Source organism: Ostrea edulis, chromosome 2 (assembly GCF_947568905.1).
Source record: "Ostrea edulis chromosome 2, xbOstEdul1.1, whole genome shotgun sequence".
In the NCBI taxonomy this organism is placed as follows: Eukaryota; Metazoa; Mollusca; class Bivalvia; order Ostreida; family Ostreidae; genus Ostrea; species Ostrea edulis.
In genome coordinates this window covers 106,310,525-106,454,703 of record NC_079165.1, presented here as the reverse complement: position 1 = coordinate 106,454,703, position 144,179 = coordinate 106,310,525, and the positions used below count along the sequence as shown (strand labels likewise).

General features: G+C 40.1%; 6 protein-coding genes across 15 annotated transcripts in view; 3 read left to right on the top strand and 3 right to left on the bottom strand.

Annotated features, from left to right (window-relative positions):
• The window catches only part of LOC125681792 (NADH dehydrogenase [ubiquinone] 1 alpha subcomplex subunit 2-like), a 7,227-nt gene extending 5,611 nt beyond the window's left edge, over positions 1–1,616 (bottom strand). The window contains exon 1 of the mRNA XM_048922009.2: positions 1,276–1,616. Within this exon, the coding sequence (XP_048777966.1) occupies positions 1,276–1,373 (98 nt within the window). The 5' untranslated portion in view covers positions 1,374–1,616. The remainder of the gene's footprint in view (positions 1–1,275) is intronic.
• A 68,390-nt stretch (positions 1,617–70,006) lies between these two features.
• On the bottom strand, positions 70,007–79,567 carry LOC125681761 (uncharacterized). The gene is made up of 2 exons (XM_048921978.2): positions 79,415–79,567; positions 70,007–72,732 (listed from the first exon to the last, which is right to left on the bottom strand). Exon 2 carries the CDS (start codon positions 72,727–72,729, stop codon positions 70,351–70,353), a length of 2,379 nt encoding a protein of 792 aa, XP_048777935.2. The 5' UTR covers positions 72,730–72,732; positions 79,415–79,567; the 3' UTR covers positions 70,007–70,350.
• Positions 79,568–91,758: 12,191 nt separating this feature from the next.
• LOC130051550 (uncharacterized) lies at positions 91,759–92,694 on the top strand. The gene has a single exon (XM_056153568.1). The coding sequence runs from the start codon at positions 91,759–91,761 to the stop codon at positions 92,692–92,694; it is 936 nt and encodes a 311-aa protein (XP_056009543.1).
• A 676-nt stretch (positions 92,695–93,370) lies between these two features.
• On the top strand, positions 93,371–131,700 carry LOC125676171 (uncharacterized). 4 transcript variants are annotated; one of them, XM_056155971.1, is made up of 4 exons: positions 93,372–94,840; positions 95,101–96,440; positions 96,822–97,061; positions 97,369–99,048. In XM_056155971.1, the coding sequence occupies exons 2-4, from the start codon at positions 96,129–96,131 to the stop codon at positions 98,488–98,490; spliced, it is 1,674 nt and encodes a 557-aa protein (XP_056011946.1). In that variant the 5' UTR covers positions 93,372–94,840; positions 95,101–96,128; the 3' UTR covers positions 98,491–99,048. The 4 variants fall into 3 exon arrangements, 2 of the variants coding, with proteins under 2 accessions (XP_056011948.1, XP_056011946.1); XR_008800390.1 differs by lacking the exons at positions 95,101–96,440; positions 96,822–97,061; positions 97,369–99,048 and adding an exon at positions 130,895–131,700 and having other exon boundaries at positions 93,371–94,840; XR_008800389.1 differs by lacking the exons at positions 96,822–97,061; positions 97,369–99,048 and having other exon boundaries at positions 93,371–94,840; positions 95,101–95,855.
• LOC125676172 (uncharacterized) lies at positions 99,048–101,580 on the bottom strand. The gene is made up of 2 exons (XM_048914069.2): positions 101,338–101,580; positions 99,048–100,824 (listed from the first exon to the last, which is right to left on the bottom strand). The coding sequence occupies exons 1-2, from the start codon at positions 101,502–101,504 to the stop codon at positions 99,231–99,233; spliced, it is 1,761 nt and encodes a 586-aa protein (XP_048770026.2). The 5' UTR covers positions 101,505–101,580; the 3' UTR covers positions 99,048–99,230.
• A 3,006-nt stretch (positions 131,701–134,706) lies between the features above and the next one.
• Positions 134,707–144,179, top strand: part of LOC125679005 (serine/threonine-protein kinase Nek1-like) — a 52,961-nt gene continuing 43,488 nt past the window's right edge. For 5 of the 7 annotated variants that reach the window (XM_056155966.1, XM_056155965.1, XM_056155967.1 and 2 more), the window contains exons 1-6: positions 134,724–135,062; positions 137,142–137,177; positions 137,591–137,651; positions 139,128–139,169; positions 139,279–139,334; positions 143,174–143,257. In XM_056155966.1, the coding sequence (XP_056011941.1) occupies positions 134,937–135,062; positions 137,142–137,177; positions 137,591–137,651; positions 139,128–139,169; positions 139,279–139,334; positions 143,174–143,257 (405 nt within the window). In that variant the 5' untranslated portion in view covers positions 134,724–134,936. Of the gene's footprint in view, positions 135,063–137,141; positions 137,178–137,590; positions 137,652–137,740; positions 137,799–139,127; positions 139,170–139,278; positions 139,335–143,173; positions 143,258–144,179 lie in introns of those variants that run through there. The other 2 variants (XM_056155962.1, XM_056155968.1) reach the window with 2 other exon arrangements.

Genomic DNA, 144,179 nt, shown 5'->3' with positions numbered 1-144,179 from the left:
TATCAACTAGATATCATCGTGATGCCAGGCATCACAAAAGGGCTCCACACTGTAGCATTAGTTGCTTAGTTCAAGATCCATAACTCTTTCAGAAAAAGATCAACAAAGGCAAAACTGAAACTTGAAGTATAACTGATAACTAATGCATAAACTTTCCAATCCATAGCTGCATAGATAGATAAAAAAGGTCCGAAATCCTGTGAATTCCTGAAACTTGCAAAGTTGAATTTCTTGTCCGCTTCAACTTTTCGCCTCAGACATCCTATTAACTCCCAATCACAGTGAAACATGCATTTCTTACCTTTACAAGGTATAAATCCCACAGTAATTCAAGTTGGCTATTTTCGAAGCCATTGCAAACGGCCACCATTTCATATTTTACCTTCTCAACACTGAAGAGTTCCGATATACTACTTCATGACAATTTGTACTATGATTGAAAATACAGAACTTACTGGTTGACAATTACTTTGTACAAAGCATTTAAGCATAAAAATTAAAAGCAATAAAAAGAAAACTGTGTAATATTTAATCAATCTATTTGAAGGCGTCCTAAACTATCGGAACTCTTCAGTGTTGAGAAGGTAAAATATGAAATGGTGGCCGTTTGCAATGGCTTCGAAAATAGCCAACTTGAATTACTGTGAGATTTACACCTTGTAAAGGTAAGAAATGCATGTTTCATTGTGATTGGGAGTTAATAGGATGTCTGAGGCGAAAAGTTGAAGCGGACAAGAAGTTCAATTTAACCCATTTTAATCGCAACACGTGGCCGAAGTTCAGGCAAGATTTCCCGAATCACTTTATGTGACACTGGTCTGAGATTCGGAAGAGGCGTCAGTCCAAATATCCAGCCTCGACGAATCTCGCTGAGATTACCATGGTAGATGAAGAACCCTTGGGCTCACTGATACAGCTCGGAGCACCACATATAGGTCTAATAGTGCACTACAGTACCACTTCATCTAAAATCTCGGAAGAAATATAAACAATTTTTTACTGTTTGACCTTATAACTGTGCAAGTGCTAAAACTCCCACAAAATCATACTATTATCGAGTATTAGGATTCACATCAGTCGTTTTCTACATTTCCGATTTGCTGAGTACTTTTATACACTCTCTTTAGTTCATAGGCTAGCTCAAATTGAACTAGCCTATAACTGTATCGTAACGAACATAGACAATCCTTGGAGCACCGAGGAAATTCGAAATTTTGGTGAACTGCTGTATTTAAAGGTCATAACAAGTTCTCTAGGACTGAAGAAAATAATTACCTGACACCCTGGCTGGCAGGCGTCTTCTGGCATAAATGAATCCTCAACTCCTTCAATCGTGATCCAAAACGCAGTGCCTTTGCTGCATTCGCTGCCATTATTTACAGTCGAATCGGCTCTTAGGAACTCGCTCCCTACACAACTCGCCCCAGGTTAACTCGTCCCAATCGGGAGAACTCGTCTATACTCTCACAGGCAGTCGACGTTTTTAAAAATATAAATCTATAATTCAAAAAAATTGTCTTCCTGTAAACATGATATTATGTTTACAGGATGACATTTTTTTTTATGATAGATATTTAAAACGTCGAGTGCCTGTGTATACTCTGTATCAATCTCTACCCAGAGTTGTCGTTCCTTGTTCTCACTTACTGTAAGTGAGTGTAAGGAACGATAACTCTGGGTAGAGATTGACTCTGTATGGGTGCAGGTTGCACCACTCTATTAATTTTGCCTATATGTTCTTACCAAAATTACTCACCTTTGACCTGACCCTGCTGCCTTAAAGTAAACTTTTCAGAAGTTGTACTTTCACATCATGTAGTACAGTTCTTAATGAGCATTTTCATACCAAAAAATACATACCCATCCAGCAAGGCGTGAGAGTTTGTTTACATCGAAGTCAAGCACGTGCAAAATCAGCTGGTCAAAAGCCAAATCACCCACCTCTACAACAAAAATTCAAAAAAATATTTAAATCCTTCTTTCATGGTTTTTACTCACAAAATTTCAAACACAATACTTGAATTTACATCTCATAAAAAATTGGAGAGCCTACCTCATAAGGAAAGTCCCATAAAACATGCAAAGTTCCAGGAATTATTTTCTTTCGGCCATGATTCGACGTGAACCTCCACATAAATAGAGTGATGCAACCTGCAATAAAAATATGGTTTCTTTAAATTTCAATAAACTTCATAAAAAAGAAGTTGAATGATATGTGTGTGTGACTGTACATTCATTTTTTTGATTTCTGATCTTTATGAAGTGAAACAGGCCTTGGGTAAATGAGGTGTGTTTGGATGAAATTGAGTCCATTTTGAGCAATTCTGATAGAAAATGTGTGTGTGTGAAATTTGGATTTTTCGCCTATTTGTTTGTAATGGATGACAGTGATTTTTTTGTATATTGTTGTGGAAGGCCTTACCTTGTATATAGGAAAATTGTTGGTGATTTTGTGTGGTATACTTATATTTTATTGAGATTTGATGTGTAAAATTGCAATTGAAATGTGATGATGTTCTTGATTAAACTTATCAAATTTAATTAATGTGTTGTTCAATTCCTTTGAAATATAGTTGGTATCATGTAGAATTATCTTATCTTTAATTGTAATGGGAAGATGGAGAACATTACTCACTGCACCCAGCAAGGCATTCTGATTTTCCTGGACATGGTCAAGTCGAGCTGTCAAGGGGGGTCCTGTAGAAACAAGATAATACATATTGTCACTTTGGGAGATGTTAAGCATCCAAACATCAAACTCAATCATTAGACTTCAGATAACAGAAAGAGAAAGACAAAACTAGCATTACAGTCAAAAATTGGTAAAAATGAAGGGGAAAAGTAAGGCAAAAAGTGGATATTTCAGAGTAAAAGATGGCCGCCGCAGGGGGTCAGCCCACGGAGGATGGGAGAGAAGGGGAAAAGAGATTAAATACACCAGGAAACAGACTCTGGAGGAAGTCAGTAAAACGGGAGCATGCATATTACAAGACCATGCAGACAGTAGGCAGCCTTTAAGCACCATCATGCAACTGCGGCCAAGGGGCACCTGTGACGAGACCAAAACTCCCTGCATCCCCGACAACGAGAAGAACACATACAGACTTTTTCACATGGGAAAACTGTGTGAAATGTTCAACTTAGCTTACCACCAGCACAAACTAGAGAGCCCAAACTGCCCAACCAACCTTCAATTTGACTACCCAGCTGAACAACAAAAGGGAGTCTGCTGGGTAGAGAGCCTAAAGTGCAAGTACTGCACTTACCACAGCCAGAGTACCAAACTCTACGAGGAAGTCGACACCGGAAAACGTGGACCCAAGCCAGCAAAGCCAAACCTATCTGTGTGGGTAGCCCTCCTGGACAATCCCATCATGGGAACTGGACTGCAGGAAATTTTCCATGCCCTCAACTGTCCAGCACCCTCAGCCAATTGTTTACAACAAAATGCAAACAAGGTTGGGCCCATGATTGTGGAAATGGTTCAGGAGGACTTACGAAGAGAAAGGGCTCACCTCAAAGACCTCATCGAGAACTGTGGGTTCCCACGGGAGACACCAATACCTGTGGAAGGTGATGGGCGGTACAATAATCCTCTGTACTGGTCTCGAAACAGAAATCCTTTTCAGCCAGCAACCCAGGCAACATATACCATGTCTGAAAATGTAACGGAAGAGAAAAAAATTATTGGCTGCATCACCAAAAACAAGCTCTGCAAGAGAAGATCACAGGAAATCCCATGCCCGGAACACCCTGGAAAATGCACAGCCAACCTACAACTACAGGATCCCATAGGGAGGGAGGACAAGGCAACAGAGGAAATCTGCCGGGAATTTCTCAACGATCAAGAGCCCACACTAATCAGCCACTTCACCACAGACGGGGATAGTGCTGCTTTCCGGGGCGTCGAGAGGGCCATGGCCGAGTCTGGTCAAGCGGTAGAATCCTTGAGGGACACCCGTCATCTAGCCCAGTCCCAGAAAAAAGCAGTTGACAATGCCAAGTTCAGCGAGGAAATGTTTCCTGGACGTACAGCTGCCCAAAAACTGGCCGTCAAAAGAAAATTCTCGGTGGACTTCATGAAGAGATGCACCGCAGAGTACGACGTAGCAGTCAAGAAGTTCCGAGGTGACGCAGGAAAGCTGGTCAACACCCTGAGTTATGCCACGGATGCCATAATACACTGCTACTCGGGCAGATGTGGCAAGACCTGTGCCGAACACTCTCTCGTCTGTGGCGGCACACCCGAAAGACACTGGGCCAAAGACTACCTCCCAACCCATGCCAGAACACTGAACCCGACTGATGACGATGAGGAAACCTTACGCCAGCTCATCAACTTCCGATTCAGCCGGACAACACTCATAGCCACCAGATATGGGACCAACACTCAGAAGTCTGAGGGACTACATCGCGGGTATTCAAAATCCAACCCAAAGAATGTTACCTGTTCTCGGAACTTTGAGCCTCAGATCTTCTCCTCTATACACCGGATGAATCATGGACCCGGAAAATCGACTGCCCTCAAGTGTGCTGCACTCGGTTCATCAATTCCTGAAGGCACTCGTCTTACGCGGCAACTGAAAAGAAAGCAAGAGTTGTACGAACACAGCAAACAGAGGAAAAGATCTAAGACCTATCGTACCAGGAGACAAGTCCTTGTGAGAGAAAAATTCAATCTATATTTCCAGAGAGGGACCGAGACTCAAACAGGATATCTGAAGGGCATGAGTGATCCCCCCTTACCACAGTGTAGCCCAAGGACAAGTAACGAACACTCCTACAGTAAGCAGAAGAAGAAAAAATAGTGTCGAGTGAAATTTGACTTACCTCGATTTAACTTTCAAAAAGACAATCTGGATATCCCGGGTGCTTCAGACAGACTTTAGGTACTAAATGTGTACATATTTGCCTTTTGTTATTTATGTGTGGTGCTTCTAAACTTAAATGAAGTGGATTAATGCAAAGACTGTTGTGACATATGTGTGATACATGTTTATTATGTGGAATGTGTAATGCATTTGTATGTAACATGTACATGAGCCTGTGTGCCAATAAAACTTTACGTGTACCCTCTGGAAATGTTATTTTAACTCTGCCATAGATATTCCCCCTACCCCGTCTGTTTGTAGCCAAGTTAACATCATAAAAATTACACCCCAACCCATTGACCCTACCCCTATCTACCTTCTCTAATAAAACTGCTAATTTCTCTTCTCGCCACGTGGCATCCATTGTTTTTTTTTAAATATGTCTATGTAATTACCCAGACTCCCCATCTCGATTTAAAAAAGTACACCAAACACGTTTATATGTAAACATTTACCTCCCGGATTGCCTCGCTGCAGGTTGCACCACTCTATTAATTTTGCCTATATGTTCTTACCAAAATTACTCACCTTTGACCTGACCCTGCTGCCTTAAAGTAAACTTTTCAGAAGTTGTACTTTCACATCATGTAGTACAGTTCTTAATGAGCATTTTCATACCAAAAAATACATACCCATCCAGCAAGGCGTGAGAGTTTGTTTACATCGAAGTCAAGCACGTGCAAAATCAGCTGGTCAAAAGCCAAATCACCCACCTCTACAACAAAAATTCAAAAAAATATTTAAATCCTTCTTTCATGGTTTTTACTCACAAAATTTCAAACACAATACTTGAATTTACATCTCATAAAAAATTGGAGAGCCTACCTCATAAGGAAAGTCCCATAAAACATGCAAAGTTCCAGGAATTATTTTCTTTCGGCCATGATTCGACGTGAACCTCCACATAAATAGAGTGATGCAACCTGCAATAAAAATATGGTTTCTTTAAATTTCAATAAACTTCATAAAAAAGAAGTTGAATGATATGTGTGTGTGACTGTACATTCATTTTTTTGATTTCTGATCTTTATGAAGTGAAACAGGCCTTGGGTAAATGAGGTGTGTTTGGATGAAATTGAGTCCATTTTGAGCAATTCTGATAGAAAATGTGTGTGTGTGAAATTTGGATTTTTCGCCTATTTGTTTGTAATGGATGACAGTGATTTTTTTGTATATTGTTGTGGAAGGCCTTACCTTGTATATAGGAAAATTGTTGGTGATTTTGTGTGGTATACTTATATTTTATTGAGATTTGATGTGTAAAATTGCAATTGAAATGTGATGATGTTCTTGATTAAACTTATCAAATTTAATTAATGTGTTGTTCAATTCCTTTGAAATATAGTTGGTATCATGTAGAATTATCTTATCTTTAATTGTAATGGGAAGATGGAGAACATTACTCACTGCACCCAGCAAGGCATTCTGATTTTCCTGGACATGGTCAAGTCGAGCTGTCAAGGGGGGTCCTGTAGAAACAAGATAATACATATTGTCACTTTGGGAGATGTTAAGCATCCAAACATCAAACTCAATCATTAGACTTCAGATAACAGAAAGAGAAAGACAAAACTAGCATTACAGTCAAAAATTGGTAAAAATGAAGGGGAAAAGTAAGGCAAAAAGTGGATATTTCAGAGTAAAAGATGGCCGCCGCAGGGGGTCAGCCCACGGAGGATGGGAGAGAAGGGGAAAAGAGATTAAATACACCAGGAAACAGACTCTGGAGGAAGTCAGTAAAACGGGAGCATGCATATTACAAGACCATGCAGACAGTAGGCAGCCTTTAAGCACCATCATGCAACTGCGGCCAAGGGGCACCTGTGACGAGACCAAAACTCCCTGCATCCCCGACAACGAGAAGAACACATACAGACTTTTTCACATGGGAAAACTGTGTGAAATGTTCAACTTAGCTTACCACCAGCACAAACTAGAGAGCCCAAACTGCCCAACCAACCTTCAATTTGACTACCCAGCTGAACAACAAAAGGGAGTCTGCTGGGTAGAGAGCCTAAAGTGCAAGTACTGCACTTACCACAGCCAGAGTACCAAACTCTACGAGGAAGTCGACACCGGAAAACGTGGACCCAAGCCAGCAAAGCCAAACCTATCTGTGTGGGTAGCCCTCCTGGACAATCCCATCATGGGAACTGGACTGCAGGAAATTTTCCATGCCCTCAACTGTCCAGCACCCTCAGCCAATTGTTTACAACAAAATGCAAACAAGGTTGGGCCCATGATTGTGGAAATGGTTCAGGAGGACTTACGAAGAGAAAGGGCTCACCTCAAAGACCTCATCGAGAACTGTGGGTTCCCACGGGAGACACCAATACCTGTGGAAGGTGATGGGCGGTACAATAATCCTCTGTACTGGTCTCGAAACAGAAATCCTTTTCAGCCAGCAACCCAGGCAACATATACCATGTCTGAAAATGTAACGGAAGAGAAAAAAATTATTGGCTGCATCACCAAAAACAAGCTCTGCAAGAGAAGATCACAGGAAATCCCATGCCCGGAACACCCTGGAAAATGCACAGCCAACCTACAACTACAGGATCCCATAGGGAGGGAGGACAAGGCAACAGAGGAAATCTGCCGGGAATTTCTCAACGATCAAGAGCCCACACTAATCAGCCACTTCACCACAGACGGGGATAGTGCTGCTTTCCGGGGCGTCGAGAGGGCCATGGCCGAGTCTGGTCAAGCGGTAGAATCCTTGAGGGACACCCGTCATCTAGCCCAGTCCCAGAAAAAAGCAGTTGACAATGCCAAGTTCAGCGAGGAAATGTTTCCTGGACGTACAGCTGCCCAAAAACTGGCCGTCAAAAGAAAATTCTCGGTGGACTTCATGAAGAGATGCACCGCAGAGTACGACGTAGCAGTCAAGAAGTTCCGAGGTGACGCAGGAAAGCTGGTCAACACCCTGAGTTATGCCACGGATGCCATAATACACTGCTACTCGGGCAGATGTGGCAAGACCTGTGCCGAACACTCTCTCGTCTGTGGCGGCACACCCGAAAGACACTGGGCCAAAGACTACCTCCCAACCCATGCCAGAACACTGAACCCGACTGATGACGATGAGGAAACCTTACGCCAGCTCATCAACTTCCGATTCAGCCGGACAACACTCATAGCCACCAGATATGGGACCAACACTCAGAAGTCTGAGGGACTACATCGCGGGTATTCAAAATCCAACCCAAAGAATGTTACCTGTTCTCGGAACTTTGAGCCTCAGATCTTCTCCTCTATACACCGGATGAATCATGGACCCGGAAAATCGACTGCCCTCAAGTGTGCTGCACTCGGTTCATCAATTCCTGAAGGCACTCGTCTTACGCGGCAACTGAAAAGAAAGCAAGAGTTGTACGAACACAGCAAACAGAGGAAAAGATCTAAGACCTATCGTACCAGGAGACAAGTCCTTGTGAGAGAAAAATTCAATCTATATTTCCAGAGAGGGACCGAGACTCAAACAGGATATCTGAAGGGCATGAGTGATCCCCCCTTACCACAGTGTAGCCCAAGGACAAGTAACGAACACTCCTACAGTAAGCAGAAGAAGAAAAAATAGTGTCGAGTGAAATTTGACTTACCTCGATTTAACTTTCAAAAAGACAATCTGGATATCCCGGGTGCTTCAGACAGACTTTAGGTACTAAATGTGTACATATTTGCCTTTTGTTATTTATGTGTGGTGCTTCTAAACTTAAATGAAGTGGATTAATGCAAAGACTGTTGTGACATATGTGTGATACATGTTTATTATGTGGAATGTGTAATGCATTTGTATGTAACATGTACATGAGCCTGTGTGCCAATAAAACTTTACGTGTACCCTCTGGAAATGTTATTTTAACTCTGCCATAGATATTCCCCCTACCCCGTCTGTTTGTAGCCAAGTTAACATCATAAAAATTACACCCCAACCCATTGACCCTACCCCTATCTACCTTCTCTAATAAAACTGCTAATTTCTCTTCTCGCCACGTGGCATCCATTGTTTTTTTTTAAATATGTCTATGTAATTACCCAGACTCCCCATCTCGATTTAAAAAAGTACACCAAACACGTTTATATGTAAACATTTACCTCCCGGATTGCCTCGCTGCAGGTTGCACCACTCTATTAATTTTGCCTATATGTTCTTACCAAAATTACTCACCTTTGACCTGACCCTGCTGCCTTAAAGTAAACTTTTCAGAAGTTGTACTTTCACATCATGTAGTACAGTTCTTAATGAGCATTTTCATACCAAAAAATACATACCCATCCAGCAAGGCGTGAGAGTTTGTTTACATCGAAGTCAAGCACGTGCAAAATCAGCTGGTCAAAAGCCAAATCACCCACCTCTACAACAAAAATTCAAAAAAATATTTAAATCCTTCTTTCATGGTTTTTACTCACAAAATTTCAAACACAATACTTGAATTTACATCTCATAAAAAATTGGAGAGCCTACCTCATAAGGAAAGTCCCATAAAACATGCAAAGTTCCAGGAATTATTTTCTTTCGGCCATGATTCGACGTGAACCTCCACATAAATAGAGTGATGCAACCTGCAATAAAAATATGGTTTCTTTAAATTTCAATAAACTTCATAAAAAAGAAGTTGAATGATATGTGTGTGTGACTGTACATTCATTTTTTTGATTTCTGATCTTTATGAAGTGAAACAGGCCTTGGGTAAATGAGGTGTGTTTGGATGAAATTGAGTCCATTTTGAGCAATTCTGATAGAAAATGTGTGTGTGTGAAATTTGGATTTTTCGCCTATTTGTTTGTAATGGATGACAGTGATTTTTTTGTATATTGTTGTGGAAGGCCTTACCTTGTATATAGGAAAATTGTTGGTGATTTTGTGTGGTATACTTATATTTTATTGAGATTTGATGTGTAAAATTGCAATTGAAATGTGATGATGTTCTTGATTAAACTTATCAAATTTAATTAATGTGTTGTTCAATTCCTTTGAAATATAGTTGGTATCATGTAGAATTATCTTATCTTTAATTGTAATGGGAAGATGGAGAACATTACTCACTGCACCCAGCAAGGCATTCTGATTTTCCTGGACATGGTCAAGTCGAGCTGTCAAGGGGGGTCCTGTAGAAACAAGATAATACATATTGTCACTTTGGGAGATGTTAAGCATCCAAACATCAAACTCAATCATTAGACTTCAGATAACAGAAAGAGAAAGACAAAACTAGCATTACAGTCAAAAATTGGTAAAAATGAAGGGGAAAAGTAAGGCAAAAAGTGGATATTTCAGAGTAAAAGATGGCCGCCGCAGGGGGTCAGCCCACGGAGGATGGGAGAGAAGGGGAAAAGAGATTAAATACACCAGGAAACAGACTCTGGAGGAAGTCAGTAAAACGGGAGCATGCATATTACAAGACCATGCAGACAGTAGGCAGCCTTTAAGCACCATCATGCAACTGCGGCCAAGGGGCACCTGTGACGAGACCAAAACTCCCTGCATCCCCGACAACGAGAAGAACACATACAGACTTTTTCACATGGGAAAACTGTGTGAAATGTTCAACTTAGCTTACCACCAGCACAAACTAGAGAGCCCAAACTGCCCAACCAACCTTCAATTTGACTACCCAGCTGAACAACAAAAGGGAGTCTGCTGGGTAGAGAGCCTAAAGTGCAAGTACTGCACTTACCACAGCCAGAGTACCAAACTCTACGAGGAAGTCGACACCGGAAAACGTGGACCCAAGCCAGCAAAGCCAAACCTATCTGTGTGGGTAGCCCTCCTGGACAATCCCATCATGGGAACTGGACTGCAGGAAATTTTCCATGCCCTCAACTGTCCAGCACCCTCAGCCAATTGTTTACAACAAAATGCAAACAAGGTTGGGCCCATGATTGTGGAAATGGTTCAGGAGGACTTACGAAGAGAAAGGGCTCACCTCAAAGACCTCATCGAGAACTGTGGGTTCCCACGGGAGACACCAATACCTGTGGAAGGTGATGGGCGGTACAATAATCCTCTGTACTGGTCTCGAAACAGAAATCCTTTTCAGCCAGCAACCCAGGCAACATATACCATGTCTGAAAATGTAACGGAAGAGAAAAAAATTATTGGCTGCATCACCAAAAACAAGCTCTGCAAGAGAAGATCACAGGAAATCCCATGCCCGGAACACCCTGGAAAATGCACAGCCAACCTACAACTACAGGATCCCATAGGGAGGGAGGACAAGGCAACAGAGGAAATCTGCCGGGAATTTCTCAACGATCAAGAGCCCACACTAATCAGCCACTTCACCACAGACGGGGATAGTGCTGCTTTCCGGGGCGTCGAGAGGGCCATGGCCGAGTCTGGTCAAGCGGTAGAATCCTTGAGGGACACCCGTCATCTAGCCCAGTCCCAGAAAAAAGCAGTTGACAATGCCAAGTTCAGCGAGGAAATGTTTCCTGGACGTACAGCTGCCCAAAAACTGGCCGTCAAAAGAAAATTCTCGGTGGACTTCATGAAGAGATGCACCGCAGAGTACGACGTAGCAGTCAAGAAGTTCCGAGGTGACGCAGGAAAGCTGGTCAACACCCTGAGTTATGCCACGGATGCCATAATACACTGCTACTCGGGCAGATGTGGCAAGACCTGTGCCGAACACTCTCTCGTCTGTGGCGGCACACCCGAAAGACACTGGGCCAAAGACTACCTCCCAACCCATGCCAGAACACTGAACCCGACTGATGACGATGAGGAAACCTTACGCCAGCTCATCAACTTCCGATTCAGCCGGACAACACTCATAGCCACCAGATATGGGACCAACACTCAGAAGTCTGAGGGACTACATCGCGGGTATTCAAAATCCAACCCAAAGAATGTTACCTGTTCTCGGAACTTTGAGCCTCAGATCTTCTCCTCTATACACCGGATGAATCATGGACCCGGAAAATCGACTGCCCTCAAGTGTGCTGCACTCGGTTCATCAATTCCTGAAGGCACTCGTCTTACGCGGCAACTGAAAAGAAAGCAAGAGTTGTACGAACACAGCAAACAGAGGAAAAGATCTAAGACCTATCGTACCAGGAGACAAGTCCTTGTGAGAGAAAAATTCAATCTATATTTCCAGAGAGGGACCGAGACTCAAACAGGATATCTGAAGGGCATGAGTGATCCCCCCTTACCACAGTGTAGCCCAAGGACAAGTAACGAACACTCCTACAGTAAGCAGAAGAAGAAAAAATAGTGTCGAGTGAAATTTGACTTACCTCGATTTAACTTTCAAAAAGACAATCTGGATATCCCGGGTGCTTCAGACAGACTTTAGGTACTAAATGTGTACATATTTGCCTTTTGTTATTTATGTGTGGTGCTTCTAAACTTAAATGAAGTGGATTAATGCAAAGACTGTTGTGACATATGTGTGATACATGTTTATTATGTGGAATGTGTAATGCATTTGTATGTAACATGTACATGAGCCTGTGTGCCAATAAAACTTTACGTGTACCCTCTGGAAATGTTATTTTAACTCTGCCATAGATATTCCCCCTACCCCGTCTGTTTGTAGCCAAGTTAACATCATAAAAATTACACCCCAACCCATTGACCCTACCCCTATCTACCTTCTCTAATAAAACTGCTAATTTCTCTTCTCGCCACGTGGCATCCATTGTTTTTTTTTAAATATGTCTATGTAATTACCCAGACTCCCCATCTCGATTTAAAAAAGTACACCAAACACGTTTATATGTAAACATTTACCTCCCGGATTGCCTCGCTGCAGGTTGCACCACTCTATTAATTTTGCCTATATGTTCTTACCAAAATTACTCACCTTTGACCTGACCCTGCTGCCTTAAAGTAAACTTTTCAGAAGTTGTACTTTCACATCATGTAGTACAGTTCTTAATGAGCATTTTCATACCAAAAAATACATACCCATCCAGCAAGGCGTGAGAGTTTGTTTACATCGAAGTCAAGCACGTGCAAAATCAGCTGGTCAAAAGCCAAATCACCCACCTCTACAACAAAAATTCAAAAAAATATTTAAATCCTTCTTTCATGGTTTTTACTCACAAAATTTCAAACACAATACTTGAATTTACATCTCATAAAAAATTGGAGAGCCTACCTCATAAGGAAAGTCCCATAAAACATGCAAAGTTCCAGGAATTATTTTCTTTCGGCCATGATTCGACGTGAACCTCCACATAAATAGAGTGATGCAACCTGCAATAAAAATATGGTTTCTTTAAATTTCAATAAACTTCATAAAAAAGAAGTTGAATGATATGTGTGTGTGACTGTACATTCATTTTTTTGATTTCTGATCTTTATGAAGTGAAACAGGCCTTGGGTAAATGAGGTGTGTTTGGATGAAATTGAGTCCATTTTGAGCAATTCTGATAGAAAATGTGTGTGTGTGAAATTTGGATTTTTCGCCTATTTGTTTGTAATGGATGACAGTGATTTTTTTGTATATTGTTGTGGAAGGCCTTACCTTGTATATAGGAAAATTGTTGGTGATTTTGTGTGGTATACTTATATTTTATTGAGATTTGATGTGTAAAATTGCAATTGAAATGTGATGATGTTCTTGATTAAACTTATCAAATTTAATTAATGTGTTGTTCAATTCCTTTGAAATATAGTTGGTATCATGTAGAATTATCTTATCTTTAATTGTAATGGGAAGATGGAGAACATTACTCACTGCACCCAGCAAGGCATTCTGATTTTCCTGGACATGGTCAAGTCGAGCTGTCAAGGGGGGTCCTGTAGAAACAAGATAATACATATTGTCACTTTGGGAGATGTTAAGCATCCAAACATCAAACTCAATCATTAGACTTCAGATAACAGAAAGAGAAAGACAAAACTAGCATTACAGTCAAAAATTGGTAAAAATGAAGGGGAAAAGTAAGGCAAAAAGTGGATATTTCAGAGTAAAAGATGGCCGCCGCAGGGGGTCAGCCCACGGAGGATGGGAGAGAAGGGGAAAAGAGATTAAATACACCAGGAAACAGACTCTGGAGGAAGTCAGTAAAACGGGAGCATGCATATTACAAGACCATGCAGACAGTAGGCAGCCTTTAAGCACCATCATGCAACTGCGGCCAAGGGGCACCTGTGACGAGACCAAAACTCCCTGCATCCCCGACAACGAGAAGAACACATACAGACTTTTTCACATGGGAAAACTGTGTGAAATGTTCAACTTAGCTTACCACCAGCACAAACTAGAGAGCCCAAACTGCCCAACCAACCTTCAATTTGACTACCCAGCTGAACAACAAAAGGGAGTCTGCTGGGTAGAGAGCCTAAAGTGCAAGTACTGCACTTACCACAGCCAGAGTACCAAACTCTACGAGGAAGTCGACACCGGAAAACGTGGACCCAAGCCAGCAAAGCCAAACCTATCTGTGTGGGTAGCCCTCCTGGACAATCCCATCATGGGAACTGGACTGCAGGAAATTTTCCATGCCCTCAACTGTCCAGCACCCTCAGCCAATTGTTTACAACAAAATGCAAACAAGGTTGGGCCCATGATTGTGGAAATGGTTCAGGAGGACTTACGAAGAGAAAGGGCTCACCTCAAAGACCTCATCGAGAACTGTGGGTTCCCACGGGAGACACCAATACCTGTGGAAGGTGATGGGCGGTACAATAATCCTCTGTACTGGTCTCGAAACAGAAATCCTTTTCAGCCAGCAACCCAGGCAACATATACCATGTCTGAAAATGTAACGGAAGAGAAAAAAATTATTGGCTGCATCACCAAAAACAAGCTCTGCAAGAGAAGATCACAGGAAATCCCATGCCCGGAACACCCTGGAAAATGCACAGCCAACCTACAACTACAGGATCCCATAGGGAGGGAGGACAAGGCAACAGAGGAAATCTGCCGGGAATTTCTCAACGATCAAGAGCCCACACTAATCAGCCACTTCACCACAGACGGGGATAGTGCTGCTTTCCGGGGCGTCGAGAGGGCCATGGCCGAGTCTGGTCAAGCGGTAGAATCCTTGAGGGACACCCGTCATCTAGCCCAGTCCCAGAAAAAAGCAGTTGACAATGCCAAGTTCAGCGAGGAAATGTTTCCTGGACGTACAGCTGCCCAAAAACTGGCCGTCAAAAGAAAATTCTCGGTGGACTTCATGAAGAGATGCACCGCAGAGTACGACGTAGCAGTCAAGAAGTTCCGAGGTGACGCAGGAAAGCTGGTCAACACCCTGAGTTATGCCACGGATGCCATAATACACTGCTACTCGGGCAGATGTGGCAAGACCTGTGCCGAACACTCTCTCGTCTGTGGCGGCACACCCGAAAGACACTGGGCCAAAGACTACCTCCCAACCCATGCCAGAACACTGAACCCGACTGATGACGATGAGGAAACCTTACGCCAGCTCATCAACTTCCGATTCAGCCGGACAACACTCATAGCCACCAGATATGGGACCAACACTCAGAAGTCTGAGGGACTACATCGCGGGTATTCAAAATCCAACCCAAAGAATGTTACCTGTTCTCGGAACTTTGAGCCTCAGATCTTCTCCTCTATACACCGGATGAATCATGGACCCGGAAAATCGACTGCCCTCAAGTGTGCTGCACTCGGTTCATCAATTCCTGAAGGCACTCGTCTTACGCGGCAACTGAAAAGAAAGCAAGAGTTGTACGAACACAGCAAACAGAGGAAAAGATCTAAGACCTATCGTACCAGGAGACAAGTCCTTGTGAGAGAAAAATTCAATCTATATTTCCAGAGAGGGACCGAGACTCAAACAGGATATCTGAAGGGCATGAGTGATCCCCCCTTACCACAGTGTAGCCCAAGGACAAGTAACGAACACTCCTACAGTAAGCAGAAGAAGAAAAAATAGTGTCGAGTGAAATTTGACTTACCTCGATTTAACTTTCAAAAAGACAATCTGGATATCCCGGGTGCTTCAGACAGACTTTAGGTACTAAATGTGTACATATTTGCCTTTTGTTATTTATGTGTGGTGCTTCTAAACTTAAATGAAGTGGATTAATGCAAAGACTGTTGTGACATATGTGTGATACATGTTTATTATGTGGAATGTGTAATGCATTTGTATGTAACATGTACATGAGCCTGTGTGCCAATAAAACTTTACGTGTACCCTCTGGAAATGTTATTTTAACTCTGCCATAGATATTCCCCCTACCCCGTCTGTTTGTAGCCAAGTTAACATCATAAAAATTACACCCCAACCCATTGACCCTACCCCTATCTACCTTCTCTAATAAAACTGCTAATTTCTCTTCTCGCCACGTGGCATCCATTGTTTTTTTTTAAATATGTCTATGTAATTACCCAGACTCCCCATCTCGATTTAAAAAAGTACACCAAACACGTTTATATGTAAACATTTACCTCCCGGATTGCCTCGCTGCAGGTTGCACCACTCTATTAATTTTGCCTATATGTTCTTACCAAAATTACTCACCTTTGACCTGACCCTGCTGCCTTAAAGTAAACTTTTCAGAAGTTGTACTTTCACATCATGTAGTACAGTTCTTAATGAGCATTTTCATACCAAAAAATACATACCCATCCAGCAAGGCGTGAGAGTTTGTTTACATCGAAGTCAAGCACGTGCAAAATCAGCTGGTCAAAAGCCAAATCACCCACCTCTACAACAAAAATTCAAAAAAATATTTAAATCCTTCTTTCATGGTTTTTACTCACAAAATTTCAAACACAATACTTGAATTTACATCTCATAAAAAATTGGAGAGCCTACCTCATAAGGAAAGTCCCATAAAACATGCAAAGTTCCAGGAATTATTTTCTTTCGGCCATGATTCGACGTGAACCTCCACATAAATAGAGTGATGCAACCTGCAATAAAAATATGGTTTCTTTAAATTTCAATAAACTTCATAAAAAAGAAGTTGAATGATATGTGTGTGTGACTGTACATTCATTTTTTTGATTTCTGATCTTTATGAAGTGAAACAGGCCTTGGGTAAATGAGGTGTGTTTGGATGAAATTGAGTCCATTTTGAGCAATTCTGATAGAAAATGTGTGTGTGTGAAATTTGGATTTTTCGCCTATTTGTTTGTAATGGATGACAGTGATTTTTTTGTATATTGTTGTGGAAGGCCTTACCTTGTATATAGGAAAATTGTTGGTGATTTTGTGTGGTATACTTATATTTTATTGAGATTTGATGTGTAAAATTGCAATTGAAATGTGATGATGTTCTTGATTAAACTTATCAAATTTAATTAATGTGTTGTTCAATTCCTTTGAAATATAGTTGGTATCATGTAGAATTATCTTATCTTTAATTGTAATGGGAAGATGGAGAACATTACTCACTGCACCCAGCAAGGCATTCTGATTTTCCTGGACATGGTCAAGTCGAGCTGTCAAGGGGGGTCCTGTAGAAACAAGATAATACATATTGTCACTTTGGGAGATGTTAAGCATCCAAACATCAAACTCAATCATTAGACTTCAGATAACAGAAAGAGAAAGACAAAACTAGCATTACAGTCAAAAATTGGTAAAAATGAAGGGGAAAAGTAAGGCAAAAAGTGGATATTTCAGAGTAAAAGATGGCCGCCGCAGGGGGTCAGCCCACGGAGGATGGGAGAGAAGGGGAAAAGAGATTAAATACACCAGGAAACAGACTCTGGAGGAAGTCAGTAAAACGGGAGCATGCATATTACAAGACCATGCAGACAGTAGGCAGCCTTTAAGCACCATCATGCAACTGCGGCCAAGGGGCACCTGTGACGAGACCAAAACTCCCTGCATCCCCGACAACGAGAAGAACACATACAGACTTTTTCACATGGGAAAACTGTGTGAAATGTTCAACTTAGCTTACCACCAGCACAAACTAGAGAGCCCAAACTGCCCAACCAACCTTCAATTTGACTACCCAGCTGAACAACAAAAGGGAGTCTGCTGGGTAGAGAGCCTAAAGTGCAAGTACTGCACTTACCACAGCCAGAGTACCAAACTCTACGAGGAAGTCGACACCGGAAAACGTGGACCCAAGCCAGCAAAGCCAAACCTATCTGTGTGGGTAGCCCTCCTGGACAATCCCATCATGGGAACTGGACTGCAGGAAATTTTCCATGCCCTCAACTGTCCAGCACCCTCAGCCAATTGTTTACAACAAAATGCAAACAAGGTTGGGCCCATGATTGTGGAAATGGTTCAGGAGGACTTACGAAGAGAAAGGGCTCACCTCAAAGACCTCATCGAGAACTGTGGGTTCCCACGGGAGACACCAATACCTGTGGAAGGTGATGGGCGGTACAATAATCCTCTGTACTGGTCTCGAAACAGAAATCCTTTTCAGCCAGCAACCCAGGCAACATATACCATGTCTGAAAATGTAACGGAAGAGAAAAAAATTATTGGCTGCATCACCAAAAACAAGCTCTGCAAGAGAAGATCACAGGAAATCCCATGCCCGGAACACCCTGGAAAATGCACAGCCAACCTACAACTACAGGATCCCATAGGGAGGGAGGACAAGGCAACAGAGGAAATCTGCCGGGAATTTCTCAACGATCAAGAGCCCACACTAATCAGCCACTTCACCACAGACGGGGATAGTGCTGCTTTCCGGGGCGTCGAGAGGGCCATGGCCGAGTCTGGTCAAGCGGTAGAATCCTTGAGGGACACCCGTCATCTAGCCCAGTCCCAGAAAAAAGCAGTTGACAATGCCAAGTTCAGCGAGGAAATGTTTCCTGGACGTACAGCTGCCCAAAAACTGGCCGTCAAAAGAAAATTCTCGGTGGACTTCATGAAGAGATGCACCGCAGAGTACGACGTAGCAGTCAAGAAGTTCCGAGGTGACGCAGGAAAGCTGGTCAACACCCTGAGTTATGCCACGGATGCCATAATACACTGCTACTCGGGCAGATGTGGCAAGACCTGTGCCGAACACTCTCTCGTCTGTGGCGGCACACCCGAAAGACACTGGGCCAAAGACTACCTCCCAACCCATGCCAGAACACTGAACCCGACTGATGACGATGAGGAAACCTTACGCCAGCTCATCAACTTCCGATTCAGCCGGACAACACTCATAGCCACCAGATATGGGACCAACACTCAGAAGTCTGAGGGACTACATCGCGGGTATTCAAAATCCAACCCAAAGAATGTTACCTGTTCTCGGAACTTTGAGCCTCAGATCTTCTCCTCTATACACCGGATGAATCATGGACCCGGAAAATCGACTGCCCTCAAGTGTGCTGCACTCGGTTCATCAATTCCTGAAGGCACTCGTCTTACGCGGCAACTGAAAAGAAAGCAAGAGTTGTACGAACACAGCAAACAGAGGAAAAGATCTAAGACCTATCGTACCAGGAGACAAGTCCTTGTGAGAGAAAAATTCAATCTATATTTCCAGAGAGGGACCGAGACTCAAACAGGATATCTGAAGGGCATGAGTGATCCCCCCTTACCACAGTGTAGCCCAAGGACAAGTAACGAACACTCCTACAGTAAGCAGAAGAAGAAAAAATAGTGTCGAGTGAAATTTGACTTACCTCGATTTAACTTTCAAAAAGACAATCTGGATATCCCGGGTGCTTCAGACAGACTTTAGGTACTAAATGTGTACATATTTGCCTTTTGTTATTTATGTGTGGTGCTTCTAAACTTAAATGAAGTGGATTAATGCAAAGACTGTTGTGACATATGTGTGATACATGTTTATTATGTGGAATGTGTAATGCATTTGTATGTAACATGTACATGAGCCTGTGTGCCAATAAAACTTTACGTGTACCCTCTGGAAATGTTATTTTAACTCTGCCATAGATATTCCCCCTACCCCGTCTGTTTGTAGCCAAGTTAACATCATAAAAATTACACCCCAACCCATTGACCCTACCCCTATCTACCTTCTCTAATAAAACTGCTAATTTCTCTTCTCGCCACGTGGCATCCATTGTTTTTTTTTAAATATGTCTATGTAATTACCCAGACTCCCCATCTCGATTTAAAAAAGTACACCAAACACGTTTATATGTAAACATTTACCTCCCGGATTGCCTCGCTGCAGGTTGCACCACTCTATTAATTTTGCCTATATGTTCTTACCAAAATTACTCACCTTTGACCTGACCCTGCTGCCTTAAAGTAAACTTTTCAGAAGTTGTACTTTCACATCATGTAGTACAGTTCTTAATGAGCATTTTCATACCAAAAAATACATACCCATCCAGCAAGGCGTGAGAGTTTGTTTACATCGAAGTCAAGCACGTGCAAAATCAGCTGGTCAAAAGCCAAATCACCCACCTCTACAACAAAAATTCAAAAAAATATTTAAATCCTTCTTTCATGGTTTTTACTCACAAAATTTCAAACACAATACTTGAATTTACATCTCATAAAAAATTGGAGAGCCTACCTCATAAGGAAAGTCCCATAAAACATGCAAAGTTCCAGGAATTATTTTCTTTCGGCCATGATTCGACGTGAACCTCCACATAAATAGAGTGATGCAACCTGCAATAAAAATATGGTTTCTTTAAATTTCAATAAACTTCATAAAAAAGAAGTTGAATGATATGTGTGTGTGACTGTACATTCATTTTTTTGATTTCTGATCTTTATGAAGTGAAACAGGCCTTGGGTAAATGAGGTGTGTTTGGATGAAATTGAGTCCATTTTGAGCAATTCTGATAGAAAATGTGTGTGTGTGAAATTTGGATTTTTCGCCTATTTGTTTGTAATGGATGACAGTGATTTTTTTGTATATTGTTGTGGAAGGCCTTACCTTGTATATAGGAAAATTGTTGGTGATTTTGTGTGGTATACTTATATTTTATTGAGATTTGATGTGTAAAATTGCAATTGAAATGTGATGATGTTCTTGATTAAACTTATCAAATTTAATTAATGTGTTGTTCAATTCCTTTGAAATATAGTTGGTATCATGTAGAATTATCTTATCTTTAATTGTAATGGGAAGATGGAGAACATTACTCACTGCACCCAGCAAGGCATTCTGATTTTCCTGGACATGGTCAAGTCGAGCTGTCAAGGGGGGTCCTGTAGAAACAAGATAATACATATTGTCACTTTGGGAGATGTTAAGCATCCAAACATCAAACTCAATCATTAGACTTCAGATAACAGAAAGAGAAAGACAAAACTAGCATTACAGTCAAAAATTGGTAAAAATGAAGGGGAAAAGTAAGGCAAAAAGTGGATATTTCAGAGTAAAAGATGGCCGCCGCAGGGGGTCAGCCCACGGAGGATGGGAGAGAAGGGGAAAAGAGATTAAATACACCAGGAAACAGACTCTGGAGGAAGTCAGTAAAACGGGAGCATGCATATTACAAGACCATGCAGACAGTAGGCAGCCTTTAAGCACCATCATGCAACTGCGGCCAAGGGGCACCTGTGACGAGACCAAAACTCCCTGCATCCCCGACAACGAGAAGAACACATACAGACTTTTTCACATGGGAAAACTGTGTGAAATGTTCAACTTAGCTTACCACCAGCACAAACTAGAGAGCCCAAACTGCCCAACCAACCTTCAATTTGACTACCCAGCTGAACAACAAAAGGGAGTCTGCTGGGTAGAGAGCCTAAAGTGCAAGTACTGCACTTACCACAGCCAGAGTACCAAACTCTACGAGGAAGTCGACACCGGAAAACGTGGACCCAAGCCAGCAAAGCCAAACCTATCTGTGTGGGTAGCCCTCCTGGACAATCCCATCATGGGAACTGGACTGCAGGAAATTTTCCATGCCCTCAACTGTCCAGCACCCTCAGCCAATTGTTTACAACAAAATGCAAACAAGGTTGGGCCCATGATTGTGGAAATGGTTCAGGAGGACTTACGAAGAGAAAGGGCTCACCTCAAAGACCTCATCGAGAACTGTGGGTTCCCACGGGAGACACCAATACCTGTGGAAGGTGATGGGCGGTACAATAATCCTCTGTACTGGTCTCGAAACAGAAATCCTTTTCAGCCAGCAACCCAGGCAACATATACCATGTCTGAAAATGTAACGGAAGAGAAAAAAATTATTGGCTGCATCACCAAAAACAAGCTCTGCAAGAGAAGATCACAGGAAATCCCATGCCCGGAACACCCTGGAAAATGCACAGCCAACCTACAACTACAGGATCCCATAGGGAGGGAGGACAAGGCAACAGAGGAAATCTGCCGGGAATTTCTCAACGATCAAGAGCCCACACTAATCAGCCACTTCACCACAGACGGGGATAGTGCTGCTTTCCGGGGCGTCGAGAGGGCCATGGCCGAGTCTGGTCAAGCGGTAGAATCCTTGAGGGACACCCGTCATCTAGCCCAGTCCCAGAAAAAAGCAGTTGACAATGCCAAGTTCAGCGAGGAAATGTTTCCTGGACGTACAGCTGCCCAAAAACTGGCCGTCAAAAGAAAATTCTCGGTGGACTTCATGAAGAGATGCACCGCAGAGTACGACGTAGCAGTCAAGAAGTTCCGAGGTGACGCAGGAAAGCTGGTCAACACCCTGAGTTATGCCACGGATGCCATAATACACTGCTACTCGGGCAGATGTGGCAAGACCTGTGCCGAACACTCTCTCGTCTGTGGCGGCACACCCGAAAGACACTGGGCCAAAGACTACCTCCCAACCCATGCCAGAACACTGAACCCGACTGATGACGATGAGGAAACCTTACGCCAGCTCATCAACTTCCGATTCAGCCGGACAACACTCATAGCCACCAGATATGGGACCAACACTCAGAAGTCTGAGGGACTACATCGCGGGTATTCAAAATCCAACCCAAAGAATGTTACCTGTTCTCGGAACTTTGAGCCTCAGATCTTCTCCTCTATACACCGGATGAATCATGGACCCGGAAAATCGACTGCCCTCAAGTGTGCTGCACTCGGTTCATCAATTCCTGAAGGCACTCGTCTTACGCGGCAACTGAAAAGAAAGCAAGAGTTGTACGAACACAGCAAACAGAGGAAAAGATCTAAGACCTATCGTACCAGGAGACAAGTCCTTGTGAGAGAAAAATTCAATCTATATTTCCAGAGAGGGACCGAGACTCAAACAGGATATCTGAAGGGCATGAGTGATCCCCCCTTACCACAGTGTAGCCCAAGGACAAGTAACGAACACTCCTACAGTAAGCAGAAGAAGAAAAAATAGTGTCGAGTGAAATTTGACTTACCTCGATTTAACTTTCAAAAAGACAATCTGGATATCCCGGGTGCTTCAGACAGACTTTAGGTACTAAATGTGTACATATTTGCCTTTTGTTATTTATGTGTGGTGCTTCTAAACTTAAATGAAGTGGATTAATGCAAAGACTGTTGTGACATATGTGTGATACATGTTTATTATGTGGAATGTGTAATGCATTTGTATGTAACATGTACATGAGCCTGTGTGCCAATAAAACTTTACGTGTACCCTCTGGAAATGTTATTTTAACTCTGCCATAGATATTCCCCCTACCCCGTCTGTTTGTAGCCAAGTTAACATCATAAAAATTACACCCCAACCCATTGACCCTACCCCTATCTACCTTCTCTAATAAAACTGCTAATTTCTCTTCTCGCCACGTGGCATCCATTGTTTTTTTTTAAATATGTCTATGTAATTACCCAGACTCCCCATCTCGATTTAAAAAAGTACACCAAACACGTTTATATGTAAACATTTACCTCCCGGATTGCCTCGCTGCAGGTTGCACCACTCTATTAATTTTGCCTATATGTTCTTACCAAAATTACTCACCTTTGACCTGACCCTGCTGCCTTAAAGTAAACTTTTCAGAAGTTGTACTTTCACATCATGTAGTACAGTTCTTAATGAGCATTTTCATACCAAAAAATACATACCCATCCAGCAAGGCGTGAGAGTTTGTTTACATCGAAGTCAAGCACGTGCAAAATCAGCTGGTCAAAAGCCAAATCACCCACCTCTACAACAAAAATTCAAAAAAATATTTAAATCCTTCTTTCATGGTTTTTACTCACAAAATTTCAAACACAATACTTGAATTTACATCTCATAAAAAATTGGAGAGCCTACCTCATAAGGAAAGTCCCATAAAACATGCAAAGTTCCAGGAATTATTTTCTTTCGGCCATGATTCGACGTGAACCTCCACATAAATAGAGTGATGCAACCTGCAATAAAAATATGGTTTCTTTAAATTTCAATAAACTTCATAAAAAAGAAGTTGAATGATATGTGTGTGTGACTGTACATTCATTTTTTTGATTTCTGATCTTTATGAAGTGAAACAGGCCTTGGGTAAATGAGGTGTGTTTGGATGAAATTGAGTCCATTTTGAGCAATTCTGATAGAAAATGTGTGTGTGTGAAATTTGGATTTTTCGCCTATTTGTTTGTAATGGATGACAGTGATTTTTTTGTATATTGTTGTGGAAGGCCTTACCTTGTATATAGGAAAATTGTTGGTGATTTTGTGTGGTATACTTATATTTTATTGAGATTTGATGTGTAAAATTGCAATTGAAATGTGATGATGTTCTTGATTAAACTTATCAAATTTAATTAATGTGTTGTTCAATTCCTTTGAAATATAGTTGGTATCATGTAGAATTATCTTATCTTTAATTGTAATGGGAAGATGGAGAACATTACTCACTGCACCCAGCAAGGCATTCTGATTTTCCTGGACATGGTCAAGTCGAGCTGTCAAGGGGGGTCCTGTAGAAACAAGATAATACATATTGTCACTTTGGGAGATGTTAAGCATCCAAACATCAAACTCAATCATTAGACTTCAGATAACAGAAAGAGAAAGACAAAACTAGCATTACAGTCAAAAATTGGTAAAAATGAAGGGGAAAAGTAAGGCAAAAAGTGGATATTTCAGAGTAAAAGATGGCCGCCGCAGGGGGTCAGCCCACGGAGGATGGGAGAGAAGGGGAAAAGAGATTAAATACACCAGGAAACAGACTCTGGAGGAAGTCAGTAAAACGGGAGCATGCATATTACAAGACCATGCAGACAGTAGGCAGCCTTTAAGCACCATCATGCAACTGCGGCCAAGGGGCACCTGTGACGAGACCAAAACTCCCTGCATCCCCGACAACGAGAAGAACACATACAGACTTTTTCACATGGGAAAACTGTGTGAAATGTTCAACTTAGCTTACCACCAGCACAAACTAGAGAGCCCAAACTGCCCAACCAACCTTCAATTTGACTACCCAGCTGAACAACAAAAGGGAGTCTGCTGGGTAGAGAGCCTAAAGTGCAAGTACTGCACTTACCACAGCCAGAGTACCAAACTCTACGAGGAAGTCGACACCGGAAAACGTGGACCCAAGCCAGCAAAGCCAAACCTATCTGTGTGGGTAGCCCTCCTGGACAATCCCATCATGGGAACTGGACTGCAGGAAATTTTCCATGCCCTCAACTGTCCAGCACCCTCAGCCAATTGTTTACAACAAAATGCAAACAAGGTTGGGCCCATGATTGTGGAAATGGTTCAGGAGGACTTACGAAGAGAAAGGGCTCACCTCAAAGACCTCATCGAGAACTGTGGGTTCCCACGGGAGACACCAATACCTGTGGAAGGTGATGGGCGGTACAATAATCCTCTGTACTGGTCTCGAAACAGAAATCCTTTTCAGCCAGCAACCCAGGCAACATATACCATGTCTGAAAATGTAACGGAAGAGAAAAAAATTATTGGCTGCATCACCAAAAACAAGCTCTGCAAGAGAAGATCACAGGAAATCCCATGCCCGGAACACCCTGGAAAATGCACAGCCAACCTACAACTACAGGATCCCATAGGGAGGGAGGACAAGGCAACAGAGGAAATCTGCCGGGAATTTCTCAACGATCAAGAGCCCACACTAATCAGCCACTTCACCACAGACGGGGATAGTGCTGCTTTCCGGGGCGTCGAGAGGGCCATGGCCGAGTCTGGTCAAGCGGTAGAATCCTTGAGGGACACCCGTCATCTAGCCCAGTCCCAGAAAAAAGCAGTTGACAATGCCAAGTTCAGCGAGGAAATGTTTCCTGGACGTACAGCTGCCCAAAAACTGGCCGTCAAAAGAAAATTCTCGGTGGACTTCATGAAGAGATGCACCGCAGAGTACGACGTAGCAGTCAAGAAGTTCCGAGGTGACGCAGGAAAGCTGGTCAACACCCTGAGTTATGCCACGGATGCCATAATACACTGCTACTCGGGCAGATGTGGCAAGACCTGTGCCGAACACTCTCTCGTCTGTGGCGGCACACCCGAAAGACACTGGGCCAAAGACTACCTCCCAACCCATGCCAGAACACTGAACCCGACTGATGACGATGAGGAAACCTTACGCCAGCTCATCAACTTCCGATTCAGCCGGACAACACTCATAGCCACCAGATATGGGACCAACACTCAGAAGTCTGAGGGACTACATCGCGGGTATTCAAAATCCAACCCAAAGAATGTTACCTGTTCTCGGAACTTTGAGCCTCAGATCTTCTCCTCTATACACCGGATGAATCATGGACCCGGAAAATCGACTGCCCTCAAGTGTGCTGCACTCGGTTCATCAATTCCTGAAGGCACTCGTCTTACGCGGCAACTGAAAAGAAAGCAAGAGTTGTACGAACACAGCAAACAGAGGAAAAGATCTAAGACCTATCGTACCAGGAGACAAGTCCTTGTGAGAGAAAAATTCAATCTATATTTCCAGAGAGGGACCGAGACTCAAACAGGATATCTGAAGGGCATGAGTGATCCCCCCTTACCACAGTGTAGCCCAAGGACAAGTAACGAACACTCCTACAGTAAGCAGAAGAAGAAAAAATAGTGTCGAGTGAAATTTGACTTACCTCGATTTAACTTTCAAAAAGACAATCTGGATATCCCGGGTGCTTCAGACAGACTTTAGGTACTAAATGTGTACATATTTGCCTTTTGTTATTTATGTGTGGTGCTTCTAAACTTAAATGAAGTGGATTAATGCAAAGACTGTTGTGACATATGTGTGATACATGTTTATTATGTGGAATGTGTAATGCATTTGTATGTAACATGTACATGAGCCTGTGTGCCAATAAAACTTTACGTGTACCCTCTGGAAATGTTATTTTAACTCTGCCATAGATATTCCCCCTACCCCGTCTGTTTGTAGCCAAGTTAACATCATAAAAATTACACCCCAACCCATTGACCCTACCCCTATCTACCTTCTCTAATAAAACTGCTAATTTCTCTTCTCGCCACGTGGCATCCATTGTTTTTTTTTAAATATGTCTATGTAATTACCCAGACTCCCCATCTCGATTTAAAAAAGTACACCAAACACGTTTATATGTAAACATTTACCTCCCGGATTGCCTCGCTGCAGGTTGCACCACTCTATTAATTTTGCCTATATGTTCTTACCAAAATTACTCACCTTTGACCTGACCCTGCTGCCTTAAAGTAAACTTTTCAGAAGTTGTACTTTCACATCATGTAGTACAGTTCTTAATGAGCATTTTCATACCAAAAAATACATACCCATCCAGCAAGGCGTGAGAGTTTGTTTACATCGAAGTCAAGCACGTGCAAAATCAGCTGGTCAAAAGCCAAATCACCCACCTCTACAACAAAAATTCAAAAAAATATTTAAATCCTTCTTTCATGGTTTTTACTCACAAAATTTCAAACACAATACTTGAATTTACATCTCATAAAAAATTGGAGAGCCTACCTCATAAGGAAAGTCCCATAAAACATGCAAAGTTCCAGGAATTATTTTCTTTCGGCCATGATTCGACGTGAACCTCCACATAAATAGAGTGATGCAACCTGCAATAAAAATATGGTTTCTTTAAATTTCAATAAACTTCATAAAAAAGAAGTTGAATGATATGTGTGTGTGACTGTACATTCATTTTTTTGATTTCTGATCTTTATGAAGTGAAACAGGCCTTGGGTAAATGAGGTGTGTTTGGATGAAATTGAGTCCATTTTGAGCAATTCTGATAGAAAATGTGTGTGTGTGAAATTTGGATTTTTCGCCTATTTGTTTGTAATGGATGACAGTGATTTTTTTGTATATTGTTGTGGAAGGCCTTACCTTGTATATAGGAAAATTGTTGGTGATTTTGTGTGGTATACTTATATTTTATTGAGATTTGATGTGTAAAATTGCAATTGAAATGTGATGATGTTCTTGATTAAACTTATCAAATTTAATTAATGTGTTGTTCAATTCCTTTGAAATATAGTTGGTATCATGTAGAATTATCTTATCTTTAATTGTAATGGGAAGATGGAGAACATTACTCACTGCACCCAGCAAGGCATTCTGATTTTCCTGGACATGGTCAAGTCGAGCTGTCAAGGGGGGTCCTGTAGAAACAAGATAATACATATTGTCACTTTGGGAGATGTTAAGCATCCAAACATCAAACTCAATCATTAGACTTCAGATAACAGAAAGAGAAAGACAAAACTAGCATTACAGTCAAAAATTGGTAAAAATGAAGGGGAAAAGTAAGGCAAAAAGTGGATATTTCAGAGTAAAAGATGGCCGCCGCAGGGGGTCAGCCCACGGAGGATGGGAGAGAAGGGGAAAAGAGATTAAATACACCAGGAAACAGACTCTGGAGGAAGTCAGTAAAACGGGAGCATGCATATTACAAGACCATGCAGACAGTAGGCAGCCTTTAAGCACCATCATGCAACTGCGGCCAAGGGGCACCTGTGACGAGACCAAAACTCCCTGCATCCCCGACAACGAGAAGAACACATACAGACTTTTTCACATGGGAAAACTGTGTGAAATGTTCAACTTAGCTTACCACCAGCACAAACTAGAGAGCCCAAACTGCCCAACCAACCTTCAATTTGACTACCCAGCTGAACAACAAAAGGGAGTCTGCTGGGTAGAGAGCCTAAAGTGCAAGTACTGCACTTACCACAGCCAGAGTACCAAACTCTACGAGGAAGTCGACACCGGAAAACGTGGACCCAAGCCAGCAAAGCCAAACCTATCTGTGTGGGTAGCCCTCCTGGACAATCCCATCATGGGAACTGGACTGCAGGAAATTTTCCATGCCCTCAACTGTCCAGCACCCTCAGCCAATTGTTTACAACAAAATGCAAACAAGGTTGGGCCCATGATTGTGGAAATGGTTCAGGAGGACTTACGAAGAGAAAGGGCTCACCTCAAAGACCTCATCGAGAACTGTGGGTTCCCACGGGAGACACCAATACCTGTGGAAGGTGATGGGCGGTACAATAATCCTCTGTACTGGTCTCGAAACAGAAATCCTTTTCAGCCAGCAACCCAGGCAACATATACCATGTCTGAAAATGTAACGGAAGAGAAAAAAATTATTGGCTGCATCACCAAAAACAAGCTCTGCAAGAGAAGATCACAGGAAATCCCATGCCCGGAACACCCTGGAAAATGCACAGCCAACCTACAACTACAGGATCCCATAGGGAGGGAGGACAAGGCAACAGAGGAAATCTGCCGGGAATTTCTCAACGATCAAGAGCCCACACTAATCAGCCACTTCACCACAGACGGGGATAGTGCTGCTTTCCGGGGCGTCGAGAGGGCCATGGCCGAGTCTGGTCAAGCGGTAGAATCCTTGAGGGACACCCGTCATCTAGCCCAGTCCCAGAAAAAAGCAGTTGACAATGCCAAGTTCAGCGAGGAAATGTTTCCTGGACGTACAGCTGCCCAAAAACTGGCCGTCAAAAGAAAATTCTCGGTGGACTTCATGAAGAGATGCACCGCAGAGTACGACGTAGCAGTCAAGAAGTTCCGAGGTGACGCAGGAAAGCTGGTCAACACCCTGAGTTATGCCACGGATGCCATAATACACTGCTACTCGGGCAGATGTGGCAAGACCTGTGCCGAACACTCTCTCGTCTGTGGCGGCACACCCGAAAGACACTGGGCCAAAGACTACCTCCCAACCCATGCCAGAACACTGAACCCGACTGATGACGATGAGGAAACCTTACGCCAGCTCATCAACTTCCGATTCAGCCGGACAACACTCATAGCCACCAGATATGGGACCAACACTCAGAAGTCTGAGGGACTACATCGCGGGTATTCAAAATCCAACCCAAAGAATGTTACCTGTTCTCGGAACTTTGAGCCTCAGATCTTCTCCTCTATACACCGGATGAATCATGGACCCGGAAAATCGACTGCCCTCAAGTGTGCTGCACTCGGTTCATCAATTCCTGAAGGCACTCGTCTTACGCGGCAACTGAAAAGAAAGCAAGAGTTGTACGAACACAGCAAACAGAGGAAAAGATCTAAGACCTATCGTACCAGGAGACAAGTCCTTGTGAGAGAAAAATTCAATCTATATTTCCAGAGAGGGACCGAGACTCAAACAGGATATCTGAAGGGCATGAGTGATCCCCCCTTACCACAGTGTAGCCCAAGGACAAGTAACGAACACTCCTACAGTAAGCAGAAGAAGAAAAAATAGTGTCGAGTGAAATTTGACTTACCTCGATTTAACTTTCAAAAAGACAATCTGGATATCCCGGGTGCTTCAGACAGACTTTAGGTACTAAATGTGTACATATTTGCCTTTTGTTATTTATGTGTGGTGCTTCTAAACTTAAATGAAGTGGATTAATGCAAAGACTGTTGTGACATATGTGTGATACATGTTTATTATGTGGAATGTGTAATGCATTTGTATGTAACATGTACATGAGCCTGTGTGCCAATAAAACTTTACGTGTACCCTCTGGAAATGTTATTTTAACTCTGCCATAGATATTCCCCCTACCCCGTCTGTTTGTAGCCAAGTTAACATCATAAAAATTACACCCCAACCCATTGACCCTACCCCTATCTACCTTCTCTAATAAAACTGCTAATTTCTCTTCTCGCCACGTGGCATCCATTGTTTTTTTTTAAATATGTCTATGTAATTACCCAGACTCCCCATCTCGATTTAAAAAAGTACACCAAACACGTTTATATGTAAACATTTACCTCCCGGATTGCCTCGCTGCAGGTTGCACCACTCTATTAATTTTGCCTATATGTTCTTACCAAAATTACTCACCTTTGACCTGACCCTGCTGCCTTAAAGTAAACTTTTCAGAAGTTGTACTTTCACATCATGTAGTACAGTTCTTAATGAGCATTTTCATACCAAAAAATACATACCCATCCAGCAAGGCGTGAGAGTTTGTTTACATCGAAGTCAAGCACGTGCAAAATCAGCTGGTCAAAAGCCAAATCACCCACCTCTACAACAAAAATTCAAAAAAATATTTAAATCCTTCTTTCATGGTTTTTACTCACAAAATTTCAAACACAATACTTGAATTTACATCTCATAAAAAATTGGAGAGCCTACCTCATAAGGAAAGTCCCATAAAACATGCAAAGTTCCAGGAATTATTTTCTTTCGGCCATGATTCGACGTGAACCTCCACATAAATAGAGTGATGCAACCTGCAATAAAAATATGGTTTCTTTAAATTTCAATAAACTTCATAAAAAAGAAGTTGAATGATATGTGTGTGTGACTGTACATTCATTTTTTTGATTTCTGATCTTTATGAAGTGAAACAGGCCTTGGGTAAATGAGGTGTGTTTGGATGAAATTGAGTCCATTTTGAGCAATTCTGATAGAAAATGTGTGTGTGTGAAATTTGGATTTTTCGCCTATTTGTTTGTAATGGATGACAGTGATTTTTTTGTATATTGTTGTGGAAGGCCTTACCTTGTATATAGGAAAATTGTTGGTGATTTTGTGTGGTATACTTATATTTTATTGAGATTTGATGTGTAAAATTGCAATTGAAATGTGATGATGTTCTTGATTAAACTTATCAAATTTAATTAATGTGTTGTTCAATTCCTTTGAAATATAGTTGGTATCATGTAGAATTATCTTATCTTTAATTGTAATGGGAAGATGGAGAACATTACTCACTGCACCCAGCAAGGCATTCTGATTTTCCTGGACATGGTCAAGTCGAGCTGTCAAGGGGGGTCCTGTAGAAACAAGATAATACATATTGTCACTTTGGGAGATGTTAAGCATCCAAACATCAAACTCAATCATTAGACTTCAGATAACAGAAAGAGAAAGACAAAACTAGCATTACAGTCAAAAATTGGTAAAAATGAAGGGGAAAAGTAAGGCAAAAAGTGGATATTTCAGAGTAAAAGATGGCCGCCGCAGGGGGTCAGCCCACGGAGGATGGGAGAGAAGGGGAAAAGAGATTAAATACACCAGGAAACAGACTCTGGAGGAAGTCAGTAAAACGGGAGCATGCATATTACAAGACCATGCAGACAGTAGGCAGCCTTTAAGCACCATCATGCAACTGCGGCCAAGGGGCACCTGTGACGAGACCAAAACTCCCTGCATCCCCGACAACGAGAAGAACACATACAGACTTTTTCACATGGGAAAACTGTGTGAAATGTTCAACTTAGCTTACCACCAGCACAAACTAGAGAGCCCAAACTGCCCAACCAACCTTCAATTTGACTACCCAGCTGAACAACAAAAGGGAGTCTGCTGGGTAGAGAGCCTAAAGTGCAAGTACTGCACTTACCACAGCCAGAGTACCAAACTCTACGAGGAAGTCGACACCGGAAAACGTGGACCCAAGCCAGCAAAGCCAAACCTATCTGTGTGGGTAGCCCTCCTGGACAATCCCATCATGGGAACTGGACTGCAGGAAATTTTCCATGCCCTCAACTGTCCAGCACCCTCAGCCAATTGTTTACAACAAAATGCAAACAAGGTTGGGCCCATGATTGTGGAAATGGTTCAGGAGGACTTACGAAGAGAAAGGGCTCACCTCAAAGACCTCATCGAGAACTGTGGGTTCCCACGGGAGACACCAATACCTGTGGAAGGTGATGGGCGGTACAATAATCCTCTGTACTGGTCTCGAAACAGAAATCCTTTTCAGCCAGCAACCCAGGCAACATATACCATGTCTGAAAATGTAACGGAAGAGAAAAAAATTATTGGCTGCATCACCAAAAACAAGCTCTGCAAGAGAAGATCACAGGAAATCCCATGCCCGGAACACCCTGGAAAATGCACAGCCAACCTACAACTACAGGATCCCATAGGGAGGGAGGACAAGGCAACAGAGGAAATCTGCCGGGAATTTCTCAACGATCAAGAGCCCACACTAATCAGCCACTTCACCACAGACGGGGATAGTGCTGCTTTCCGGGGCGTCGAGAGGGCCATGGCCGAGTCTGGTCAAGCGGTAGAATCCTTGAGGGACACCCGTCATCTAGCCCAGTCCCAGAAAAAAGCAGTTGACAATGCCAAGTTCAGCGAGGAAATGTTTCCTGGACGTACAGCTGCCCAAAAACTGGCCGTCAAAAGAAAATTCTCGGTGGACTTCATGAAGAGATGCACCGCAGAGTACGACGTAGCAGTCAAGAAGTTCCGAGGTGACGCAGGAAAGCTGGTCAACACCCTGAGTTATGCCACGGATGCCATAATACACTGCTACTCGGGCAGATGTGGCAAGACCTGTGCCGAACACTCTCTCGTCTGTGGCGGCACACCCGAAAGACACTGGGCCAAAGACTACCTCCCAACCCATGCCAGAACACTGAACCCGACTGATGACGATGAGGAAACCTTACGCCAGCTCATCAACTTCCGATTCAGCCGGACAACACTCATAGCCACCAGATATGGGACCAACACTCAGAAGTCTGAGGGACTACATCGCGGGTATTCAAAATCCAACCCAAAGAATGTTACCTGTTCTCGGAACTTTGAGCCTCAGATCTTCTCCTCTATACACCGGATGAATCATGGACCCGGAAAATCGACTGCCCTCAAGTGTGCTGCACTCGGTTCATCAATTCCTGAAGGCACTCGTCTTACGCGGCAACTGAAAAGAAAGCAAGAGTTGTACGAACACAGCAAACAGAGGAAAAGATCTAAGACCTATCGTACCAGGAGACAAGTCCTTGTGAGAGAAAAATTCAATCTATATTTCCAGAGAGGGACCGAGACTCAAACAGGATATCTGAAGGGCATGAGTGATCCCCCCTTACCACAGTGTAGCCCAAGGACAAGTAACGAACACTCCTACAGTAAGCAGAAGAAGAAAAAATAGTGTCGAGTGAAATTTGACTTACCTCGATTTAACTTTCAAAAAGACAATCTGGATATCCCGGGTGCTTCAGACAGACTTTAGGTACTAAATGTGTACATATTTGCCTTTTGTTATTTATGTGTGGTGCTTCTAAACTTAAATGAAGTGGATTAATGCAAAGACTGTTGTGACATATGTGTGATACATGTTTATTATGTGGAATGTGTAATGCATTTGTATGTAACATGTACATGAGCCTGTGTGCCAATAAAACTTTACGTGTACCCTCTGGAAATGTTATTTTAACTCTGCCATAGATATTCCCCCTACCCCGTCTGTTTGTAGCCAAGTTAACATCATAAAAATTACACCCCAACCCATTGACCCTACCCCTATCTACCTTCTCTAATAAAACTGCTAATTTCTCTTCTCGCCACGTGGCATCCATTGTTTTTTTTTAAATATGTCTATGTAATTACCCAGACTCCCCATCTCGATTTAAAAAAGTACACCAAACACGTTTATATGTAAACATTTACCTCCCGGATTGCCTCGCTGCAGGTTGCACCACTCTATTAATTTTGCCTATATGTTCTTACCAAAATTACTCACCTTTGACCTGACCCTGCTGCCTTAAAGTAAACTTTTCAGAAGTTGTACTTTCACATCATGTAGTACAGTTCTTAATGAGCATTTTCATACCAAAAAATACATACCCATCCAGCAAGGCGTGAGAGTTTGTTTACATCGAAGTCAAGCACGTGCAAAATCAGCTGGTCAAAAGCCAAATCACCCACCTCTACAACAAAAATTCAAAAAAATATTTAAATCCTTCTTTCATGGTTTTTACTCACAAAATTTCAAACACAATACTTGAATTTACATCTCATAAAAAATTGGAGAGCCTACCTCATAAGGAAAGTCCCATAAAACATGCAAAGTTCCAGGAATTATTTTCTTTCGGCCATGATTCGACGTGAACCTCCACATAAATAGAGTGATGCAACCTGCAATAAAAATATGGTTTCTTTAAATTTCAATAAACTTCATAAAAAAGAAGTTGAATGATATGTGTGTGTGACTGTACATTCATTTTTTTGATTTCTGATCTTTATGAAGTGAAACAGGCCTTGGGTAAATGAGGTGTGTTTGGATGAAATTGAGTCCATTTTGAGCAATTCTGATAGAAAATGTGTGTGTGTGAAATTTGGATTTTTCGCCTATTTGTTTGTAATGGATGACAGTGATTTTTTTGTATATTGTTGTGGAAGGCCTTACCTTGTATATAGGAAAATTGTTGGTGATTTTGTGTGGTATACTTATATTTTATTGAGATTTGATGTGTAAAATTGCAATTGAAATGTGATGATGTTCTTGATTAAACTTATCAAATTTAATTAATGTGTTGTTCAATTCCTTTGAAATATAGTTGGTATCATGTAGAATTATCTTATCTTTAATTGTAATGGGAAGATGGAGAACATTACTCACTGCACCCAGCAAGGCATTCTGATTTTCCTGGACATGGTCAAGTCGAGCTGTCAAGGGGGGTCCTGTAGAAACAAGATAATACATATTGTCACTTTGGGAGATGTTAAGCATCCAAACATCAAACTCAATCATTAGACTTCAGATAACAGAAAGAGAAAGACAAAACTAGCATTACAGTCAAAAATTGGTAAAAATGAAGGGGAAAAGTAAGGCAAAAAGTGGATATTTCAGAGTAAAAGATGGCCGCCGCAGGGGGTCAGCCCACGGAGGATGGGAGAGAAGGGGAAAAGAGATTAAATACACCAGGAAACAGACTCTGGAGGAAGTCAGTAAAACGGGAGCATGCATATTACAAGACCATGCAGACAGTAGGCAGCCTTTAAGCACCATCATGCAACTGCGGCCAAGGGGCACCTGTGACGAGACCAAAACTCCCTGCATCCCCGACAACGAGAAGAACACATACAGACTTTTTCACATGGGAAAACTGTGTGAAATGTTCAACTTAGCTTACCACCAGCACAAACTAGAGAGCCCAAACTGCCCAACCAACCTTCAATTTGACTACCCAGCTGAACAACAAAAGGGAGTCTGCTGGGTAGAGAGCCTAAAGTGCAAGTACTGCACTTACCACAGCCAGAGTACCAAACTCTACGAGGAAGTCGACACCGGAAAACGTGGACCCAAGCCAGCAAAGCCAAACCTATCTGTGTGGGTAGCCCTCCTGGACAATCCCATCATGGGAACTGGACTGCAGGAAATTTTCCATGCCCTCAACTGTCCAGCACCCTCAGCCAATTGTTTACAACAAAATGCAAACAAGGTTGGGCCCATGATTGTGGAAATGGTTCAGGAGGACTTACGAAGAGAAAGGGCTCACCTCAAAGACCTCATCGAGAACTGTGGGTTCCCACGGGAGACACCAATACCTGTGGAAGGTGATGGGCGGTACAATAATCCTCTGTACTGGTCTCGAAACAGAAATCCTTTTCAGCCAGCAACCCAGGCAACATATACCATGTCTGAAAATGTAACGGAAGAGAAAAAAATTATTGGCTGCATCACCAAAAACAAGCTCTGCAAGAGAAGATCACAGGAAATCCCATGCCCGGAACACCCTGGAAAATGCACAGCCAACCTACAACTACAGGATCCCATAGGGAGGGAGGACAAGGCAACAGAGGAAATCTGCCGGGAATTTCTCAACGATCAAGAGCCCACACTAATCAGCCACTTCACCACAGACGGGGATAGTGCTGCTTTCCGGGGCGTCGAGAGGGCCATGGCCGAGTCTGGTCAAGCGGTAGAATCCTTGAGGGACACCCGTCATCTAGCCCAGTCCCAGAAAAAAGCAGTTGACAATGCCAAGTTCAGCGAGGAAATGTTTCCTGGACGTACAGCTGCCCAAAAACTGGCCGTCAAAAGAAAATTCTCGGTGGACTTCATGAAGAGATGCACCGCAGAGTACGACGTAGCAGTCAAGAAGTTCCGAGGTGACGCAGGAAAGCTGGTCAACACCCTGAGTTATGCCACGGATGCCATAATACACTGCTACTCGGGCAGATGTGGCAAGACCTGTGCCGAACACTCTCTCGTCTGTGGCGGCACACCCGAAAGACACTGGGCCAAAGACTACCTCCCAACCCATGCCAGAACACTGAACCCGACTGATGACGATGAGGAAACCTTACGCCAGCTCATCAACTTCCGATTCAGCCGGACAACACTCATAGCCACCAGATATGGGACCAACACTCAGAAGTCTGAGGGACTACATCGCGGGTATTCAAAATCCAACCCAAAGAATGTTACCTGTTCTCGGAACTTTGAGCCTCAGATCTTCTCCTCTATACACCGGATGAATCATGGACCCGGAAAATCGACTGCCCTCAAGTGTGCTGCACTCGGTTCATCAATTCCTGAAGGCACTCGTCTTACGCGGCAACTGAAAAGAAAGCAAGAGTTGTACGAACACAGCAAACAGAGGAAAAGATCTAAGACCTATCGTACCAGGAGACAAGTCCTTGTGAGAGAAAAATTCAATCTATATTTCCAGAGAGGGACCGAGACTCAAACAGGATATCTGAAGGGCATGAGTGATCCCCCCTTACCACAGTGTAGCCCAAGGACAAGTAACGAACACTCCTACAGTAAGCAGAAGAAGAAAAAATAGTGTCGAGTGAAATTTGACTTACCTCGATTTAACTTTCAAAAAGACAATCTGGATATCCCGGGTGCTTCAGACAGACTTTAGGTACTAAATGTGTACATATTTGCCTTTTGTTATTTATGTGTGGTGCTTCTAAACTTAAATGAAGTGGATTAATGCAAAGACTGTTGTGACATATGTGTGATACATGTTTATTATGTGGAATGTGTAATGCATTTGTATGTAACATGTACATGAGCCTGTGTGCCAATAAAACTTTACGTGTACCCTCTGGAAATGTTATTTTAACTCTGCCATAGATATTCCCCCTACCCCGTCTGTTTGTAGCCAAGTTAACATCATAAAAATTACACCCCAACCCATTGACCCTACCCCTATCTACCTTCTCTAATAAAACTGCTAATTTCTCTTCTCGCCACGTGGCATCCATTGTTTTTTTTTAAATATGTCTATGTAATTACCCAGACTCCCCATCTCGATTTAAAAAAGTACACCAAACACGTTTATATGTAAACATTTACCTCCCGGATTGCCTCGCTGCAGGTTGCACCACTCTATTAATTTTGCCTATATGTTCTTACCAAAATTACTCACCTTTGACCTGACCCTGCTGCCTTAAAGTAAACTTTTCAGAAGTTGTACTTTCACATCATGTAGTACAGTTCTTAATGAGCATTTTCATACCAAAAAATACATACCCATCCAGCAAGGCGTGAGAGTTTGTTTACATCGAAGTCAAGCACGTGCAAAATCAGCTGGTCAAAAGCCAAATCACCCACCTCTACAACAAAAATTCAAAAAAATATTTAAATCCTTCTTTCATGGTTTTTACTCACAAAATTTCAAACACAATACTTGAATTTACATCTCATAAAAAATTGGAGAGCCTACCTCATAAGGAAAGTCCCATAAAACATGCAAAGTTCCAGGAATTATTTTCTTTCGGCCATGATTCGACGTGAACCTCCACATAAATAGAGTGATGCAACCTACAAGTCAACTCGGCACTTGGTTAATTCGGCACTTAAGAAGGTTAATTCGACACTTGGTGAACTCGGCACCTAGTGAATTCGGACTCCGCACCTAGTTAATTCGGTACCAAAGCCTGGTCATCTCGGCACCTGTTTTGATTTGTTTTGAAGTTGTTTCTATATGAATAAAAGAAAACGAATTATGATATTTTTGGGATGTATTTGACAATATTGCTTGTCGGTCTACGAGTAATAATTAGAAAAAATAATAATTATGAGACAGGTAATTAAAGATACATCAAATAAGGGATGGCTTAAGCGTAGTACGAAATTCATTTTCGGTAATTCTTTCAGTTTTTACGATTTTAGCACTATGATTGGAGGAGTTTGAGAATTTTTGAAAAGAGAATATAGTCATAGGATAAAAGTCACGGATAAAAAGTCACATTTAATTTTTTTTTTTTTTTTTTTTATGGAATTGGGACAAAATATGGCACAGGGCAGTCTGTATGAAAATATTAAAATCTTAAAATTATTATTATTATTATGTTTATTCAGATAAAGGCTCGTTAGACAAAGAATAACAACTGACATGACAAAATATCACATAAAATAACACATTCTACAAATAATATCACATTTTACATTTACAGTCACAGATTGGACTTAAAATTGTCCCAGCACTAGGCTCACTTAAAAAAAATAAAAAATTAAATACTGCCCTTTATCTTGGATAACCCAAAAAAGTCAACAGGCTTATTTCCATTGGGGTCCATTATAGGATATCGACAATAAAATGTAAAACATATACATGGTTAAATAATCTCAATGCATCAATGACTAATTGACTAGTGTAATGAATAACATTTAAGTACATGTATACTAGGTAACAATTGAAAATAGTTCATTATTATGCATGTTAGATATAAAATACAAAAAGTGAAGTTCAATAGTAAAAGAATTCATCATCCTCGAGTCTTTTCATTTCTTCCAGAAGGCGTAATTTGACCATTCTTTTAAAGGTGAACTTATTGTTGGCAAGTTTGATGTCAATAGGAAGGGCATTTCAGTCTTTAACTCCTATATAATAGAACGAAGAGGAATCTACCCCAGCAATCCTAGGGACCATAAAGTTTGACTCGCTAGAACGTGTTCTATATGTACCAGAATTTTTCGTGAACATATTGTTTAGATAGTGAGGAGTTTTCCCATGAAATATGTTATACATGCGATTGAGTCTGAGCTGCTTAACCCTGTGAGAAATATTAAAAAAAATTCAAAGCATCAAATTCTCTGAATGACAAATTATGCTTGGATTAAGATTTAAGATAAAACGAATCATTTTGTTTTGTGAAATCTGTAGTTTCTTTTTCAAACACTTTGTGAGACCCTCAAACCAGCTGGCACATGCATAATCTAAATGACATTGGAGTAAAGCTGTACACAAGAATTTTCTTGATGATAAAGAAAGACAACCTCTATTTCTGTATAAAAATTTCAATCCTTGATTCACCTTTCTAACTATGGAGTTAACAATTCTTTCTCCACTTAGTTTATTGTCTATAAAATACCTAAATATTTTATACAATTTTGAGCACCAATAGTGTGATTGTTACATTTAACACAAAAATCTTCAGCTTCTTGAGATAATTTACTCTTGGGTCCAAAAATTATACTCTCTGTTTTGCCCAAATGAAGGGACAATTTGTTATCAACTAGCCAGTCATGGCACGACTCCATAACAGAAGACAATTTATTTGAAATTACTTTAGGGTCTTTATGTGAATAGAGAATGGTCGAGTCGTCTGCATATAATAAAACCTTGCAATCTGCAACAATACTATTTTCATGTCATTTACATAAATAAGAAATAAAAGTGGCCCTAGTAAGCTTCCCTGAGGGACCCCGCACGTGACATCACAAACTTCTGAATTAACTCCATTAATGTTAACAATTTGTTTTCTCTGTGTTAAATATGATTGAATCCAAGAAATAGATTCAACTCTGAGAGTAGATAATTTCTCACATAAAATTTGATGATCAAATCAAAAGAAATATGTTCCTGTCAATATAAAGGTTAAACTACATGTATGTTGTATATATTTTTGGGAAAAAATCATAGCTCTAGCAATCTTATGTGGTCGGGTTAATCTAAGAATACTGTGGTCTACGTTTTGATAACTATTTCCATCAAAGTCCCTACATAACTCAGCGATGAAATTGCTAAAACAACAAGGTGGTTGTATAAGGGTTCCTTGTACACAAGGGCGGGTGAGGTGATCATATTACGAGGGGGCAATGAGGAGACCCCTGACCGCGCAGGTTTCAGTGTTCCTAGAAGTACGAAGATGGAAGGTACGTTTTGAATTTTTTTTTTTTTTTCGCACAACAACCTACAACAATTTCTTTATATTCAGATTGCTTTAAAAAAAAAACCACAAACACACACACAAATAACTGATTTATATTCCATAATGTAACAATCTTGACTAATATTCATGCGATAATTTTGATTATATTTTTGAATTCACCTGCAATGTTTTTATCGTTTTGCAACATTTCACAAGAGATCAGAACTCTGGAATTGACACATACAGATGACCAGATTTATCATTATATAATATCAATTAATAATTTCACATGTAATTGGCAATATTCTTGAATGAAAATCAAGATTGGTATAAATATATGTACACTTTATACTCTTAACTTGGGAAATGGTCAACATTTGCATCGATTATATTCATCAAACTGGCAGTTATTGTATTGTATTACTTATTACCATGAGCTGTACAGGTCATATGTTAGAATAATAAATATAAAGTATTGAATAGTTTGAAAGTATTGTATTGTTTATTACCATAAGCCATACAGCCCATAGGTTTAATTTTTTTACAAAGAATTAATAAACATACGATATACATAACGTATAGGAAATGCAGTTTAGGGGAAAATAAATCTTCCACGCTCAATTTCAATCCGATGTGAGGGTAAACGATATTTACTGATATATTGTACATATATGTTTGATATATGTACTGTAAGATATAGTTCTAGTTTGAAACTCTCATTTAAATACAAAGTATGTTAAATAAATGGACACGTACATGCTTATGGAAAAGTATCTGGTATGGAATATATATAGTGAATACAAAATTGAGGATAACCTCAGCACTTCTTCATTTCTGCTGTATTCTTGAACATCTATATTTATAAACATAATATAATATATCTCCTAATTTTACCAGAGCTTTGTAGCAGACTTCGAAGCTGCACTGTGACAAGATATTATGGAGAGGTTTCCACGCACGCCAATCCAAGGCCGTGCATTCCACTGGATACAAGCCGTGTTCAGGAAAGGTCCACTCCTTGCCTTGCCATACCAACGCGAAGACGCGTTCCGCCGTCTGGGTGGCCGTGCTCCAGTCCAGAAGTATTGGCTCCAGTATGGATTACACAGTGATGCGCCTATCAGACGTCTTTCTTCCCACAAAAATTGGACAACCGCAGAAAATATACCCGTTATACAGTATCTATGCGGTTTATGTAGGATTCATGTGTTATAAATGTGTGATTAATAAATGTTCATGTGGAATACATGTTGTATGTTGTATCAATGTGTTATCTATTACATGTTGGGTTAAACTATTATCTATATATGGACTGAATATGGTGTATATATCTATTATCAATTGTGGAATACATGGTGGATGCACATGAAATTAAACAGAAACTTACTATGGTGTTATGGTTTTATTTCATGAATTAATCCTTCATTGGAACCTGGAAATGTATCAATAACCTTTATTGATATATATATACAGTGTACAGAGAAGATATGATTAAGACATATTAAAAACGAATGCAAGTATTGTGCGCACATGCAATATAACCTACATGTAGAAGTTGAACTCTCTGATGAATAACTCTTACTAATTTACATATTTTATTGGGCAAAATCCTTTTTGATGCAATTTAGATTAATGAAAATGTTGGTATTTGAATAACCATGAGGCTTCTTTTTTTTCCCCTCCTAAGTCCCAAAATTTGGGAAGTGTATGAAATTAAATCCCCGCTTAGAAATGTAAGTTAATCAAATATATATAAGATACAAATTGTATAGGCATAATGCGTCATAAAATACTTAATCATGACATCAATAGCATTATAACAAGAGAAAAAAGTTAAATATTGTATTGTCATAATTAGATACAAAGATAATATTATTATTGCACCAGCTGTTTGTGATTTCAAAATATGACAATTTTGTACGGCATTTTATAATTTATCAAATGTAGCCAAATCCAATTTGCAAAGAATTCATAACCAGACGACAGAGACCAGCCAGTCTAAGGACTAAATATCTTGACGTATTAAAACGATACCATAGAAACCTTGAAATAAGATTAATTTTTAGAAATATGACAATGAATTTCACAATTACCCTAACATTTGTCATATTCAAATAACGCAGGAATATATCTTTATAAACGTTTCTACGAGAATGGGATAACTCCGAGGAAACACGAGATCTTCCTCCATGCAATTCATTTGCATACGGTGTATTTTCGCAAATTATAACTATTTACATGCCCAAGAGAAAGTTATTTGTATTACATATTGTCAAGGTGTGATTAACAATTATGAGCAGTAATTTCAGACATTCAAAGTGCCGATATCTAGCCGTAGCATTTGAAAAAATTAAAACTGACAATCATTCCTAAATAAATGTTTAAGACAAATCACTTATAAGTACGTTTAAAAAATCTAGAAATATTGCACTCATACTGTTCAGTATACACATTATTTTTATATTCATAAAACAAGTGCCGAATTCACTAAGTGCCGAGTTAACCAAGTGCCGAATTCACTAAGTGCCGAATTCACCAGGGGCCGAGTTGACTAGAATTTCTCTGTATTAGTCCGAAATATCTGACATTTTCCTGGCTTTTTTATGATTTTGATATTTACCGTGCCAGGAAAACGTCAGAACCGGCGCCATTACGTAACCTGGAAATTCGCCGCCTCCACTTGGAGGCGGCTATTAAGATTTTAAATACTTGTGAGCCTAATTTAATATTAAACTCATGATTAATCAATAAAACGGTGACTCTTATACTTACTAATATCGATTTTGTGAGCTCATTAATCACATAAACAGCCTCATGAAAACATTTTAACAAACTGTCGAGCTGTTTTTAGTCACGTGAATCGTTCGAAAATTCGGTTGACTACAATTGTGTGCTTCTGTTATCGAATTTTGGAGTGATATTTTCATTTAATCGATGCTATTAAGTACAAGAAGCATCATTTTATTGATTAATTATGAGTTTAATATTAAATTAGGCTCACAAGTATTTAAAATCGGCCCGAGAATGCCGCCTCCAAGTGAAGCCGTGGAATTTCCAGTTTACGTAATGGCGCCTGTTCTGACGTTTTCCTCGCACGGTAAATATTAAAATCATAAAAAAGCCAGGAAAACGTCAGATATTTCGGACTAACTCTGTATGTGTTTTTCTGTAATAAATTCACATTTTTCAGGTCTTTTCCACTAATAAGTAAACCTTTTGATGTACATAGGTAGTATTTTTTATCATGTTTGAAATGCAGTTTTCATGAAAAGCGGTGTTTGTACAAATGCACCCCCTTGTATGTAATTGCATTCTAAAAAGGTGCTCATTTCTGTAGACATATTAATGATCACCATACGTGTACATTTTGAGTATTCTAAATTTCTGAATTACGGGGTGTGATATATTTAAATTGATATATCATTTACAAGTTGCATATCATTTAAATTCTTTGAACAGAATCTATATTTTGTTTATCTTAAATCACGTACAGATCTAGACAGATTCAAGTATTCGTTTTCACGTTGGTTGTACACAAGAGAAACTCCTCGGCTATTTTCGTAACCACAAATGAAAAAGGATTCGGTTCTAGGCATTTAACCTTATTCACATGCGCGCATCCACAGATTTGATGCAGTCTTTGCGCTCGATCTACATTCGAGTCTTCTTTCCGGTTACGAAAAAGGACAAGTATGATCCGATTGTTAAAGTGACTGGAACAGATAGTTCCTGAAGAAAGAATAAAAACTGTGATACGCATGTAGAAGTGTTAATTGTTGCTGTCTGGATGTGTCATGATGATGACAGTTACAGTGTGTTCTGCGAGTTTACAACGTATTTATAACGTGTTTTTTTTTTACAGACAACTTTAATCGTAGAGAATTCAATACATTAAATATAATACTATTTTTAAAGCATGTTTTTTCTTTGATAAATAGCAATATTAATTGTTGTTGCTGTACATGGAATAAGATGCATATTGATAATTTAGCTAACCAGAATATCATGACTTAATAGGCATTAAAAGTACCAATGAATAGGTGAATATAAGGAAAGCTACATGGTGTGGGATCTTTCATGATTTCAAAATTGATCATATTATCATTTTCCCATCTTTTTAGAACTTCATGTACATGTATATTGTATTAAATAAAACATTTTATGTACATTAGCGTACCTGCTGAGTGGTTGGTTTTATCTTTAGTTTTAACAAAAGGAATTAATTAAAGAAATCTTTCGAGAAGGGATTGTAAGGAAAAATACACAATTAAATTTAAAAAAACAACAACAACACTTCCTCTATATTAACTGGGACTACGGTTTAGCTCACCTGGACTTTGACATTATGCTTCAAATATTTGATACAGGAGTTTCAGGACGTCCTCTTCGACGCTAATGTTTGAAGACAAGGCAGAATGAATATTAGGCCGAGGTAGGGGATCCATAGAGCTGCCAATCACCATTTTCACTTTGAGTCTGTAGGGGTATCACTTATTGGATCAAGGGGGTTGGGACAGATTTTGAGTCCCAATTTCTACTCTGTCGTGGGACAAAGTGTCCACTAATTTATGTAAGGAAACGGTCTATGATAAGCGAAATTGTTGTTTCCCCTCACATGAATTTTGACATTTTCCAATGGCCCTAATGGGACCTTACTCGAACAAGTGGATGCAAGGTGAAGATAACGAACAGTGATCAATCTCATAACTCCTACAAGCAATACAAAATAGATAGTTGGGCAAACACGGACCCCTGAACACACCAGAGGTGGGATCAGGTGCCTAGGAGGAGTATATGAGGATATATTGTCCCTTCTTTCCATGAAAGAGTTGGAATAGGGAGTCAAAGTTTGTCCCGACTCCTTGGAGCCACCGGGTGGTACCCCTAAAACCCAAACTGAAAGATAGACCCTTGGGTCCTCTACCTTGTCCTAATGTTCCGTCCACCTCTTCTCAACGATTACAGTTAAACAGAGGTAGTCAATCAATCCGTGTATGTCCTACAATTTTCTCTCACAAGGACTTGTCTCCTGGTACGATAGGTCTTAGATCTTTTCCTCTGTTTGCTGTGTTCGTACAACTCTTGCTTTCTTTTCAGTTGCCGCGTAAGACAAGTGCCTTCAGGAATTGATGAACCGAGTGCAGCACACTTGAGGGCAGTCGATTTTCCGGGTCCATGGTTCATCCGGTGTATAGAGGAGAAGATCTGAGGCTCAAAGTTCCGAGAACAGGTAACATTCTTTGGGTTGGATTTTGAATACCCGCGATGTAGTCCCTCAGACCTCTGAGTGTTGGTCCCATATCTGGTGGCTATGAGTGTTGTCCGGCTGAATCGGAAGTTTATGAGCTGGCGTAAGGTTTCCTCATCGTCATCAGTCGGGTTAAGTGTTCTGGCATGGGTTGGGAGGTAGTCTTTGGCCCAGTGTCTTTCGGGTGTGCCGCCACAGACGAGAGAGTGTTCGGCACAGGTCTTGCCACATCTGCACGAGTAGCAGTGTATTATGGCATCCGTGGCATAACTCAGGGTGTTGACCAGCTTTCCTGCGTCACCTCGGAACTTCTTGACTGCTACATCGTATTCTGCGGTGCATCTCTTCATGAAATCCACCGAGAATTTTCTTTTGACGGTCAGTTTTTGGGCAGCTGTACGTCCAGGAAACATGCCCTCGCTGAACTTGGCATTGTCAACTGCTTTTTTCTGGGACTGGGCTAGGTGACGGGTTTCCCTGAAGGATTCTATCGCTTGACCAGACTCGGCCATGGCCCTCTCGACGCCCCGGAAAACAGCACTATCCCCGTCTGTGGTGAAGTGGCTGATTAGTGTGGGCTCTTGATCGTTGAGAAATTCCCGGCAGATTTCCTCTGTTGCCTTGTCCTACCCCCTATGGGATCCTGTAGTTGTAGGTTGGCTGTGCATTTTCCAGGGTGTTCCGGGCATGGGATTTCCTGTGATCTTCTCTTGTAGAGCTTGTTTTTGGTGATGCAGCCAATAATTTTTTTCTCTTCCGTTACATTTTCAGACATGGTATATGTTGCCTGGGTTGCTGGCTGAAAAGGATTTCTGTCTCGAGACCAGTACACAGGATTATTGTACCGCCCATCACCTTCCACAGGTATTGGTGTCTCCCGTGGGAACCCAGTTCTCGATGAGGTCTTTGAGGTGAGCCCTTTCTCTTCGTAAGTCCTCCTGCACCATTTCTACAATCATGGGCCCATCCTTGTTTGCATTTTGTTGTAAACAATTGGCTGAGGGTGCTGGACAGTAGAGGGCATGGAAAATTTCCTGCAGTCCAGTTCCCATGATGGGATTGTCCAGGAGGGCTACCCACACAGATAGGTTTGGCTTTGCTGGCTTGGGTCCACGTTTTCCGGTGTCGACTTCCTCGTAGAGTTTGGTTCTCTGGCTGTGGTAAGTGCAGTACTTGCACTTTAGGCTCTCTACCCAGCAGACTCCCTTTTGTTGTTCAGCTGGGTAATCAAATTGAAGGTTGGTTGAGCAGTTTGGGCTCTCTAGTTTGTGCTGGTGGTAAGCTAAGTTGAACATTTCACACAGTTTTCCCATGTGAAAAAGTCTGTATGTGTTCTTCTCGTTGTCGGGGATGCAGGGAGTTTCGGTCTCGTCACAGGTGCCCCTTGGCCGCAGTTGCATGATGGTGCTTAAAGGCTGCCTACTGTCTGCATGGTCTTGTAATAGCCATGCTCCCGTTCTACTGACTTCCTCCAGAGTCTGTTTCCTGGTGTATTTAATCTCTTTTCCCCTTCTCTCCCATCCTCTATGGGCTGACCCCCTGCGGCGACCATCTTTTACTCTGAAATATCCACTTTTTGCCTTACTTTTCCCCTTCATTTTTACCAATTTTTGACTGTAATGCTAGTTTTGTCTTTCTCTTTCTGTTATCTGAAGTCTAATGATTGAGTTTGATGTTTGGATGCTTAACATCTCCTAAAGTGACAATATGTATTATCTTGTTTCTACAGGACCCCCCTTGACAGCTCAACTTGACCATGTCCAGGAAAATCAGATGCCTTGCTGGGTGCAGTGAGTAATGTTCTCCATCTTCCCATTACAATTAAAGATAATTCTACATGATACCAACTATATTTCAAAGGAATTGAACAACACATTAATTAAATTTGATAAGTTTAATCAAGAACATCATCACATTTCAATTGCAATTTTACACATCAAATCTCAATAAAATATAAGTATACCACACAAAATCACCAACAATTTTCCTATATACACGGTAAGGCCTTCCACAACAATATAAAAAAAAATCACTGTCATCCATTACAAACAAATAGGTGAAAAATCCAAATTTCACACACACACATTTTCTATCAGAATTGCTCAAAATGGACTCAAATTCATCCAAACACACCTCATTTACCCAAGGCCTGCTTCACTTCATAAAGATCAGAAATCCAAAAAAATGAATGTACAGTCACACACACATATCATTCAACTTTTTTATGAAGTTTATTGAAATTTAAAGAAACCATATTTTTATTGCAGGTTGCATCACTCTATTTATGTGGAGGTTCACGTCGAATCATGGCCGAAAGAAAATAATTCCTGGAACTTTGCATGTTTTATGGGACTTTCCTTATGAGGTAGGCTCTCCAATTTTTTGTGAGATGTAAATTCAAGTATTGTGTTTGAAATTTTGTGAGTAAAAACCATGAAAGAAGGATTTAAATATTTTTTTTAATTTTTGTTGTAGAGGTGGGTGATTTGGCTTTTGACCAGCTGATTTTGCACGTGCTTGACTTCGATGTAAACAAACTCTCACGCCTTGCTGGATGGGTATGTATTTTTTGGTATGAAAATGCTCATTAAGAACTGTACTACATGATGTGAAAGTATAACTTCTGAAAAGTTTACTTTATGGAAGCAGGGTCAGGTCAAAGGTGAGTAAGTTTGGTAAGAACATATAGGCAAAATTAATAGACTGGTGCAACCTGCAGTCATGTGCTATACTTCTTGTATATTCCATAACCGCGGGAAATCTCTTCGTGCTGCTGGATGTTGATCCTCTCCAATTCGGAGAATAAACAAGTCGTACTGGGGAAGACTCCCCAGATACTACATTCAACCCCCCCCCCCCGTTTTCTCTGAAGAAACGGGTCCAACCAATGGTCAAGGTGGGCGCGAAACGCCCCCTCGCAGGAACTATCCAAGGACGCCGGAAAGGGATCTGGCAGGAAAGGTCCGGGTAAATGACCCGGAGAAAACTGACTGGGACTAATCTAATCCCAACCTGTGTGGGCCAGGGCGAGTCCTGTGTCGCACACCCCTAGCTGAAATGATCAATAAGATCCTCCCACCAGCTCTAAATCCAGGTGGGGGCCAAGGTAACCTGATGCCTCTGAACTGTCGAACTTGGATCCTGAATGAGTCATGTCCCTCAAGATCTGTCTCAAAGTCCAACTCCGCTACTTGAGTCCAACCTGGGAACCCGAGAAGTTCTCGAGAGACATAGTGCCATGACGCCTCGCTAACAGGGGCACTGTAACCATCCTGAAAACCTTCCCCAGGCGCACATTGAGTAAGGCCATTAGCTGGGGCTTCAACCACACTGATTTCCTCAGCAATGTTAGTCGGCTCGAGGGGGAAATCTCTCCCACCATCCAATATGGCCTCCTTGGAATTTGACCAAGTTCCAGGGCAAGCTAAGGGGACAACATCAACTCTTGCTGTAAATGTGCTGAGCTTAGTCCCGGCCTCAGTGTGGGGGTCCACACTGCACACATTCTTAATGATAAAGTCAGGTGCCAGCAACCATGGTTCGACCTCTAAGGCTGATCCTATCGCACTGACACTGGAGATAGACTTTTCCTCATCTGAGATTGACAATGCTGGTCACCAACGTTCTCTCCTTGGCATAAGTGTGCGGCATCAATAAGACGTCCGAGATCTGCGTGATCTGAGGGCTGACTACAAAGTCTTCCAAGTCCTTATCTAAACGACAAGGGCATAGGACGACTGAAGCAGCTGGGACCCAGAAATCTTAATTACTGAAATTTGGGTCTCCTGTCCCCCTTTAGGGCGTACGAACGTCATGGGGACTTTCTCCTCTCCCAAGGTCATGGTGCCATGCTCAAGGTCTAAATGAGCCTTCTGCTGATGGAGAACCTCCATGCCTAGCAACATTTGGTCCTGTTAGGGGGGGACATACAGATCAACACTATGTTCAGTGTCTAAAAGGCCGACTCCCAAAAGGCCAATGATGAAGCCCCTCATTTTGGCATTTTTCCCAGCTTGTATCAAGGTCACATCCTGTTTGATGGGAGGCTTGGGGTCCAGCTCCTCGTAGACTCGGGTGGATAACACGCTCACTCCCGCCCCAGTGTCTACCAGTGCCTGTAGTCTCACTCCCTGGACTACCATTTCAACAATGAATCCGGCGGTTGGGCATATCTGTCCTGTTGGTACAGGTGAGTCTTCACAGGGTTCCCCCGCATGCCGGAATGACATGTCCACTGTCCCACTCTCGGCTCGGCCACTGACCACCCCCAGCCCACATTTCTCCTTGGGCTGATCATGCTGGCCATAACTGGCTCCGGGCACTCACTAGGCTTGGGCGCAGAGTCCGCGTCTGCCTCCTCCTCCTGAATGGACGAGGGCTCCAGATCCGGCAAGTCCTCTGAAAAATCTTCCCTATTTCCCTGATTCACTGCCCCGAATCCTGGCAGTTCCGGCACCACGATATCCTCAGGGAGCATGAATCCTGGCGACATATCCCTGGGAGAGGGCTCATACTTGTCCTCCTCCCAACATAAAACCCAGTCCTTGGATTCCTCCTCATCCTCCCCCTCGGGTGCCTCTCTGAACCTCACTTGGAGTGTGCCCCTCCTGGAGCGGCGCATGCAAGAGGGCACATGCCTGTGTCCTCCTGTAGACCGACTTGTTCACATGCGAGCATCGCACGGCCCTGGCCTAACTGGGGAGCGCTCTGGAGTCAGCATCCTGATTTCCCGCTGCGTAGGCCCTCCACTAGACTGTGGCTGGCGGGTCTTGGCTCCCCGCCCCCTTGGTTCTGATGAACGCGGTTGTGCGTCTTGGCCGTCCCTAGGCTTGGCCTGGGTTCCCTGGCCCTGGTTCGCCTCAGGTTTTCCCCCGCAATTCCGGGTAATCCCGCTTAAAATGTCCCATGGCCACGCACTTGAAGCAGCCTGCTGCCTTTCGGTTGCTGTTCAATGATGGCGATGAAGGTCTCCTCGAGAGGGTCCGCCCTCGGATTTCCTTCTCTAACTCCTCAAGGCGCTGGCGCATCTCCTTGAGCTCCTTGTTAGGATTGGGAGCTTCAACCTGAGCTACCTGCCTCACATCCCTCATGGGCTTGAATCACTTCATCTGCCGTGAATGCTGATAATACTGCATTCGGTCGACTGTTTCCTCAACTGTTTTGGACTTGCCGTCAAGGGCATAAAGTCCTGCGTCTCCATCCTCAGCACCGTAGCACAGCCGTGGGATGGCAAACACATGAAAATCCAGCACAGACGGGAAGACCTGGGTGGCCAGGGTGAGCATCCTGTCAGCCCAATGTCGCAATGAATCGCCCACATCCTGTGATGCTGACTGAAACTTCAACTGATGCGTGAAACCTGGTGCAGATGACCCAAAACGTTTCTCAAACCGCCGAATGATGTCAGCCAAAGAGAGACTGCGGAAGATCCCTGTTGTCGATAGGGAGGAGCCACCATGGTAGTGTAGGGCATATGTGTGCTAGTGTAACCGCAAGCGAGGTATTAAATGCTGGGGGGGAGGGGGGGGCATTACCCCCAATCCAAGCGTCTTGCACATGGGATGGATAGGCATGCGAGACTGGGAACCCTGTAAGCAGATCATAGCCCTGGCTGGGCAGTGGGGACTGGTAATTCCCGTAGGTAATCCCTGGCTCCGAAAATGGGGCAACTGGGGAATACGGTCCAGGAGTGGAGTGCTGTAAGCATGAACCCAAGCCCATCTGGAGCAAACCCCGACTAAGATGGCCTAGGGCCTGATCATCAACCCATGAATGAGGGGGTGGGGCTCACCTCCTTGACACTGGAGTGTAGGAATGCAGAAAAGTGGTATGATATTCCGGGAGACTCCCAGGGCTGGGTACATAACCACTCCATTTGACTGGAGTAGGCCTCATCGGGATATTAGGAATAACTTACCCCCAACCAGGGGACTAGAAATCCTCCTCCCACCTATCCCAATCGCTAAACCCTGGGGTGTTATATCCAAAACCTTTCTTGGGTGAATCTAATCCCATTAGATTCCCCGGGGAGTCATACCTATGTTGTATATCCCAATCTAAGCTACCACCTTCTCTAGAGCCAAACTATGTGCCACTAAACCTCACTTCCCCACCTGAGGCATCCCTAAACTTACCTCCTCCTCCCTCAAACAGGAAGGCAAGGACGGCGTGAAATAACGTTCGCCACCGCCTGAGGATACCTGGGGGTACGCGGGTACATTCCGCGTGTCCACAGGTGTGTCCGGGTGAGGGCGCAAGCATAACCCGCATAACGCCTCATCTATAGACATATCCATCTCACATGTAAATAATACACCAAAAATGCAATCAAGGAATGTCTAAATTGATTCAGTAACCAACAAAAATCCCTGTCAAAAACCAAAATCGAAATCCATTCCTAAGTAGAAAAAAGAAAAATCCTAAATCTGACACTACCCGCCAATATGGCGACCTAACAACGTGATGTGGGGAAAGCAAAAAAAATAAAAAAATAAAAATGCAATAACCCACTCAGGTAAGTCCGCGGCCTCGAGTAGGGCGCCAATAAAATAATTGTAGTATTGATTACAGTATATGCATAAAACATGGATCCAACGGACTTACATGTAACTGTTTTGCCTGCTGTCGGTTTCTCGCTTCGAGTAGGTCCTACTACATGTGCTATACGTCTTGTATATTCCATAACGGCGGGAAATCTCTTCGTGCTGCCGGAAGTCGCTCATCTCCAGTCGGAGAATAAACAAGTCGTACTGGGGAAGACCTCACAGATACTACAGTATTCAAGCAAATGTATTGTATCTCGAATCAAAATATATATAAGTAGTTGATTTCCTGAAGCATGATTTCTGAAAATTTATGGGATATCAAGATACCCAATATCACTCTTCTTCATATGTATAGTCGTTTAGTCAGATATCTAATACAAACACCTCTCAGGTATTCACGAAAAACTTGCAATTTCAGGCTACCTTGAATCAAAAGGCATTTATAAGTAGCTGACGTCCTTAAAGTTGACATGAATTAATAAATACGTACACCTTTCTAATCTTATCCGCCATATTTCTCTCAGGTAGCCTAATTTACTCTACCCGTATATACCCCAAATGTGATTGTCACACCTGGGTGATTTTTTAGGTGGACTCGACCAGAGCACATCTCCGATAGTAATAAATAGGGAATGCGAAACAAATAAAATCACATTTTAAAACATTATGCTTTTGTAACGTATTTACATTAACTTCTGGGATCGTACCTGGTCAATTCCAGGGTTTGGGGTATTCAACAATAACTAATTTAAACTAATTGGTATGATTTTAGTGGACTGCCAAAATATACAAATATGTCCTAACCTTATCTAGGTAAATTATAATCAAACAGAGAATCACTATATCAATCAGAGGCAAGCAACGATAACGGGTAGTGCTAACTTAACAAAATGTAGAGCCCAGTCGCCCTCGGATTACCCCATATACTGTAGGACGCCTTATTCAGGACGGACAGTATATGTGGTAGCCCTTCAACCACTACACTCACTGTAGGATGCCTTATTCAGGACGGACAATGAGTATAGCGGCCTGGACGACGGTCTGTTCAGCCAATGCGGACGACACCAAAAACGAACTATGGCTAGCCTCTTTACTGGAGGTCAACCTCTTCGTGGCAGGCCAGACTTCTGATGGCCTTCCAAATTCACTCTCTAACTGTAAGAACAGGCGAGGAATTGTTTACTATGAATACTTTATTAGTACACATAATTTCGTCCTCTCAACTTGGCTGGGTCTTCTATCTGAATGACACTGACGACTGCGGAGTCTCGGTATTTATACACAAATGAGATCACGTGATGTAAAGTGACTAATTAAGAACTCCGCATGGTCGTACCTCAAATATCCGGAATCATTACACTTTCCTCAAAATCACAAAATATTTATTGTATACCAATGCAACATTCCGAAAGTTTAGATAATTTAGAAAAAAAAATGCAAAACAAAAGCTTTTCTTGCATACTTGCAAGTGCATGCAATTATTTGCAGTTTCTTATGAAATAAATGAGGAGAAATCATTTGCCAATTACATACTGATAGAATGGAATAAGCAAAGAGCATAAAATATATTATTTATATAAATTCTTGCAAAATACAGGTCCATATGCATAATATGTAATGCACATGACATATTCGCCACAAAAAAACCGTATCAAATACGGACGTCTATTCAACAGGTATCGGAGATGTGCACTTACCGAAAATATTATATTCTCTTTATTCTGATAAATCCACGAAACAAAATGATAAACTCCATTTGTGTCTCATTAGAATTTTACAACACGTTGTCATTCCATTATACAGACTGCGACACACTTCACCCGTGCCAAATAGGGTGTCTTCAATCATGGGAAATGTCAGAGTCGAAATTTTTTCCTGTATTGAATGCTTGTCTGGTCGAGGTTTTGGAGTTTATAGAAATCGGGAATCTAATCATATACACTGAACATCTGGTTGGATATATTGCGTGTTCAATTCAAAATTTATCGATGATCATATACAAATTTGGATATACAAATAAGGGAATAATGATCGAAAATATACATCTGTTTAAAGATGCGGGTATTACATTTGCAATCCATAATAAACAGTTGATTACACAAAGACACATATAAAAGGAAATGTATAAACGAAAACATAGTTTTATTGTTTCTTTGGGAACCACATAATTATTTACGGTCTCTGTATGTTCATATTCATTGATTGAACAGGAGAGAGAGAGAGAGAGAGAGAGAGAGAGAGAGAGAGAGACTGTCCTACTTCGATGTACAATATATCATTTCACATATGGAAAGAAAATTGATCACTGATATAATGGTAAGCTTCCAAGCATTAAAAAATTCCAGCTATTTAAAAATTTGTTATTGACAATATATTAAAAACTTACAGGAGTTGATTCTTATAATTGAATTCATTACAAATTTTAAAAAAAAAATATCAGTTTAAACTGTGCATGTAGAAAATACTGACTTTGTATGTTAGAATAACGGAAAAAAGTAAATTGTCAAAATAGTGGGGACAGCAGACCAGCCCAGCCTCCCTGCCCATCCCAACCCCCTGTATACGTGCCTGAAACAACATATCAATTCGTGTTGAAAGAAAGGTGCATATCTGCATTTCATTAAATTCCAAAGGAGCTCGAATTTATGTGTTTCCCTATTAATTATTTTGTATGCAAGATTCGTTCCCGAATTTAGAATCATGCTTTCAGTCAGAGCAGAAATGAATTCATTTTGAAGTACATCTAGTTTGAATGTAAATGTGGGGTTCCTTCTTTTAATTTCATCAGACTCATTAGAAACCCCTCCCCCAAACTATGCAGCTTTGTTTTTTATTGATATCTAAATTAGCATATGATTCCGGATACAAATTATATAATGTTTTTTCGTGATCATATAGATATCGATACTAGAAAATGTTTATACTCTTGCCTTTTGCATATCCTACTAATGCATTACAGTAATGCATTACTGTATCATATCAAATAAAACCTCAACACGAATTTTACTGATTTATGAATACTAACATCTTATCGAATACATTTGGATATGAAATTTCAACGTACAGCGGTATGTCTATTTTCAGAATATATCCATTGCGCCAGATCTCCGAAATGAAAATAATCATTATGACATGTTACAGAAACGTTAAAACACACATATGCTATAGTCCTGCAATGCATGCATGCGATTTTTCTGAATACATGTATTTATGTATTCGTGAATGAGGTTCCTACGCTTAAAACTATCTTGGCCTTTATGCATTTTGTTTTGTGATTTTGGTTTACCATTCCTTACACTGTGTAAATGAAGGAAAACTTGGCAAAGGGTGCAATTCTACACCATACAATTAGTATGCATGCATGTGTTGAAAAGCAAAATGTACATGTAATAACCAGACATGTATCGTCATTTTTCAAGGGGGTGGGGGTACTACAACATGAAGAAAAAAATGGAAAATTGGATTCTTCAAAATTTCTTCCCATTCAAAATAATAATTAAAAAGATGTACGAAAACAGCAATAAAATAAAACAAAAAACCCAAACAAACCAAGATGTATTATCCGATGTTCAAAGTCCTAATGTGAGGGCGAAGGGTTAAAAGAGTCTTTTACTTTGACTGCCTCAATAATTTCCCCCTAAACTTCATTTTCTTCCATCTTGGGGGTGGGATGGGGTGGTTAGAGTCCTCTACTATGAGTGCTTCATTTTCTTAATTGGTGTTGGTGTGTGTCTTCTACTATTATATCAGAACTTTCAAGCTGGAGTCAAGTTTGGGGGGTGGGGGGTTGGGGTTGTCACCCAATATATTTTTTACTTGCATTACAAAATAACGGCCTCTCACTTCTGTCGGCGCGGATTCGAAACCCACTCACGCCGGTAAGTGGGAAAGTTTCCCAGTTTACTTTCGGAAGGTCGGTGGTCTCTTCCCAGGTATATTGTATCTTGTTTCTCTCTTCCACCAACAAAAACTGGGCGCCACCAGATAACTGAAAAATTGTTGAGTGTGGCGGAAAACATAAAAAAAAAAAAAAAAAAAAAAAATGGATATTGTTATCAAAGGTGGGGGACAGACACTATTGTCCCCTCCCCTTGATTATATGTACCTTTGTACTTGACCTTTGTATTTGGGAGAGGGCCTACATAGGCTATGCCTGTTGCCCAATCCTGTTGAGTTTCTCAATAAAATATGTTTAAATTTAAAAAAAATGCTATGTGCTTGATAACTACGCATATGATAAACTCAATTATTACATTTTGCATTACTACAATTTGCGTCGAGTTCAACGCAGAATGTAATAAAGCAAAATGGCATAGATATATAAGATCTATTGAGCGCCGAATTAGCATAAAATGAAGTAATTGAAAATTACATTATTTAAAGATATGTTTAATTTTTAATTATTGCGTGCTTTAAATGAATCAAATGAATCTGTATTATCAATTAATGAGAGCAATATTGAGTTACTGTTCTCTTATATTGAATTAACGATATCATTTGTCTTTGTAAGAGCGCGATTATTATAAGATCATCGTTTGAATCCCCCCACTTTCCACCCCCCCCCTTCTCTCTCTCTCTCTCTCTCTCTCATCCCATACACCCGTGCAGTGTTGTATATGCAAATTATCTATGCACAAACAATTTATGTACCTAAATGATTTCCTGATTTATAAATCTGCAATACTCTGACAAGTAAATCATACGGTATAAGGATTCATGCACAATACAGGGTAAATATTCTACTCTGATACTTCCCCTGATTGAAGATAGCTGATCGGCACGGGCTAAGTGTGTCGCAGTCTCTACAATGGACAATGTTGTTTACTGTTGGAATACAAATGGAGTGTATTGTTTTGTTTCATGGATTATGCTAATAAAGGGAGTTTTACTACTATTTTGAGTATTTTCGACAAGTGTACACGTACATCTTCGGTCCTTTACAGATATTACGAGTAGACCCAGGTAAATAGTCATCCGCATTCGATGCTTTTTCATGAGGAGCATACATGACAATGTCTTCTTTATACGTACAGTAGTATTTATGTATTTGCATTTTGCTTGAAGTAAGTGTGAATGGTATAGATTTCATACCCTTTGCTTTTTCCATTTCATCAATAGATCTAGATAACAGATGAAATATTTCTCCGCGTTTTTGTATAGTTTAGACATATTTATTGCAAGTGTACGCACACGTAAAGAAAAGTTATTCTATATTTATTTATCCAAAGCTTTTAGCATAATTTACTACTGTACGATATGTTTATTGTAATTTTGAGCACTGCATGGTGTTTCAAAACGTGATTTCATTTCTTCTTGATGTCCTATAAATTAGTATCGGAGATGTACGTGTTACCTGTCGAAGCTACCCTCACAGGGAAATCGAAGACACTGATGTGAAGTGAACTCGTCCCCTTATATACCATGCGAATCCTGATACATATAACAATAGAATATCCAACTACTATGGCGGATTCGCAAAAAGAAATATAGCGGACATATAGAATTATACTATATTTATTAAGTCATGTCAGCTTTAAGAGTGATATCTGAAATTTATGACATATAAAGATACCCAATATCACTACTCGCCATATTTTGAGCGTCGTAAATTAGTCAGATATCTAATATAAACACAGTATTCCTTAAGATGTTCGCGAAGATCGAGAAATTCCATTGTATTCCTCAAAATGTATTTAAATGGCTGATTCCCTTAAGCGAGATATCTGAAAATTGGTGGCGTATCAAGCCACCCTATTAGATTGGCGGCCCTATATCACTCCTCGTCATGTGTATAGTCATAAATTCGTCAGATATCTAACACAAACACAAAGTTTCCTATGGTATTCACACAAATATTGAAATTTCAGTGTAATTCAAATCAAATTGTAAAAGTACATGTAGTTGATATCTCAAATGGATGATATATCAAATGAATGAAGGTCTGAATTCAATCCGTATCATTTTCAAAGGAAACACTCAACTGGGAAAGTTTTATTTGTATTTTGCATTGCAAAGTTAAGTAATTGGGGAAAACTGAGCATGAAGTTTGGAATTTCATACGACTCCTCGCCATCTTTAGAAGTAAACCTAATAGATAATAATTTTCAAACTCAGTAACCTTTATCTGGTGACTATCAGTAATTATAACTTTTATATTTTGTAGTAACTGTCTACTAGTTGCTAACTTTTCCTGATTCAAGTTGCTGGCTACTAGTAGCCAACTTTTCTCTTTTTAAGTAGCCAGTACTAGTAGCTGGTTACTAGTTGCCAATTCTACCGATCTACATCCTTCTATTTGTACAGTCGAAAGTTTGAATAAGGTAAACCTTGTTTAGTTTGGAATCGAGCAGCGGAATTACAACTCGGATAACTCCGACTGACCCGGCTTACAACCGCTGAGCTGTACCTGTGTGAACTAGAGATATGCAACCGGTCAATAGAAATTACACATAACATAAATCCCTATGAAAAAGATACCTTTCTGACAGGCATACATGTCAATTAGAATACATGTATAATTTCCAAAGAATAACTACGACCTTTCAAAATTTGCAAAGAAAAGTAAAGGTCGCCAAAGAAATATCTTTTTCTCTCTACATTTCTACAAGGGGAGATGACTCAGAAAAAATAATTTACTATGAATAGACTTAAGTACCATCTACTCTCTCTCTCTCTCTCTCTCTCTCTCTCTCTCTCTTTATCTCACTAAAATATAGACATCTTGTTTTCACAAAAGATTCAGCGCAACAAATATTGGCATTTTGTGAAAATATGTGCATTTGATTGTATGGGTCAGATACTTGAAAGGTCGCGTAAAAATCACGGACGTGCATTATTCCAAAGTGATATGTGTTATGCGGTATCTGGTAGTGTATGTGTGTGGAAACGCAGAGGACTATGGGTAGTATGGCGATTGCTCCTTTGCCACACAAGTTAGCATCACGGACCTTTCGGTTAGAGAGAGAGAGAGAGAGAGAGAGAGAGAGAGAGAGAGGGTACATATTAATCTAAACAGTATTTTATCATAACCGGGATTCGGAAGCCACAAGGATGACGACCATTCTCTCCACCAGGGCAACCGACATTGGAGCATCGAACGTTAGATCCATGTGTGAACAAGGCAAGACAGCACAGGTGACTGCAGAGATGCGGAACTACATTAGACTGTTGGAAGACCTGATCACCAAAGACCCCGAAGATATCGTCTATGAGGAACTCCAGCATATTTTTTATTTCAACTTCATAGTACCTGTGCATGGAATCAGAGTGGTCTGTAACAAAGTAATTTTTGGATGACTAATCACTAGATAGGAATATTTGCGTTTTCATTTTTGCTGAAGAAGCAATTGTCTATAATGTCAAAAAGTCTTTAATTTTTCGTGAGGAATGGTCGTGTAAAGTGTTGAAAAGTCTTAGGATTTGATGTTGTTGATTTGAGAAAAGTTTTGCGATTTCAAGTTTACTAAAAGTCCTTTTGAATTTTTTTACAATTCACATTTGATTTACACCACTTCTGGCATATGTAGTCGCACAGTACGTTTGAAGTTTCTACTTCACAGCTGTTAACATTTGCGTGAGAAGCAAAGATAGGGTCTTGGATCCAGCAATGTATCTTTGTAAGGGTTTTTATGAAGGAATCCAATATAGGTACGGTAACTTATATGCATGCGACCCATTGACTGGGATGTTAAAAGTGTGACCGGTCGACAGGGGATGATTACTCCACCTAGGCACCTGATCCCACCTCTGGTGTATCCAGGGGTCCGTGTTTACCCAACTATCTATTTTGTATTGCTTATAGGAATTATGAGATTGATCGCTGTTCGTTATCTTCACCTTTCATGTGTCTAAAGCTGAAGCATGGTTTTGAAGAATTTCGTCTTTTGAAAGTGCAGTTGGAGCATAAGTACGATTACCAAAAGTGGAATTAATGCCAAGTTCATTTAAAATACAGTTGTAATAATAAGCCTTACAAACAAAGACAATGTTGCTACAAGCTTTGTCAGTTGTAACCAAAACATATTCCTCATGTAACCTATCTAATTCTTTTATCACTTCTGGTTTACTAAACACAGAAGGATAGATGGTACGTACGTTTATTGTAATATGTCTAATGCGGGATTTTAACATTCCTCTTACACTTTTAATCTATTCTGACAATGTATGAAGTTCTTCTTTTTCATATTTAGCCCATCATCTGGCATAATCCTCGACAGAATTCATAATAGAAATGAAAGTCTGTCGCCAATTGAAAGACCGAAGTTCTCTATATTTAGGATCTTTTAGAATAAGTGATTTGAGGTTTTCATTTTCAACTTTATCAACATCAGCAGTAATGACATGTCCAGCTGGACTGTAGTTGAAAGAAAATGAAGAGGAAGAACACGTAGATGCATTAAGTATAATATGGTCTATATCTAGACACTGCAAAATTTGTTTATAATTAAAAAGTTTGGATGCAATAGTAGAAGTATATTTGTAAGAAATTCAGGGTGTAGACGTGAACTTGAAATAAGTTGGAATACACGACTGGATTCTTTATGACAAAGAATGTTGCTTATGTTGACGGCATCTATTCTTTTGTTTGTAAATTGGATCTTAAGGAACTGGTGGCATGTTTTGGAAGGAATATCATCCATGACCCGTGCTGGTATAAAGAGCCTGTGATTGGCAACATCCATAATCAAAGAATTCATTCTATATTCAGGAGTTGAAAAATCCAAGTATAGACTAGCTGTGGCTTCTTGAAATGTAAAACTCTCAATGGAACAGAGTAAAGGTTTGTGCGAATATGATGTGGACCTAATTGTCTGTTGACGTAAGGTAAAAGTGAATTAAACGTGATATAATTTATGCTGGGTCTTTTATATGAACGGTGTCCATGACTGCGTTTCCGTCTTTGAATATTGGGAAAGAGTCCCATCACATTCACGTTATTTCCTTGTAGACTAGTCATATTTTCCACATCATAAACATTATCATTGCATCCATATGGAAATGTAGTACTTTGAGTCCTAATCTAGTGATCTCCTCAGTCTACGAAAAGGGAAGTATTTGTGTCGGATAACACCTAAGGTGGCAGGGGACAGTTTCTTTGGTTTTGAAACATGTGGATAGGGGGTATACACCAAAGTCAGATTATGACAGACTAATGAAAAATCATATTTCCCTTTTATGTCAATACTTGTATTTCATATTAGTGTAGTTAATAAATTATGACCCTAAATTACATGTCATCTATAAATACTGGTGCTGGTGCACAAAACATGCTCTGAGCAGGTTCCCCTTTTTTGCTTTGATTTTCACTCATTTGCGCTAATCCGCACCACCCCCACACCATCACAGTACCAAAACATGGGGATTTAGATACTGTGCACAATCAAGAACCCTATCTGCCCTTCTCAAAAATCTACCTCTCATATGGGGCCATCCACCTTCCCTCACAGCTACAGACCTTTTGCTAGACCCTGCATGTTTTCTCAGGAATTTCTTCAGCAACTGACCACGTGTCTTAGTTTCGTATTTGCACCCATCTATATGCTAGGAATCATGGTGACACCTACATGTTGTATATCAACATTTTTACTAAGCACTCAGCTACATTTGACGTGCATCCTAAAATTATTGTGTCCATTTTTACACATGTAATATCACTTCAAATATGGGGTATATCCATTTTTTGAAAAATAGTGCGAAACTGTCCCCTGCTACCTAATCACTCCATATCATTATCTTACCACCATTTTATTTCATAATCACATTGTTTTGAAAGTTTTCCCTCTAAATTTATCTGATTTCTGTAATTCTCAAGAATAATTCTATTTTCATCCCGACCTGACCATGGTACAAACTCTCTACACCATCGTCTGTAGACACGATTACAACGATACCACCCTTTTTATCACTCAGTACAACAGTTTATCACGCCTCAGACAAAATTGTTGAAATCTAATTGGTCAGATCTTGGTCACATGACGCCGTGAAAAAAACCGTATCATGCGAGTAAAATCCGTATTGGGCGAGTAATTTTATTTATCGTCGGGTTCGACTTGCAGCCGTGTCAAAAGGAAAGACATTTGACTAAGTTGTATGATATAGACCCCCAACATACACAGTTAGAGGTCTTCAACGTGATAAATTCGTTACACAGTTAGTTAGTGACCTGATACGGAAAAATACATGGTGTGAAAAGAAAACCCGTATCGGGCTCGGCTTCGCCTCGCCCGATACGGGTTTTCTTTTCACACCATGTATTTTTCCGTATCAGGTCACTAACTAACTGTGTAACTAATAGTATCGTTCTTGTTACCAATGTAGATTATTGATACTTGTCGTTTTTGTGTGCTATTTGTTTATGTAATACATGTCTCTTGATAAAGACGCCGGTTGCGTCGAAAATTTGAGTTTTAAATAACCAACAGTGCCGTGGCGTTTTTTAAGTGCTTTTATAAATTTATTTACTGGCCTTGTATCTTCTCAGATCCGACACTTTAAGAAAGTAGGGTGTTGTTGGGTTTTCGTGCTGTTATATATATATATATATATATATATATATATATATATATAATTGTTCGTTGTTCGTGTCGTTGGTCATTTTAGTGCTTTGTATATTGATTGATTGAATATTGTTTTACGTCCCTCTCGAGAATAATTCACTCATATGGAGACGTCACCACTGCCGGTGAAGGGCTGCAAAATTTAGGCCTATGCTCGGCGCTTATGGCCATTGAGCAGGGAGGGATCTTTATCGTGCCACACCTACTGCGACACGGGACCTCGGTTTTTGCGGTCTCATCCGAATGACTGCCCTATTTAGTCGGCTCTTACGACAAGCAATGGGGTATTGAGGACCTATTCTAACCCGGATCCCCACGGGATTAGTGCTTTGTATATATAGTGTTTTGTGTACCATTGTCAGCAATATCAATACGAGGGATATCCGCTTGGAGGAATTAAAATTGTATTTATTAAGCCAAAAATACCCAGAACAACTTGTAGACGATGGAATAATGAAGGTTAAGGAGTGCGATAGGATACAGCTACTTTCAAACACACGATGTGCTAATGACGGAGAAATAATACCATTTGTACATACTTATAATCCGAGAAATCAAAACATCAATTCAATTGTTTATGAATTAAACAAGCTACTTAGGGAAGATGAACAAACAAAAGGCATATACAAGAACTGTCGTTTTATTAGCAGTAAACGCCAGCCCAAAAATCTTAAGAGAATACTTTGTTCCTCCCAATTAGATGACCGTACTTATACAGTGTCAAAGTGTACGGACCCTCGATGCGGTACATGTGACTAAATTACAGAAGGGACCAGTTATAATTTTAACGGACGAGAATTTAAAGTTAATGCTAACGATACAAAGGATGTCATATACGCCATCACATGTCCTGGATGCAAGGAATATTACATTGGTGAAACTGGCAACACTCTCCGTGCCCGTGTACGTGTACATAAGCAGCACATCAGTACACCTGAACACAGACAAATCCATTAAGTGCACACCTGGAAACGTGTGGTAAAAAACGATTTAACATTTTCCCATTTTATAAACTCAGATGTGTCAGTGCTATTCAGAGACGGGAAAAAGAAAAACATTTCATTGGTATTCTAAAGCCAAAACTTAATAGTCTTTTATAATTGCCTATGATTTTCCCGTACTTTTTCCAGATCATTGTTGTACATTATCCATGACGTCACAATATAGACATTTAACGTTCCGCTTACTTTGACGTCATAATCACTGTTACTATGATACTGCTATGTATACATTTTTGTAAAGCTTCTGAAGATGTAATGAAAGCGCTAAAGCTTTACGGAGGATTTCTGTGTTTTCTTTTCATATTTTTTAAATATTAGTATCCGATTACTGAGACTCTATTTCAATTTTGTGTGTATATATATATATATATATATATATATATATATATATATATATATATATATATCTTCTCTTCATGTATAAAATATCCTTTTTATTTAGTATATTCTTTATTTCCATCAAACTAATGCAGAGTTATGAGTATTATTAAAACAACTAGAATATTATACAATTGAATTTGAACAGGTACAAACAAACATTATCATATGTACAAAGTTACGTCTTGCGACAATCAAATATAAGAATATTTTTCAATTTGAAAACAAACTTTGAAAAATTTCCACTTATCATAAGATAAACTTCCAAAGCCAGTTCCATGAGTGTATCCCAAAAGAGAAAGATATTGTGTTTCAATACTTTCGCTCTCAAAATTGACATATTCTTCAGGGTCTAACAGATCCGATATATTTTCTACCCGATGTTCTCTTTCTGGTAAAATATTGAAGCAACTGGGCATTACATGGATTTTATGATTTAAAACATTCTTAATTACCGCACAAAGTACATTCTTTTGAAACTATATTTTCATAGAAGAAAATTGCGAGAGACAATTAACAGACAATCTTTAAACAGGATTGTCGTTAAGAATACACCAGATATGAATTTTCATAACAGCAACATAAGAAAGAGTCAAAGGATTGAAAACATGATCCAACGTTGATTTATGAATCCTGAGAGTCCGGGCACTGCATATATTACGTACGTATAGACGAATTACGGAATTGGCATGAATATACTCAGCCGTAGTCACGTGACTGAACGAATCGTGCGGTATAACGGTTAATGTTCACAAACAGTTCATCACCGGCCGGGCTGAAGAATTCTTGTTGAAATCTGCTCAGAACGGAATTAATAGATCTAGATCTGAATGGCCTATTTGTTCGAATAGAGATCTCATTAGCGAGCGTAGTTGCAACTTGAAGATGTTTTAAATATTTTTGGATGACATTCTTGTCTTTTCATCTACATTTGAAGAACATTTAGAGAGATTAGAGGGTGTATTCACTAGATTAGAAAGACATAATTTGAAATTAAAACCTTCCAAGTGCGAGTTTTTCAAATCGGAAGTAAAATATTTGGGACATGTTGTCTCAGAAAATGGTATTCAAACGGATCCTGAAAAGATATCGGCTTTGAAAACCTGGCCAGTCCCTAAAAATATTAAATCATTACGTTCCTTTCTAGGATTTACTGGGTACTACAGGAGGTTTGTCAAAGACTATGCAAGGTTAGTAAAACCCTTGAACAATCTCTTGGTAGGACATCCAACAAATAAAAAGGCGAAATCGTCTAAGAGAAAGAAAGTACCATGGGTATGGGGTAAGGAAGAACAACAAGCATTCAATAGTTTGATAGAAACACTTACTCTACCCCCAATATTAGCGTTTGCAGACTTTACCAAACCTTTTATTGTCAATATAGATGCATCCAAAGATGGTCTTGGTGCAGTTTTATACCAAAATCAAGGCGGTAAAGACAGAGTAATTGCGTATGCCAGTAGAAGTTTGCGACCAAGCGAATGTAATTACCCTGCCCACAAGTTAGAATTTTTGTGTTTAAAATGGGCATTGTGTGATAAATTCCATGATTATCTGTATGGAAATACTTTCCAAGTCTATACAGATAATAACCCATTAACTTATGTTACAACCACAACCAAACTAGATGCAATGTCGCATAGGTGGTTGGCATCCCTTTCCAATTACAATTTCAAATTGATTTACAAAACTGGTAAATCTAATAGAGATGCTGATGGGTTATCTCGCAGATCTACTGAAGTCTTTCCTGATGTTATTAAAGCTTTTACTTCTGCTGTTTTAGTAGAGAAGGAGGAACTACCACTCGCAGAATGTATTGTTTTATCCCAGAGTGCAGAACTTGAAAATTTCAAGGAGGATATATCACAAGATGATTTTCGAAACATAGACTGGATAGAGGAGCAAAGGAAGGATTATTCCACCATCAGAGTTTTAGATTTACTTAAATCAGGTTTAAGACCTAGTGGTAAAGAATTACAGAAAGAAACTTATGAAGTTAGAGAGTATTTGAAAAATTGGAAGGATTTTGAAATAAGAAAAGGTATTCTATACAGAAACACTTTAGTAGAAAACTCAAATGTTAGGCAGTTAGTCTTACCTTTCCAGTTCAGAGAAACAGCTTTCAAGGGAATACACAATGATGCAGGTCATCAAGGTAGGGATAAAACTTTATGGTTAGCGAAACAGCGATTTTATTGGAGTGGAATGGATAAGGAAATCAAGGATAGAGTTGACACATGCTGTAGATGTGTGAGGAGAAAAACATCAGAGATACCTAGAGCTAATCTGGTAAACATTCAAAGCACAAAACCATTAGAGATATTATGTATTGATTTTTTGACTCTAGAAAGGTCAAAAGGTGGTTTTGAAAATGTTTTAGTCATTACTGACCATTTTACTAGATTTGTTAAGGCAGTTCCTACACGCAACCAACTTGCTAAGACAACAGCAAAGGCTCTATTCGAAAATTTCATTTGTCATTATAGTTTTCCTGAGAGACTACATTCCGATCAAGGTAGAAATTTTGAAAGTAAAGTCATCAGAGAATTATGTAAAATTGCTGGTGTCAGTAAGAGTCGAACTACACCTTATCATCCAATGGGTAATGGTCTTGTGGAACGATTCAATCAAACCTTGATAAAAATGTTGGGAACTTTAGAAAATTACAAGAAGGAAGACTGGAAATCATATATACTTCCTTTGGTACACGCATATAATGCAACAAGACAAGACACCACAGGATTTTCACCTCATTATTTAATGTTTGGGTGGCATCCTAGACTTGCTGTCGACGCATTTTTAAATTTAGATGACTCAGATACATCAAAGCCAACTAGTCGTGCAAATTATGCAGAAAAACTTAAGAAAAGACTAAAGTTTGCATATAATGTTGCCAAGAAAAACATAGAGAAAAATAATTCCAGGCATAAGCATTACTATGACAACAAAGTACGTTATTCCAAATTAGAGATTGGTGATCGTGTCTTAGTCAGACTTTTAGCAAAGAAAGGGAAAAGTAAACTATCAGACAAATGGGAAAAAGATCCTTATGTCGTCTTGGACATTCCAAATGACGATATTCCTGTGTACAAAGTTCAAAGATCATCTGGCAAGGGTCAATCTAGATATTTACATAGAAATTTATTATTACCCTTTATGTATCTTTCAGATGATGATTACACTTCAGAAATTCCCCAAACTGTTTCCAAGCGAAGTAAGTACACTAGGAATACAACAGAGAAGAAACAAGAAAGCGGGAGTATCAGTACCGATAGCGACTCAGAATCAAGCAATTCGGAGAGGGATCAAATTGTATTTGTTTCCAAACCCGTATCATATACGGATAGAAATGTCTTAAACACTTCGGGTGTTAATCACAATACTTGTCTCAATAGTTCAAGTGAACATATGGGATCAGGTGATTTAGGGACAATCTATACTTTTAGTGTTGATGATAGTAGACCCTCACTACAGCAAGAAACATTTTCTTCTGTTGAACTCCGGAATAGCTCTAACACAAATTCTTTTGCAGATTATTTGAACGTAAATATAAATAATCCGTCAAGAAATAGTGAATCGAGCCGGTCTACATTCAGTCCACAACTCCGTCGCTCAGATCGCGTACGAAAACCTCCAGATAGATATGGAGAGTGGGTTGTAGGTGAACAAGCTGCACAAGTATGGTATGTTTAGGGGAGAATGTCACAGGATGAAATATGTTTAGTCTAGATAGTTTTAGGATATTTCGTACTTATTCATATGATTAGTTAGGAATTTAGCTTAATTTATTTAAGTGGATTAATCATATAATTTTTCAGAGCAGTATCTGATCCAATTTTATTTATGACATTACAATGTGCACTAAAACTGATTATCTTGCATGTTGCGGCCATGAGTATTTACATGTTGCAGCTTCTGTTATTTGATCTTCTTATTTACAGAAGAGGATTCCTTTCCAGATCAGTTGCATTAGTATCATTATTACTATTAATATTTAATTGAATTTTATTAGTCCTGAGTTCTGATCTTAGAAATGTCAGGAGACATTTTCTCTAAGAGGGGGAGAATGTCACAGGATGAAATAATTCATATTCTGCTGGTGGACTGTTAGTCCCCGAGGGTCTCTACAGCCCAGTAGCTAAGTACTTCGTTACTAGCTTGAAAATACGGATGTATATTTAATTGCTGTTATAAAATTTAGAAATTCATTTCAAAATTAAGGATTATCTCCCTCATGCATAGCTCTTATCCTTGGACGAATTTGGCTCCACTTGTTTGGCACGCTGTTTTTGGCTATATTTAGATCTAAAACTTCATAGTTATTTCGGATTTCAAACATTTCGGTTGAACATCACTGAAGAGACATTATTTGTCGAAATGCGCATCTGGTGCATCAAAATTGGTACCGTATAAGTTTTACATTTAACATACTAATAATTTCATTACGTTACTGATTTTATCGTAAGTCGTTTCATTTCATTCATATTCATGGGGATGAACGCTGATTGGTAGAGAGAGAAGTGTGAAAGGTCAGTATGGTTTGTGTGTAGTTGTGAGTATCTTGTGAGTTGTTTTACTGGTTTGGTGCTATATAAGCAAGATTCGCGCCAATTCCAGAAACTAACCCAGCAACACTCCAGACCCGGACTGAGTGACTTATTATTCGCATATTGTCACATCAAAGAAACTAAGTTTTACTGCAGTTTCTGTTCTTCCGAGTTTACGGTAAGAGTTTAAATTTACTCTATTGGTAAATATTTATCTATTACATTAATTTATAAATATTTTGTAATCATTATTTTAATATAACTAAAAGTGTGAATGATAGAGTGAGAGAGAACTTAATTACATGTATTTTACATATTTTTAGATCATCCTCCAGAATTAGGATATCACAATAAAGAACTTTAGAACCCGAACCACCAGTGTGTTTTGATTGAAATACATGATAGTGACATATGTTTACACTGTGATAATGCATTATGGCTCTTTATCTCTTCTACTAGATATACACTTTTGAAAATGATATTTTGGTCAAAAACAATGCCAATATGGTCAGAAAATTTTTTGACATTTCTTATCTGCTAGAGTATCAGTGATAAATTTTGTCACAAGAACATTTTAAACAACATAAACATTTGAGATAAATATTTATACTTTGATCTATATTGTGAGTAGTATTTTGATCTGCTCTACCATTTACACAAAAATATGATTTTTTCGTGTGTGTGTGTGTGTGTGTGTGTGTGTGTGTGTGTGAGAGAGAGAGAGAGAGAGAGAGAGAGAGAGAGAGAGAGAGAGAGAGAGAGAGGGGGGGGGGGTAATTCATTTATCATGCATGTAAATAATGACCACTAAAAATGATTATTTTAATTTTTTTTTATTCAAAATAGAATGGGATGAATTCATTGAAAGGTAAACATAACTAACGGTGATGTAATGTTGTAAAAGGCATGCATAACCCAAAAGGGTCAAACCAATAAAATAGATACAAGAAAATACATCAAGCCCTACAATGAATTACGACATAAACAATGAAACTTGTAAAATGTTTGGGGTAACCCCCACTTCATCGGAACAAAATAATAATAATATTAATAAACACCATATTTCTGCGCAAACCTAATCAAAACTAAAAATAAATGATAGATTTTTTTCTTGGGATTTGTTTGTTATTTGTGGGTCTTATTTTAAACTCTGTGTCGTCATCAGTCGTTTTCATTTTGGTTGTCATGAATATCACGATCGTCACCGGATAAGAGTTCATAGTCTGCTGATTGATAGTTTTCAACAAGGGTGTAACAACACGTACAGTGGTTCGCGTGTGTTGTCTCGTTGTTTACACATTTTAACGTAAAACATGCACATAACTCCTCACAAAAAACCTGACAAGTAGATTTTTCATGTTTTTCGCAGCGAATACAGGGGAATGCATACTTTCTTTCAAATTTCACCTGGTTTAGAATTCTTTCGGATTCGTCTGTAATGCCGTAACAGTTACAAAACTGAATATCTGCTTCTTCATTGCTGACGACGTTTTCAATATCATTTGCCCCAGTCAGTAATTCGTTAATAGCATTTTCTTTACGATGTAATTTATCTTCAATACTCTCAAAGCAATATTTTTCTATAATCCCTGGTGCAAATAAGGATGCAATAATGGGAAATAAAATGTTAAAGTCAATATCGCTCTTTTTATCCAAAAGGTGAACATCTTGAAATGTTATAAAAATTATTGCTAAGAATAAAACGGTGAAAAGTGATTTTGCGAGGAGAGCAAACACAGCATTTCGTAAAGGAAAGAAACGTGATACAACTTTTTCAAATTCTTCAACGTTCATTTTAGAAGTATTTTTTAACTTAAGAAGATATAATAAAATTGTTCGGTATTTCTTAAGAAAAGACGCAATAAAGTATAAAATGTAAGTAATTCCAACAAATATTGCTGAAAATGTATGGATTTGTGTGAAATATAAATGTGGCAAAGCTGCAAAAATGGAATATATTAATGTTTGTAGAAAGTACAGCCAACCATATGTAACATAGTTATTTACAAATAACAGGTACATCGCTATTGATCCTGTTATTGGAATACTGCAAGCCGTGACTTGTGATAACACCAATAAAAACAAAAGCATATATCTTAGTACAGGATTGACGTAACGGAAGTCTATTGTTTCCCTTCTAAATGACTTCAAGGGAAACAAAACTAACTTGTGAGTGGCCGTAATAATATAAATTGAGTGATGATACATAACGTTCATCAAAGGACTTAATGTACAAAATAAAAACACAGTTATATTGATTATGGAAATTAAACTAGAAAAAAATACGTACAGTAATTGATAACTCAACTTTCTTATTTCCGTGAAATTCCTCATGGGGAATAAAAACAGTTTACTCCAGAAATAAATCGATCCAATCATCTTGTAACGCACAACTGTTTGAGAAAACACTGATTTGCCATGGTTAGAAGGTTTCACAAAACATTCGACTGGAAGTAATTTTAAACTTCCGAGATAAAGAAACCTACTTGTAGTTAAAGGGTAGAAACAAACATTAGTAATATCTAGTAGTATGATGTGGTCTTTCATTTTCTTGTAATTTAAAGTAATGCAACTCAGAGCAAATAAACATACCAGAAAAAAGATCGAATTGAAAATATCTACCCCAACAGCATCTTCTAATTCCCCTGTACTTAAGTCAAAAACTCGGGGATACTGCCTTATATCTGTTGGGATGCAGTGATTACAAAAGGCAGTGATTATAATTTTTATACTGTAAAAAACACACCCAAGCAATGCTATCAAAAATGTTAATCTAAAGAGGCTTATAAAAGTACGAGATGTTTTACGAAATAAGATGTAGAATAAAAAACGCTGGAATGTATATGGGTAATCTGCTTTCGTGTACACCATTAATTGTTGATCTTCTTTCTCTTCTTGGATTGTTATCGATACAATGGCAGGGTAAAATGAAATTAAGAGAACTACAATTATTATCGTTAGGTAAATAATCGGAGACTTCGTGATTATTTCGCGTTTGTTCACACCTTCTTTGTTAGGAAAACATTCAAAATCATAACCAATTGAGACATGCGATATATTGAAAAAGAATGATTTCCATTGCTGGTCATCAAAGTATCTATGACAAATCATTCCACTCTCTGTACCGTTTACCACTTTTGTTAAATAATCATACAGGAAATCGGTGTGTGATGAATGTTTGCACACCAACACGTTGTCGACGTCTATTTGTAGATGCAAAGTTTTAATACCCCTCCTTAGCACTCCAAAGGTATACAGATCAAAATCCAGTGGGTACCTTAGAAAATGTTGGTATTCTGCTGTGACCCAGATCCACTCGGCCATCCTATTTTCATCGAATTCATCATCCCGAATTTCATATATTTCAGGTGCCTTAAGATAAATATATATCATATCGCTCTTCTTCTCAGACACCAACTGTTGAAACATTTTCTGATGTTTTTCAACAGAATCATCCGTAACTCGGCATGTTTTGTTCGACACGACTGGATTATGAAGAACTGCGAATAGCAGAAACGTCAAGATGGTGGATGTTTCCATTAGCTAAACAAAAAGCAAGTAATGGTGTTAGAACAAGATCTTATTTCATCTCTCTCTCTCTCTCTCTCTCTCTCTCTCTCTCTCTCGCTCTCTCTCCTAGTTCAGTTTTCACATGGGAACAATGTATTACAACTCAATTTTTAGGTCACCTGGGTTATTGCTATTCGTCTGTGTCCGTCGTCGTCCGTTAACAACTTCTTCCCAGAAGCTACTGGGTCAATCTTGACCAAATTTAGTATGTAGCATCTGTAGGTGAAGGAGACCGAAAATTATAAATTTCATGACCCCCACCCCACCCTAAGGGGCCTTAATTTTGGGGTAAAATTGTAAAATTGATGTATTTCTTTAAAAATATTCTTCCTTACTCCTGGGCATCTAGGCCAAAATGGTCAGTTATTCAATGTAAGGTGAAGATAACGAACAGTGATCAATCTTGTAACTCCTACAAGCAATACAAAATAGATAGTTGGGCAAACACAGACCCCTGGACACACCGGAGGTGGGATCAGGTGCCTAGGAGCAGTAAGCATCCCCTGTCGACCGGTCACACCCGCCGTGAGCCCTATATCCTGATCAGGTAAACGGAGTTATCCGCAGTCAAAATCAGTGTGCCAAGAACGGCTTAACAATCGGTATGAAACATGTCAGACAGCATTTGACCCAATGCGAGGTTGTATTGACGAACTAGATCGTTATAACGACCATAGAATTTGCGAAATGCTGACTTCAATCGAGACTGTTGAAACCCCTGTACCATCAACTTGTTTGTCAGTGGCTTGCCTCGATTTAAAAACTGACTATACGTAGAACAAGCTCTTGCATATCGAATCAGTTGAGATATATAAACACCATATGCAGGTGATAATGGAATATTGCTATATAAATATGGGAAGTTGACGATGGAGAAGCTGAAATCATCCCGTTTGTCATACAGTTGAGTTGTCAGTTTGCCGTTAATGTCTACTTTCAATAAAATATCTAAGTATGAAGCAGAAATGGACAACTCTGTGGTGTCCTTTATTTCGAGCTCACAGGGATATATCAAATCGACATATGAATGAAAGCTATTATTGTTAATAGACGAAACGTCATCGATATATCTAAATGTCAAATTGAAGGCGACAGCGAGAGAATTTTTCTTCTCGCGTAGTTTTTGAATAAATTCTGCTTCATATGAATATAGAAACAGGTCAGCTAACAAAGGAGCACAATTCGTGTCCATGGGAATTCCAACAGACTGTGTGAAGAATAGAAATTTTTAACTTCTTCTTGATAACTACCATTTCAATTCTTTTCAAATTTCGTATGAAGCATCTTTGGAACAAGGGGGATATAAATTGTAAATTTTAGGACTCCAGTACTCCTGGGGCCCTAGTGGCGGGGCAAAAACTTCCCAAAATTGACCAATTTAAAAAAAAATCTTTTCTAGAACTGCACATGTGTAAGAAAAACTAAATGCATAATGATGTAGAGCAGGAAGGCCTCTGCCAAAATTGTAAATTTAATGATTCCCGGGGTAGGAGTTCTGACCCGAGGGCGGGCCAAACTTGGTATATAGTGTTAATGTGTAAAACACTTAAATAACATCTTCTTTGGTGCTATTAATACTAAATTGGAACTAAATGGATATTTAGAAGGAGTAGTATTCCTTTATTAAAATTGTAAATTGCATGATCCCAGGGGTAGGGCTTTGGTTTCTAGGTGGTATCAAAATTACAATAATGATTTGAAGGACTTCTTTAAGTTAACTGATACTGTGTAAAATCTAAATGCATGATTAGGAAAAGCAGAAAAGGGTGTACAAAAAATGGTGAATTTCACAACCCAGGGTTTTGACTCTAGGATGGTTCCAGATTAGTCATATCTTTTAATGTTGATACACACGTCATATTATGTAAATCCTTTCATGCATCAGTGTTTGCACTTTTGAAGGCATTGAAATTTTAAGAACACGTATTGTTTATTTTTTCTAGATTTCATAGCCCTTGGAAGTAGTGATACTTTAGACTAATACTCGGTGACCGTTAAGGTTTGTGGGCTTCTTGTTATTAATATCATTTTATCTATCTATTTGTGTGTTTATGTGTTCTTTCTTACATATATCTTGTTTCTTTTAAATTGATATCCATTGCCAAACAGATTCTTCCATTTTATTTTTAATTTCCACATAATTACTGTAGAATCTTTTAAATTCGTGGGGGCCAATTTTCGTGGATTGCTGAATTTTTACGGGTTCGTGGGGACGTAATATCGTGGATTTATATATTTGTATGAAAGATAACTCTGGAATGTCTTTATTCGTTGAGGACGTAAATTCATGGGTGAGGGTTACCCACTAATTCCACGAAAATTGAGCCACCACGAATTCTAATGATTCCACAGTATAGACAATGAGTAACTCTGTAGAACAATATTGTGCCGCTATTGCTTTTTATTAACATACAGTGTCATTGTTTACTGACAACTTCTGATGTCAAAATATTAAAATCTGCTACCGGTAACCGGTTGGAAAATATCACAACTGTTTTAGAACAACAAGGCAAGAGTCTAGCATCTTGGTCTCTGGAATTGAATCTCTTTTTACAGCTTTTAATAATTTTAATTTTATTACTCTTGGGCGAGGTCGAAACAAATCTGAGTTCATCTGGTTTAAACTCCCTTGATATTATGTCTCTTAATAGTAGAGGTAGAGAATATGAAATAAGATTGATTCCCTATTGTATCTAGTTCAAGAACTAGGCTGAAGCTAGCAGCCACTAACCAGCAGCCAATAAGAAAGGTCATCAAAGTACTACGAGTAATCAGACGGAATATTAAAAAGTAAAACATGATAAATCAAAATTGATAATTTTTCAAACAATTAATCAACAAATTTTTAATTACCAAGTTTCATACTTTAAGGCAATTGAGCTCACCTGAAATTTTCTGACGTTGCATTACATAGGTGGATAATAAATATTAATAACAATTTAATCTTTGAAGAGTCCACTAAAGAGGTATGTAGACAAGGAAGTGGACCCTAGCACTATCATTTTGTGTCCTCAGTTTGGGGCTGTAGTGGTACCACCTGGGGCCATCAAACGGTAGGACCACTTTTCAGACCTCTCTAATAAATGACTATAGGGTGTTGGAATAAAACAAAACTGATAAAGGACTATAGAACAATGACGTCACATATATAGAACCTTTAAAAGGGGTCATATAGGCCTTTAAGGGCATTTAAGCTCACCTGAAAGTTCCTAATTTTACATCATGAAGGGTCATAATAGAGGCTAATAACAACTTAATCTTTGAAGAGTCCGCTAAAAGAATACATAGGCAAGGAAGGGAACCTATAAGGCTATCATTTTCCACCCTCAGTCTGGGGCTATAGGGGTACTACTTGGGGCCTCCCAAGGGTGGGACCATTTTTCAGACCTCTACAAAACTGCTGAACGACCAGAGAACAATCAAGTCAAACATAGAGAACCCTATAAGAGGTCATATAGGCCTTTAAAGACAATTGATCTCACCTGAAAGTTCATGATTTTACATCATAAAGGGTCATAATAGAGGTTAATAACAACTTTATCTTTGAAAAGTCCACTAAACGATTATGCAGGTAAGAAAGGGGACCCCTAGAGCTATCATTTCATTGGCTGCTAGCTTCTATGGCCTCATTGGCTGCTGGTTAGTGGCTGCTAGCTTCAGCGTAGTTCAAGATCGTGATTTTCTGTGAACATCCCCTGGACCCAAGTATTGCAATGGTAATGTGTTTATAGATGGTTGCATGAGTAGGTTTAGAAAAGACCACACTTTTAATGGCGGAGGTGTCATTATTTTTGTTGCCAATTGTCTAAAGCTACTCGTAAAGAAGATTTAGAACCTACTGATACAGGGTAGAAATACCACGCAATGAAAGGTGAAGATAACGAAGAGTGATTAATCTCATAACTCCTATAAGGAATACAAAAGAAAGAGTTGGGCAAACACGGACCCTTGGACATGCCAGAGGTGGGATCAGGTGCCTTGATAAATAACAATAACAATTTTCGATATAAATAATTTGTTAACTCGTACTAGCATTTTTCAAAAGCGACAATTTAACTTTATGGTTTTATTTCAAGTAATCAGAGTTTGTAGTATTCAATTTCTCTTTGTTGTACGGGTTATTTTATGTTTTCTATACTCATACGTTACTTTTTTAAAATGATATTCATTAGACATTCTATTACAATGGTAATGCCATAGAAACTGTAAAAGAATTTAAATATCTAGGAATTATATTTTTTCGGTCAGGCTCTTTCTGTAAAGCAAAACCGCATTTATGTGAACAAGCACAAAAAGCGATGTACGGTGTTTTGAATAAGATAATTCAATTTACCTATCGAATCTCAGTTAGATCTTTTTGATAGAATCGCTCTTCCAGTTTTGACATATGGTTGTGGAATTTTGGGGTTATGAAAATCTTGATATTATTGAACGTATACAATTAAAATGTTTGAAACATCTTTTTTTCATTTAAAGCGTAGTACACCCTCCTATATGGTGTATGGCGAAACTGTACATTTTCTATCATATTTATCAATATTTTTACGAAAATGATTTCTTTTTGGACTAATCTGCTGACTTGTACAGAAACAAAATTGTCTGCGTATTCTATAAATTTTTACGTCGTCAACATTCTAAAAAAAAAGTATTAGCAGTTCCTGGATAAATTGTATTCACAAAATCCTGTCTTCATGTGGTGTCCCAAATATATGGGACGGGCAAGATTCTTTAGACAAAAATATGGTCCTTGCTATTGTTAAACAACGTTTAAGTGATCAATTCATTCAAAAATGGGAAAGTGATATTAATAATTCATCAAAAGGCCAAATTTATAGAATTTTAAAGTCCCACTTTGGTCGTGAAAAATACCATGAAAATTTACCTATTCAACTTAGAAAAATATTTAACAAATTCAGAACCTCGAATCATCGGCTCCCAGTAGAAACAGGCAGATCGGCAAATATTCCTTTGAATCCATGATATTGTACACTTTGTAATTCATGTCAAACTGCAGACGAGTTTCATTTTATTTTTGAATGCAAATCAATGTGTGCCACAAGAAAACAATTCTTACATTCAAGGTATTGTACAAATCCAAATGTGGTTAAATTTTCTGAAATAATGTCAACTAGAAGTGTTAAAAAATTGAGAAACCTGTGTTTGTTTATAGCAAAAATACTGTGGAATCATTAGAATTCGTGGTGGCTCAATTTTCGTGGAATTAGTGGGTAACCCTCACTCACGAATTTACATCCTCAATGAATAAAGACATTCCATAGTTATCTTTCTTACAAATATATAAATCCACGAAATTACGTCTTCATGAGCCCGTAAAAATTCAGCAATCCACGAAAATTGGCCCCCACGAATTTAAAAGATTCTACAGTATACGATTTAGTCTATCCTCCATAACTCATACATATAATCTATTTTTGGTTTTTTTCTCGCTTCCTTCTTTTCTGTCCTGCCCTTATGTGAACATGATTATGTGTGTGTCTCTCTTATTATTGTAAAAACACTTAGAAGTTTAGTGAATGTTGGTGTCTCTCTTCCCTGTATCTCTTTTCCCATTGGAATGTATCACATGTACTTGACCTCATGTACCACGTGTTGTTGGTTTGAGTGAATAAAGAAACTTGAAACTTTAAATTGAAGTTTACTGTAGCTATTAAATTTTTCATATTTAAATATATTCTAAATAGGAATATTTTTATTTCTTTAGAGATAAAAGCTACTTAATACAATGATATATTACCTAATGCAATGGGATATTCTATAAAATGTGAACAATGCCTTAGCCCGCCAGAATGAACTAAAGCTTGGAAAAATAAGCTTCGGTATGAAAACATGAGAGTTTAGAAATGGTTTACTTTACATAGTTTTGATAGTTAGCAGGGGGTCACTGCTTATCCTAGACACCTGATCACACCTCTAATATTTCCAGGGGTACGTGCTTAGCCTACTCTCAATTTCGTATTCTTTATAGTCTTTATGAAATTGATCACTGTTCATTATCTTCAATTTTTCATTTTACATAAAATTTGAAAGTTACGATGCATGTAGTTGCGGCCGAATTTGATGCTTTTGTCAATAAGTTTTCTTGTCCTGTTTCTTATAAAGTTGAGTTGTTAGTTTGCCATTAACATCGATGTTTAATAACATATCTAAGTACAAAGCAGATGAAAGACGATGTGGTGTCTTTTATTTCGAGTTCATTGGAATATATGGAATCGACAATATTGTTAAGATATCAAACATGGTCAGTGTATCTAAATATCGAGTTAAAAACTCATAAGAAAATATAATTGCAAATTTCTATTTGCTCGCACAATTATCGAACAGTGGTTTGTGAAAGCAGTGAACCCCCCCCCCCCCCCCCCCCCGACTTGGATAATTCGTCTATGCAACACTATCAATTGAATTCAAGTAAATATATTTCGATAAAGAAGAATTGACTAGAAATTTTCGTCTAAAGAGATGTTTCCATTACAGTTTCAGACGAATAAAGGTACAGAACATTATTCCTTTTTCAAATGCACGCTATGATTTTGTGTCCTATCGTATTTTAGAAGTGCAAACCTTCAGTCTTTAAATATAACCTATCATAATCTTTAAAACACTGTATTCAGTATCATTCACGGTGGATAATACTTACAGATTTCTACTCCTCTGATCCCTTTAATTCTTCTCTCACAAATGACATAGTAGAATAGATTTCTAACACTTTAAAGAACTTGTTGCATAATAATGTTAATGAGCTAAGAGTTAGGCAAACTTTATGCACGCTATGATTTTGTGTCCTATCGTATTAAAGAATTTGTTGCATAATAATGCTAATGAGCTAAGAGTTAGGCAAACTTTATGCACGCTATGATTTTGTGTCCTATCGTATTAAAGAATTTGTTGCATAATAATGCTAATGAGCTAAGAGTTAGGCAAACTATGCAGTAGCCGTTGAAAGAAATGCCTAACCTCAAGGTTAAAAACTGCTTGGTGTTAAAGATAATCATCGTCAGAAACCCACGTTCGCACTTTTCGGCCATGGTTTCCGACAATGAAGATAATTGATTTTTTTTAGAATGATAATACGCACACACAGGTACATGGAAAAAAGAATAATAAAAAAAAAAAAAAAAAAAAATGAAAAAATGCGAAAATGAAACCAATTAATAAGAAAACATGAGAAGTGATTTGCCGGTTTATCCTTTTTTTTTTCTTTTTTTTGTTGTTGTTGTTTTTTTGGGTTTTTTTTTGTCTTTTTAATTCCTTCTGGATAAGGTTATAAAATATTTCTTCACTGCCTAACAAATAAAGCAAGTTGCCTTTTTAATTCTGAAGGAGAACAGAGGTCATGTAATGTACGAAGCTTATAAAAATCATTGACACTCTAATAGTGGGTGGATCGTCTTTGATGACGTCATAGTAAAGAAAAGGGAGGTTGACAAAGAATGTGCTACGGTCTCAAACTACCAGGAAATAGAGGCAACTGCTCTTTCAGGAACCCTGTTTAATTTTCAAATTTTATTACCATGGCATCCAATTTTCAAAAATAATGTACAGTGAATACATATGAAAACATTTCAAGGTTCATGGTGACATCTGCTGCTAGCATGGAAATCGGTTGAAATACACTCAAACACCTGCCATCCTAGGGGTAAAAAAAATCAGCAAAGCTAATTACAATCTACCCATTTTCGACATTGGTTAAGCCGTTAGCCACTGCCAGCCGACAAATTCTAACCTGACATAGTGCCAACACCACAAAAACTACTATGAGTTTAGCAGTGAGGTGTGAGGTAGGCCCGCGAAAGCTGCAGTTCCTGATTTCAAGCAACTTTTAGCTTCCACATCAGGTGCAAAATATTTATGCAAGATCAACTTTTTAAAATTCATTTCAACCACGCATGTGACCCGTATACTCATTATAGGAACTGTTGTACATTTTTCAAAACAAATAGATTTCATTTTTGATGTTAACTAGGCTGAAGCTACCAGCCACTAATCAGCAGCCAATAAGAAAGGTCATCAAAGTACTACGAGTAATCAGACGGAATACTAAAAAGTAACACATAATAAATCAAAATTACCAAGTTTCATACTTGAAGGAAATTGAGCTCATGTAAAAGTTTCTGACGTTACATCACATAGGAGGATAATGAATGAAAGGTGAAGATAACGAACAGTGATCAATCTCATAACTCCTACAAGCAATACAAAATAGATAGTTGGGCAAACACGGACCCCTGGACACACCAGAGGTGGGATCAGGTTCCTGGGAGGAGTAAGCATCCCCTATCGACCGTTCACACCCGCCGTGAGCCCTATATCTTGATCAGGATAACGGAGTTATCCGTAGTCAAAATCAGTGTGCCAAGAACGGCCTAACAATCGGTATCAAACACGTCAGACAGCATTTGACCCAATGATAGATTGTATTGACGAACAAGATCGTGATAACGACCATAGAATTTGCGAAATGCTGACTTCAATCGAGACTGTTGAAACCCCTGTACCATCAACTTGTTTGTCAGTAGCTTACCTCGATTTAAAAACTGACTATACGCAGAACAAGCTCTTGCATATCGAATCAGTTGAGATATATAAACACCATATGCAGGTGATAATGGAATATTGCTACATAAATATGGGAAGTTGACGATGGAGAAGCTTAATGTTAATATCAAATTAATCTTTGAAGAGTCCACAAAAGGAGTATGCAGGCAAGGACGTGGACCCCTAGGACTATCATTTTGTGCCCTCAGTTTGGGGCTGTTGGGGTACCACCTGGGGCCTCCCAAGGGTGGGACCACTTTTCAGACCTCTCTAATAAATTACTATAGGGTGGGTGTTCGAATAAAACAAAACTGATAAAGAACTAGAGAACAATGAACTCAAACATAGATAACCTTTAAAAGGGGTCACAAAGGCCTTTAAGGATAATTGAGCACACCTGAAAGTAGGCACGGAAGGGAACCCATCATGCTATCATTTTCCACCATCAGTCTGGGGCTGTAGGGGTACCACCTGGGACCTTCCAAGGGTGGGGCCACTTTTCAGACCTCTCTAATAATTGACTCTAGAGAGTTGGAATAAAACAAAACTGATAAACGACCCGAGAACAATCAAGTCAAACATATAGAATCCTTTATGGGGTCACATACATATAGGCCTTTAAGGACAATTGAGTTCACCTGAAAGTTCATGATTTTACATCATGTAAGGTCATAATGGATGCTAATAACAACTTAATATTTGAGAAGACCGATAAAAAAGTATGCAAGCAAGGAAAGGGATCCATATGGCTATTATCTTCCTCCCTCAGTTTGGGGCTGTAGGGGTACCAACTGGGGCCTCTCAAGGGTGGGACCACTTTTCACAACTTATCTCTAGAGTGTTGGAATAAAACAAAACTGATAAAAGACTCGGGAACAATGATGCCAAACACATACAACCCCTTTATGAGGTTATATGGGCAATTGAGCTCACCTGAAAGTTCGTGATTTTACATTTTGTAGGGTCATAATGGAGATTAATAACAATTTAATCTCTGAAGAGTCCACAAAAGGTTTATGCAAGCAAGGATAAGGACCACTAGGGCTATCATTTTCCGCCCTCGGTTTGGGGCTGTAGGGGTACCAAGTGGGGCCTCGCGAGTGTGGGTCCACTTCTCAGACCTCTCTAATAATTAAATATTGGTTGATATAACGAAACGAAGCTGATATACAGATAGAGAGCAACGAAGTCAAACACACAGAACCCTTGAAAGAGATTGCATAAGCCTTTATTGGGAATTAAACTCACCTGAAAGTTCCTAATTTTATATAATGTAGGGTCATAACGAAGGCAAATAACAACTTAGCAATTGACTGGACTGTCTTGGCCACAAAGACTTGGGCCTCCTGTTTCTTCCCAGAAAGCCCGAATGTCATGGGGACTGTCTTCTCTCCCATGAGTATCATGCTCCATATCCAAGCGAGCTTTATACCAGTGCAGGAACTCCATTCCCACATAATCTGATCATCTAAGGGATCCACATAGAAATAAAGACTGTATTCCACATTTCCTATGCGTATACCCACGGGACCGATGATTAACCCTCTCATCCTTGCGTTTTCTCCAGTCCTCACAAAGGTGACATGTTGCTTCATGGGCCACAGGGGTCAAGCTCCTCATAGACCATGGTGGACAGAACACTGACCTCGGTACCTGTGTTCACTAATGCTTGCAGCTGCACTCCCTGGATAGTCATTTCTGCCATGAATCATGTGGTTGGGCGTAATTGCCCAATGGGTGCCAACAATTTGCTGTAGGGCCCAGAAACATGCTTGTAGGGCATGTCATCAGTCTCCTTTGCTTGGCCAAAAACCAACCCCAACTTACTTTTCTCCTCTGGCTGAGAAACTCCCTCCGGGCATTTCTCAGCCATCTCATTATCCACGTACTACTCCTGAACAGGTGAATCCCCCTGATCTGGTTAATCTTCCAGGTCTCTTGCATTAAACCCTTTCAGCTTTGGCACTGCAATATAGTAGGGGAATTCGAACCTGTCTGAGACACATAACTCATCCATGGAGAAGACCTCAAACATGTCTTCATCCAACCCGATGATGTACTACTCAGATTCCTCCTCCTCTGGTCCTCCTGGAACTGGACTCGGAACCTCTTAAGCCCTTCTTTAAACGACGCACACGAGAGAGTGCATGTTTTCCCCTTTTCCCGATGACTTGTCCAATAAGCATTTCTCTGCTTTGCGAGTGTCTGATATCAATATCGTAAGCCTTTGCTGGAGAGCGCTCCGGTGTCAGCATCCGTACATCCCTGTGAATAAGCCCCTTTTTAGCCAACAGTGGACGGATCGTCGCTCCCCGCCCTTGAGGCTCAAGTGTCCGTAGGTGGGGCTCGGAATTTTCCCTAGGCTTTACCGTTGCCTCTTTCCTTCTGGGTGCATCCTTCCAGTTAAAGCTCATATGAAACAATTTCTAACAGTGGTATTTTACTTTATAAACATAAAGATCAGTATGAATGAAAGTCAAATATTGTCTTTCGATTGATAAGAAATAAAGCTGTAAACTTGTACATGGAATGAATTTGTTACCCGCTTATCGTTCTTGATTCTGTGTGTTCGTGACCTCACAACGACCCATCGATGTAAACAAAGCAATGAAAACAGTGTAGGCCTACCATTTTGTTCAACGAAATATCTCACTACATTTAATGGATATGGACTAATTTCTGTTTTTTGACGAACTGCCCGATTTTGTGGTTCAACCATCTCAGTTTAAACCAGTCCGGAATGATGCACGGCAAGTGAATACTGTAGAATCATTTAAATTCGTGGGGGCCAATTTTCGTGGATTGCTGAATTTTTACGGGTTCGTGGGGACGTAATTTCGTGGATTTATATATTTGTAAGAAAGATAACTCTGGAATGTCTTTATTCGTTGAGGATGTAAATTCATGGGTGAGGGGTACCCACGAATTCCACGAAAATTGAGCCATCACTAATTCTAATGATTCCACACTAACGTTCTTCAACAGAGGATGATATTGAAGAAGTCATATGTAGTGTACAGGCACCTGAAGTACAAACCCTCTCCTTTTCTGACTTTTTTCTCGGGGATAATTTCTTCTCCAAAATGCATGGATCCCTTGTCTATCCCATGCAAATTTCGATTTATGTAATTCATTGACACTTTTTGTGAGCTTTAGAAATTGGTCTTCTACCCGCGGTAATGATAAAGCCAGTAGAAGGCCAATCTCTAAATCTTATAAAAAGTGAGAAAGTCAAACCATTACATAAATCGAAATTGGGATGGGTTAGACAGGAAATCCACATATTTTGGAGAAATTATCGCCGGGAAAAAAATCAGAAGGGGGGATAGTACTGTTCATACACTGTACATCAGATCCCTGTGGATTTCAAGACCCCTTGCCATCAGATACTAAAGTTTAAGTATCATTTTAAAAAGATTAAAAGTCGTATGAACTTGTGTACATTTCATTTATGATTTATCGTAGTAAAAATAGTCTAAAAACTATAATGGTAATCCCATTTTCCTTTTTATACGAATAACCACAATATTGAGATAGCGCTGAAATATTCTTGTAGGTGTAGGATGTCCTAAACGTGGCAAATGTATCATGGGTGTCATCTGTTGTACTGGCGCACGGTTCTTCATATTCATTTAGTGTTTCCTCGTGTGCCGCAATTTAAGTATACAATTCACAAATCGTTGTTTTTACTGAAGGGGGGGGGGGTGGAGCTTCTATATTTTACAATCGTAAGTTATATATAAGAAATGTTTGCATTTAATTCTATAGCAGGCATTTACTTTCTCACTTTACATCCCTGCTGTTCAAATATTATTTTAGTGGAAAAAAATCATTATTCTTTTCAATAAGCATGTTCAGTTATCAATACTGATATAGTATTTGGAATATAAGTGATAATTTCTGAATGATACTTCATGATTTTCTTTTTGAATTTCAGAATGAAAGGTTTATTTACAATTTTAATTCAACTAGATCTTATAATTGATAATACGAAAATAAAAGTTACATATTTTTGGGATACTAGTGTAGCTATATTACACGTACATACATACATGTAGGCCTAATAAACATGAAACTATACGAATATCATTGACTGATAGAGTTTGTAATGTAGATAAAATATGAAAATAGAATATAATTTTGAGTAGATTTATTCAAAGTTCACGTTCATTGATGAAATGTTTTTTTTTTTTTTTGTGTGATTACAATGATAACCAACCTTTGTGTAATTTAGTAATGCATACTTTCAGTATCTTCGCTTTAACTAAGCGGTTGACTTTAATTTCTATTTTGATTTGTCTCAGTCATTGGAAAATAAAAAATAAGATTTTGAATTGATCCATTTGTGTCCACATTGTTTGGCTACCGACGGATGTACTGAAGTGCAGTGTTCATGGCAACAAATCCATCGCGTCGGAGATTTTGTACCTACATTTTTTTTCTAAATCTGGTATCCCTTGGGAAGAGGTCCATATGCACACTCTTCTACGACCTAATACATGTACATGTACTACAATTAAATGCAGCACACTTTGGCATTTTTCAAAGCTATGCAGTTAATAAGTATTTATACCATGTTATAAGTCTACAGTTGTGTACATCACAGTGGGTCTTTTTGACGTCATCAGCAAAAGAGATAAGCCGCAATCATCAAAGATCATTTTCGTGATTGAGTACATTTGATCAGCTATTATGACGTTATAATCCATTGAATAAGAAAAATTAAAATGAATTCTTGTTTAATAAACCTTGATTAATGAATTTCAATACTTAACTCAATTTCTTCAGGATATCGTTTCATATGACCTTTGAGCTCTGGATAGTTCCTCTTGAAAAATCCAAGATCCCTCACATGAAGCAACCAAGTGTTTCTGTTCATGCCCCTGCTGTGATGAGAGGTGCATCTCGGGGGAAGGAGTGTGCTCCCGTATTTCCTTCTCGAGTTCCTCAATTCTCATACATAGGTCCCTTAAATCCTTTTTCAATACCGGTGTTCCACCAGTTGCTGGACCTCCTCCTGGACTACCATCCTCATTTCCTTCATGGGCTTACATTGACTTGGTTTACTGGGAGTGCTGGTGGAACTGCATCCTGTCCACATCTTCCTGCAGTCGTAGGTCTAACATCCAGGGCATACAGACCTCGACTACAAAACACAGCCTAAAATTGTCCGAAATATCTGACGTTTTCCTTGCTTTTTTTATGATTTTGATATTTAACGTGCCAGGAAAACGTTAGAACCGGCACCATTACGTAAACTGGAAATTTCGCCGCCTCCAGCTGAAGGCGGCATTCTCGGGCCAATTTTAGATACTTGCGAGCCGATTTCAATATTGAAATCACAACTAATCAATAAAACGATGCTTCTTGTACTTACTAATATCGATTTTATGTGTTCTTTCATCACATAAACAGTCTCTTGAAATCATTTTAACAAACCGTCGAGCTTTGTTTTGAGTAACGTGACTTGTGCACTTAAATGACTGGGAAAATTCGGTTGACTACAATTCTGTGCTTCTGTTATCGAATGTTGGAGTGATATTTTCTTTTAATCGCTATTGATCAGATGTATACTGTGTTGACCAAAAAAGAAAGTATGGTGTCCGCTTCTTCTGCACCCGAGACAGAAAAACGTACAACTTGTCGTGTTTTAAAAGGATACCTAACACTTCCGCTCCTGGTTCCTCGTTCCATTAAACCAGAACTTGCTGAAGGGAGGCAGTGACACTCGATTAAAAGTTGAAAAACTCTGAGCAATAGATAACATCTACTGAAAGTTTATCCGCTATTGACTTTAAATATGTGCAAAAGGTCACCCCATACGTGACCCCGAAGCTATTTCTAAGTCAACACCAACAGATTCTTTGTAAGAGAGGCGTGTGTAACTCCAGCTGGCGACGTAACTAGACCATGCACTACGCGATCGAGTCGAGCATTTAGAAAGCCTGCTGCTTTGAAGGACTATATGAAATAAACTGGTTTGTGTGTTTGTATTTAAAACAAAATTGCTAACTTTAGTCAACTTTGAAAGACTGTCAATTTGCAGTTCTAGTTAGTTTCAAAGTTGTTTATGCATGCAATTTTTAGTAATGTGAATTTGTGCTTGCTTGCGTTTGCTGCCATATTTCAATCTATTACGATTAATTCATGATAAAATTTCATTTCTGAGAAAAGGAGGAATGTAATATCTGCAAGCGTTTCATTTCATTACCGTTACTATTAATATTAGTGTAATACGGTTCGGGTATTCTCATACCCCAGATATATAGATAATTCTACTTGACGTTCCCTACGCCTATTATTGATTGTTAAATAACTTAACTTTCTCTAAAATCAATTGGAAATAAATTAGCGATATACAAAGCAATGATTAACAAGGATTCCGAAAAATGAATGGGTTTTAAGATTCTGCTTCTGTGCTCCAAGATCTCTTACTTTATTCTTTATATCTGAATTATGTTAGGTTTGGAACCCAATGTACCCCAAATGGTATATCTGCAGTATATTGAGAGCCGCAAATGGAGCACACTAAATTCCTTACCTTGTCGCCTTCCTTCTTCTTTGGTTACTGATAGACAACTGTGAGCAGCCGCCGCAATCGCTCTTTATATAGCAAATTTCAGCGTCTGTCTGGATCACATAAACGTTTAATGACGTAATCACAAATGCGTCTAATTGATATTGAAGTTGCATACTTGCATCTCAATCACGGTAATTTATACTATATTACACACGTCTCCGAAACATGCGCCCCGCATATCAATAAAATAAAACTTTTCTCTTTTTTTCTTTTCTTTTTTTTTCCTTTTTTATCAAGAGAAAAATTCATATTATAACATTACGGGTTCAAAACAATTCTTTCGAGCAATGAACTCTAAATATTAAATGAACCGTATAAGTTTTACATTATGACCCCTGGGTCGAGGCCTCTTCTGGTGGACTGTTAGTCCCCGAGGTTCTCTACAGCCCAGTAGCTAAGTACTTCGTTACTAGCTTGAAAATACGGATGTATATTTCATTGCTGTTATAAAATTTAGAAATTCATTTCAAAATTAAGGATTATCTCCCTCAAGCATATCTCTTATCCTTGGACGAATTTGTCTCCACTTTTTTGGCACGCTGTTTTTGGCTATATTTAGCTCCAAATCTTCATAGTTATTTCGGATTTCAAACATTTCGGTTGAGCATCACTGAAGAGACATTATTTGTCGAAATGCGCATCTGGTGCATCAAAATTGGTACCGTATAAGTTTTACATGAAGTAGCAGTATGTTAGAAGAATATGTGTTATCTGACACTTTTATCAACAATCTTTCATTCTTTATACATGTATATGAATTCTTCCTCTTCCATGATTTCCTCAATCTTCTTATTGTCCTGGACTTAATTCGAAATCACCCTGTGAACTTTCCTTTTTTCAAGACCCGAACAACTGGTCTGGACGCCTCTTGTACTCTTTGACCCAAATGCAAACGGGGTTGGTTTCTCAGGTAAGAAAATAGGAGTCTTTCTCTTTGGAGCATAAACAGGAGCTGGGGCAATAATTTTTCTGATTACTATTCCTTTCTCTGGAGATGACGTTTGAACAATATTAATTTCTGCACTTTTCTTTACTTGGGGACTTTGTTCTATCTCATCATTATCTTCTGTTTTCTTAGTTGTCTGTTTTCCAGTAACAACCTCATCGTCTCTGAGATTTAAAGTTTCAAGAATGACCTCACTGGGATCTTCCTCCAATCAGGACTCTTGTTATAAGATTTAGACATTCATTGCAAAATTAAGGATCATCTCCCTCACGCATAGCTCTTATCCTTAGACGAATTTGACTCCACTTTTTGGCACTCTGTTTTCCCCTAAAATAGCTCTAAAAGTCTATTGTTATTTCGGATTTTAAACATTTCGGTTGAGCGTCACTGCAGAGACATTATTTGTCGAAATACGCATCTGGTGCATCAAAATTGGTACCGTATACGTTTTACATTGTTCCTCTTCTTTCTCGTCATTTTCTTTACTTTCCTCCTCTTTTATTTGATCATGAAACTTTCTTTTATGGCAAATGAAGTAGACACTCTTGAATAGTTTTCCACAGACATTGCATGGAAACATTCCGCCATTACGGATAAGCAAATGCTCTCTCCAACGATTACTATTTTTTCGCTTTCATACAAGGAGCATTTGTTTTCTTTTGATTTCGTGACTTTTGTGTTCACCATATTGACTGAAACGAAAAGAAAATCATTTGAATTATACTTAAAGCACGGAAGCAACATTAACACATGTTCTAATCTAACAACGATTTAAATTTCAAAACCATCTAACCATTTGGGTTTCCTACGAACACGTTTTTGTTCCTAATCATTTGCTAATCCTTCTACAGAATCTACATTTGAAAACTCTACTTCAATGTTTTCTAATTCTCAATCGATCATTGATGTTTCGTTCTCTGGTTCTGAACTCCCAAAACTCAGAGTCTGATCCTTTTCCTTACGCATTCTATCGCAAAGAATAACTTGCTTTTCATTCCTTCTACCACATGCTACAGCATAGAGGACGTCGGACCATTGTTTAAAAACCTCAAAAGGTCCGCGCCAAAATGACATAAGTTTAGGAGAACAACAAATCTTTTTCTGGGGAAAATAGACAAAAACCTTGTCACCGGGATTGACCTTTTCCCATGACATTCGCATATCATGGTAAGTCTTTTGACGGTTCATTACGGTTTCAATACTCTGAAGCACAAAATTGTGTGCTTTTTGTAGTCTCTCGTGTAAGACCCAAACCCAATGATTTGGACTTTCTTGTTTGAAGAGTTCTGGCATTTCATAGACAAGTTCCAAAGGTAACGTCGTTTCTCGACCTAACATTAGCATATTTGGTGTTAGCTCTGTAGATTTATGGACTGCTAATCTGTACGCCATCATGACATATGAAATTTGTAAATCCCAGTCCCTTTGGTTGTCTTCCATATAGGCACTTAGCATTGATGTTAGTGTTCTATTGAATCGCTCTACCATCCCATCTTACTGAGGATGGTAGGGAGTAGTGCGTGTTTTTTCAATGTGTTGGAGCCTTCACATCTCACCAAAAAGTTCGCTCTGAAATTGTCGCCCTTGATCAGCATGTATTATTCTTGGTGTTCGAAACCTAGCTACGACCTCTTCTACAATAATTCGTTTTAGATTCAATATTTGGCATGGAATATGCTTCTGTCCATTTCGTAAAATAGTCAGAGATGGTATATCTGCAGTAATTTGAGACCCGCATACGAAGTGCACTCCCTACCTAAGAATTAAAAATTACACCACAGATATAAAATCTGCAACAAGGGATCTATCCCACCGCTGCCACCAATTTGTAATACGTTTCGGATATTCTCATATCCCAGATATATAGATAATTTTACTTGACGTTCCCTACGCCTATTATTGATTCTTAAATAACTTAGCTTTCTCTAGAATCAGTTGGAAATAAATTAGCCAATATATACAAAGCTATGATAAACAATGATTCCGAATAATAAATGGGTTTTAAGATTCTGCTTCTGTGCTCTGATTATCTATTAGGTCTGAAACTATGTTTCCGAATCTCTAATGCTCCAAGACCTCTTACTTGTGTTTCAAACACTTTAGTCTTTGTCTCTGACTAATGTTAGGTTTGAAACCCAATGTACCCCAAATGGTATATCTGCAGTATATTGAGAGCCGCAAATGGAGCACACTAAAGTCCTTACCTTGTCGCCTTCCTCTTCTTCGGCTACCGACAGACAACTGTGAGCAGCCGACGCAATCGCTCTTCATATAGCAATTGTCAGCGTCTGTCTGGATCACATAGACGTTTAATGACGTAAGGAAAAAAGCGTCTAATTATGTTCCCCAAACAGAGTTTGGGAACATATTGGTTTCTGTTTCTTGCTATTATTATTATTATTCCTTCTTTCTTCTTGTGACTTTTTTCTCCACGAGTGTTCTCAGAATCTACTCAAGGGATCAAGATGAAACCTTTTTAGGATGATAGTATAGCATAGGTAGATATGTGGAACGAATGTCATTTTGTCTGCAAACTTTGGAATGTGTCAAACTTTTCTCTATCTTTCAATGAAATCGTTTGATATTTATATCGTTGGTGTAACTTGAGACCCTTAACTGTTTAGCATGGTCAAAATTACAATTTTGCACGTGCATGCACGTGTACTTCAATTTGATTGGATAATACAAAAACGTCTATAACTTTCACGTTAATAAAGAAAATGTAATTATATTAACAGGATAGGTAGAAATGCCACATATCTACATATCGATGTAATAAAGATTGAAAACGCGCATGCTCACGCACATGCATTGTCTTTTAAAGGTTCAATTCTTTAAAGTCTGTGAATCTAATCGAAATTTCCTACGTTTTTTATGGCATGAGGACAATAACCCTGACAAAAAACTGATCGAATACCGTATGACCGTTCACGTCTTTGGAAATAGTCCTTCACCAGCCATCGCAACCTATGGATTACGCAAGACTGTTAAGGAAGTAGAAAATGTGTTTGGACTTGATGTGACTCAGTATGTGGAACGTAATTTTTATGTGGATGATGGTTTAACATCTCAATCGAGTGTAGAAAATGCCGTCGATTTGATGAAAAGAACACAGGGGGCCTTGCGTCATGGAAAATTATGCCTTCACAAAATAGCTTCAAACAAACAGGAAGTCATGAATGCATTTCCACCAAGTGATCTGTCAAGTGAAATGAAAGACTTAGATTTATCGAAAGACGATCTACCAACACAACGTAGTCTTGGACTAAATTGGGATTTGCACTCTGATTCGTTTTTCTTTGAAATTTCGAATGACGACAAACCATTTACAAGACGAGGTGTGCTATCTACCATCAACAGAATATTTGACCCCCTTGGATTTCTAGCCCCAATCATCATCCAAGGCAAGTCACTAATGAGGAACCTAATTCAGAAAACGGTCGACTGGGATGAACCTCTACCAGAAAAGCAGTCTACTCAGTGGAAAAATTGGAGGGATTCTTTGCGACATCTCCAAAATGTACACGTTCCAAGACTTTACTTAGATCAGTCATTTAGTGAGAAAAGAAACAAAACAATTCATGTATTTTGTGATGCTTCAGAATCGGCTATATCAGCAGTGGCTTATGTCGAATCAGATGGGAACTTAGGATTTATTCTCGGAAAGTCAAAACTCGCACCATTAAAAGGACATTCTATCCCTCGTTTAGAACTTTGTGGTGCCGTGTTAGCAGTGGAAATTGCTAAGTGCGTGTCTGAACAATTGGAACTACCCATTGAACATTTCAAATTCTATTCCGATAGTAAATTAGTATTGGGATTAGGAGGTTTTATCAGTATGTGGCAAACAGAGTGATGCTGATCCGCGCAGTAACCAAACCAGTCTAATGGTCATACATACCAACAGACAGAAATCCAGCTGATCAAGCAACACGACATATACCTGCTAAAGCCTTGCACAACAGTGCCTGGTTGTTAGGACCATCACCTGCACATGTGAGACAGAGTCAACACATACCTACACCCTATGAAATGGTTGACCCAGATTTGGACAAAGACATCAGACAGGAAATAACTTGTTTAAAAGTTAACATCTCAGGATTTTTGCTGAAATCCGAAAGATTCTATCGTTTTTCTCAGTGGAGGAAACTTGTCGAAACTATTGCGAGACTGAAACATATTGCACGTTCTTTTCAACAAAAGGACCGAAAACGTAGTAAATGCCCTGGATGGCATTTGTGTGTTGATTCAAAAACAGTCGAACATTTCAATGAAGCAGAGAAATTGATAATCAGAATCGTACAGAATGAAGTGTATTCTGAAGAAATCCAGTGCATATTTAATGAAAAACCTCTACCTAGAGACAGCAATATTCTACCTCTTTCACCATTTTTGGACAGAGATGGATTACTGAGAGTCGGTGGGCGTCTCAACAAAGTTTCTCTACCAGTCAATGAGAAGAATCCAGTGATAATTCCAGGGAATCATCACATTGCTTCTTTGATCATCCGTTCCCATCATGAACTCTGTAAACATCAAGGTCGCCATTTAACAGCGGGAGCAATTCGAAGTGCTGGATTCTGGATAATTGGTGCTAGGAGATTAGTCTCATCCGTACTTCACAAGTGTTTCAAATGCATCAAATTACGTGGAAAGTGTCTGTGTCAAAAGATGTCAGACCTTCCTGTTGATCGTTTGGAGCCTAGCCCACCTTTCACCTACATTGGCCTAGATACTTTTGGTCCTTGGGAAATTGTTACTCGTCCGACCCACGGAGGATCTGCAAACTCAAAAAGATGGGCAATCTTATTCACCTGCCTTACAACAAGAGGAATTCACATTGAAGTCGTGGAGGAACTAAGCTCATCATCATTTATCAATGCCTTTAAACGGTTCGAGGCGATACGAGGAAAAGTTGTGCAAATTCGTTCGGATCAAGGAACCAATTTCGTAGGCGCTATTCACGACTTAAAAATCGATTCTACCGGAGTTAACCTTGAAGATGGAAAAGTGAAAAAAATCCTGTATGAACAAGGGACCACATGGAAATTTAATCCGCCTCATTCGTCCCACATGGGTGGCGTGTGGGAACGCCTCATTGGTGTTGTTAGACGGGTGATCGATGCGGTCATGTTGGAGATACCGGCTGGATCTCTAACTCATGAAGTGCTTGTGACTTTCATGGCCGAAGCGTCGGCAGTTGTTAACGCGCGACCAATAATCCCGTTATCTGAGGATGCAGATGAACCGTACCCACTTAGTCCTTCAATGATACTTACCCAGAAAACTCCCGTGATCGTCGACATCTCAGTTGATAAGAAGAACATGTATCATGCTCAGTGGAAACGCGTTCAACACATGGCAGATTTATTCTGGACACGCTGGAGGAAAGAGTACCTTAATACTTTACAGACTCGTCGCAAGTGGACGCGCTGTGAAAGAAACATTACAGAAGGTGATATCGTGTTACTTCGCGATAAAGATGTTCATCGTAACCTGTGGCCTATGTGTATTATTGTGAAAACTTTACCCAGTGATGATGGAAACATTCGGAAAGCTGAAATTCGTGTCGTGAAACAAGGTTCTCGGTCATCGACATTCATTCGTCCAATTGCAGAAATGGTACTGTTACTGCCTAATGAATAGACTTGTAGAACTTTTGTACTTGTACATATGTGATGTTATAAACATCAGACGGGGAGTGTTCTGTCAGATTCATATTTTTTTTTTTTTTTTTTTTGATTTTTCCATTATGTAAATACTCATTGTTTATTACATATTCCATATCATATTATATTCAGAGTTATCTTCCTTTGTGAAGATAGTGAGTTATCTGCCCATTGTCGAACTCTTTTTTGTGTTTAGACATATTAGAGTTATCTCCCTCATTTTCTCGTGCAAGTTGAAAACAGTCCGCCATTTAGAATTCCACATGTGAAGATGTGATGATGCTTTTGCCTTCTTTTACCTGAGTTTACGTCAAATTCGTGGCCTATTACCATGTAAGTTTTATGAAATACTTATGTAAAGTTATTTTCATTATTATCTAGAGCATTTTTGTGAACTGAGAACACTTTTTCTTTTCTCGGTACTGTAAATTGAACTTTCTGATCTTATTTTGGTAATTCATTTTACTTATACTTCACTGTAAGGTTAAATTATTTTTTCTGGGTTAAAGGATTTAGTGAAAGGTTTTTTAAGAACAGTGTTATTTTTCAATTTTGGTGTGATAGTTTATAGATATTTTTTCTATTTATTTCAGTTATTTACCTCATTCGCTCACTCATTCGTTCACTCGCTCACGTACTATGACGTGCTCACTTACGTACCCACTCATGTACTAGCTCATTCATAGCTCGTTCACTCTCTGAATACTTGCATTTACGCAATAAACATGGAACTATTGGCTGTGTTGTGACTGATTGTGACAGTGAGGTTTAGCTGGCTGTTTCAGACAGCATATGGCTGGTCCAGAATTATTATTGTCATACAGATTATATTCGGTAGCGTTCAAATAAAAAAGATAATTATTGTTGGCGATGTTCAGTAATTATTATTGTGGTGGAAAGATTATATTTATAAAGATAATGTGTGACTTTAAATCGGGTCAGTTTTTATAATTATTGCGGCAGTATTTATAATTATAAAAATGTCATAAATGAAGAATATTTTTCTTTTGGGGATGAAATTATAATTTGGTATCTGAGAATCGGGACAGATTATTATTATCACTGCGATATAATAATAATATCGGCAAATAGGGGGAAATTTTGATTTTTGGAAGAGATTATAATTTTGGTATTTTATATAGGGAAAAATAATAATAATGTGGGGGTACCCTACCGCTTTCCACATATATATATATATATATATATATATACAAAGCACTAAAATGACCAACGACACGAACAACGAGATTGTCAAATGTAACGTGTGAACGTTTCAAATGTATTCCTGGTGTATTCCTTTATGTTAAATTTTCAAATAAAAAGAATTAAAGAACAATGGTTGAAAGTTTACACATTTATTCAATGAACAAATTTACACATAATTTACTGACCTCGTCTAACAGTTGACAGAAAATAGATAGGCGAGAGGTTTCGTTTTCATTTCTCGGAAACGCGGCTATTTCTGAAAATCGCTATGACTTTGTTTTGTAAACAATGAGCTCAGCTAAATAGCAAAGATCGCGCATCACTGATAAGACCTAATTATAGATAGGATAAAGATAACGCACAGCCTCGTTATCAAATGTAGTACAAACATTGGACAGCGTGTACTACATTCCTAATGGCCACGCCGATATCAAAAGAAAAAAAGCTAACACACGGTGCAACAAGACACTGCTGTTATGGAATATGCAACAGTGACAGTAGATATGCTGATCGAGAATATATGACTGGGGTTTTTTGGATACCATTTCCAAAACCCAAGAGGAATCTGGAAAAATGTCAGCGATGGGCGCGTGTGTGTGGCAGGGAATATTTTACCGTTGAAAAGGTTACAAGATGGACATACATATGTAGTAAACATTTTGTGGGTGGAAATGGACCGACAGCAGAACATCCTGATCCCATTCCAGCAACTCTAACGCCAAATCAGGTATAAATTCAAACCAAAAAATTGCGGAAATAGGTACATGTATATTTGGGGGGGGGGGGGGGGGGGGGCATAAATCAGACTGCACGTTGAATAGTATTCATGTCTTTTATAGTTTTCAAGTTTTATATTTTGCCTTTTTGTTTATTATGTCCAAAAACGATGGGTTATTAAAACAAATTTACGGTGGCATATAAACACCCCTAAATATGTATAAAAAAAAAAAAATTTAAAAAAATAATGAAAATTTAATGGTTTGTATCTACATGTACCAGGAAACAAATGTTCTTAAGAAGTCTCAACAAGAGCCATAATTTCAAGCCAAAATATGTTTTTGTGAACAAAACAAACGAGTATTTTTTCAATTTACAATATTATTTTTAGGCGGAAAAATTCTCTAGGAAAAGGAAACCACCCACTCCACGGAGCAATCCTGTTTCTAAAAGAATGTTAAAGGACGTGTCAGAAGCATTACTATCCTTACAAGATGAGGCAATACCTTCAACTTCTACTAGCACTTGTGATATGCATCGTGGCCATATTAAGGAGAACAGAACAAATATAGTCAACCATGATCAGTCTGACACTATATGTACTGGGACCGGGTCTGATATGAATCAGAATGTAAGTTCTTTTTTCAGTTTCCTGAAACCTGCAAAATTTTGTCCATTTTAAGTAAAGCATACCTGCATTCATAACATCAAAAGGAGTTACATGTTAATTGTACCATTTTTGAATGACATTCGTAGATATTCACATTTATAAACTTTCTTCAGTTTAAACAAATATCTCGAATATAATATTCTTGACACTCATTTTATGTCTTATTTTTGTATATTTTGTCTGAAACTTAAGGATTTGTAAAGACTGAAATTTTCATTAAATATGTCTCATAACTTTTGAATGACACATGTACATTTGCATTTCTCAGGAACATGTCAAACAGGAGCAGACCCAAAAGAACGCAATTCATTGTGCAACACAAATACAAGATTGTGGGACACAAACTACTTTTCATTGCAGTGATATTCTTGCCAATAAAATTGAGAGAAGGCTGAGGAAAAATGAAGGGCATTCAAAGCAAAAGAGTCCGCAAAAACAGAACACCAAAAACAAGTTTGATTACGAGCAATTGGCAACAAAAGGAAAACTTTTTAAATTTTACACAGGTTTAAATGTTGAACAATTTAACCACTTTTTTAAGGTCTTGGAAAATGCCGGAGGTGTATATGAACTGAAATATTGGAAAGGAAATAAAACAAAATCACCAAAGAAAAGGCGAAACGACTCAAAACAACGACAAACCAAACTATCGACAAGAAATCAGTTATTATTGGTTCTTATGAAGTTAAGGCATAGGTTTCCAAATAAAGATCTTGCATACAGATATGGAGTAAGCATCAGTACTGTCTCTTCAACAATTAACACTTGGATTCAATATTTATATAAAGTTACTGGTGGTATTCGTAAAAAAATGTTTCCATCTAGGGCTTTAATTCAAAAACATTTGCCTGCTTGCTTTAGGTCCTTCAAAAATGTCCGTGTGATAATTGATTGCTTTGAGATATTTACTCAGTCATCACGGGATTTTGCTGAGCAAGGTAATATGTATTCCTCGTATAAAAATAATCCAACATTGAAATGTTTGGTTGGTGTTGCACCTACAGGAGCAGTTACATTTTTATCAGATGTATATGAGGGAAGTATATCAGACAAGGAGATAACTGTAAAGTCTGGTTTGGCTGACTTGCTTAATCCTGGAGACTTGGTGATAGCGGATCGAGGGTTTTTGATTCGGGATATACTGAACCCAAGAAAAGTAGACCTTAACATTCCACCATTTCTTTCAGGAAGAGATCGACTAACCCCTCAAGAAGAAATATTGACAAAACGCATTGCACGAGTACGCATTCATGTGGAACGAGCAATTGAGCGCATGAAAAAATTTAAAATAATAGGAACAACAATACCTCTTAGTCTCAAACCAGTAGCCACAGAAATAGTGCATATAATTGGATTTCTAGTCAATTACCAAAGTCCACTTGTAAAATGAGCATTGAACATTAAACTTGATAAAATAATTCTAAATTTATAAATGAATTCCAGCCTGACCTTGCATTCATTAGAGAAGTATCTTTTTGTTGCATGATTTTTTTCTTCAGTACATTTATTGTGGTTCAGATGATTGGGCTAATATCTGCTTGATTATTATAGTTCGTCTTTTACTGCCTTTGTTTTCTTTTGACCACTTGTTTGGGGGGGGGGGGGTTGAGATCTCACTAGTTTAACCCCACCACATTTCATGTGCCTGGCCCAAGTCGGGTATTGTGGTCACAAGTTTGTCTGTATTTTTGTGTTAAATGTTACGTAATGTACATGTACATTTTGGTAATATTCATGCAAGAGCGACTAAAATTTTACATATACACGTTTTATTTATTTGAGGCAATTTTCACAAGGAGTGGAGTTCCACCCTTATGGAAGGCCTTTTGGAGACCTCTAGATTTGTGGATTGAGTGTGGTCTCTGAAACTTACAAATGTAGTCTATATCTTTTCACACATTGTGAAAGTGTGACACTGTTCAAAACCAATAAAAATCTGAATCTATAATTATTTTTTTTGCTTTTTTATGTACAAAAATACATGTAAATGAAGAAGTCAAGACATTTGATATATCATATGTGTATCTCATAGAAAATAATAACATTATTTATTTTACTCTTTATCATTATAAATTGCAGGTGCATGTATGAATATTTGCACTGATGAACACTTGCAATATATACATGTATTTAAAGTTCTACTGGCAAGAGTTTTCTTGGAATCCTCATTTCTAGGTATTCCGGCATCATACATTTATGATGAAATAAAATTAATTTATCTCGGAGATCATGCCAATATTCTCCATCAAAATGGATTCTCTGAATCAAAGTTTTTGCACTAGACCAAATTACAAAATCACAAAATTTCACATTACAAAGTCCCATTTGCATTTGAACCTGAGCATAGTACTTATGGTTTTTTTTCAAAGACAGGATACCATTTTCTATTGTATAACACAAGTTAAATCGTTGACACGGCTTTAGACTCTCTATACATAATGGGTCTTTGTCTTTCAATACTAATGGACATTTTATTTCCAAAACACCAATAAGATTATTGTTAGCATCATAGATTAGTCCATCTGGGCTACATCCTAATTCAGGGTACTCGGGATTTATCCAGAAACCACTTTTTCTTGTTGTTTCATTGTTTCCCTTACTCAGATTAACATATTGCGTAAATGCATTATCTTCATTTTCTTGTCCATACTTTAAACTTTTCAATTGGGGAAGCTTTTTGCCCCATAGAATCCGCTCCAAAAGGTTATATTTAGCCCTTGGGCTTTTAACACTACTGACTTCCTTTGCTACAGATGCAGTTATTCTACAATTGCGACTGCTGTGCCACATAATAGATTCAGCCTGTCTATCAGTGTTTGGGACTTCATAAGGTTCAGATGCATCTTGTTTGATCAAATTCAAAGAATAATTGGTTCTTTCATTTAAATTTTTAATGTCAACCAAATAATCACTATATTCAATTTCTAATATTTGGTCAAACATACAATATGATCCAGAATTTGGCAATGTAGCAATAAATTCATTTGCAAATTTAGTTTCATCCAATTTAGTAGTCATAGGATTATAATTTCTGTACCTATCCGCTTTTAACTTTTTGTTGTATGATGTGGAATAACATGGCTGAGGTTGCCTTTTAGCCTTCCGTCCTACATTCCATGTACATAGCTTGCTAGTGCAAGCATCCGGATCGTATCCAAACTGTAATGTGTAATCCTCCAAAGCAAATAATAACGAAGCTATATGGTTACATCGTCCCATTGCTGAAGCTTTACAATCACACGAGGCATCCAATATTTTCCCAGATGGAGATCCCAAAGTTAAAGTCACATGATATAGCTTTTGTTGAGTGTATGATGCCATCACAGTTGATTTGACAAAAAAGTATTCACCTTTTGCAATGCTCTTAATATCTTTTACATGGCCGCTGGCAAAATATTGACGTCCTTTCACCATCGGTTTTGAAGTATTGAAGTCTGTCAAATTGTCTTCACTTTCACTATCAGACGTCGACGTTTTACTTTTTTTCTCATATACTTTGGCAGTTAGTATTATATGTTCATATATTCTTCCATAACAGAATCCTTTAGGAATACTCCCTGAAGGAAATTTTTGCCAACCACTTGTAGGTAAAAGAGGTATCATATCAGCTGATGATTTACTGCGGGCAGTGGATAACACCTCTCGTACTTTCTCCTCGTACCAGATTCCCCCATCCACAGAAATTATGATGTCTGTGTTCTTGGACTCTATGCATTCTAGGCACCTAAAAAATTGACAAATGTAATTTCTAAGCATATGCATGAATGGCGTGCTGATATGTATGCTTATATATTAGGTGTTTCAAGAACTTTTAAGAAGGCCACTGTTTGAATGTTTTATTTCATATAAAGTATTTTTTATTTGCAGTAGATCTGCTGTAATTTAATTGACAAAGGAGATTACCATTTACATACACATTTGTAATCGACCACTATATGTCAATAATTTCAAATAACAAGAATTGAATATATTCATTTACAACCTAAGACAATTAAGCCTCTAGCAAAATCGTCTTGACCCTCCCACACCCCCCTTTTTTATTCGCTACACATGAAAATGTATGCAATGAATCGCTGACAGAACGATACTCCCGTGGTAAATGAATTAAGATATAGTTTTAAGACGTATTTTTACCAATCATAATTATAATATATACGGATGATGAACAATAAATCGTGGTGTACAGCGTGTATATACATGGGATGAAAATGTACGCATGTGTTTAAGTGTTTCTTACCTTTTGACTAATTCGGGTTTTGTACCCGCTTGTAACATTCCCCTGCATTCTAACCATCGCTTCAGTTCAACGACTGAATGTTCTGACACATCAGAACAACGAAACTTCGCTCCAGGAACATCAGTTTCCTCTAACTTTATAGAATAGATTTTGTCGGACACTGCCATTGTTTGTACTACACTTTCACTTTCGCGTATCACGTGATTACACACCACACGATTTATGACGTAGCGTACGATCTACGCTATTCGGTAGTTCTATAAAACTGAATTCGGTTAACATGCAAAGAGTTTCATCATATGTTCACTATATTGTGTGGTTTGAGTCAGATCTTTCTGCAGGAGAGATCATTACTGCCCGTGAAGGACTGCAAAATTTAGGCCTATGCTCGGCGCTTACGGCCTTTGAGCAGGGAGGGATCTTTATCGTGCCACACCTGCCGTGACACGGGACCTCGTTTTTTGCGATCTCATCCGAAAGACCGTCCCATTTAGGGTTATGACTAGATGGTATCCCTCAAAAGCAGGTGACCCACGAGTTACTTGCCCCTGATCATAGATAGAAAGATAAGTCGTACGTCGAATAATTTCGTAAAGAAATGTGTTTACGATAAAGAAGGCAAAGAAAATTGTTGGGATTTTTTTTACTAATTAAGATTACTAATTAAACCCTAATTAGCTGAACTATTAAAAATGTAAGAAATAAATAAAGCAATGAACGCAATATGGAGAGAAATACGATTTGATAGAAAGTATACAGAGTATTATTTAATTAACATAATTAATCAAACCCTAATTCTCTCAGATGTTAAAAACAGTAAGAAATTTGATATAAAAACCTGTAAGGGGCGAGATCAACAGATTGATTTCGGATAAAAATCTAAATTCAAATAGTTAGGGGGAGGAGGGGGGGTGTTAAAACTTCTGTAAGTTTCTCTCATCCGACATCGATTACACATTAGTCGAAAAAGGAGAAAGACAAGTGACTGTTAAAACTACATGACGATATTGCATTTTAATGAACATTTGATAGTTTTAATCTACACTTTCATTTGTGAATAAACAGAAGATAGGGTATACAGAGTTATTTATACTCGTTTGTTCTTACTTGTTAATCGATTATAGTTTAAACACTCATCATATCTAGTTTAGGGGGTCGTTGTGGGGGCGGATAGGGAGGGGGGGGGACGTAAAAACTATGTGAATTTAGTTTTTTTGTCAGACATTGAACTTTCGATCTCGCCCCTAGGAAGTAGATAAAACAGCGAATGCAACATGGAAAAAAATAATATTTAATAAGAAGTCTTATTAAAAGCAAAACTGATGATATCTAGCGGTGGTCAAAGTAACATATCTTTAGAAATTATTTTTGAAAGTACAGAAGGGTATTTTTGATCAAAAGTTAATCATAGAAATTATTTTAATTACCCCCCCCCCCTCATTCAGTACACAAAATCAACTCAAAACTTTCATTCAACATTATAACTCACTAAAAAGACCATTCCTCAAAACCTGCTTTTGGATATCGAGTTAATTATTAAGACCAAACTAACTCAAGATCCAGGGCGATATAAACACCTACTTTTGAGGGATACCAGATAAGCTTTGCCACCCAGCGAGGCCTATGCTAGCCCTGCCTTTCAGGGATATCAAGTTACTTAATAAGGCTCAACTAGCCCAGGTTCCCGGGAGATCTAAACACCTACTTTTGAGGGATACCAGATAAGCTTTGCCACCCAGCGAGCCCTATGCTAGACCTGCCTTTCAGGGATACCGAGTTAATTATCAAGGCTCAACTAGCCCGGGTAACCGGGCGATCTAAACACCTACTTTTGAGGGATACCAGATAAGCTTTACCACCCAGCGAGCCCTATGCTAGACCTGCCTTTCAGGGATACCAAGTCAATTATCAAGGCTCAACTAGCCCGGGTAACCGGGCGATCTAAACACCTACTTTTGAGGGATACCAGATAAGCTTTACCACCCAGCGAGACCTATGCTAGACCTGCCTTTCAGGGATACCAAGTTAATTATCAAGGCTCAACTAGCCCGGGTAACCGGGCGATCTAAACACCTACTTTTGAGGGATACCAGATAAGCTTTACCACCCAGCGAGACCTATGCTAGACCTGCCTTTCAGGGATACCAAGTTAATTATCAAGGCTCAACTAGCCCGGGTAACCGGGCGATCTAAACACCTACTTTTGAGGGATACCAGATAAGCTTTACCACCCAGCGAGACCTATGCTAGACCTGCCTTTCAGGGATACCAAGTTAATTATCAAGGCTCAACTAGCCCGGGTAACCGGGCGATCTAAACACCTACTTTTGAGGGATACCAGATAAGCTTTACCACCCAGCGAGACCTATGCTAGACCTGCCTTTCAGGGATACCGAGTTAATTATCAAGGCTCAAGTAGCCCGGGTTCCCGGGCCCTAAAGTCACCTACTTTTGAGGGATACCAGATAAGCTTTACCACCCAGCGAGACCTATGCTAGACCTGCCTTTCAGGGATACCGAGTTAATTATCAAGGCTCAACTAGCCCGGGTTCCCGGGCCCTAAAGTCACCTACTTTTGAGGGATACCAGATAAGCTTTACCACCCAGCGAGCCCTATCCCAGACCTGCCTTTCAGGGATACTAAGTTCATTAATTGGGCTCAACTAGCCCAGGTTCCCGGGCGATCTAAACACCTACTTTTGAGGGATACCAGATAAGCTTTACCACCCAGCGAGCCCTATGCTAGACCTGCCTTTCAGGGATAAAGAGTTAATTATCAAGGCTCAACTAGCCCGGGTTCCCGGGCCCTAAAGTCACCTACTTTTGAGGGATACCAGATAAGCTTTACCACCCAGCGAGCCCTATGCTAGACCTGCCTTTCAGGGATACCAAGTTTATTAATAGGGCTCAACTAGCCCGGGTTCCCGGGCGATCTAAACACCTACTTTTGAGGGATACCAGATAAGCTTTACCACCCAGCGAGACCTATCCCAGACCTGCCTTTCAGGGATACTAAGTTCATTAATAGGGCTCAACTAGCCTGGGTTCCCGGGCGATCTAAACACCTACTTTTGAGGGATACCAGATAAGCTTTACCACCCAGCGAGACCTATGCTAGACTTGCCTTTCAGGGATACCGAGTTAATTATCAAGGCTCAACTAGCTCGGGTAACCGGGCCCTAAAGTCACCTACTTTTGAGGGATACCAGATAAGCTTTACCACCCAGCGAGACCTATGCTAGACCTGCCTTTCAGGGATATCAAGTTAATTATCAAGGATCAACTAGCCCGGGTAACCGGGCGATCTAAACACCTACTTTTGAGGGATACCAGATAAGCTTTACCACCCAGCGAGACCTATGCTAAACCTGCCTTTCAGGGATACCAAGTTAATTATCAAGGATCAACTAGCCCGGGTTCCTGAGCCCTAAAATCACCTACTTTTGAGGGATACCAGATAAGCTTTACCACCCAGCGAGGCCTATGCTAGACTTGCCTTTCAGGGATACCGAGTTAATTATCAAGGCTCAACTAGCCTGGGTTCCCGGGCCCTAAAGTCACCTACTTTTGAGGGATACCAGATAAGCTTTACCACCCAGCGAGCCCTATGCTAGACCTGCCTTTCAGGGATACCAAGTTAATTATCAAGGCTCAACTAGCCCGGGTAACCGGGCGATCTAAACACCTACTTTTGAGGGATACCAGATAAGCTTTACCACCCAGCGAGACCTATGCTAGACCTGCCTTTCAGGGATACCAAGTTAATTATCAAGGCTCAACTAGCCCGGGTAACCGGGCGATCTAAACACCTACTTTTGAGGGATACCAGATAAGCTTTACCACCCAGCGAGACCTATGCTAGACCTGCCTTTCAGGGATACCGAGTTAATTATCAAGGCTCAACTAGCCCGGGTTCCCGGGCCCTAAAGTCACCTACTTTTGAGGGATACCAGATAAGTTTTACCACCCAGCGAGACCTATGCTAGACCTGCCTTTCAGGGATACCGAGTTAATTATCAAGGCTCAACTAGCCCGGGTAACCGGGCCCTAAAGTCACCTACTTTTGAGGGATACCAGATAAGCTTTACCACCCAGCGAGCCCTATCCCAGACCTGCCTTTCAGGGATACTAAGTTCATTAATAGGGCTCAACTAGCCCGGGTTCCCGGGCGATCTAAACACCTACTTTTGAGGGATACCAGATAAGCTTTACCACCCAGCGAGCCCTATGCTAGACCTGCCTTTCAGGGATACCGAGTTAATTATCAAGGCTCAACTAGCCCGGGTTCCCGGGCCCTAAAGTCACCTACTTTTGAGGGATACCAGATAAGCTTTACCACCCAGCGAGCCCTATGCTAGACCTGCCTTTCAGGGATACCAAGTTTATTAATAGGGCTCAACTAGCCCGGGTTCCCGGGCGATCTAAACACCTACTTTTGAGGGATACCAGATAAGCTTTACCACCCAGCGAGCCCTATCCCAGACCTGCCTTTCAGGGATACTAAGTTCATTAATAGGGCTCAACTAGCCTGGGTTCCCGGGCGATCTAAACACCTACTTTTGAGGGATACCAGATAAGCTTTACCACCCAGCGAGCCCTATGCTAGACTTGCCTTTCAGGGATACCGAGTTAATTATCGAGGCTCAACTAGCTCGGGTAACCGGGCCCTAAAGTCACCTACTTTTGAGGGATACCAGATAAGCTTTACCACCCAGCGAGACCTATGCTAGACCTGCCTTTCAGGGATATCAAGTTAATTATCAAGGATCAACTAGCCCGGGTTCCTGAGCCCTAAAATCACCTACTTTTGAGGGATACCAGATAAGCTTTACCACCCTGCGAGACCTATGCTAGACCTGCCTTTCAGGGATACCAAGTTAATTATCAAGGATCAACTAGCCCGGGTAACCGGGCGATCTAAACACCTACTTTTGAGGGATACCAGATAAGCTTTACCACCCAGCGAGACCTATGCTAGACCTGCCTTTCAGGGATACCAAGTTAATTATCAAGGATCAACTAGCCCGGGTTCCTGAGCCCTAAAATCACCTACTTTTGAGGGATACCAGATAAGCTTTACCACCCAGCGAGGCCTATGCTAGACTTGCCTTTCAGGGATACCGAGTTAATTATCAAGGCTCAACTAGCCCGGGTTCCCGGGCCCTAAAGTCACCTACTTTTGAGGGATACCAGATAAGCTTTACCACCCAGCGAGCCCTATGCTAGACCTGCCTTTCAGGGATACCAAGTTAATTATCAAGGCTCAACTAGCCCGGGTAACCGGGCGATCTAAACACCTACTTTTGAGGGATACCAGATAAGCTTTACCACCCAGCGAGACCTATGCTAGACCTGCCTTTCAGGGATACCAAGTTAATTATCAAGGCTCAACTAGCCCGGGTAACCGGGCGATCTAAACACCTACTTTTGAGGGATACCAGATAAGCTTTACCACCCAGCGAGACCTATGCTAGACCTGCCTTTCAGGGATACCGAGTTAATTATCAAGGCTCAACTAGCCCGGGTAACCAGGCCTTAAAGTCACCTACTTTTGAGGGATACCAGATAAGCTTTACCACCCAGCGAGCCCTATGCTAGACCTGCCTTTCAGGGATACCAAGTTAATTATCAAGGCTCAACTAGCCCGGGTAACCGGGCGATCTAAACACCTACTTTTGAGGGATACCAGATAAGCTTTACCACCCAGCGAGACCTATGCTAGACCTGCCTTTCAAGGATACCAAGTTAATTATCAAGGATCAACTAGCCCGGGTTCCTGAGCCCTAAAATCACCTACTTTTGAGGGATACCAGATAAGCTTTACCACCCAGCGAGCCCTATGCTAGACCTGCCTTTCAGGGATACCGAGTTAATTATCAAGGCTCAACTAGCCCGGGTTCCCGGGCCCTAAAGTCACCTACTTTTGAGGGATACCAGATAAGCTTTACCACCCAGCGAGCCCTATGCTAGACCTGCCTTTCAGGGATACCAAGTTTATTAATAGGGCTCAACTAGCCCGGGTTCCCGGGCGATCTAAACACCTACTTTTGAGGGATACCAGATAAGCTTTACCACCCAGCGAGCCCTATCCCAGACCTGCCTTTCAGGGATACTAAGTTCATTAATAGGGCTCAACTAGCCTGGGTTCCCGGGCGATCTAAACACCTACTTTTGAGGGATACCAGATAAGCTTTACCACCCAGCGAGCCCTATGCTAGACTTGCCTTTCAGGGATACCGAGTTAATTATCGAGGCTCAACTAGCTCGGGTAACCGGGCCCTAAAGTCACCTACTTTTGAGGGATACCAGATAAGCTTTACCACCCAGCGAGACCTATGCTAGACCTGCCTTTCAGGGATATCAAGTTAATTATCAAGGATCAACTAGCCCGGGTTCCTGAGCCCTAAAATCACCTACTTTTGAGGGATACCAGATAAGCTTTACCACCCTGCGAGCTCTATGCTAGACCTGCCTTTCAGGGATACCAAGTTAATTATCAAGGATCAACTAGCCCGGGTAACCGGGCGATCTAAACACCTACTTTTGAGGGATACCAGATAAGCTTTACCACCCAGCGAGACCTATGCTAGACCTGCCTTTCAGGGATACCAAGTTAATTATCAAGGATCAACTAGCCCGGGTTCCTGAGCCCTAAAATCACCTACTTTTGAGGGATACCAGATAAGCTTTACCACCCAGCGAGCCCTATGCTAGACTTGCCTTTCAGGAATACCGAGTTAATTATCAAGGCTCCACTAGCCCGGGTTCCCGGGCCCTAAAGTCACCTACTTTTGAGGGATACCAGATAAGCTTTACCACCCAGCGAGCCCTATGCTAGACTTGCCTTTCAGGGATACCGAGTTAATTATCAAGGCTCAACTAGCCCGGGTTCCCGGGCCCTAAAGTCACCTACTTTTGAGGGATACCAGATAAGCTTTACCACCCTGCGAGCCCTATGCTAGACCTGCCTTTCAGGGATACCAAGTTTATTAATAGGGCTCAACTAGCCCGGGTTTCCGGGAGATCTAAACACCTACTTTTGAGGGATACCAGATAAGCTTTACCACCCAGCGAGCCCTATGCTAGACCTGCCTTTCAAGGATACCAAGTTAATTATCAAGGCTCAATTAGCCCGGGTTCCTGAGCCCTAAAATCACCTACTTTTGAGGGATACCAGATAAGCTTTACCACCCAGCGAGCCCTATGCTAGACCTGCCTTTCAGGGATACCGAGTTAATTATCAAGGCTCAACTAGCCCGGGTTCCCGGGCCCTAAAGTCAACTACTTTTGAGGGATACCAGATAAGCTTTACCACCCAGCGAGACCTATGCTAGACCTGCCTTTCAGGGATACCGAGTTAATTATCAAGGCTCAACTAGCCCGGGTAACCAGGCCTTAAAGTCACCTACTTTTGAGGGATACCAGATAAGCTTTACCACCCAGCGAGCCCTATGCTAGACCTGCCTTTCAGGGATACGAAGTTAATTATCAAGGCTCAACTAGCCCGGGTAACCGGGCGATCTAAACACCTACTTTTGAGGGATACCAGATAAGCTTTACCACCCAGCGAGACCTATGCTAGACCTGCCTTTCAGGGATACCAAGTTAATTATCAAGGATCAACTAGCCCGGGTTCCTGAGCCCTAAAATCACCTACTTTTGAGGGATACCAGATAAGCTTTACCACCCAGCGAGACCTATGCTAGACTTGCCTTTCAGGGATACCGAGTTAATTATCAAGGCTCAACTAGCCCGGGTAACCGGGCCCTAAAGTCACCTACTTTTGAGGGATACCAGATAAGCTTTACCACCCAGCGAGCCCTATGCTAGACCTGCCTTTCAGGGATACCGAGTTAATTATCAAGGCTCAGCTAGCCCGGGTAACCAGGCCCTAAAGTCACCTACTTTTGAGGGATACCAGATAAGCTTTACCACCCAGCGAGCCCTATGCTAGACCTGCCTTTCAGGGATACCAAGTTAATTATCAAGGCTCAACTAGCCCGGGTAACCGGGCGATCTAAACACCTACTTTTGAGGGATACCAGATAAGCTTTACCACCCAGCGAGACCTATGCTAGACCTGCCTTTCAGGGATACCAAGTTAATTATCAAGGATCAACTAGCCCGGGTTCCTGGGCCCTAAAATCACCTACTTTTGAGGGATACCAGATAAGCTTTACCACCCTGCGAGGCCTATGCTAGACTTGCCTTTCAGGGATACCGAGTTAATTATCAAGGCTCAACTAGCCCGGATTCCCGGGCCCTAAAGTCACCTACTTTTGAGGGATACCAGATAAGTTTTACCACCCAGCGAGCCCTATGCTAGACCTGCCTTTCAGGGATACCAAGTTTATTAATAGGGCTCAACTAGCCCGGGTTCCCGGGAGATCTAAACACCTACTTTTGAGGGATACCAGATAAGCTTTACCACCCAGCGAGCCCTATCCCAGACCTGCCTTTCAGGGATACTAAGTTCATTAATAGGGCTCAACTAGCCCGGGTTCCCGGGCGATCTAAACACCTACTTTTGAGGGATACCAGATAAGCTTTACCACCCTGCGAGCCCTATGCTAGACCTGCCTTTCAAGGATACCGAGTTAATTATCAAGGCTCAACTAGCCCGGGTTCCCGGGCCCTAAAGTCACCTACTTTTGAGGGATACCAGATAAGCTTTACCACCCTGCGAGCCCTATGCTAGACCTGCCTTTCAGGGATACCAAGTTTATTAATAGGGCTCAACTAGCCCGGGTTTCCGGGAGATCTAAACACCTACTTTTGAGGGATACCAGATAAGCTTTACCACCCAGCGAGCCCTATGCTAGACCTGCCTTTCAAGGATACCAAGTTAATTATCAAGGCTCAATTAGCCCGGGTTCCTGAGCCCTAAAATCACCTACTTTTGAGGGATACCAGATAAGCTTTACCACCCAGCGAGCCCTATGCTAGACCTGCCTTTCAGGGATACCGAGTTAATTATCAAGGCTCAACTAGCCCGGGTTCCCGGGCCCTAAAGTCAACTACTTTTGAGGGATACCAGATAAGCTTTACCACCCAGCGAGACCTATGCTAGACCTGCCTTTCAGGGATACCGAGTTAATTATCAAGGCTCAACTAGCCCGGGTAACCAGGCCTTAAAGTCACCTACTTTTGAGGGATACCAGATAAGCTTTACCACCCAGCGAGCCCTATGCTAGACCTGCCTTTCAGGGATACGAAGTTAATTATCAAGGCTCAACTAGCCCGGGTAACCGGGCGATCTAAACACCTACTTTTGAGGGATACCAGATAAGCTTTACCACCCAGCGAGACCTATGCTAGACCTGCCTTTCAGGGATACCAAGTTAATTATCAAGGATCAACTAGCCCGGGTTCCTGAGCCCTAAAATCACCTACTTTTGAGGGATACCAGATAAGCTTTACCACCCAGCGAGACCTATGCTAGACTTGCCTTTCAGGGATACCGAGTTAATTATCAAGGCTCAACTAGCCCGGGTAACCGGGCCCTAAAGTCACCTACTTTTGAGGGATACCAGATAAGCTTTACCACCCAGCGAGCCCTATGCTAGACCTGCCTTTCAGGGATACCGAGTTAATTATCAAGGCTCAGCTAGCCCGGGTAACCAGGCCCTAAAGTCACCTACTTTTGAGGGATACCAGATAAGCTTTACCACCCAGCGAGCCCTATGCTAGACCTGCCTTTCAGGGATACCAAGTTAATTATCAAGGCTCAACTAGCCCGGGTAACCGGGCGATCTAAACACCTACTTTTGAGGGATACCAGATAAGCTTTACCACCCAGCGAGACCTATGCTAGACCTGCCTTTCAGGGATACCAAGTTAATTATCAAGGATCAACTAGCCCGGGTTCCTGGGCCCTAAAATCACCTACTTTTGAGGGATACCAGATAAGCTTTACCACCCTGCGAGGCCTATGCTAGACTTGCCTTTCAGGGATACCGAGTTAATTATCAAGGCTCAACTAGCCCGGATTCCCGGGCCCTAAAGTCACCTACTTTTGAGGGATACCAGATAAGTTTTACCACCCAGCGAGCCCTATGCTAGACCTGCCTTTCAGGGATACCAAGTTTATTAATAGGGCTCAACTAGCCCGGGTTCCCGGGAGATCTAAACACCTACTTTTGAGGGATACCAGATAAGCTTTACCACCCAGCGAGCCCTATCCCAGACCTGCCTTTCAGGGATACTAAGTTCATTAATAGGGCTCAACTAGCCCGGGTTCCCGGGCGATCTAAACACCTACTTTTGAGGGATACCAGATAAGCTTTACCACCCTGCGAGCCCTATGCTAGACCTGCCTTTCAAGGATACCGAGTTAATTATCAAGGCTCAACTAGCCCGGGTTCCTGGGCCCTAAAGTCACCTACTTTTGAGGGATACCAGATAAGCTTTACCACCCAGCGAGACCTATGCTAGACCTGCCTTTCAGGGAAACCGAGTTAATTATAAAGGATCAACTAGCCCGGGTAACCGGTCGATCTAAACACCTACTTTTGAGGGATACCAGATAAGCTTTACCCTAATTATGGTGTTCTTAAACCTAACCCTAGTTGCCCGCCTAATTAAAATATCAAGTCCCGTGGGTAGAGTAATTAAGGTGTGGACACGGCGTGGTTGTTAGATCCTGCGGAAATCGCCAAGTTTTAACGTGCCCCAACACCCGGGACGCTAGGGTTTTTTTTGGACAAAGTTATGGCAAAATCCCTAAAAAGGCGAAAAATGCCCTTAAACTCTGATTTCCCATAAAGGATTAGATAAAACTAACTAGGGGTTGAATAGGGGGTAAAAATTAAGGGCTAATCCTGTGGGAAGGGATAGCCCAGCACCCCTAGAAATATGGCTCCAAGGGACCCAGGAACGAGGATGGTCTGAGGGGTATAACCAACTTACCCTATAATAATGTCTAAGTACAAAAGTACTTCATTTTTTTGGGTTAATAGTATGTTTTTCTTTATCCTTGGATTTTTACTTGGATTTTTACCCTGGTCCGAGGGACAATGGTTGAAAACCTACCCTCCCAAAATTGCAGCTCGATCCCCAACTTGTGGGCTGGGGATGGACTTTGAAGTTTTTTGAAGTTTTCTTTTTTGAAGCCAAGACTGGCCCTAACATCTCATATCGGTGGCCAGTTCGAGCCTTTTTTCAACTCCCACCCCGGGTGCTAAGCGCCCCCTCAGAGATTTTTTCTGGGTGGGGTAATAAAGAGTGGACCCTGCCCTACGGATCTGGCAAGTTTCGCGCCTGAAATCAGCCTGGAAAGGGGATAGGATGATGTTTTACTAAGATAGCCACTTGCCCTTAAAGTGCAGGGCTCGCTCTAAAAGGGTTTTTTCAGGGTTGTGCCCCTTTAGAAAAGGGGATTAGACCCCTTCTTTCGACCCCAAAGGACCCCCAACATTTCAGATCGGCTCCTAAAAGGATATTACAGAAGAATTCAAAGGCGACGGGTGACACTCCAGTTACTTCCCGGAGGTCTTGGGGGTGGTCTTGGCCCCTAGCCCCTATTTTCAACCATGGGGCAATAGAGTGGGGCCAGGTCATGTTTGGGTGCTAAGGGGTCTTCGGTAGCCCCAAAGACTTGGGCTCAGTGAAGAATCAAAGTCGCCGACTCGCCCCAAAAGGGTGGGGCTAGGGTGGGGGTCAGACAGATCCTTTGCCCTTGACCCAGGCACCTGATTTTTGGGTCCCGAATTGCACAATCCTTTCTATGTTGGCCCTGTAAAGGGCAACAAGATCCCTCAACGGATCTTGGAGATAGCGTCTTTCAAAAATTGCCCATTTTCACCAGTTTGGCCATTGGGGGACTTCAGTCCTGACCCCATATCTCCGCTACCCTGTACGACGCTGTTCTTTTGGGATCTCATAGGGGAGGTTTGGGGTCCCATCTCACGGGAATGTCGATTCCCTAGCACTAAGGCTTCTAGGACTTCCGGCCCTTCAAAAAAGTAGAAAAAAGTGAAAAAATCGACTTGGGCCCCACTTGACCCCTGATTTCAAGGGGCCAAATTTCCCCCGTGGGAGTCGAGGGCTGTCCCTTAAGAGGTTCCTCGCGAAAATTGGAACCCTCCAACCCCCTCGACCTTAGGGCAACGACTCTTAGAAAAAAGGTCGAAAATGGAAACATGGGGTCCATTGGGGAGTTGTTGTCAACAAACCTTTTGAGGATAGACAATGCCTCTCTAGGATTGAGTAAAACATAGATGGGGCTCAAACGCACTCAAAAATGACCCAAAATTCGAAGGTTACCATATGGGCCCTTCGACCCCAAGGGGCAACAGACCCCATGAGGGGCGACTACCATCCCTATTAAGGGTCCTCCGGTAATTTGAGCTCTCTAGCCCCATCAGTTCCGGACCCGCGAAAAAATGATTTTGAGGTGATGACCGGGAAGGGACAAAATTCCGACTTTTCAAAAAAAGGGGGCTCACTGGCCCCGGACCTGTTGGGGTCGCGTCCCCGAAGGGCCCTTCAGCTCATACTAGACCCGGAAGCCCAAACACCCCCAAAAAGTTATTCAAAAAGGAAGATCACTCGTGCGAACAATGCTTGCATGGGGCAAATTGGCCCCATGGGGTCCGAGAGGCACCCCATGGAAGGGGCCTCGAACCGATTGGGGGCCCATTGCCCCATCCGTTCCAGAGCACCAAACCTTAAAAGAAAAGGAGTACTCCCCATGGGATTCCCGATGACCGGAGGGGTCATGTCACCCCATGAGGATTTCGGATCGCCCCCTTCCGAGGGTCCCTCTGTCGAATTGGGGACCCTTTGCCTCACTTCTGTCAGGTAGCCATTTTGGCCCTAAAACACTTAGACAATTTTCCAGGACCCAGTAGCCATTTCTGCCCTCCAAGAAGCCAAGTAGCCCTATAAAAATCACCCCTCTTTCCAGCAAGCACGGTGACCATACCTCGGGACCTAGGGACCCCATTTTCCGCACAGGAACTCCCAGAAAGGGGCTCTGTTGACCCCTAGAAGGGCAACTCCCAACAAGGGTCGAAAGTGGATTGGGGTCACCCTTTAGAAGGGTGTGGTCAGGGTGGGTATTTAGCCCTCTAGCCCCAATACGGCCCCATGGGGCCACAGAGTGCGACCCCAACATTTATCGCACAGAAAGGGGTCTGGTTTGGCCCCATCCAGTAGGTCTCAGTCCTGACTATAAAAATGTTGGCCCCATCCCTGATGGCCCCTGACCCCACTGGGTCTCTGGGACCACACAGGGATCGAGATCGCTCCCTTCCAAGGACCCTTTTCCAAATTAGGGTATCCTAGCCTCATCGACCCCGGACCTACAGGTCTTGCACTAGAGGGTGATCACTCAGGAAAATCCTGTCCCAGGGGGCAAACTGAACCCATGGGGCATCAAGGGGGCCCCATCCAAGGTCCTTGTCCCAATTTCAGTTCCGTAGCCCCTTCCACTCCGGAGCTACAAAATTTGCAAAAAGGGTCCAAAAGAGAAAAAGGGGCTATTTCGGAGGGTTCATATCTCGGTACCCGAAGTACTTGGGGACCCTATTTTTTACCCCCCCCCCACCCCCCGAGGGGTTCTCTTACGATCCCTGGAAAGGCAGGTCCCTAAAGGGACCCACAATAGTTTGGGGCCACCCTCTTAAAAGGGTCATGTCAGGTAACATTTATGGCCCTTAGCCCCAAATGGACCCCACGTGGGCACAGAGTTGGGCCCCACTAATCTTCAAAACAAATAGGGTTAGGTCTGACCCCATCATGAGGGGCTTGACCAGTGGTTAAAAAATTCTAGCCCCACCCATGGGGACTGATGACCCCAAGAGGACCCATTTGCCCCACAGGGACCGAGAACGGACCTCTCTTAAACCCCATCCTAAATTGGAGACCGCTAGCCCATCGATCCCAGCGCTACACGTCTACCAGTGAAGGGTGACCCATTTTTCAACTCCGGCCACAAGGGGCAAACTGGCCCCAGAACCCTCGAAGGTGACCCCTCTCAAGGTCTCTCCCGAACTTTGAGTCTTCTGGCCCCACAAGTTTGGCAGTGACCCCTCTTTTAAAAAGGCTGTTATTCAGGTAGCGAAAATGGCCCTAAAAGGTAGTCAAAATGGCACTTAAACAAAAACGTAAACAATCCCAGAAGTTTGAGAGTGAGCCATTTTTTCAGATTGCGGATCTTCCGGTAGCCAAAACGGCTATTAAAAACGTTTAAAATCCCCAAAATTTCGATTGGTCATATCTCAGGACCGAAAGTACCTAGGAACCCCATTTTTTGGCCCTGGATCCCTCGAAGGGTTCTTGGTTGATCCCCGGAAGAATAGATCCCTAAAGGGGCCGGCAATAGTTTGGGGCCACCCTCTTCAAAGGGTCATGCCGCGATAAGATTTTTAGCTCTTTGCCCAAACTCGACCCCATGAGGCCATACAGTTGGGCCCAATAATATTAGCCCCTTAAAAAATATGGGGCTGACCCCATCAAGTGGGGCTCAGTCAGCAGTCTAAAAATTCTTAACCACCCTTTGGTGACCCCTGACCCCAAGGGGGCAAATTTGCCCCACAAGATTAGGGAACGGACCCCTCTTATCCCCCAGTCCCAAATGGGGTCCTCTAGCCCCATCGACCCCAGAGCTACAAGTCCTCGAGTAAAGGGTGTCACCCTGAAACACTTGGGTCCCAAGGGGGCAAATGAGCCCCATGGGGCTCCAAGCCGCTCTCCTTGAATGCCCCTGCCCAAATTTGGGTCCCCTAGCTCCACCCACTCTCGAGCCCCATAACTTGCAAAGAGGGTCGAAATCGGCAAAGTGGGGCTCTGTTGGAGGGTTTATATCTCGGGACAGGAAGTAACTAAGGATCCCATTTTTTGGCCCTGAACCCCATGAAGGGGTTCTGTCGACACCCTGAAGAACAGGTCCTTTGAGGGGCCGGCAAAAGTTTGGAGTCACCCTCTTAAAAGGGTCATGTCGGGGTAGGGTTTTTAGCCCTTTGCCCCAATCGACCTCATGGGGCAATGCAGTGGGGCCACATGATATTAGCCACTCAAAAAATTGGGGGCTGACTCCATCAAATGGGGCTCAGTCGGCAGTCTAAAAGTTCTTAAGTTTGGGGACCCCTGACCCGAAGGGGAAAAATTTGCCCCCACGGGTGCCTAGACCGAACCCCTCTTAGGCCCCATCCCAAATTAGGGTCCCCTAGCCCAATCAACTTTAGAGCTAGAAGTCCTCCAGTAAAGGGTATCACTAAAAAAACATTGGCCTTAAGGGGGCAAATGAACCCCAGGGGGCTCGAAGACGTTCCCTTTGAAAGCCCCTGTCTAAATTTGGGTCCCCTAGCCCCATCCAATCTCGAGCCCCAACACTTCGAAATCGGCAAAAGGGGGCAAATTTCTAGTCTCATATCTCGGGACCGGAAGTACCTAGGGACTCAATTTTTTAGCCCTGGACCCCTCGAAGGACTTTCTGTCGACACCCGGAAGGGCAGGACCAAAAGGGAGCTTTACAATAGTTTGAGGTCATCCTCTTTAAAGGGTCATGCCGGGGTAGGGTTTTTAGCCCTTTGCCCCAAATCGACCCCAAGTGGGCACAGAGTGGGGCCCCACTAGTTCTGAAAACGAATAGGGTTAGGTCTGGCCCCATCATGAGGGGCTTGACCAGTGGTTAAAAAATTCTGGGAACTGCTGACCCCAAGGGGGCCAATTTACCCAACAGGGGCCGAGAACGGACCCTTCTTACGCCCCATTCCAAATTGGGGTCCTCTAGCCCCATCGACCCCAGAGCTACACGTTTTCCAGTAAAGGGTGACCTTTCTAAAACTTCTGCCTCGTTGGGGCAAACTGGCCCCAGGGGGCTCGAGAGAGACAACACGGAAGGCCCCTCCCTAATCTTGAGTCCTCTGGCCCCACCCATTTGGCAGTGACGGGTCTTTGAAAAAAGCCATAATTCCGGTAGCCAAACCTGCCCTTAAAAGTAACCAAAATTGCCCTTAAAATGTAAAATTCTCCATTTCTCCAATGGGCCATAATTCGGTACCGGAAGTACCTAGGGACCCCATCTTCTCAAAAACTGACCCCAAATGGGGCCCTCTGATGACTCAGCGAAGGCCAGGCCTCATGAGGGGGCCAGAGTGGATTGGCATGACAACTTTAGAAAGGTAGGGTCGTGATAGGTGTTTTGCCACTTAGGACCCCATGGGGCAACATAGTGGGGCCAGTCCTTTTGCCACTCGGGAAAAGTCCGGTCTGGCCCCATCAACTTCGGCCCAGTCGGAATTCAAAAAATGTTGGCCCCACTTTTAAGGACCCCTGACTCCAAAAGGGCCGATTTGTCCCAAAGCGACCGAGAACGGACCCCTTTTAGGCCCCATCCCAAATAGGGGTCCTCTAGCCCCATCGACCCCAGACCTACAAGTCCTCCAGTAAAGGGTGTCACCCACTTTGGCCCCACTGGGGCAAATAAGTTCCATGGGGCTCCAAGGCGCTCATCACGAAGGCCCCTCCCCAAATTTGGGTCCCCTAGCCCCACCCATTCTCGAGCCCCAAAACTTGCAAAAAGGGTCGAAATCGGCCAAGGGGGCTCTCTTTGAGGGCTCATATCTCGGTACCGGAAATACCTAGGGACCCCAGTTTTTAATCCTGGACCCCACGAAGGGTCTTCGGACGACCCCTATAAGGGCAGGTTCTTAAATGGTCTCACAATAGTTTGGGGTCACCCTCTTAAAAGGGTCATGTCGGAGTAGGGTTTTTCTTATGTATAGCAACCATTGGTGTAGCACCAATCATCGGGGAACCAGTTTAGGTTGAGACCCAATCGGAATTCCTTGAATGTCTCGCGCACTATCATTCTCTCAACAAAGGGGGCGTTACGCAAGCTTCTCTTACCAGAGGTGGCGTTACGCAAGCGTCGCTTATACCTCTGTCAACGTTTGGAATCACGTGATAATATAATCACATGATATAAACAATTATTCTCGTTTCCTTTCCCTTTAAAAGTAGCGCACAGAACACTGGGTAGAGAATGGCGCACTATGTCGAGTGCACGAGACATTCGAGGCGTTCCGATTGGGTTGGGACCTAGGTAAACTGGTACCCTGTTGATCTCGCTTCTCTCGTGTGAAGCACCAATCAGTAGGGAACCAGTTTAGGACCTAAGGTAGTCTCGTGCAACCAGACGCTCGGCTGTCTCCAGAAATCTCCGACGAGCAGAGATTTTCGTTGCAGATTTGCCGAGACAGCCGAGTGTCTGGTTGAACGAGACTAGACCTAGGTCGGGTATGACGTAACAATGGAAGCCGGGAGCGGTATGACGTAGGAATGCAAAAGCGTACAAACTCCCCGTCGAGGCCTCACTGCGTCACCTATGTATAGACATCTCCTATGTGACGCAGTACAATATACAGATTTGTATATTGTGAGTCCGCGATTATCACGCGGGCAAATAACACTAAAGAAGTAGTTCGTAGTTAAAGCTTGAAAATATTGACATTAAGAGCATATATATAAAAGTATGGATTTTATTTTAAATATAAAATGATCAAAAAATCATTAAAGAGAAGGGAGACTGTTCAAATTATAGTGTAAAGTAATAAACTTGTTGTTTACGTTCTTGATTTGAACTATTTACGTTTGACATTATGGTTCTTTTTTCGTCATTCTACAGTGACGTCACACAGTATACAATCGCTATCCCATAATGCCTAACTGGAAGAATTTGGTTTGTGAGCAAACGAACTCTGGCGGAAGTTTGAAGAGCGATATGACGTTAAGTCGAGCATGACGTAACAATGGGAGTTATTAGCTTTACGTCGGGAAAATAACGTTAAAAAAATTGAAATAGCAGAGAACACAATGACGTAACAATTGCAGTAATATGTGATATAGGTGTAATGGTATTTTGTAGTATGGGTGGTGGTATGTGGAGTATGGGCAGTGTAATAGTATGTGGTGTATAGGTGTATAGGTTGTAGTTGATAGTGTATGGGTGGTATACACCACATACCACCACCCATACAATCACCTATATCACCTCCTATACATACATGGTACCACTGGCACACTTATTATTAACACCTTTAAATACTACGCCGACTTGATCGATTTTTCCCTTGTCATTGCTACGTCATACGCTCTTGGCTTTCTCAATTTTTTCTGCGTTATCATTACAACATAGCGCTCCCAACTTCTATTGTTACGTCATATCCGACTTGACGTCACAGGTCTCTTGTATTTTTATATCATACCCTAAACTGGTTCCCCGCTGATTTGCAAGAGAAGCGAGGTCAACAGGGTACCATTTCATATCATACCCGACCTAGTTCATCCCAATCGTAACTACTCGGCTATTTCCGCAACCGCAAATGAACCTCATATGTGGATCGACGCCATCATAGTCTATTACCATGTGTACAGAAATGCAACTATGACGTCACAGGCGTACGTTACAATATGAATCGCGAGCTTTCAAATGCATTTAAGATATCATACATGTCTAAGGTATTCTACCACTATTATTTTTTACTTTTATGTTTATGTATTGGAGTGAATAAGACGTTAATGATACCAAAACTGAATCTCTGGTGAAAATATAAATAATACATTATACAAGGATTCGGTTTTGGCCTTTTAACCTAATCCACAGGCGCGCTTCCGGCGAAGAAATGCATCAATTTGATGCAATTCTTGCGCCGATCCACGTCCGAGTCTTTTTACCGGTTACGGAAAAAGGCGAGCGCGTGATCCGATTGAGTCCATCCTAATCCTACGTCATTGACATTTTACGTTATAGCGCTAATGGCTTATATTGTTACATCATCACTTGACCTTTGACCCACCTATCAATGCTGTTTATACTTACAAGGAATGTGATATTGCAGAAAAGAAGGATCAATTATACGCGTAACTCTCAATTAGATTTTTCACCCAAGATTTATAATAAATCATTTCTTTTTATGGTAATGTTGGTATATCAGTAACAATTCTGATTACATATACATGTAGTTGCAATGTCTCAAGCTCTCTCAATGCAATGATACATGCTTTTGCCCAAAATATGATGATATATCTTGAGTATATATTTGAATACAGATAAAAATATTATTATCTTACCTTCACTCAGTGGATTTATTGATTAAACTGCAAAATCAAAATAAATGAGGAGCCTTTCTTTTATACTGCAGTCGGAGAGAGAGGGGGAGAAAAAGAAAGGGAGAGAGAGAGGGATGAATAGAGAGATAAAGAGGTGATAATGAGAGAGAGAGATAAAGAGGAGAGGGTAGAGAGTGAAGGGAGAGAGGGAAAGGGTTGTACAGAGAGAGGAGGAAGAAGACAGGAGACATGGAGAGAGAGGAGGAGGAAGGGTGGGGAGAGAGAGGGGCAAGAGAGAAAGGGAAAGACAGGCATGGAGGCATTGAGTAGGGAGAGATAGATTAGACCGAGAGTGAGTGAGAGGAAAGGTGGGAGGAGGTAGAGAGACAAGAGAGCGAGAGAAAGAAAAACAGTAACAACTAACACCCAATATAATATGTGCACACATTCATTTACAAACTATCATAGCTGATGAGCTTAATCAGTCTATCAAAAATCAAAATTCCGTACTAAATGTTGTTTTAATTTGATCTAGTCAATGTAACATGGTGATTATTTCATAACGTTTAAGGATGCCCATGGAGATTTTTTTATCATCACAGTGTAGCGTCATTTCCATTACAGTACGAAGTGTTTCTCATTTACTAGTATTATACATCTTAGTTCCATAGTAATAACTATGCTAGGCGCGAAATACGTTATTGTAATAGCTTCATTTGTGCACAATAGTCCCCAAAGGCAGCTTAGCAAAACACCATAGGAATTGGCTTAGCTGTCCAAGGATTACTAACTCCGTATCTCTAAAAGGCAGATCTTATGAATCGATCTTTGTATAGGAAATTAAAAATACTATCCTTAAAAGGCAGATTAGTACCGTAGCCTACAAATCGTACTACACTCGTCGTTATGCGTTGCTGATTAACTCAGTATCCCTGAAAGGCAGGTTTGCCATAGGGCTCGCTGGGTGGCAAAGCTTATCTGGTATCCCTCAAAAGTAGGTGTTTAGATCGCCCGGGAACCCGGGCTAGTTAAGCCCTATTAATAAACTTGGTATCCCTGAAAGGCAGGTCTAGCATAGGGCTCGCTGGGTGGTAAAGCTTATCTGGTATCCCTCAAAAGTAGGTGACTTTAGGGCCCAGGAACCCGGGCTAGTTGAGCCTTGATAATTAACTCGGTATCCCTGAAAGGCAAGTCTAGCATAGGGCTCGCTGGGTGGTAAAGCTTATCTGGTATCCCTCAAAAGTAGGTGATTTTAGGGCTCAGGAACCCGGGCTAGTTGTTCCTTGATAATTAACTTGGTATCCCTGAAAGGCAGGTCTAGCATAGGTCTCACTGGGTGGTAAAGCTTATCTGGTATCCCTCAAAAGTAGGTGTTTAGATCTCCCGGTTACCCGGGCTAGTTGAGCCTTGATAATTAACTTGGTATCCCTGAAAGGCAGGTCTAGCATAGGGCTCACTGGGTGGTAAAGCTTATCTGGTATCCCTCAAAAGTAGGTGACTTTAAGGCCTGGTTACCCGGGCTAGTTGAGCCTTGATAATTAACTCGGTATCCCTGAAAGGCAGGTCTAGCATAGGTCTCGCTGGGTGGTAAAGCTTATCTGGTATCCCTCAAAAGTAGGTGACTTTAAGGCCTGGTTACCCGGGCTATTTGAGCCTTGATAATTAACTCGGTATCCCTGAAAGGCAGGTCTAGCATAGGGCTCGCTGGGTGGTAAAGCTTATCTGGTATCCCTCAAAAGTAGGTGACTTTAGGGCCCGGGAACCCGGGCTAGTTGAGCCTTGATAATTAACTCGGTATCCCTGAAAGGCAGGTCTAGCATAGGGCTCGCTGGGTGGTAAAGCTTATCTGGTATCCCTCAAAAGTAGGTGATTTTAGGGCCCAGGAACCCGGGCTAGTTGAGCCTTGATAATTAACTTGGTATCCTTGAAAGGCAGGTCTAGCATAGGTCTCGCTGGGTGGTAAAGCTTATCTGGTATCCCTCAAAAGTAGGTGTTTAGATCGCCCGGTTACCCGGGCTAGTTGAGCCTTGATAATTAACTTGGTATCCCTGAAAGGCAGGTCTAGCATAGGTCTCGCTGGGTGGTAAAGCTTATCTGGTATCCCTCAAAAGTAGGTGTTTAGATCGCCCGGTTACCCGGGCTAGTTGAGCCTTGATAATTGACTTGGTATCCCTGAAAGGCAGGTCTAGCATAGGGCTCGCTGGGTGGTAAAGCTTATCTGGTATCCCTCAAAAGTAGGTGTTTAGATCGCCCGGTTACCCGGGCTAGTTGAGCCTTGATAATTAACTCGGTATCCCTGAAAGGCAGGTCTAGCATAGGGCTCGCTGGGTGGCAAAGCTTATCTGGTATCCCTCAAAAGTAGGTGTTTAGATCTCCCGGGAACCTGGGCTAGTTGAGCCTTATTAAGTAACTTGATATCCCTGAAAGGCAGGGCTAGCATAGGCCTCGCTGGGTGGCAAAGCTTATCTGGTATCCCTCAAAAGTAGGTGTTTATATCGCCCTGGATCTTGAGTTAGTTTGGTCTTAATAATTAACTCGATATCCAAAAGCAGGTTTTGAGGAATGGTCTTTTTAGTGAGTTATAATGTTGAATGAAAGTTTTGAGTTGATTTTGTGTACTGAATGAGGGGGGGGGGGTAATTAAAATAATTTCTATGATTAACTTTTGATCAAAAATACCCTTCTGTACTTTCAAAAATAATTTCTAAAGATATGTTACTTTGACCACCGCTAGATATCATCAGTTTTGCTTTTAATAAGACTTCTTATTAAATATTATTTTTTTCCATGTTGCATTCGCTGTTTTATCTACTTCCTAGGGGCGAGATCGAAAGTTCAATGTCTGACAAAAAAACTAAATTCACATAGTTTTTACGTTCCCCCCCCCTCCCTATCCGCCCCCACAACGACCCCCTAAACTAGATATGATGAGTGTTTAAACTATAATCGATTAACAAGTAAGAACAAACGAGTATAAATAACTCTGTATACCCTATCTTCTGTTTATTCACAAATGAAAGTGTAGATTAAAACTATCAAATGTTCATTAAAATGTAATATCGTCATGTAGTTTTAACAGTCACTTGTCTTTCTCCTTTTTCGACTAATGTGTAATCGATGTCGGATGAGAGAAACTTACAGAAGTTTTAACACCCCCCCCTCCTCCCCCTAACTATTTGAATTTAGATTTTTATCCGAAATCAATCTGTTGATCTCGCCCCTTACAGGTTTTTATATCAAATTTCTTACTGTTTTTAACATCTGAGAGAATTAGGGTTTGATTAATTATGTTAATTAAATAATACTCTGTATACTTTCTATCAAATCGTATTTCTCTCCATATTACGTTCATTGCTTTATTTATTTCTTACATTTTTAATAGTTCAGCTAATTAGGGTTTAATTAGTAATCTTAATTAGTAAAAAAAATCCCAACAATTTTCTTTGCCTTCTTTATCGTAAACACATTTCTTTACGAAATTATTCGACGTACGACTTATCTTTCTATCTATGATCAGTGGGAAGTAACTCGTGGGTCACCTGCTTTTGAGGGATACCATCTAGTCATAACCCCCATTTAGTCGCATCTGACGACAAGCAAGGGGAAGTGAGGACTTATTCCAACCCGGATCCCATATAGTTTTACGCTATATATTTAATAAAATAATTCATTTTACTCTAAAAGTACTTTGGACCTAAACTCTAGTATGGATATAGCAGAACAGTTTTATAGTATATACTTTTAATATTTTATACCGGACACTGTAATTTTTTAAAAACACAATTTGGATATATATATATATATATATATATATATATATATATATATATATATACTACTCAAAATTTGATAAGGATCATAGATATTTTTTTGTTTAAAAAATTAATAACTGGTAATAGCGGTCCTACTAAACAGAGTACTTTAGAGTACGCTATTAAATTTCATAATTTAATGCAATTTAACTGCTGTTCGTAGGTGTTCTTACTTTAGTTAACCTAATAAATGTATATCTTAAATATATTGTATTTATTTTCATTATTTTAGGAATTATTGTAGGTTAAAGTTTACCGTTTGATTCCGATCCCGATCAAATTTAATACTTTTTCAAAACAAACTACTAATAATCGGGATCGGGATGCCGTAAATCTTCAATACATTTAATGTTTTCTGGTCAAAATATCGCTAAAATACCAAATACTTTTGACAAATATTGCACTATTATTTTATAATCATCTTTATTTAAGTGGTATACATACAAATAAACAATTGAATTACATTAAATATTGAAATTTTACTAGCGTACTCTAAAGTACTGTAATGAGTAATGAACTATACAATGGGCCTATACCTTCCAAACACTGAAGTGACTCAGACTAATGGAATAGTCCGAGATCCTGTGTACCCCTATTTGAATGGGTATAACCCTTTGCTATATAAGAGGCTGCAGAGGCAGCATTCATCATTCGTAAGCAGCCCGCTGTTGGTGGAAGTAAGCCTGAATTAGAAGGTAAACTATTAAAGAATTAAGAGTGAAAAGAGTTTGAAAGGTTAGGGTAGAAATATAAGCCACTAGTGAAAGTCAAACTAAGGAATTGTGGTGAGATGCAAGGTGTAGTAATCCTGAATAAGGGTGAGGCACCGAGTACTCGCAAGCAATAGGAACTTAGTTTCGGAATCAGGTGCAAAGTGCTCAGCCATCTCTGCAGAACCGTGTGAAGAGAACCTCGGCTTGTGTCCCAGTGTATTTTTAAGAAAAACAGAACCCGGGACAAGTATCCCAGTAAATCAGAATAATCATTGTAAATGATAGTGATTCTATGTATTTAATTTTTGGCCCAAGTAGAGCCCGAGGAAAATTCCATACAAGTATATATATTTACAGTTCACGAGATCCCTTTATCCTTTGAAATGAACCCTTAGGAAACACGTTACATTTTGGTGGCAGCTGGTTCAAGGGATAGGGAATATTTGATTGTTATATTTACAATATAAAGTTGATTTAACTGAGTAGATTGTATCCTTCACTGGGTTTTGGGGGACCAGGTTCAAATACAGGGTACCAAGTGCTGAGTGCACTGTGTTACATACGTTTACGACAGAGTTAGCATAGTAGAGTCTTGGATATTGTTGTTTTGTCACTTGGTATATGTATAAAGTATATAAAGAAATAACGATGGGTGACCATGAATCAGAACTCTGGGCGGATCTTGATGAAATTGACGTTCGACGACGACAATTAAGGGAAAACTTAGAAAAGTTAAGGTCTACGACAAGCACGGTAAATGTTAAACCCTCGCTTGTATCTGATTCTGGTGTAGACTTGGAACAAAAGACTTGCGAGGACAGCATAGAGGAGTTGATGGGTAAAGCTGATATAAACTTTACCACCACGAGAGCAAGTAAAATGAAAGAGTTTACATGTGGATGTGGGGAAACTCAGAACCAAGGTTGTGATTTCCATGTTCCTGGAAACAACGGTATTTGGGGAAGAAGTAATGTGTATACTACACCAAAGCCAATGTACTCTGGGGTGTCAAAGGGTGAATCAGAATATACCTATACACCTCGAATCTCAACTCCGCAAGTACACTGGAGTACTTTAAGTGTAAGCTCAATGTCAACACCCACAAGTGTTACCTGGAGTCTTACAAGAGAAAGAGATCGGAGGCCTGCTGTACCGAGTACGCCAGTCGGCGCAGCGTTACCAGTGAATGAAGGCAGTGGTAGTTCTGTTCCCAGTGATACTTTAGGTAAAACTGTCATTAAGCCTGCAACATTTGATGGTACTGGGTCCTGGATTGATTACAAGGCTCATTTTGAGGCATGTAGTAGCATCAATATGTGGAATGATGGACAAAAGGGCTTGTACCTGGCTGCATCTTTAAGAGGCCAAGCACAAACGGTGCTTGGGAACATGAAAACAGATCATGTTTGTGCATATAGAGATCTGTGTGAAGCTTTAGAGGCAAGGTTTGCGCCGACAAATCAGACGGAACTTTACAGAGCCATGTTAAAGGAAAAGCACCAGAAGCCGAAGGAGACGTTGCCTGAACTAGGGGAAAGTATACGACGACTAACACATTTAGCGTATCCGACAGCACCACGTGAGGTCACAGAGATGATTGCTAAGGACCAGTTCGTTGACGCCTTAACCGACTTTGATATGCGCCTAAGAATCCAACAGTCCCGTCCTAAATCTTTAAACGATGCAGTTCGACTTGCCGTGGAGATTGAAGCCTTTTGCAGAGCTGAACGCCAGAGAAGACATGATGTTGGTTTTGCAAGAACAGCACATGGTGAATTGGATAGGCCATCAGAAGCAGATGTAAAGGTACGGGAAGATTTAAAACATTTACGGGATGAGCTACGGTCGTCACTACGAGACCTTGAGAACAAAATAGCTACTTTGTCAGAACAAAGAGAGCCCAGTAGACAACTGAAAGCAGAGGAATCGAGTTCAGTACAAAGTTACAACCAAACAAAGTTCCCGTATAAGTGTCATAACTGTGGTAAGCGAGGTCACAGAGCTAAAGACTGTTACGTTAAAAGGAAAATAGAGGGCGGTTCTACAAAGAGTAATGCACTTACACCATGTCCAAAGGAAGCAGTAGAACAAAAAGAGACGCCAGAGTATAAACCAAAGAATACGAATTCGAGTATGGGTTCAGTTACTCAGACACGAGTTGATATTCAGTCCGGGTTATTTTTAAAGGCCACTGTAAATAGAGTATCTTGTTCTTTGTTGGTGGATACGGGTGCTACTCTGACGATTATGTCAGGTAAACTTTTTGAGAACATACTTAGGACTAAAAGTGTTGATCTGATACCCGTGACTCAGAAAGTCGTACTAGCTGATGGAACGCCATTGCAAGTGCAGGGTAAGTGCACGTTCCACTTTATGTTGGGAAATCATGAGTTTACTTTTGAGGCAGTTGTAGCAGACATCAGTACAGACAGTATCTTGGGTTTAGATTTCCTGAAACAAAACAAATGTTTGGTGGATGTATCTTCAGGAAAAATGTATGTTAGAGGAACTGAACATGAGCTTCAACTTGAGGGTCACTTAGGTTGTTTCAGAGTTAGCCTGAAGGAGACAATATCAATTCCACCAAGGAGTGAAATGATATGTCCTGGACAGTTACTTGCTCCTGCCAATATTGATTGCCAAGGACCATTAGTAATTGAGGCATGTGAAAAGTTTCAGAAAACCGGTAAAGCTCTGGTTGCGAGATCGTTGATCGAACCTAGAGAAAACGTCATGGTAAGGTTAATGAATTTAACTGGCAATCCGCAAATTGTTTACAAAAACACAGTGGTAGGTACCACGTCGGCTATTACACGAGTTGTTGGCAGTAAAGATAAGTTAGACACCACTGACTGCGAAGTCGGGCATATTCCAGAACATCTCAAAGAGCTCTATGCGGAGGCCATCAAGGATTTGAATTCTGATGAGGCAAGGAAAACAAAGAAAATTCTCCTTCGTTTTCAGCATTTATTTTCTAAATCAAAGGATGACTTTGGGAGAACTTCTGTCATCAAACATAGAATAAACACAGAAAATGCGTATCCTACTAAACAACCTCCACGTAGGTTACCACATCATGCTGCTGATTTTGTGGACCAAGAGGTAGAGAATATGATTGAGAAAGGAATTGTGGAGCCCTCCTCTGGTCCATGGGCTGCTGGTGTGGTACTTGTAGAAAAAAAGGATGGTACAAAAAGGTTTTGTGTGGACTACCGGTCCTTGAATAGTAAAACCGTTAAGGATGCGTACCCCTTACCCAGAATCGACGATTCCTTGGACCGTTTGCAAGGGGCAACGTTGTTTTGTACCTTAGATTTGCATTCCGGCTACTGGCAGGTCGAGATGGAGGAAAGTGATAAGCCAAAGACTGCCTTTGTAACAAGAAACGGATTGTACCAGTTCACAGTGATGCCTTTTGGACTCTGCAATAGTCCGGCGACATTTGAAAGACTTATGGAGACAGTGCTAGCTGGCTTAAACTACAAGATATGCTTAGTATATATTGATGACATTATTGTGTTTGGGCGAACTTTTGAGGATACACTACACAATTTAGAACAAGTATTTAAGAAACTTGAGGAGGCAGGTCTTAGATTGAAAGCAAAGAAGTGTTCTTTATTTAAGAAGGAGGTGTTGTTCCTGGGGTATAGAGTATCTGGAGAAGGCATCCAGACTGACCCTCAAAAGATCTCAGCCATTGCAAACTGGCCCATTCCCTTAAATATCACCGAGGTACGATCATTTGTAGTGTTATGTGGCTATTACCGTAGATTTATTGGTGGTTTTTCTACTATAGCCAAACCGTTGTTCAAACTCACCGAGAAAGGGAAAGAATTTAGATGGACTGATGAGTGCCAAATTGCATTCGAAAAACTCAGATTTCATTTGGTCAATGCACCAATACTCTCTCACCCTAACTTCGATTTACCGTTTATCGTAGATACTGATGCCAGTCAGACTGGGCTTGGCGCAGTCTTGTCGCAAGAAGTAGAAGGACGAGAAAAAGTTATAGCATACGCTAGCAGGACGTTGTCTAAGTCAGAAAGACGTTATTGTGTTACTAGAAAAGAACTCTTGGCAGTGGTGTTTGCTTGCAAACATTACCGGCATTACCTCTATGGGCATAAAGTTGTTGTTAGAACAGACCATAGTGCTCTGAAATGGTTGTTCAATTTTAAAGACCCCCAGGGCCAGGTAGCAAGATGGATAGAGTTTCTCGGTACGTATGACTTAGATATAAGACACAGACCTGGTACAAAGCATAATAATGCTGATAGTCTAAGTAGACATCCATGTCACCAATGCGGGTTTCCGAATACTCGGAGGAAAACCCGTCATCGACCAATATTGAACCCCAGATTTTAGGGATAGACCACGAAGTGAATGTTGTATCAACAACGCCGGTTCTCTTACAAGGTCTTCAAGACGAGGATGAGGATTTATCAAAGATAAAAAGCTGGGTAGAGAATGAAGAGCGTCCAGAATCTTCCAAGATCAAGCACGAAAGCAAGGTAGTCAAAACCCTTTGCTCCCAGTGGAACCATTTAGAAATCAAAGGTGGTCTTTTGTGCAGAAAGTGGATAGGTGATAAAAAGACATATCACCAGGTTATTGTCCCCTTTTCAGAACGGAGAAATATTTTACAACAGTGTCATGATGCCCGCACATCTGGACATCTTGGAGTGAGCAAGACTCTGGAAAGAGTCAGAGAACGCTTCTACTGGACTGGGCTACAGCATGATGTAAGAAGCTATGTATTAGGTTGCTCACAGTGCAGAAAAAGAAAGAACCGTGCTGCAGGAAAATCATTTATGCAGCTTGATCAAACAGGACGTCCTATGGAAAGAGTGGCGACGGATATAATGGGACCCTTACCGGAAACCAATGATGGCCATAAATACATTCTTGTAGTTTCAGACTACTTTACGAAGTGGACAGAGGCCTATCCGCTTAAAAATATGGAAGCTCTAACCGTGGTGAAAATGATTGTTGAACAATTCATTACCAGGTTTGGTGTGCCAGAGGTAGTACATAGTGATCAAGGTAGACAATATGAAAGCCGTTTATTTAAAGAACTGTGCAACCTTCTTGGTATTCACAAAACTAGAACTACGGCCTTCCACCCGAAATCGGATGGAATGGTCGAACGCTTTAACAAGACTTTGGCCACTATGTTAACTGCAAATGTTTCAGATCATCAACACGACTGGGACGAACATTTACCATATGTGTTGATGGCCTATCGGTCTGCGGTACATGAGAGCACAGGATACACCCCTAACATGCTTATGCTGGGAAGGGAAGTGTCAACCCCTTTAGATCTTATGTATGAGCTTCCTGTAGATCGTGAAAGGACTAATGTACATGAATATGCATGGAAGTTACGAGATACCATGGAAGAGGCTCATCGAAATACACGACTATTCACCAATCAGTCAATGTTACGACAGAAAAGATACCATGATAGAAATGCGACTGAAAAGCAATTTGAAATCGGTGATAAGGTGTTGGTATTTATTCCACAGAGAAGTATTGGAAAATCTCCGAAACTAATGAACTTTTGGTATGGCCCTTACGTTATTGGTGAAAAACATACAAATCTAACGTATAAGGTACAGAAAGTTGGTGAAAAGAAAACCATGGTAATACACATGGACAGGTTAAGACACTATGGGTCTCAGAAACTTAGTTTAGAAACAGATACACAGGACGATGAACCCGGTCAATCAGAAGAAGCAGTAATTGAAGATCCAGAAGTTTTAAACAGTGAGGCAAATGGAATCGGTGCTAGTTCAAAAGAATTAGATATTGAACCGGCTGATGGTTTAGATTTATCAACTAACACAAATCTTAATGAGATGGAGCTTTTATACACAAGTCGCAGGCAATCTAAATGGCACTCTGATTATCAGTTTGATTATACTGTATAATGAGTATATTGTGCTTAGTAAGCAATGTTCTTTGTTTCCATTTCAGATTATGCCTTTGACGAAAATAACCCCTAGAAAGCCTGGCCTTCTATGTTCCATTTGCCTTCGTCGTCTCCCTTCACAAGAGGAATGGCGAGAACATCTCTTAGCATGTGCCACTGATGACATGAAAAAACGACGTTTTGAATGTAACCAGTGCAACAAAGCATTTGCCAAACATTCGCTTCTTATCAGGCACCAGAAGAGATTACACTCCAATACTTCTAGTCTGTCAGATGGAGAAAGAAATGTCCCACAGAGCTCGTCAACTGTAGTTATGGAAAATGATGACTGTGATTCTGAATGGCAAGAGGATCCTGGTGATCTTCTTTATGAGACAGAACTGGAAATGGGCAGAATTATCAGAAAGAAGACTTCGCCAAGTATCCTTGGTGTTAAGCGAAAGGCAGACGAGCTAGTTAACAAGGTACCAGACAAACCCGAGGACAAAGGATCGAGAGCGTTAGATGATGAACAGGACCAGGAGGCGCCCTTGGTTCTGCATCATTGTCCCTGCTGTAGAGATCGCGTCACAAGGTTGGATGTAAGCACCCAGACGGACACAGGTCGCCACCAGAGAACAGTCAGAGTAGTAAGAAAATACCAGAAGGATGGAGAATGTGTAGAGAGAGTGGAGGAAGACATTTGGAATGACTAATTTCAGGGACAATATGACAAAGAATTTTTATGAAACCATTGTTGTAAATTCTTGATATGACTGGGTAATAGAAAGGAATTCTTTACCTACTTTATGCTTAACTTAGTTGATTTTTTTTTTATTGCTTTTGTAAAAAAAAAAAAAAAAAAAAAAAAAAAAGAATAAATGAAAATAAACATGCGGGACGCAAGTATACAGAGGCGTGGGTAGTGTAATGAGTAATGAACTATACAATGGGCCTATACCTTCCAAACACTAAAGTGACTCAGACTAATGGAATAGTCCGAGATCCTGTGTACCCCTATTTGAATGGGTATAACCCTTTGCTATATAAGAGGCTGCAGAGGCAGCATTCATCATTCGTAAGCAGCCCGCTGTTGGTGGAAGTAAGCCAGAATTAGAAGGTAAACTATTAAAGAATTAATAGTGAAAAGAGTTTGAAAGGTTAGGGTAGAAATATAAGCCACTGGTGAAAGTCAAACTAAGGAATTGTGGTGAGATACAAGGTGTAGTAATCCTGAATAAGGGTGAGGCACCGAGTACTCGCAAGCAATTTAGGAACTTAGTTTCGGAACCAGGTGCAAAGTGCCCAGCCATCTCTGCAGAACCGTGTGAAGAGAACCTCGGCTTGTGTCCCAGTGTATTTTTAAGAAAAACAGAACCCGGGACAAGTATCCCAGTAAATCAGAATAATCATTGTAAATGATAGTGATTCTATGTATTTAATTTTTGGCCCAAATAGAGCCCGAGGAAAATTCCATACATGTATATATATTTACAGTTCACGAGATCCCTTTATCCTTTGAAATGAACCCTTAGAAAACACGTTACAGTACTCTAACGTACTCTGTTTAGTAGTACCCTGGCAATAGTGTGTCCAAGTGAAATAAAAAACGTCTTCAACAAACTTGCACGTGCATTTCATGCCATGGGAAATGCATTTCTCATCACAGTTTATGCTTTTGCTACCATTGCACGATTTTCACTCAGGCATCGGTGTCTGATTCTTTCTAAAATTTCAAACTCACTTGAGTGTTTACACTACGTTTATCAACACAATGCCCCCTCAACGTGTAAGACGTCGCCTGACGACAGAACAACTGGGTAGATGTATTGGAATGCTTGACGCTGGCTATTCACAATGTGACGTTGCAAATGCACTAAACGTTAGCCAGAGCGTTGTAAACAGGGCCTGGAACCGACAGCAAACTTCTGGTACAGCAGCACACCGACATGTGGGTGGTCGTCAGAGGTCGACAACCCAACGCCAAGACCATTTTGTGGCTCTTCAGGCACGACGCTATCCCTTCTGGACAGCAACCAGCCTACGTAACGACCTCCTGAACGCCTCGGGGGTGAATGTGTCCACTCAGACGATACGGAATCGGATTCACAATGCATGTCTCAACTCGAGAAGGGCATGTGTTCGAGTCCCTCTGACTGTTCGACACCGGCGGGAGCGATTGGACTGGGCTGAAGATCATGTCACTTGGACACAGAACGATTGGGTTCAAGTTCTGTTCACCGATGAGTCCAGGTATTGTTTGGACTTTACAGACAGGAGGCACCGAGTGTGGCGACGACAACGTGAACGTTTCCATGATGCCAACATCAGTGAACATGACCGTTATGGTGGTGGTTCCATCATGGTCTGGGGTGGAATCAGCAGGGATGGAAGACAGATCTTCATGTCCTGGAGAGAGGAACAATGACGGGGGTGCGGTACCGGGATGAGATCCTCGATGTTTACGTCAGACCCTACGCTGGTGTTGTTGGCCCTGAGTTTATCCTGATGGATGATAACGCCCGTCCTCATCGCGCCAGGGTGGTGGAGCAGTACCTTCAGCAGGAGACAATTGTCCGTATGGACTGGCCAGCGCGCTCGCCGGACTTGAACCCGATTGAGCATGTATGGAACCTGCTGCAGGTTGCCCTTTCACGCCGTAGAGCACAACCCACGACTTTGGCAGAGCTCGGAAACGCCCTCGTGGAAGAGTGGAACAACCTTCCCATTGGAAACATCCGAGTGCTTATTGACAGCATGGTTCGACGTTGTCAAGCCATCATTGATGCAAGGGGAGGCCATACCCGGTATTGACACTTCATCGACTAAGTGTAATGATGGACTATCCCCAAAAACTGTGTACTTCTTTCTCTGGTTTGCTGGTAACTTTTTGTAATGAAATGCCTTTTGGTGTTCTTATCAGATTTCAAGCATTCCGTATTGATAAAAGTTCATGCCGTTCATGAATTTTTATTCATAACCTGAGTAAACACGTATCTGAGTCAAATTTATGTCTTTTGTTATGTTAGTGGTAAATTACACACATATAACCTAGTGATCCTTATCAAATATATATATATATATATATATATATATATATATATATATATATAAGAAAAGAAAAGTGTATTTATATGTTGCTTGTTATCATATTGAAGATTTTATAACGATATCAAAGGTTTCTTCTGCTCATTAACCAATATGATTAAAATTAGATCCTTTGATCCGCTCGTGGTGAACGTATATCGCTACCTTGTGTAGCGATATACGTGAGCGGATCAAAGGATCTAATTTTAATCATATTGATCATTAACAAGACAGGTATATCAAGAAATCAGACCAGTTTCCCCGACTGGCAATTTTGCAATGGATTAACCGAGACAAATGGCTTGTTAGTTGAAGAATTTGTGTGTGTGGCGGTCAAGCAGGTTCCATTGCTACATATTAATTAGCTCAGTTGGTAGAGCATTCAGCAGACCCGGGTTTGAATCTTAGTGTGGTTCGTTGCATTTTCTTCCTTCCTGTTTATAATTAGTGTTCCAAAAACCTGAACAGATTTTGTCTTTGGAACGTACGATGGCCGTTGAACATGTTTCACTGCCTGAATACACATACATAAGATGATTTTCATGACTAGTTGCGCAGCGACCAAAGAATTGGGCCGAAATGACTTGGGCCGAATTGGTTTGTGGCCAATTTTTTTATATTAAAAACTTACAAAACGATATTTATTAAATAACACAACCAATAAAAGCTTATTTACTAGAATAATGAAATATAACATGCTTGACTATTCGGGGAAGTTAATTTACGTTTGCATATCCACGTTTAAAAATTTTAATTTGAAATTTAATTTTTTTCGTTTTGACTAAATCATTTCTGAAATTTATTTCATAGAGATTGTAAACTTCCGTTGAATTTTTGTAGCTCTCCAGTCATGCCAATGAATTATGTTCAGATATATATTAGATTTAAATGAGTACTGTATACATATATTGCGAGAGTAAATTGTTGTAATCATTTAGTGATAAGTATCGTTGATACCCTATCTTATTCGAGCAATTGAGCAATGGCGTTGAATTGACCATCCTCGAGTCGAGAATTAATATGAACAGAATGGAGAAGTACGTCAAGATAAGACAGATTGGTGAAGGCGCATTTGGAAAGGCCATTTTGGTCAGAAAAAAGAATGATGGGAAACAATATGTTATTAAGGAAATCAATATACGAAAGGTATAAGATTTCACATTTTGCGTAAAACTTTTAATCAGAACTTCAATGTGGGTTGTTATACTTTCAGTTTACATTGATATACAACTATTTAAAGTGTTTGCATTGTGACATCGCTGAAACAAAATGGACTGTGAACATTTGAAATGCCCAGAATGAATTAAATGCCATATAGAAACTGATTTTGGAATCTATTCTGATAGGCCTAGAACAAATAAGTAGTTGTTGTGTAAAATGCCATGCTCAAAATAGCTGCCAAAAACTGAATTTTGTACCTTGTCTCAATTACTTAACACTTCCACCCACAGATGGTAGATTTTTTCATGACATTTGAATTTAAATAGCTGCAACAATGTAGGCCTCTCCAATTGGGGGGGTGGGGTGGGGGGTTACAACTCCTTAGGACCTCCGTAATGTGCAAATGCGGAAATGATTCACTCCCACAACATTTTCAGTCTTTCTAAACATTTGCTGGTTTTCTTTATTGTATCATAAACAAAAATGGTATTATATGTTTCTTAGGAGACTTTATTCTACCAATTTTAATAATTTTGATGTATCCCAATTTCTCAATTATTTTGCACCATGTTTGATATACTGAAGCTGTCAAATTATTTGCATATGCCCATATAAGGTAGTTTTTACATCAATGTATGGGTATGGAGAAGAAAGGGATTTTGTCAGTATTGAAAAGGTTTAAATTTGATATCAAGTTCAAAAACGAACAGCAGGGTGTAATTTTTTTTCTGCCACCACATGATTTTCCTTTCTTTGTTGGATTGGCTCTAGTCCCTGTTGAACAACTACATTTTCACACTGATTGTCAACAATATTTTGGTTATTCAGTGTGCTGTCCATGCAAATATGGATAAGCTTTGTCTCTTTTATTTATGTGATCTTGTGTTAGTAAGCATGGCAGAGGAGACAAAGTTTTCATGCTGTACATGATATCCAATCAAAAACACATGAAATAGACACACCCAAGCACAAAGTTAGTGTTCTTTTTAGTGTAAACAGATTCTTTGGAAAATTGGAATTGTAGCTCTCTCCTGAAAACATCAGAATGAAAAAAAAAATTGGAAAAAGTAACATTATTGCAGCTAGAATTTACATCCCAAAACATGTACCCTGAAACTTTTTTCATACGGAAATTCTTTGTTTAGAAACTGATTCAAAATCAATCCACTCAACAAATCATGCTGACAGAATTAAGCTTTGTGTTTCATAATTACTCATTGGTTATAAAGGTTTACAGTAAAATAAGTGTTGAAGTGGGCTGTATTTCCTGAGCAGAGGTTTACAGTAAAATAAGTATTGAGGTGGACTGTATTTCCTGAGCATTAATTTCGGATTGGACTGATGCCTTCATCGAATCTTGAAATAGTCCTTCATAATTCATGTCTGGAAACCATTCAGCTTCAGTCGGTTCTAGTAATTAATGTGTACTTGGGTGACACTCGGTCACTGCCATTTGCGGTCATATAAAACTGCTCAACGAAGTCTAAATTAACTAATTGAAGAGTTTCTTTTGTCTGATTTTCGTTATTAGTGATATGTAAAACTGTCCATACCTTCTGTTTGTTAGAAATTAAGAAAAAAAAACGGACCATAGGAACTCTTCAAGATCAGGAGATAAACAATTCCTTCATGGGAGTCCTCATTTGAATGGAAAATTTATTGACTTTTTATTTTGGGATTTTTATACCTAGACAGTAAGCAATGCAATATTAATAGTGATAGGAACTTATTAAAACTGTCAAAATGAATTATGAAGGACTTCTCGGAGATTCAGGGAAGGCATCAGTCCAAATATCAAGCCAAGTCAAATCTCAGCAGTGATTATGGTATGGATGACAAATTTAGGTAGAGAATGGCTCAAATTGCAATGTTTCAAGTTCTCTTTTATACAAGGACACAAAAATTATATTTTTGCAATTGTACATTATTCTTTTTCGGGGGAATGTAATAGTAAATATTTTTGAAGGTTTTCGAAATTCCATTTTATTAAGAGACCACTGTTTTTAGTACATGTATTTGATTTGTATATATCTGTATATTACATTGCTTGTGATGGTTTTACAGATGGGCCCTAAAGAAAGACAAGACTCCAAAAAAGAAGTAAGCTCCCCTTAATATTTAGTGTTGATCTTTTAATACTATGAATTTATAATTGTTGATTTAAATATTATTTTTGTTTTCATGCTTATTCAAACAAGTTGTTACAAATTGTTATAATGCACCCCTTTGAAGGACAATTAGATGATGCATGATGTGTATAAACTTTTCCAATTTTGCACCACCGGAGGAAGGGGGGGGGGGGGGGCATATATGTTTTACAAACATTTCTTGTTTTATATTACAATAACAATGATAAATATTGTATTTTTATAGTTTAAAAGTACTTTTATATAATCATGATAATATATTGCTGTTTGAATACAAATGAAATATGATAAATGATTTGAAAACTTACTTGTATATTTCAGTATGTCCTTTCCCTTGTATAAAGAAAATTTCCATTGTAATTTTAGGTAGCAGTCTTGGCACAACTGAGTCACCCTAACATTGTAACTTACAGGGAATCATTTGAAGGTAATAATGAGTCACCCTAACATTGTAACTTACAGAGAATCATTTGAAGGTAATAATGAGTCACCCTAACATTGTAACTTACAGAGAATCATTTGAAGGTAATAATGAGTCACCCTAACATTGTAACTTACAGGGAATCATTTGAAGTTATTAATAGTCTTCACGAAAACTCAGTGGTCAGAAGACCAGGCCAGTGAATTTTACGGTCGGGTCAGTGAAAATAAAAAATCAGGAAGTCCGATGGGCTTGTAGACTTTTTGTAAGTCACATTAAATATAATGTTGGATGTAGATTTTCTAAATGTCTTATTTGCTTAAATTTACCATCAAAATAAAAATAAATCAATAAATAGCACATAGAGTAAGTGTTTGGACATCGTGGTTTGTTTCTTTAAAGTAAGAACGATAACTTATACCTGTAATTGTCAAGATAACTTGTACCTTGATCACGTGAATATTCAACGAACATCTGCACACCGGTAATCTACTTTATTGCATTGTCCAATTAAAATGAACTTCGTCAAATGCAGTTATCTCTGATTTTATGCAATTTCTATAGTTTAATATAGAATTAATCAATCGTTTGCATTTGATGTTGGTAGAGAAGGCTACTCCCTAAGGTGCACTCGGGCTGTTTTCATGTTTGTGAAAAATAGGTGAATTTGTAGTATTGTTGTTTGCAGGTGGAGAGAGAGAGAGAGAGAGATAGAGAGAGAGAATACTGTGTAGGTGTTGTTTTTCTGGTGTCGTTTTTCTGGTATCGACAGAAAGGATGTTTTTGGGTGGATATGAATACAAGTAATAACCATAATTTCAGTAAATTAATCGTACAATTTTACAATGCATTCCATAATGTATGTGATAAACATGTACTATGAAAATTTGGGGGGCCAGTAAATTTCACTGTGGGCCTGTAAATTAAGACAGTTCACTGGTCCGACTGGCCAGCAAGTTTTACTAGTAAATGTTTTCGTGAAGACTGTAATAATGATATCCTTTATTTATACAGGATTGCACAATTAGTTTAAGGTAGTACTCTACATCGTCATAATGGCTGACTTCCTTTAAAAACATGGATGAAAAAATCAATATCAGCAATATTTGACTTTTCCTTTTCCATTTAAATACATAGCCGAGTAGCTCAGTAGGTTAGAATACCGACTGCTGACCTGTAGGTCACAGGTTCGAGTCCAGCAGGGGTTTTAAATTTTTTTCAGATTACCTTCTCCTAAAACTGTATTTTTTGACAAAATAAAATAAATTTGAAAATTTTCAACTTCAAAATATTGTTGTACATATCCTCCACTTTTAATCTACATCAAATTTCTCTGGTGTAGCATTCCTCCTTAAGGTAGATGAAGGTAGTTTTCTTTTATCTCATGTGTGCTTTTAATTTATATTGTCTCTCTTCAAAAGTAAATCTTCATATGTTTGATTAGCCTGAAAAAGACTTAACATAGAATTTTATACTTTGTAGAAATTGGAAGCCTATACATTGTAATGGATTTCTGTGAAAAAGGTAAGAAAAAACTTAGTATCTTGTGAAATGTAAACAATTTGTTTATGACATTGTAAGTGTATCTCATTGTTGATGTAATGTTATGATGTGATTTTTCTCAATATCGTAGGTGATTTGTACGGTAAAATTAACGGACAGAGAGGGATTTTGTTTCCGGAAGATCAGGTACACACGTTTATTATAAGAGAAAAACTAATAAAAATTCAACATGATATGCTTTGTATGTAAACTATATTTATACCCCCCGAACGAAGTTCAGGGGGGTATATAGGAATCACTCTGTCTGTCTGTCTGTGCAGATTCGTGTCCGGGCCATAACTTCTTTGTTCTTTGACTTAGGCATACCATATTTGGCACACAGGTGGATCACCATGAGACGATGTGTCGAGTACCTTCATGACCTCTATATGACCTTGACCCTTGACATCAAGGTCAAAATTAAAGGTTTATATATGCCCGTCTTTAAACAGGACATATTATGGTACAGTGATGTCTGTACGTCCGTCTGTCCATCCGTCCATCCATCCGTCCGTATGGGTTTTTCTCTTTATAATTTCATTTCCCTTTCACATATCATGCTGAAACTTGCTGTGTAGCTTCTTTGTGGGTCACTCTAGATCATACTGCAATTTTGATCCATTTCGAACTTTTTTCCAGGAGTTTTGCCCCTTTGTTTGAAAATAATTATTATATGGAGGGTACATAATTTGTCCACCCTACTCCTCCCACAGTTTTCAAGTGAGAGCCTTCTTATTTTGTGGAGTGTTTGTATGGGTATTGAAGATGTGCATGTGGGATGTATTTTGATTTTCTACAATTTTTGAGAAAATTACAGCTTGTTGAACTTAGTCTGTTTGGAAATTAATATTCTATGGAGGGTACATAATTTGTCCGCCCTACTCCTCCCACAGTTTTCAAGTGAGGACCTTCTTATTTTGTGGAGTGTTTGTATGGTATTGAAGATGTGCATGTGGGATGGATTTTGATTTTCTACAATTTTTGAGAAAATTACAGGTTGTTGAACTTAGTCTATTTGGAAATTAATTCTGGGGAAGGAGTTTGATTTTCTTCCATTTTTCAAAAAATTACAGCTTGTTGAACTTGATCCATTTTGAGGAAATCTCGATTTTTAAGCTAAGACCCTTTGTTCATATGAAAGTTTGTCACAGCCTCATGATGGCTAATACTACCTGAAGCTAAGTTATACAAATTATAGCACAAGAAAAACACCCTATGTAAGCATTTCACGGGCGTATTATGTACCGTTTGCGGTACTCTTGTTTACAATGGATTCGTGTCCGGGCCATAACTTCTTTGTTCTTTGACATAGGCATACCATATTTGACACATGAGTGTATCACTATGAGATGATGTGTCATGTACCTTCATGACCTCCATATGACCTTGACCTCAAGGTCAAAATTAAAGGTTTTTACAATGGATTCGTGTCAGGGCCATGACTTCTTTGTTCTTTGACATAGGCATACCATATTTGACACATGAGTGTATCACCATGAGATGATGTGTCAGGTACCTTCATGACTGCTATATGACCTTGAACTTTGACCTCAAGGTCAAAATTGATTATAGGGTTTTGACATAGTCATACCATAAGACATGGGTGTATCACCATGAGACTATGTGTCATGTACATTCATGACCTTTTTATGACCTTGACCTTTGATCTCAAGGTCAAAATTATAGGTTTAAGCCATGGATTTGTGTTCGGACTATATCTTCCATTTTCTTCTACAATGGCATACCATATTTTTATACTCAGGAAAGAGGTAATTTATACCTATTAACAACACCCTTTGGGAGATTGGGGTAAGCAGGGGTATTCTTAGTGAGCATTGCTCACAGTACCTCTTGTTAGAGTTTATCATGAAACACTTTGTACCAGTATTTGAATTATAGTATGTTTAATTCATGTATTTTACTTGAAACACTTTGTAAATTAACTATATTTAAAAGTGAACATGGTACAGTTTGTGAATTAATTATATTTAAGATTGATCATGATGCAGTTTTTAGCTCTTCTGAGCCAAAGGCTCAAAGAGCTAATGCTATGGCCATTTGTGCGGTGTGCGTAAACTTTTTAGAAAAAGGGCTATAACTCAAGAACCCCTTGGCCAATTCTTTTCAAATTTGTTACAGGGTATCATTGGCCCAAGGGCTTTCATACATACTAAATAGAGGGATGTGACCCTTTAACAAGGGGAGATAATCAGGAAAATACAAACAAAAGTAGTGGTTGCTAAAAAATCTTCTTCTCAAGAACCACAGGGCAGATTATCACCAAACTTACACATAAGGATGAGGATATGTTGTAGATTAAAAATTGTTCAAGACATTACCCTGGGGCAAAGGGCGTGGTCTCAAGGTCACTTCAAAGTTGACCTAAATTTAAAAAAATTTTAAATTCCTTAAATCTTAGATATTTTAGTCATTATAAGGACTAGGATCATCAAATTTTGACAGTTGATGCATCTTAGGACCTTGTGTCAAGTTGTCTCAAAAGTAGGTCACGGTGACCTACTTTTTGAATTTTGCAGGTATTTATTTTAAAATTAATTTTGATGCATATCTTGGACACTTTGAAGCCTATGATCATCAAAACTTGTCAGTTGGTGGATCATGGGACCTTGAAATGCGTCAACTGAAAAATAGGTCACCGTGACCTACTTTCTGAATTTTATGGCTTATCATTTATAGATATATTTAAGTTGTTATTTCAAATACCGAGAGGTTTAGAATCATCAAATCTTGTAAGTTGATGCATCTTGAGGCCTTGAAACATATTTATAAAAAAGTAGGTCACAGTGACCTACTTTTTGAATTTTGCAGATATTCAAATTTCACATTTTCAACTTTAGATGCATATTTTGGGCACTGTAAAACCTAGGATCATCAAACTTTGTCAGTTGATGCGTCTTCAGTCTTCGGTTTGTGTCGACCAAAAAGTAGGTCACCGTGACCTACTTTTGGTATTTGACAGCTAAATTACTATATTTCAGACACTATTTGACCTACAATCATCAAACTTTGTCAGTTGATGCATCTTGAGTCTTCGGAGTGTATCGACCAAAAAGTAGGTCACTGTGACCTACTTTTGGCATTTGACAGTTATATTTATATATTTCAGTCACTAATTGCCCTACAATCATCAAACTTTGACAGTTGATGCATCTTGAGTCAACGGAGTGTGTCGACCAAAAGTAGGTCACCTTTACCTACTTTTGGAATTTGACGGCTATATTTATATATTTCAGATACTATTTGACCTACAGTCATCAAACTTTGTCAGTTGATGGGTCTTGCATGTTCGAAGGGTTTCGACCAAAAAGTAGGTCAACTTGACCTACTTTTGGAATTGGACGGCTATATTTATATAATTCAGATACTATTTGACCTACAGTCATCAAACTTTGTCAGTTGTTGGGTCTTGCATGTTTGAAGGGTGTTGACGAAAAAAATAGGTCACCTTGACCTACTTTTGGAATTTGACGGCTATATTTATATATTTCAGATACTATTTGACCTACAGTCATCAAACTTTGTCAGTTGATGGGTCTTGCATGTTCGGAGTTCGCTGACCAAAAAGTAGGTCACCATGACCTACGATTGGAATTTGACAGCTATATTTCAATATTCAGATACTAATTGGCTTAAAATCATCAAACTTTGTCAGTTGATATTTCTTGGGTTCTCAAAATGTGTAGACCAAAAAGTAGGTCACATTGACCTACTTTTTTTGAATTCTTAGGATTTAACTAAAGATTTAGAATACTAAGAGGCTAAGAATAGAAATGGTGGGGTTGTACAATTTATCAGAAGAGCGATTCTAGGCCCTTGGGCCTCTTGTTATGTGAATTATTTTGAGATTGATCATGATAGCAGTTTATGTGTGTACTATATTTAAGAAAGACCATTCCACATTTTGTGTATAAATTATAATTATGTATATATGGATACTGGTAAATGTATATTTTCTTCCTCTACAGGTGATGGACTGGTTTGTTCAAATCTGTCTGGCAGTAAAACACATCCACGACCGAAAGATTTTACACAGAGACATCAAATCACAGGTAAGTTATTATGTGTAAGACCACAGACATCAAATCACAGGTAAGTTATTGTGTGTAAGACCACAGACATCAAATCACAGGTAAGTTATTGTGTGTAAGACCACAGACATCAAATCACAGGTAAGTTATTGTGTGTAAGACCACAGACATCAAATCACAGGTAAGTTATTGTGTGTAAGACCAGAGACATCAAATCACAGGTAAGTTATTGTGTGTAAGACCAGAGACATCAAATCACAGGTAAGTTATTGTGTGTAAGACCAGAGACGTCAAATCACAGGTAAGTTATTGTGTGTAAGACCACAGACATCAAATCAAAGGTAAGTTATTGTGTGTAAGACCACAGAAGTCAAATCACAGGTAAGTTATTGTGTGTAATACCACAGACGTCAAATCACAGGTAAGTTATTGTGTGTAAGACCAGAGACATCAAATCACAGGTAAGTTATTGTGTGTAAGACCACAGACATCAAATCACAGGTAAGTTATTGTGTGTAAGACCACAGACATTAAATCACAGGTAAGTTATTGTGTGTAAGACCACAGACATCAAATCACAGGTAAGTTATTGTGTGTAAGACCACAGACGTCAAATCACAGGTAAGTTATTGTGTGTAAGACCAGAGACATCAAATCACAGGTAAGTTATTGTGTGTAAGACCAGAGACATCAAATCACAGGTAAGTTATTGTGTGTAAGACCAGAGACATCAAATTACAGGTAAGTTATTGTGTGTAAGCTCTATTTTCATTGTGTGTTAATGTCAAACAAACACACCGAGAAATATAATGGCATCTTCAATAGCCAAGGGTGGTGATACACGGTGTTTCGTGAAAGAGAGGGTGACGATACAGTGAAAGAGAAACACCGTGTATAGTCACCCTCGGCTAGCAGAGACGTATAATGTTAGTACCTGTATAAC

What these genes read in the sequence shown, in the direction of transcription:
- LOC125681761 (XM_048921978.2), bottom strand. Translation starts at nt 72,729, where the DNA reads ATGGAAACATCCACCATCTTGACGTTTCTGCTATTCGCAGTTCTTCAT.
- LOC130051550 (XM_056153568.1), top strand. Translation starts at nt 91,759, where the DNA reads ATGACCGTTCACGTCTTTGGAAATAGTCCTTCACCAGCCATCGCAACC.
- LOC125676171 (XM_056155971.1), top strand. Translation starts at nt 96,129, where the DNA reads ATGGCCACGCCGATATCAAAAGAAAAAAAGCTAACACACGGTGCAACA. An exon ending in CAACTCTAACGCCAAATCAG is followed by an intron (nt 96,441 to 96,821) that starts GTATAAATTCAA and finishes TATTATTTTTAG; the next exon opens with GCGGAAAAATTCTCTAGGAA. An exon ending in GGTCTGATATGAATCAGAAT is followed by an intron (nt 97,062 to 97,368) that starts GTAAGTTCTTTT and finishes TGCATTTCTCAG; the next exon opens with GAACATGTCAAACAGGAGCA.
- LOC125676172 (XM_048914069.2), bottom strand. Translation starts at nt 101,504, where the DNA reads ATGGCAGTGTCCGACAAAATCTATTCTATAAAGTTAGAGGAAACTGAT. An exon ending in AAACCCGAATTAGTCAAAAG is followed by an intron (nt 100,825 to 101,337) that starts GTAAGAAACACT and finishes TCAATTTTTTAG; the next exon opens with GTGCCTAGAATGCATAGAGT.